The 107505-nt window shown below is 40.4% G+C and overlaps 4 protein-coding genes across 5 annotated transcripts; 3 read left to right on the top strand and 1 right to left on the bottom strand.

Annotated features, from left to right (window-relative positions):
* Nucleotides 1–9102: 9102 nt before the first annotated feature.
* Nucleotides 9103–19167, top strand: LOC133046798 (granzyme A). Its single transcript, XM_061129793.1, has 5 exons — nucleotides 9103–9236; nucleotides 11121–11268; nucleotides 13053–13194; nucleotides 16494–16766; nucleotides 18259–19167. The coding sequence occupies exons 1-5, from the start codon at nucleotides 9176–9178 to the stop codon at nucleotides 18409–18411; spliced, it is 777 nt and encodes a 258-aa protein (XP_060985776.1). The 5' UTR covers nucleotides 9103–9175; the 3' UTR covers nucleotides 18412–19167.
* Nucleotides 19168–24276: 5109 nt separating this feature from the next.
* On the top strand, nucleotides 24277–36178 carry LOC133046797 (granzyme A-like). The gene is made up of 5 exons (XM_061129792.1): nucleotides 24277–24426; nucleotides 28966–29104; nucleotides 30859–31000; nucleotides 31185–31454; nucleotides 33452–36178. Exons 1-5 carry the CDS (start codon nucleotides 24360–24362, stop codon nucleotides 33611–33613), a joined length of 780 nt encoding a protein of 259 aa, XP_060985775.1. The 5' UTR covers nucleotides 24277–24359; the 3' UTR covers nucleotides 33614–36178.
* A 2724-nt stretch (nucleotides 36179–38902) lies between these two features.
* CDC20B (cell division cycle 20B) lies at nucleotides 38903–99717 on the bottom strand. Its single transcript, XM_061129494.1, has 12 exons — nucleotides 99520–99717; nucleotides 99189–99255; nucleotides 72846–73058; nucleotides 70647–70777; nucleotides 67369–67462; nucleotides 59957–60067; nucleotides 56140–56336; nucleotides 54758–54852; nucleotides 52380–52605; nucleotides 47622–47747; nucleotides 46400–46517; nucleotides 38903–39003 (listed from the first exon to the last, which is right to left on the bottom strand). Exons 1-12 carry the CDS (start codon nucleotides 99580–99582, stop codon nucleotides 38903–38905), a joined length of 1542 nt encoding a protein of 513 aa, XP_060985477.1. The 5' UTR covers nucleotides 99583–99717.
* GPX8 (glutathione peroxidase 8 (putative)) lies at nucleotides 85953–91284 on the top strand. 2 transcript variants are annotated; one of them, XM_061129790.1, is made up of 3 exons: nucleotides 86042–86292; nucleotides 86897–87158; nucleotides 90687–91284. In XM_061129790.1, exons 1-3 carry the CDS (start codon nucleotides 86089–86091, stop codon nucleotides 90848–90850), a joined length of 630 nt encoding a protein of 209 aa, XP_060985773.1. In that variant the 5' UTR covers nucleotides 86042–86088; the 3' UTR covers nucleotides 90851–91284. The 2 variants fall into 2 exon arrangements, with proteins under 2 accessions (XP_060985774.1, XP_060985773.1); XM_061129791.1 differs by lacking the exon at nucleotides 86897–87158 and having other exon boundaries at nucleotides 85953–86292.
* Nucleotides 99718–107505: the final 7788 nt, after the last annotated feature.

Genomic DNA, 107505 nt, shown 5'->3' with positions numbered 1-107505 from the left:
GATAGAAATGTTCTACATCCATGATGTCCAATATTGCAAACACCAACAGTATGTGAATAGTGAGTAGCTTAAACGTGGCTACTGAAACCAAGAAACTGGATTTTAAATTTTAGTCCACTTAATTTACACAGCTATATGTGGTTACTGGCTACCATATTGGACAACCCAGCTCTATAACATGGTCTCCAAGAACTCTTGCAGCTTTGGCATCCTAGAACTCTCTGAATAACCCTGTATTCATCTCACTACTCACACAACCAAGCATTGTGATTACAAATCCTTCCCATTAACACACACATAGATGCTGAAGCTAAAACTCCAATACTTTGGCCACCTGGTGTGAAGAGCCATCTCACTGGAAAAAAAAAACCCTGATGCTGGGAGAGATTGCAGGCGGGAGAAGGGACTACAGAAGATGAGATGTTGGATGGCATCACAAACTCAATGAACATGAGTGTGAGAAAAATCTGGGAGATAGTGAAGGACAGAAGAGCTTGGCATGCTGCCGTCCATGGGGTTGCAAAGAGTCAGACACAATTAGCAACTCAACAACAACAACACACACACAAGCACACACCCAGCCCTGAATTCAAAGGACTAAAGTTAGCTATCTTCCTCAAAATGAACAGTAGGTGTCTCCCTTACCCTGAAGCATCAACTGCTGCAATTGAGTTAGAAGCTTCGGTGATTAAAGCAGTCTTTGCCAGTGTGCTGTGAGTCAGCTGTAACTAGGCCCAGGAATCAAGTCACTCTATGGAAACTCCCCTATATGCCAGACTCTTGGGCAGTCACCCCAAGAAGCAGAAAGTCAGGCTTCTCACAGGCCCGCAGGCAGCAGCCCAGCCAGTCACCACCAGAGGTTTTCCCCTATCCCCTGAGCCCCAGGGTCCTCACCACACTTCCTCATAGATTCCCACACTTCGTGGAAAACAGTCACAAGGAAATTGTAAATTGGTATGTATTTGTCCAAGATGACATTCTGAAAACTAATTTTGCAAATTCCCCTCTAGTCTCTGAGGCATTGCCAGGACTTCATGTCTAACTGTCCTCCCACTAAAGAGACAGAAAATGTAGCCGCGAAGTAAATAAATGGATTAGAGTGGGGACAATCCACAGAGAGGGCTTCCTGGTGACTCAGTGGTAAAGAATCTGCCTGTCAACGCAGGAGACACAGGTTCAATCCCTGGGTAGGGAAGATCCCCTGGAGAAGGAAATGGCAACCCATTATAGTATTCTCGCCTAGGAAATTCCACATATAGAGGAGCCTGGCAGGCTACAGTCCATGGGGGTTACAAAAGAGACACAACTTAGTGACTGAATAGTCACAACAATATCCACAGGGCACTGAGAGAAACAAAGACAAGATCCAGATTTTCTGCAGTGCTCCAGCCTTTGTACACTCACTGAGTTGGGTTGACCAGCTGCCTCATTTTAGGGAGCTAGTTTTAGATATCATTGTTGTTTAGACGTTGGGCAAACATCACTATTGCTCAGGTATCACTCTCGTATATACGGCACTACTGCACCGTGATTAAGAGAATGGGCTCTGGTGTCTGCCTGGATCTGCATTCCAGGTGCGCAGTCAATGAGCCGTGTCACTTAACCTCCCTAAGCATCAGTGTATAAAGAGGGTAGTTGAGAAAACTGCAGGAGATAATCACAGTGGCAGACTTCTGCTTGTATTATAGCTAAGGAAAATTAGTTCTTTCTTGTAATTCAGCTATATGATAATGGATGTTCCATCTTACTCTTTAAAAATGGTGCCAGCAACTTAGAAATGAAGCTGGCTCTCCTGGGAAAAGCATCTGGCCTGGAGAGAGTCTGTGACTAAACTCTTTAGGAGTCAGAGCCAAGCCTGGGGTGGATCAGCAGAGTCTGGAGCCTCTCTTAACCCAGGTTTGTCAGACAAAGACTCAGGGGAGTCACCTTGCTCCAGGTCAGCTGGACAAGTCCTACACGTACATGGGCAGGAAATTAGCTCATACCTGAGTGGTCTCCAAGAGGACACAGGTTGGCACAGGGGCCAAAACCTCCTTTCATTTAGAGGTTTCAAAAACAGTAAGATCCTTTACAAAGAGAATCATAGACGGACAAAAGGCATGGTTTAGGAACAGAGCCTTAGATGGGGACATGTTCTATTAAATCTCTGATCCAATGACTCACCAAACTTTAAGGACATTGGTCAGTTCTGGGATCAGGCAGTCTTGGGCTCAAATTCTGGCTTGTCAACTATTAGTGATGCAACTTTGGGCAAGTTATTTATCCTGCCGAGTTTCAATTTCCTCATCTGTAAACTGAGAATAAACAATTCCTCTTTCACAACAAAAACAGCAAATTCTGCCTCTCTGGAGATGTTCCTGTTTAACATCTTAGTAGAATTAGCTCATTCACTCTTTTCTCAGCTTAGTTGAAATTTTTCATTTGAACAAAAGACATCCTAATGAAACCCTTTGTTTTCATAATTAGTCAGCTTATAGCACACACATACAACTTTCACTCCATACCACCATCCCTCTACACCTCACCCCCATCCCACTGCCTAGGGCACCATATAACCCTACCCCATCCCTTTCCAAATATCATTTAAGAAGATAAAGAGGTCTCAGTCTTCATTTACCCTCAATCACCTTCTTCAGAAGTAACTGAATCTGATCTAATAAAGTAACCTGGTGGCCAAAGCATAAACAATAACCCAAATTATTGGGAGCCCCCCAATAATTAGTTCTATTCTCCCAAGCATCAATGTGGTTTTCATTCTTTAAACATTTTTACTTTAATAAGATGGGATATAACTAACTCAAACATGGAGCTACCATTCCCTGCCTTACACCTGTGCTTTCAAGTGGTTCATTCATGGCCACAAAATTGTGTCTGTATTGCTTTCTATGAAGTTATAAAAAGTCAAGTATATTCTACATCTCTTCAAATTCACCCAGACCAAAAATAAAAATTCAGCCATCTCACAGACTATCAATTAAAAAAAAAAAATCTAAGTCCAAATAAAAACAGAATAAGCATTTGCTTCCCAGGTGGCACCAGTGGTAAAGAACCCGCCTGCCATTGTGGGAGATGCAAGAGACACAGGGTTCCATCCCTGATTTGGGAAGATCCCCTGAAGAAAGGAATGGCTATGCACTCCTGTATTCTTGCCTGGAGAATTCCATGTACAGAGGGGTCTGGCGGGCTACCGTCTATAGGGTTGCAAAGAGTCTGACACAACTGAAGGGACTAAGCATGCCAAATGGAGTTTAAAGGTTTTTTTACATTATAGCTCGTAATTAGCCAAATTTTTCTGCTTGGTGATACAGGATATTTGGTAAACTGGCCAAGTTCAACAATACATCTCCCTATGAATGGCAAGAATATACTAAAAGGTCACTTTTCTGTCAAAGGTTCAAATAATGCAGAAAGCACAGGAAAACCATTGAAGTCTCTATTTTTTTAATGTCCAAAAAGTATAAAGAATAATATATGAATCCCTGTATATCTATCACCCAGTCCCCGTCACCAATTAATTATCAAGTGCTGCCAATTCAAAAACCTTTGAAAGATAAATTTATGCCATCTTATGTGTCATCTAAAGTATGCTTTTCACAAAAAATAAAATAGGCACCTTGCTGTTTTAGGGCAGCAGAAAGACTGAATTAGATCTCAGAGAAGGAGAGGAAGGCACTATGCATGCTCTGGTGAAAAGTAAACCTCGGAACTGTGTTGCCTTGAGCCAGATCCCTGGTGTCCAAGTGCTTAGAGAGGCCGGGGAGGAGGATTATAAAGTCCTAACCTTTGTTCTTGGGGAACAGGCCTCAGGCAGCTACAGCCCAGCCAATCTCTGACTCACTGGCAGCAGACCCTCCTCCTCCTCACTCCATCCATCCATTCCCCACCCCAATCACAATAAAGAAGAAACCAGCCTCCGGGCAGCATCTGGCCAGGAGTGTGATCTGGAGGTGATTCCCGGTTAGCCCAGGAGGTGCGGCAACATTGCTGAGTGCCCTCTATGTGCGAGGTAACACTTCAGCGCAGCACTTCTCTGTCCTGACTGCCGCTTTATAATCACCTGGGAAACTTTGGGGGAAATACTTGGGACCACTCCAGACTAAGTATCTCAGCCAAAACCATTACTTTATAGCAGTCCTCCCAACAGTCCAATAAGCTAGGGACCTCTGAGCCCAGAAAGGATGTGGATGTTAAATGGCAGGGCCAGGATTAAAGGCAGGTCTCTCTTGTTTCCAAACCCTGCTGCCCTCACTGACCACAGCACTGAACATGAGTGTTTCTAAGTCTCTATTTAAGCCAGAAGATCCATTCAGGCAGTAATTCCCAGATCTAGCTCATGGCAGGTACTTTATACGTATATTAAATTGAATGAATAACTAAATGGATATCTCAAGTTCTAGAAATTGAATAAGAGTTGTATGTCCACATAGTCCAGATCAGTGAAGGAGGGAGAGAAAAATTGGGAGATTTATCTATACACACTACTATATATATACAATAGATAACTAATAAGGACCTACTGTCTAGCACAGGGAGCCCTACTCAATACTCTGTAATGGCCTAAATGGGAAAAAAATCAAAGAGAGTGTGGGTGTGTAACAGATTCACTTTGCCGTACACCTGAAACTAACAGCACTGTAAATCAACTACACTCCAATAAAAATTTTTTAATCAACTATACGTCAGCTTAACAAATGTAAAAAATGAGCTTCTTTTTTTTCAACAAAGGTAAAAAATTAACAAGTAAATAAATAAATTAGAAAGGAAAAACGCAAGGAAAAAAACTGCCAAATGAGGGACTTCCTCAAAAAGCTAAACACAGATAGCCATACAACTACGTGATTTCACTCCTAGGTGTACACCCAAATGCAAGGATTCAAACAGATACATGTACATCAGTGTTCATTGTCTCAGTATTCACAATCGCCAAAAGATGGAGACAACCCAAACGTTTATCAGCAGTGAGTGTGTGTGTGCTCACTCTTTCAGTTGTGTCTGACTCTTTGCAACCCAGTGGACTGGGGTCCACTAGGGTTCTCTATCCATGGAATTTTCCAAGAAAGAACACTGGAGTGGGTTGAAATTTCCTACTCCAGGGGATTGCCCCGACCCAGGGATTGAACCTGCATATCCTGCATTAGCAGCAGATGCTTTATCACTGTGCCACCCAGGAAGCCTGTCCATTAACAGGTGAATGAATAAACAATATGTAGCATATACATATTCAGCCATAACAAAGAATGAAATTCTGATATTTACTACAACTGAACTAATCTTGAAGACATCATGCTAAGTGAAATAAGCCAAATAAAAGCACAAATATTGTATGATTTCCCTTACATGAAATATCTAGAATAAGCAACTTAATAGAGACAGAAAGTAGATTAGTTTCTGGAGGCTAGAAGGAGAAGGAAATAGGGAGTAAGTACTTAATGGTTACAGTTTCTATTAAAGGTGACTAAAAAGTCTTGGAAATAGACACTGGTAATAGGTTCACATTATTTTGCCAACAAAGGTCCGTCTAGTCAAGGCTATGGTTTTTCCAGTGGTCATGTATGGATGTGAGAGTTGGACCGTGAAGAAAGCTGAACACCGAAAAATTGATGCTTTTGAACTGTGGTGTTGGAGAAGACTCTTGAGAGTCCCTTGGACTACAAGGAGATCCAATCAGTCCATCCTAAAGGAGATCAATCCTGGGTGTTCACTGGAAGGACTGATGCTGAAGCTGAAACTCCAATACTTTGGCCACCTCATGCAAAGAGCTGACACATTGGAAAAGACCCTGATGCTGGGAGGGATTGGGGGCAGGAGGAGAAGGAGATGACAGAGGATGAGATGGCTGGATGGCATCACCGACTCGATGGACATGAGTTTGAGTAAACTCCGGGAGTTGGTGATGGACAGGGAGGCCTGGCATGCTGCGATTCGTGGGGTCGCAAAGAGTCAGACACGACTGAGCAACTGAACTGAACTGAACTGAATACGTTCACAACATTGTGAATATAATTAATGCAACTGAATTGCCATTTCAGATGGTTAAAATGGCAAACTCTATGGTGTGTGTGTGTGTGTGTGTGTGTGTGTGTATGTACATATATATATAAAACCACAATTTTAAAAATTAATAGTTGTATATTAAAAACCATTGAATCATAATATTTTAAGTGGATGAATTGCATGATATGTAAGTTGTAGCTAAATAAAGTGACTTTGAAAAAGAAATGAAGTGAAGGGGACTTGTCCCGGTGGTCACAGTAGATACATCAATGGTGAGGTGGTGAGTGATCTAGTAGGGTGACATGATATGCAAAGCTGACAGTTGGGGAGCAGGGGGAGGAAAATGATCTATAGCTTGATTACCTAGAAAACCTACCACACAGAAACCTCTGACCCTAGACCACATCTGAATGACCGAATTACAACTAGAAAGGTTTGGTGGGAACCTCATAAAAGTCTCTTCTCACTTTAACTGTTCCCTCAAGGTTCATTCTAAGTCCAAAGTTCAGATAACCGAATAAGTTACAATTACCCCCTTGCACCTGTCCCACTTCAGGGAAATCCCACTCCCACACATGTCCCTTACTGACAGGCAGAGGACAGGCTGCCCAGATCCCACACCATAGGGCAGGAGAAGGAAAGGCGCCCCCTTACCACCACCAGTGGGGTCCCCATTGTTTCAGATCAGTGAATCTCCCTCAACTCTAAATCCTACTTTGTGGATCTAATTTGTAAGGTCACTCCCAACTCCTAGCGCCACTCTCAACTGTCAACTTGCGTTTCCAGAGGTGGAAGTTACGTGCTACCACTTTCTTAGAGATGAGAATATTTGAGAAGAGAGTAGCAGGTGGTGTGGAAAGAGAGGAAAGGAATGTTGAGGAGAAGCACCAATACAAGGGTGAATGGCTGGACTGGAAACTTGGCAACAAGCCCAACTGATTGCTCAGACTCTCTTCCAAGAACCATAAGAATTAGTGCTTCAAAGAACAACCTATTTATCTATTAGATTCCATCTCCTACTAGTAAATAGATTTCCTTAAAAGACTTGAAATCTCCTGCACTTCTGCATCGTGCCCTAGATCTCAGCAGAAACAGTGGAGTCCAGGGGTAGGAGGCAAAAGCTGTGTCGTGCCGGCATGAAGCAAGGAGTTGTCAGGTGGTGCCTGATATGGCAAAAGGCCATGCAGAACTGGTCTCCACAGAGTAAGCTGAGAAGAACAAGTGGCCAAGGTTCATGGATTACATGAGGCCAAGGGGATCTGTGGTGACACAAGAATTGTCTGATATGGCAATATTTTTGTGATCACTTTCCATGTTATTAATATTTAATTTTTGCACAGAATGGTTGTACAGATTAATTAGAGCCTACATACTCTAATTAAGGCAGACATACTCTAATTAGAGCCGACATACAATATATGTCAAATAATGCTCCCCACCTACTCAAGGATGCTCACATCCTGATCCCTAGAGCCTGGGAACGTGAGTTTACAAAGCAAAGGGGAATTGAGATTTTAGATAAAATTAACATTGCTAATCAACCCACCTTAAAATAGGGAGATTATCTGAGTGGGCCCAATGTAATCACGTGTTTGCTGGCTCAGTCACTAAGTTGTGTCTGATCCTTTGTGACCCCATGGACTGTAGCCCACCAGGCTCCTCTGTCCATGGATTTCCCAGCCAAGAATACTGTAACAGGTTGCCATTTTCTTCTCCAGGGGATCTTCCTTACCCAGGAAATCAAACCCACGTCTCCTGCATTGCAGGCAGATTCTTTATCACTAAGCCACTTGGGAAGCCCAGGGTAATCACAGGGGTCCTTCAAAGTGGAAGCAGAGGTAGAAGAAGACTTGATGTCAGAGTGATGAAATGTGAGAAAGACTCCACTGATTACTGATGGCTTTGAAGCTGGAAGCGGGCCACAAGCCAAGGAATGCGAGCAACCTCTTGAAACTGAAAAGGCAGAGAAATGGATTTTCTTAGAGCATCCAAAAAAGAACACAGCCCTGTTGACACCTTAGCCCAGGGAAAGCCACATCAGACTTATGACCTACAGAACTATAAAATAATAAAAGTCTATTGTTTTAAGTCACTAAGTTTGTGGTAATTTGTTACAGAAACAATGAGAAACTAATACATCTCCACAATTTTTTTAAGTATGAATCATAAATATGACTTGTTGGGTCAAAGATCATGCAAAATTTAGTAATTCCTTTATATGTATTGCACTCCAGGAAGATAGTAGCAGTTTTAAATGCCATCAGCAAAGACAATTTCTAAAATCAGAGAGTATTTTTGCTTTTAATTTTTAGTAATTGACAGGCAAAATTTGTACCTAAATGTTTTAAATTGCATTCTTATTATTGATTACTTATGGTATGTGTTTACTGATTCTTCCATAGATTAGGAATATAGCAGCCATTTTTATTTCTTCTTTTGTAAATTACTTGTTCAAATTCTCTGACCATTTTTCTTTCCAAACATGCATCTTTTCTTATTGCTTTATAAAAATAGGCATTTGTGTCACATAGGTTGAAAAATTTTGTAATTTGGCTTTATGCTTGATGTGTCAAGGTACAGAAGGTTCAACTTTTATATCATAAATTAAGCTTTTACAGTTTCTGCCTTTGATATCATATCTCAAAGTCTCTTTCTCCTTTCTACATGTACAAATATTCATCTGTATCTTCACTTAGTGTTTTTATAGCTGAACAGTGTGCATTAAGAATATAACTCAGTTTCCCCTCAGTGATTACCCAGCAATCTCAACAACAAAAGGATCAACTATCTGTCCTTTCCCCACTAGAATAAGTTTAAAGATGCTATTTCAAAACAATTTCTGATACAGACTTGAATTCTCAGCTTTTTAAAATAAACTCATATTTGAGAGTGAAAAAGTTGCCCAAAAATAGCAATTTTCTGTTTAATGTTCTCAATTTATCACAGTCTCATGGCTTCACATGTACTCTTTAAGGTGAGAAAGGTCTAACCCTGAAAGAAATGTGAAACAAGTAAGTGACCACACCATCTCTAAAATAAAGTTATGTTTTCCAGTTATAAAACACCAAAGTCTTTAGCCACAAAGCAGAGAAAGAAAAAAAGAAAAAACCCACATCCTTTGTGTTTCATTATATATTATTATCAGTACCTGAAACTAAATAGTCTGTGAGTAACAGAAGCCATGAATATTCCTTTTCCTTTCTCTTTTCCTCCTGCCATTTGTCTCCTTCTAATTCCTGGAGGTAAGACATATTTTCATATGCTTTTCAGTTTTGCTTATAAGAAAATGGAATTTTATATTGGTTTAATTTTTGTTCAACATTGCATAAAAGGAAAAAAGAAATCATAACTTAATTTCCAATAATATTTCATGTTACTTTTAGTCTTTGCTAATGAAATGGCATATTGCTTTTTAAAATGAAAATGTAACCTATTGTGTTTACAGCAAAAATATGAAAGCATAACTGTATCTGGAGGTTCTCACAAATTCAGGCCAGATCCACAGAGCAAAACCAGCAAGTGAAAAACCAACAGAGCCATTAAACTTGGGATGGATAGATTATTTATCAACTGGAAGGCTTAGTTACCCTCTATCTGGTGGCTCAGACAATAAAGAATCCACCTCAGTGCAGGAGACTGGGTTCGATCCCTGGGTTGGGAAGATCCCCTGGAGAAGGGAATGGCAACCCACTCCAATATTCTTGCTTGGAGAATTCCATGGACAGAGGAACCTGGTGAACTACAATCCATAGAGTTGCGAAGAGTCAGTCAGACACAACAGAGCGACTAACACAACTCATAACTCTCAGATGAATCTTAAAAGTTTGGTTTTCAGAATGAATTATGTTTATTTCCAGTAGTGGGAATGGTAAAGAAAGCAATAAATCAATGTAAAATAATCCAATGAACTATATATATATGTGTGTCAACATTTTATAAAACTTAGTTAAGTATATTCTAAGTGTCTGACATACATTCTTCTTAAGTATTATTGTTCAGCCCAATTTACATATGAGAAAACTAAGGCACAAAGAGGTTAAGACAATTTACCAAAGTCATCAGCTAGTAAGGAGTAGGGCTGGGATTTGAACCCAGATTTCATGTTCTTAACTACACATTATGATATCTTTATAGCTCAGTGATACCTTCAGAGCTGGAATTCTTAATGTGGGATCTTTGAGCTCCTTCAAGGGCATGAATGGACACTAAGAAGTCTGTGACTCTCCCAAAACTGTATGCAAATATTCACAGGCATATCTGTGTCTGTACTTTATTCAGATTCTCAAATGGCTCTACATTTCAAAAATAACAAAGGTACTTCAGACAAACAGTTCTTCACAATGGACAGAGTGTATTTTTTTTTTTTCATGATGAGGAACTGGATTAGAAGACTGCTTTACTATTTATTAGTTGAGTGAACTCCGGCAAAGTAACTGCTCTGTCTAAACTTCATGTTCCTTATCTCTGCATGGGAATAATATCACCCACCTTGCACTGCAACAAACATCAGAACCAGTGTCTGAAACTTACCAGTGCCTGGTAAATCATAGATGCTTTCACCATTGCTACTATAGTTGTTGTTCTTTCTTCAAATTTAATGCAACTTACCAAACCATCATTCCCAACAATAATTGCATCATGGAACACTGAGATTTTTAAAGTCAATAACACAGTGCCCAACCCCAAACTAAGACACTGAAGCCTGTAGTAGGAAGTGAACCACTGAGGAAGGGCAGAAAAAGGAGAATGAGCTTTCTCTCCCATCTGCTCTTACTGTATGATATTGGGTAAATCTTTAATCTTTTTGCTTTTTGAGCTTTAATAAAAGAGATTCTATTGCCTGACAGTTTCTGCCTCCCAGGGATAGGAAGGAGATGGATATTAGGTTAAAGGTGATCTGAATTCTTGAGGAAGAGAAGTAGTATTTAAATTCAAGATACTATTATCCGAAGCTATCATGGAAAATTGTAAAAACTCCAAACCACCTGGACCACTTTGATCTTCTCTCCCTGGACACAAAGTGCATGTCTAAGTACTTGTTCTGGATCTGTTCATTATTATCAGAACTTTCTCAGGGGGACACATAACTCGGTAAGACAGGATTTCACTCTGGATCACTCTTACAGTTTTTCCAGTATCCTGCGAGGGAATTATAGGAGGAAATGAAGTGGCCCCTCACACAAGACGCTACATGGCTCTAATCAAAGGGCTGAAACTTTGTGCAGGGGCTTTGATCAAAGAAAACTGGGTGTTGACAGCTGCTCACTGTGACCTGTAAGTAATTCTGAGCTCCTCTCATTCTCAGACAGTTTTGGGGGCTGGGGCGGGGGCAGGGACAGAGGTTGTCAGATGACTCTGAAGTCCAAAACCAAAATTAGGTGGGGATGGAGAAGAAAGTGTGCAAGTACATTCAATGTTATATGCTATTATTATGTTTATCTCTATAAGCAAAGGCCAGATCCTTTAGAATAAAATTGAAGTGTGTGACTATTTTCTCATATTATTTTTTTCTTTTAACTATAAATAGAAATATTATTAACATTTTGAAAATCAAAATGGTGAAAAACAGCACTCCTAATCTTATCAACTTCACATACTCACTGTTACTATTTTGCTATATTTTATTTCAGGCTTTTTTCACAAATGTATTTTACATAGTTGAGCAAGTTAAGTGTTCTCTATGATTACAAGTGATTTACTTACTGTGATTTAGTGTTATCCCATGTTGCTACATATTAGATTGAACCATATATTACTGATATTTAACTGATTGACTTTCCAAAACAGTCATTTCCTATGATCAAACTAATTTTTCCCTAATTGTGATTTGACAGTCATAATAATGTTTATCACCTGGATATGCTGCTGTTTTCTTCATCAGTACTTGTTGTTGGTAACTGGAACGTACTATTTCCCTGCTCACTTTAGCATAAATTGCATGAATAAAAGAAAAGACTTAAAAACTAGCCCCCCACAAAGAAGATCCAAGGAGATCTGCACTATATTGTTGTGTTAAATAAGAATTTATCAAGGGAACTTCAGCACAATGTACACTTAAGATCACCACTGGCTTGAGTAATAGGCCCACTTAGTGCAAAGTCTGTCCAGCAAATCAAGAAATGCTTGTGCCCATCTCTCCCAGATTAGCTATCATTAGGTTCACAAACTAGACTTGGGGGCTACCAGTTTATTTCCTTCTGTGTGTGTGCTTAGATTAAGTTTTGTTTTTGCTTTAGTTATTTGTTTGGCTGCATGGCATCTTTGCTGCATCACAGATCGTCTTTCACTGTGGCATGCAGACTCTCTAGTTGTGGCATATGGGCTCAATAGTTGCAGTGCACAGGCTGAGTTGCTCTGAGGCATGTAGGATCTTAGTTTCCCAACTAGAGATTGAACCTGCGTCTCCTGCACTGCAAGACAGATTCTTAACCACTGGACAACCAGGGAAGTCCCCTAGATTCAGCTTTAAAATTTCACTATTATGTCAAGATTCATTTCTTCAGTTCTACCTATTCAGTTCTAGGCTCTTTTCCATCTTTGTCATCTTTGAAGACAAGCAAGTTACACTATCTCCCTGAAACACAAAGAAATAAACCCGCCACCCCTGCTCTCCTTCTTTGGTTAAGTCTCTAGTTCTTGGGTTTACTCTCTAGTTCTTGGGTTGAGTTTCTTCCATTAGGTGTTGATTCCACAAATCCAAGGCAGATGGAGAAACTGGCAGCTCTGCTTTCCGCAGCAGCCCATGTGGTCAGCACCCAAGCACACCTCTCTAGGCCTTACCAAGGCAATGCTCCTGCTGTTGCCAAAAGGCCTGGGATTCCCCTCCTGTTGCTTCTTCCCTGAAAAGACCTGAAGTTGAAGCATCTAAGATAACATATGTCATGGGAGTTTTAGGTAAAACACCTAAAGAAAAAAGCCTCATTAAATGCCCGCTAACTTGCTGTGCTTATTTATATATAGGAAACCATTTAAAAGAACTGATCAGATTTAATAAATTAAGTTCAGACTTAATTTCATCTGTTCTGTCACATAAATTATATCGTCCTTGATTTTTCCAGGAAGGGCAATCCTCAAGTTATTCTTGGGGCCCACTCTACATCCCATAAAGAGAAACTTGACCAAGTATTTTCCATTAAAAAGGCAATTCCCTACCCATGCTTTGATCCACAGACATTTGAAGGGGATCTTCAACTACTTCAGGTAAATATGATTTTTTTTTCAACAACTATTTTGAAATTTTGAAATTTGGTCAGTTTAACCTGAAACCAGTTTTACACACTGGCCTCATAGCCAAGACTGGCTAATGCCAGGATGTAAGGGTAAGAAGCACAGCAGGGACCCACCATAATTACACAAATGTTCACCTTCTTGGAAGTCAGTTCAATTTAACAAATATTGACAAAAGTCCTACCGTGGTAAGACCTGTCGATCCAAGGTGATAATGCCACCAGCAACTCAATTACAGTCAAACCAAGTTGCATTTGTTGAGTCTTGCTCAGCAAGGGAGACTGTCCACCATTAGGAATCATGAGTGGCTTTTATGAGTGTTAGATAGGACTTATCCCAGGATTTGGGATTGTGTCAGATGAGATGGAGTATTCTAGGAAGTAGAAGTTTGCTCTGAACTGACTATTGTCAGGAAGTGGGGTAATTCTATGATGGAGCATCTCAGTGAATCTTACTTATCTAGGAGGTTAAATCTGTGATTGATAAGAAGCAGCAGCCACTCATTTTAGCTGATAGGGGTGTTTGGTCATTTTCGTGGTGGGCACAAAGACCTTACTTTTGCCTGTACTCAAAAGTGAGTGCAGAGTGGCCTGGAGTCTTGCTTATTTCTTTAGGCTCACCTTGTCTGATATTAAAAGTGAAAGTGTTAGTTGCCTAGTCATGTCCAATTCTTATGATTCTTGTGACACATGGAGTGTAGCCCACCAGGCTCCTCTGTCCACCTAACTCTCCAGGCAAGAATCCTGGAGATCTTGTGAATCCTTCTCCAGGGGATCTTCCCAACCCAGAGATTGAACCCAGTTCTCTTGTATTGCAGGCAGATTCTTTACTGTCTGAGCCACCAGTGAAGCCCTATCTGATATTGGTGGTCTATAAAAGTGTTCATGATCAATAGGAAAAGTTGTGGCCCAGCTGTGAGTGCCAGGAAGATATTCTCTCTTCATAAGATAAACAGGTGCTGTTCTCAAAGTGTTCACAGTTTCTAGTGGGAGAGGCAGACAAATATATCAACTGTTCTGATCCGGCTGTATGTGACTCATCAGTGATGGAAATGACTAAGAAGGGGGCTCTGAGGGAACATAGGCTATGTCCAGGTGGTCAGGGAAGATTTCTTAGAGAAGGTACAGGAGTCAGGAGGCAAAAAAGAGGAAAGGGCCTTCCAGGCAGGAAGCGCAAGAGGAGTCTTTAATGGAAAATGCATTTGGAGGAAGAGGGAAGAAAGGGAAGTTATTTAAGAAAGAGAGAACCCAGACATTGCAAACCATGGGAAGAAGTTTGAACTTTATGGGGAAGGAAATGGGAAAGTATTTTAAGCAGGGCAGTGACATGATCAGACTTGTTTTTAGGAGGATTATCTGACTGCTATGCAGAAAGTATGATAGAAGAGGCAGAATTGGGCAAAGTGTGGACTGCAGGTTCACACTTGTCTCAAGAGGGTTGATGAGAAATTTCCCCAGCAGGATTTAAGAGGAAGCTCAAGGAATCCACACATTCCCACATCAGGAGTAAAGAGAGGGCCTAGAGCTTTGTAGGCTTCTGGCAAACTCCCCACTCTCCCTGCCCCCAATACTTATCAGTTACCCTCACACTTTCTGCCTTGAGACTCCAGGCCCTGCCTCTCTCTGAGGTCTCCTCTCCGCCCCCATTCTCTAATTCCCTCCCGTCCTGCTCCCGGCACGGAGCAACGTAACTCCCTTCCCCGCCCAGTAGAGGGCGCTACCTGGCCTACTTCCCTCCTGCCTTTTTCTCCACAGCAGGGCACTTCTGATATATTAAATACTTCAGATTGTTTGTTTCCCTCAGTGCAATGTCAACTTCAAAGAACAGATATTTTATCTTTTTATTTCTCCCCTATACCAGGGAGCATAGTTCCTAGTACATGGTAGACCTTCCATAAACATTTCCTGAATAATTTTGGATAAGGGATGGAATTAAGCCAGACAATGGCAAACCCATCAAGGGAAAATATTCTGAACTCAGTTTTCAAGAAAGTGGTAGCAGTGGTCAAGTCTCCTTTAGGATTTAAATATCTTTAAAAGAGTGTGCGGGGAGTAAGGGGTACGAAGTAGAGTCGGGAAACTCCCTCTCACCTCTGACACTGTGGCCAGAAAGATGAGGTTGCTGGAGAAATCTTAAAGAGGGTGTCAGGACCTCCCCATGGTTAACCTTCCAGTGTGAAAACCTACTGATGTGCCCATCACTGGTCTGTGTGCCTGACCCCAGGAGTGCTGTCTACAAGTATGTGCATCCTGACTCCACGTCTGATCCATTCATTCAGACCTGAAGTCCTTTCTGGGGGTTCTACTTCCTCCTTGTCAATCCAGCCAGATAACAAGCATGAGGACTTGTGAGAGTGTGAGCAGGACAGAAGGACAGGTGTTGCACATGGGCGTTTGAAGCTCTGTGGAAAGACTTTAAGCTGTGGCCATTTCTTTTTCTAAATTCTAATGGGGTGGGGGGGGTCACGTCATTGACTCAGAGGGGGCACTGAGGAAGTGGGGACTGTCTAATGTCAGGAAGTGGGGCCTGAAAGCAATGCAATGATAGGAATATGGCAGTTGGCTTCTGCTGCTGTGCTCCTGTGTTTTTAGAAGGTCTGCAATACCAGAACTCCCTACAGCTTGAGGCAAGAAGAAAAGAACTAGAATTATCTTCCTCTAGTCTCTTCTCAACTTTTATCACACTCCCTACTCTCCTGACCTTGAATTTTCAGAAGAAAAAGAGAGAAAGCAAGGTAGTGAGGCAAGAAGAAGGCTTGGCGAATGAAAGAAAAGGGCAAAGTGTGCGTGAGCCCTCGAAGGCAGCGCAGGTGGTTGGTGCTTGCTCAGAAGAGGGGAAGCCACGTTTCCACTGGAGTGGAAAATGACACTGACCCCTTTCCCACCCTGCCCCACTGCGCCTGGAGCTCTGGTTTCCTTTCATTGGTCTTAATATCAGTCAGTTCACAAACTTAAGACCACCTGAATAAAATAATGATTGAGCTGTCCAATACAGCTTTTCAGCCACAGAACTGTCAGCCACCACCAATAAAATTTCATCATTGACGGGTCAACTGACTGAAGTTTACTAGACTAGCCTAGCAAAACATGCCTGAAAAGGTATGCTGTGACTTTAAAAAACCAATAACTGATGGTCAATTAGGTTGGAACATGTTTTGATTTATATCCTTCATAAGAACATGCTAAATAAGAAAGTTATCTAAGTCAGAGCTGTTTTCTGGGTTTGGTTACTGTGGTCCTTGCCTTAAACTGCATCTTCTGTCTCTTTTCTAGCTGGAAGGTAAAGCAACTATGACCAAAGCTGTAGGAATACTTCAGCTACCAAGAACAGGAGACGATGTCAAACCCCACACCAAGTGTCATGTGGCAGGATGGGGAAGCACCAAAAAAGATGCATGTCAAATGTCTAATGCCTTGAGAGAAGCCAACGTTACAGTGATAGATAGGAAAATATGCAATGATGCCCAGCACTATAATTTTAGCCCAGTTATTGATCTCGGTATGATCTGTGCTGGTGGTAGAAAAGGTGAAGATGATTCATGTGAAGTAAGTAAATTAAAATGTTGACGATTTGGGGCAATGGGAAATCAGGTTAAAAAGCATGCCTAAGAACAAGGTACTGTTGTTATTACTTCTTATATCCGAGGCCTGAGAGAATGTCTGCTTGACCCTGGGCTGCTGTGTGCTCCCTCGTCCCAGGTGAAACCTTCCATCCAGGGAAACTCCCCTCATTACCCATGATCAGGATCCCATTTAACCACCACTTATGGTGCTGTGGGCTTCCCTGGTGGCTCAGATGGTAAAGAATCCGCCCGCAATGCAGGAGACCTGGGTTTGATCCCTGGGTTAGGAAGATCCCCTGAGGGAGGGCATGGCAACCCGCTCCAGTATTCTTACCTGGAGAATCCCCATGGACAGAGGAGCCTGGCGGGCTACAGTCCACGGGGCTGCAAAGAGTCAGACACAATTAAGCAACGAAGCCTAGCACAGCACATGGATTCTGTCCTGCTGATCATGACAGCTGGCATTTATCAGATGCCAAGAACTATACTAAGTTGTATATTCTATGCCAGTTGATCCTCACATAGCCCCATGGGATAGACACTGCTATTATCAATCCTATTATATAGATGGGGCTTCCCTGGTGGCTCAGTGGTACAGAATCCTCCTGCCTTGGGTCAGGAAGATCCCCTGGAGTAGGGCAAGGCAACTGACTCCAGTATCTTTGCCTGGGAAATCCCACGGACGGAGGAGCCTGGCGGGCTAGTCTATGGGATCGCAAAAGTGTCAGACACGACTTAGAGACTAAACAACAAATTTTATAGATGGGGAAATTAGGACATAGAAAGTTACTTAACTTCCCAAGTTAGATAACAGCAGTCAGTAGGGTGGACCTGGACTTGAACCGAGGCCGTTCGACTCCCAACTCCTGCGTTCTTCTGCCTCTCCACGTGCCAAGAACGGGCTTGACCAGGGTTCGGCCTTATTTAGAACTCATGTTCCAGAAGTGGTTTGCAGGGTCAGAGAGAATATGAAATGAGAACTGATGAACCCTGGAAAAGAGCCCTAAAATTTGTTTGAACTCTCACAAGTACTCCTTGGTCTAAGATGGCTTACCCTGTGTCCTTCTTTAAAGCAGGATGTAGTTCAAATCCCATCTCATGCCTCAGGCAGTCCCAACATCCAGTCTCTTCCCCTAACATCTACTGATAAGAAAAGGGGATACAGGGCGACTGAAGGAGACAGTTATTTTCACTGTTAAAAGCTTCCTTTGCTATTCTGTCTTTGTTTTACTGATGAAAATAAATTTTGCCCATCTCCAGAACTGTCTTTTGCAAAAGGAAAATGATTGGAAAATATTAACAAATCTGTGTAATTGATGCTGAGGGCAGACAATTAATAAAAGAGATATAAATTAACCTTTAAGGAAAAAGAGAAGCAACGTGTGAGTGAATGAGTGAATAAATGAATGACTAAAATGGTGATTAAATATCCTTGAAAAGCACTCCTGTCTAAATCATGTAACTTTCTGTTTCAGGGGGATTCTGGAAGTCCTCTGATATGCGATAACGTTTTCAGAGGTGTCACCTCCTTTGGCAAGTGTGGTAACCCCCAGAAGCCTGGCATCTACATCCTCCTTACCAAAAAACACCTCAACTGGATAAAGAAAACCATTGCAGGAGCCATATAACATTTCTACTTCAAAGTAGAAAATCGAAGTAACCAAGTAAAAGGGTTTTAAACTTGACCTATCCGAAGAAGCATCTTGCAACCCTCTGAACTTCATATACAAAATGCCACCTGTCTAAAATAAATTCAGCAATGAAAGAAATTACCTCCTGCTATCACTCTTCCCCGATTAGCAAAGACTGATTCATCACATGTTCTCTATCCATGGTGAGAGATGTCCCTTGAGAAAAAGTTCTCCAATTCTGTGACTTTTTGTTTTATTCAGAATTTGGACTGTCACTTTTGTGTTCATTCTTAAAAGGAAGTCAATCTTGAGAAAGTTAGAATATTCTCCTTTCTTCCAAATGAAGCTCCAAAATATTTCTGTTCTTAGAAATTCAGAGCCTGATATTGTATTCAACGTGAGAGTAAAGATAGAGATAAAGAGGGGTCATTCACTTCTTACTATATGCTTCTATATTGCTTAACTTCTTACAAAAATTCTAATTATGAATACAGTGGGAAAGACTCAGTGTGTGTTTTAGATAGTGGGAAAATTTAGAATTTGAGGTTAGAGATAATTGAGGGAAACTGCATCATTTATTAATTACAAGTAGACTAAAATTACATAGACGAGTAGGCTGCAGTCCCCCCAGTACTTTGGTATGTATTTTGCTTTAGCTAGACAATTTATATATGCAAGCACTAAGCTTAGTTCTATGTTATTCTTGATAGACTGTGATATATAATAAATAAAGATGGCTTTTTTATTACCTACCATTTATAATCACATCTTTTTGTTGCACTGTTTCTCCAAAGAGTTAACTTATAAATGCTCATTCTCTAAAAATTCTGGCTGACTTATCCAATTTAATTCCTCAAACATTTCCTGAGGGCCCACTATGTGCCAGGCATTCTGTCCAGATTTATAAATATTAAGATGCGACCACTGCTTTCAAAATGTTTGAAGTCTGATAGGAAGCAAGGAGAAATCCGTAAGTATGAGGACATCTGCTTTGGGTTCTAAAGAACACATAACAGAGTAAGGCTGTCCACTGTGTTGAGAGGTGATGGGGGAAAGATAAATAATGTTTCACACTCCCAGAAGCCATCCAATTATCTCTCAGAGTCTTCCTCCTGAGATCTGCCCTATGTTTAGACAGACCAATACAAATTTTGGATTCCCGACTAGAATGCCACAGACATCACGATAACCTGGTGGAAAGATCACTGGTCTACAGGTCAGACACCAGCTCCATCACTAGACAGTGTAAGACCTTGAGCAGAGTATTAGTCTGTGCCTCCACTTTCACATCTATAAACTGAAAATCTGTAGAGGGACTTCACTGGTGGCTCAGTGGCGAAGAATTCAAGCTCCCAGTGCAGGGAGCCCAGGTTTGATTCTTTGTCAGGGAACTAGATCCCACATGCTGCAACTAAGAGTCGGCATAGCCAAATAAAAAAAGAAACAGACATTTCTGTGTATCCAATGAGAAAATTCCAAATACTGAATGTTTTCTATCTATAAGACACTCGGTCCTAAACAACCTCCCCACTGGTGATGCTGAGACAACTTGTACAAAAGTGAACTGTACAGTCCTTAGCAGAAATTCAGCTACAGAAGCAACTCATCTGCAGCGCTGATTGGTGGAGTAAACAGAGCAACGAAGCTGGGCCAGAGGCCCTGACTTCACTCTGCCTCTAACTCGCCGCAGGACTCTGACGAGATCATTCAAGCTCTCTGGCCCCCGTGTCCTCAATTTGTCATGAGCAGAGTGGCCGATAATCACCCATATCCAAAAGTGTGTAAATAAAATATCCTCTAACAGAGGTCTTTGCACAAACATTAAGAACAATGAACTTACCACAGTGTACAAGGCCCTGCACAAGTGGCGTCTCTGTACTCACTTCACTCCGGCTGTGCCAATATCCTTTCCTCAGTCACACACACACACACCAGGATCTGTGCCCTCACACACACTCTCTCACATATGTCCCCACCCCCACAGGCACTCACACTCACACCTGCACACACGCCCACTCCCCACTAGGTTTTCTCAGGTTGGCTTTAATGTTGGCTGTTCATCCTCTCAGAGTCAGACCCTCTCTTAGTATTCTCCACCGCAGAACCCAGTTTTGTTTCTTCATGAGACAATTTAAAATCATTTCATACGTTTATAAATTTCTTTCTTAGTAGATGCTATGCTCCATAAGGCAAAGATTAAATGTTTATTCACCTTTATGTCTTATCTCTAGCATTTAGCACTGTGTCTGGCACTTCAGAGGTGTTCAATAATTAATATGATTTCAGGCCTTGTCCCCAACAGCTGATTCATTTCTCTATGACCATGGAAAGAGGACAGCAAATTCAGATATAAATGCATATAATAGCATGCATTGCTCTTTTAGAAAATATTAATTCATTGAGTTATGTAGATTTTCCAAATTCTGACACATTCATTGCAAAATATTTTAAAAATACATTTATTAATATCACTACCATCTGATTGGGAAAGTCCTTAAGTGTTGGGAAGATGTCAAGCTTGTGAGAACAGATACAAGTGTTTCCAAAATTCTAATTTTATCGTTAGCAACAAACATTGTCAGCTGTTTTCTCTAAAGTGACAGGCTCACTTCATTCATATTTGAGAAAGTGTCATTAAATATTAAAGTCTGAATAATCATATTTTGTCTGTCAGCATTCTTTTTTTCTTAATTAATTTTACTGCAGTATAGTTGATTTACAACGTTGTGTTAGCTTCTTGTTGTTTAGTCGCTCAGTCATGTCTGACTCTTTGGGATCCCATGGACTGCAGTACGCCAGACTTCCCTGTCCTTCACTATCTCCCAGAGTTTGCTCACACTCATGTCCATTGAGTCAGTGATGCCATCCAACCATCTCATCCTCTGTCGCTGCAAATGCATAGCAAAAATGAATCAGCATTCTTTCAAATAAAAATAGTATTCCATGAAAGAGAGAGATCAATTAGCAACTCAAACAATTACACTAGTGTTTTTCCTCAAAGCAACCACTGTGCTTTAATGTGCAACCAACATGTTTCAGACATACATTGCACACTTCCCACATCACAGAGAATATTAAGAAGGCATTTACTACAGGGTAAAGACGTGTTAATTTTTAATTTTGCTGTTTCTGCTGTCTCATCAAAGACATTCTTCATTGAAACTGGTCTTCTCTTCTGAGAGTGTCTGACAATGAAGAATATAGTGACTATCAGTACAGTCTGGTGCTACTGCATTGATTTGTGCTGACACCAGCAGTTTTCCCCATCATTGCCTTTGTGACATTAGTGAAAATGTTAACACACAGGTACAGAAACAAGCAACATCTTAGCATTATTATGAAAATTAATTTAATCTCACAGACCCCTGAAAAGGTTTCAGGAACACCCAGGAGTCCACCAACCACACTTCGAGAATTACTGGCTTACAACATTGCAAAGGCTCACTCACAACTGGAATAAATTAAACATTTTTCCAAGAGTATGAATAGGTAGCCTTAATTTACAATTTTTTAAATTTATACTTATGGGACTCCCCTGGGGCCACATGAAAAGAAACTCAACATTAGTCATTAGTCATTACAGAAATGCAAGTCAAGACCACAATTAGAAACTTCTTCACACTCACTAGAATAGCAATTGTAAAGAAATAATACTAATAGAAAATACTGACAATAGTTTAGAAACCTGGAATCTTCTTTAGATTCCTGGAACATTGTTAATGTTAATCTTTAGAAACCTGGAACATTGTTAATGCAATATAAAATGATTCAGCCACTTTAAAAAATAGAAGTTCTTCAAGATGCTAAACATAGCTAAAATATGACATAGTCATCCCATTCTTAGGTTTATGCCCCACCTGAAAACATATGTCCACAGAAAAACTTGTACATAAATGCTCACAGCAGCATTATTCATAATAGGTAAAAAGTAGAAACAACGAAAAGTATATCAGCTGCTGAACTGGCAAATAAAATATATTTCCATGTGATGGAATATTATTTGACAATAAAAAGGAATAAAAAGCATCATGCCAAGTGAAAGAAGTCAATCACAGAAGACCACATATTGTGCATTTCCATTTATATGAAATGTCCAAAATAGGCAAGTCTAAGAAGCCAGATATTAGATTAGAGGTTGTCTAGGGCAGGGGAGTCAGGAAAAGGCAGGTAATGCAGAGTGACTGCTAATGGCTATGAGACTTCCTTCGGGAATGATAAGTGTTCTAGAATCAGATTACAGTGATGGTTGCACAACTCAAAACAGCTTAAAAGCCAGTGAATGATACACTTCAAATGAGTGATCTTGATAGTATATAAATTATATCTCAAAAGCTGTTAAAAATCATCACGAGGTATTTCCATGGTGGTCCAGTGCTTAAGAGCCCCCCCTGCCAATGCAGGGGGCACGAGTTCCTCCCTGGTCTGAGAAGATCCCACATGCCACGGGATAACTAAGCCCGTGCCCCACAGCTACTGAGCCTTCACTCTAGGGCCTGTACTCCACAACAAGAGAAGCCACTGCAAAGAGAAGCTCCTGCACCACAGAGTAGCCCCTGCTCACTGCAACTAGAGAAAGCCCACGCGCAGCAAGAAAGCCCTAGCACAGTCAAAAATAAAATAAATAAATATCTTTTTAAACATTACCATGTGTCGAGGGAGGGTAAAGCACATTCACATAAAAAGAAACAGAACTATCAATGTTTCCTTTAGGAAATTTTCAGTAGCTATAGCCAATTAAAATTTGACTTTTTAAAAAGTCTGCGTTAAAATTATTCACCAAAACCAGAAGCAGAGTATCCCACTATTTTACTGAAAATGATTCATCTCTGATGCACCAGTGATAGGTGAGAAAAGGAAACACAGGGGGTCTCGGTGGGGTTTCCTTCCAAGGTCATGTGATTTCTGAAAAAGCAAGCTCTGAGTTTGAAAGCCTCAGGGTGTTAACGCTGGGGATGGCTGGTTAACAGCAAACACCCTGATCGAACACATTACTATTTATGTAGTATAATAAAGACCACATCCTCAGCTCAGAAGAAGAGCTGATGACATTTCTAATAGAAAGCATACCTAATACTGTTCCTTCAGAGACTGAGAATGATCCTTCTTAGAGACAAGTTGTTCTCCAATGCTGGAACAAAATAGCAATGTCTGACTCCAATTTTCCTTTCTTAGCTAAATCCAGAAAGAAGAAAGGGAGGAAAGAAAGGAAGGGAAGGAGGGAGGGAGGAGAAATTCAGATATTCTCACATGTCTAAAGTTGTAAAATCAAACCATCAGGGGAAGCACAATCAGAGGCTGGCCTGGAAAGAACCAGTGCTCCCTAACCCCACCAGCCTCTGTCCCCACCTGCCAGATTCCAGATAGGGGCACAACAAATTACCTCCACAAAGTGGAGAAGGAAAATCCAGGCAGGAGTTTATGAACAAATAAGATTCCCTCCTACATTTCCATGTGTCCTTGGCTGATTCATTCTTGCAAAACCCTAGGCGATGACTAAAAAAGACATTCGGCTAGTGACCAATTTTTAGGCAACCAATTTTAAATCTCTGATTAAAGTCTATAAAGAGCTTTCATTTATGCTAGGTAATGGATAGAGAAGATAATGTTGCTGATGATGAAAACTAGAATGCTCAAAACCTCAGCTGAAACATTTGAGGTCTCTTGTATACTATCTTCTGATGGCAACAAGGTCCATAGTCCCCACCTGCCACGGATTTACAACCCTCTCCCGGCAGAGGTCCTCGCCGAGGGGGGCACACCCACTGGTGAGGAGAGGTCACTCACCGTTCTCACTTGTGGGGTTTCTTTACCTAATGCCTAACTTTGAAATTGGAAAGAAAGAAAAGAAAGGAAACCACATCCTTTGTACTCTCAGTATATAAATAAGAGCTAGTCAAGAACTGAAAACAGATTTCACATTGATTGATGTGGAGACACCAGCCGCAATGAGGAACTCCTCTACCTTTCTGGCAGCCACTCTCTCGATTGTCGTTTTTCTCCTAATTCCTGAAGGTAAGACTGATCCTTGTCATTTCCACTATAATAAATTAAGTAAAATGGAGTAGACTATTTGGCAATATTAATTAAGTGTTCTAAGAGGAGACTTTTTTTCTGCAAGTCTTAACATTCTTCCTTGGATTCTACATTTATCTTTTTTTTTTAATTTTTATTCATTCATTTACTTGGTTGCATTGGATCTTGGTTGCGACATGTGGGCTCTTAGTTCCCAGACCAGGGATTGAGCCTGTGCCCCTGCATTGGGAGCACAGAATCTTAACCACTGGGGCACCTGGGCAGTCCCTCCACATATATCTTTATTTTAGAAGGAAAAATCCTTCTTTCTTCTTTACAATTCCTTTATTAAAAGATAATGGAACCACCAGTGCTGCCAATTTATGGCTTGAAAATTGCCCAAAAGGACACTGTAAATACAAGTAATCAAACAGACATAAAGCTCTTAAATTAGGAAAACAAATAGCACCTTTCAGGAAAGGAATAGTGACACCTCAGCCTTTCTTGCTGCAGAAAATGCATAGATAGCTTTAACGACAAAATCAACTGTACTTCAATAATCCATCAGTCTTTAAAAAAAAAACCTGACCTAGATGTACCCCCCCCAAGTCAAAATGATTCAAATATTCATCATTTTTTCTCTAGGCTAGTATGTCCTTGGGAATACATTAGGACACTGGGAGCTCTTTGGCAGTGCTACAGTGTTTTGTATTAAGTATATTCTTTGATGCACTAAGTAGTAACCAACTAGCCTGATTTTATGTGAGCTGCACAGGCATTAGTTTAAAATGCTGTAAAAGTCATGGGATTCTCTCTAGAAGGGTAATAGGGCATAGCCCTGGGTACAATAGCCCTGAGTAGCTCTAAATATTCCTTAAAATCTTTCTAGGCACTAATAACGACTCTGGGGCTAGGCTGAACTGTGCCAACAAGTGTAGAGCTTGGGTTTTCTCCATGGTCTGGCAGTTTTGGGAGGTAGAAATGGTGGACAAGGGCTGATGCAACCTATCTTACCAAAAATTCCCGAGGAAGATCTCTGGTTTATCTTGCACCTAAAAATAAGGAGAAATTTTAGAAATAATAAGGTTGCAGGACATTAGAAACAGAAGAATGGACAGAGTACTATTAATATAAGTATGGGCTTCCCTTGCGACTAGGATGCTAAAGAATCTGCCTGCAGTGCAAGAGACCTGGGTTCGCTCCCTGGGTTGGGAAGATCCCTTGGAGGAGGGCATGACAACCCACCACCAATATTCTTGCCTGAAGAATCCCCATGGACAGAGAAGCCTGGCAGGCTACAGACCATGGGGTCACAAAGAGTTGGACATGACTGAGCGACTAAGCAGCAGCAAAATACAAGTGTGTTCCAACAACTATGTTAGAGCATGTTATTGTTGTTGTTTAGTCACTAAGTCATGTATAACTCTTTTGTGAACCCATGGATTATTGCCCACCAGGCTCCTCTGTTCATGGGATTTCCCAGGCAAGGATATTGGAGTGGGATGCCATTTTCTACTCCAGGGGATCTTTCCGTCCCAGGAATCGAATCCATGTCTCCTGCATGCAGACAGATGGGCTGAACCACTGGGGAAGCCCATGTCCTATGAAACACTGAAACCAAGCATATTAAAAAAAAATCCAATCATATCTTTTCTTCAAAGGAAATAGCAAACGCAAATTACTCTGTTTCCTTCAGTCAGAGAGAGAGTAGTATGGGTCCCCAAATGGAACAGACACAGCAAAGCAAGATTTGATCCTCTAGACAGGTTGTCTCAATCTTTCTACACATTAGAATCCTCTGGAGGCTTTGAAACAATACTGACATCTCAGCCCTGGTCCTATTTGATTTTAATTTATTTTGATTCTAGGTGGGAACCAAGAATTGCTAGTTTTTAAAGCTTTTCACCTGTTCTAATTCCTCTTCCCGAATCCTAGTTTGCGGGAGACGGGGACTTTTTTCTGTGCTCACCAAGCACAGGACTCTGCAAAATGAAGTATTGTACTGAGTTTACAATTTCTACAGCTCAGTCCAAAGATGCATCTTTGGAATCCATCTCTTCACGATATCCATCAGGAAAACTGAGATGTAGGTGAAGTTCTATTTGTTTCTCTAAGTTCCTTATCCTTTTACTTCTAGAGCCTAGGATTTCCCCTCCCCAACTCCCTTCTGGAAATGAGAGCCCTTCTGGACACCCATTTTCCCTATCCCTCTCATCATTTACATCTCATTGTAAATCTGGCAATGAGTTGGCTTTAATAAAAGAGTAACAGGCACTGTGCCCTACTGAGAGAAACATGAGGCCTAGTCAATGGTCAGGAGCAATGTTTGAGAAGAATCCAAGAACATCTGGTGCAGGAACATGGCGCTGAGAGTATATCAAGAGGGCACAACATCCTTTCAACCAACAGGGATGGTTTGCCTTCTGCTTCCATCTCAGTTCGGTTCAGTTCAGTTCACTTCAGTCACTCAGTCATGTCCGACTCTTTGCGACCCCATGAACTGCAGCACGCCAGGCCTCCCTGTCCATCATCAACTGCCGGAGTCTACCCAAACCCATGTCCATTGAGTCGGTGATGCCATCCAACCATCTCATCCTCTGTTGTCACCTTTTCCTCCTGCCCTCAATCTTTCCCAGCATCAGGGTCTTTTCAAATGAGTCAGCTCTTCACATCAGGTGGCCAAAGTACTGGAGTTTCAGCTTCAGCATCAGTCCTTCCAGTGAACACCCAGGACTGATCTCCTTTAGTATGGAATGGTTGGATCTCCCTGCAGTCCAAGGAACTCTTAGGGGTCTTCTCCAACACCACAGTTCAAAAGCATCAATTCTTTGGCACTCAGCTTTCTTTATAGTCCAACTCTCACATCCATACATGACCACTGGAAAAACCATAGCCTTGACTAGACAGACGTTTGTTGACAAAGTAATGTCTCTGCTCTTTAATATGCTGTCTAGGTTGGTCATAACTTTCCTTCCAAGCAGTAAGAGTCTTTTAATTTCAAGGCTGCAATCACCATCTGCAGTGATTTTGGGCTTCCATCTCCCTCTTCCCTAATAATAAGTCTCTACTCTTGGTCTATCACCAAGGAAATTTGGCTAAGGCAGAATTCTCTCCTTATAGCATCTTCTCACTTCTCTTCATTAGAAAAGGGCTTAAATTAAACCAAGTGGTTCAGTCTGGAGATTGAAGAAGAGTTTCAGGTGCAAAAGATAGTCTCTCAGTTTATAAAGGCTGCTGCTGCTAAGTCACGTCAGTCGTGTCTGACTCTGTGCGATCCCATAGATGGCAGCCCACCAGGCTCCCGTCCCTGGGATTCTCCAGGCAAGAATATTGGAATGAGAGTATGCATTGGAATGCATACACCCTTGGAATGAGAAGGGTGCAAATTTCAATAAGCAAAAGACTCATGATGACCAAAAAACTCATGGGTAGGGTTACAGCTAAAAGGTGTTAATGCCGATTTGTAAGCTGTGGTGTTTTTCAAGAGCTCGGAGTGAAAAGGGCGGTTTTCAAGCTTGTAAAAGCAACTCTGCTTCCCCCGGATTAATACTTAGCCAGAAAAGGGGAGGGATGGGCAGACACCAGCAGTTCCTGTAGCACCAGTTACTGGTATAAACTCATGCACAGTTGTCTGCCCTTAGCAAGTCCTGAGGGCTGAGGCCAGTGGTTGTGACAGATTTCCAGCCTGATAATCCCTGGACCTGCCAATGGCATGGCTTCTGTGGGTGAAAGAGCGAAACCTCTCAGATTCCAACAGGAATGGGATTTACATTCAGGTATCTGATCTGGGCTTTGCTGGTGGCTCCATGGTAAAGAATCCACCAGCAATGTAGGAGCTGGGTCGATCCTAGAGACACGAGTTCGATCCCTGGGTCAAGGATACCCTGGAGGAAGGCATGGCAACCCACTCCAGTATTCTTGCTTGGAGAATCCCGTGGACAAAGGAGCCTGTCAGGCTACAGTCCATAGGGTTGAAAAGAGTTGAACACGACTGAAGAGACTTAGCATGCATGCCCACATCTGAAATTGACATGAAGAGGGTGGAGTATGCTTTCATCCCTCCTCCTGTGTGGGAAAAGCATGTCTAGCCTTGCTGCTGCTGCTAAGTCACTTCAGTCGTGTCCGACTCTGTGCGACCCCATAGACAGCAGCTCACCAGGCTCCTCTGTTCCTGGGATTCTCCAGACAAGAACACTGGAGTGGGTTGCCATTTCCTTCTCCAATGCATGTATGACGCTAACTCGCTTCAATCGTGTCTGACTCTGTGCGACCCCATGGACAGCAGCCCACCAGGCTCCTCTGTCCACGGGATTCTCCAGGCATGAACACTGGAGCGCATTGCCATTTCCTCTCCTTGTCTGTGCTGCTGCTGCTGCTAAGTCACTTCAGTCGTGTCCGACTCTGTGCGACCCCATAGACGGCAGCCCACCAGGCTCCTCCGTCCCTGGGATTCTCCAGGCAAGAACATTTAGAAACGTGATTATAAGTAGAGCTCTTTAGGGTGGTCACTGATATGACTTGTCTTTGTCTTTTGAATAGATCTCTGTGAAAAAATTATTGGAGGAAATGAAGTGACTCCTCATTCAAGACCCTACATGGTGCTACTTAAGGGGGAAAATATCTGTGCCGGAGCTTTGATTGCCAAAAACTGGGTATTGACTGCAGCTCACTGTGACCTGTATGTTCTTGGGTTAAAAAAAAAAAAAAAAAATTTGTGGAGATAGTCTAACTTGGGGGAATATTAACAAAGAGAGTAAATATCATTAAAGCCACAGGATCTTCACATTATTTACATCTTTGGCAGCTTGCTTTACCCGCAAAAGGGAGTTGAGGCCAGACTCATCCCCAGAGAATCAGACCAGTGAGGAAGCAGCATCCAGAGCACTTTTGGAAGATCTCCTCTGGAGCCACCAGGCTCAAGGGCTGCAGGTCTTGGCTTCTGGTCTTGATGGTGCAGAAAGGAGAAAAACGTCAGTGTCCCCTCAGGGGCCTGAGCACCACTGTCAAGTAAAGAAGGCTTCTTTTGAAAAGAAGCCTTCCTGTTTTCTTAAAACTTCTCACACCTGCAGCCATTTCATAACCATGGTCAACCACGGCCTTCAAACCACTTTCAGGGCTGGTCTTTTCTTCGCCCCTAAATCAAGCCTCTAAACTTGGGCTGTCCATTATGATAGCCACTATCATGTTGGTTATGTGAGTTATCTATAGTTATATACATTTTCATTCATTAAAATTAAGTCAAATGACAAATTTAGATCCTCAGTCTCACTGGCCACATTTCAAGTCCTCGGTAGCCTACATGGGGCTCCATATTTGACAGTGCAGACTTATAGAATATTTCATCATCAAAGTATACTCTACTGAAAGCGCTGTTCTAAGGTCTAAGTGAGACTGATATCAGCTGTGTAATGGAAAAACAGCAGTGTGAATATATTGTTGGTGTAGTTTATGCTAAGTTATGAATAATAATGGCCTTCATCATTAATACATCAGAGAGTATCTTGATTTTATTAACCAAAATGAATCTTCAGAATGGTGTAAGAAAAGGAAGATCTGAAGGGGCCCCCCTTTAGACCACCTTTCCCTCAAATACACACACTCAGTGCCATGCACATAGGGTCTTCCATTAAGCAATCTATTTCTGAAAGTTTGCCCATTTAAGATAAGTTTGTTGTCCTCTTACAAAGATTTCTTCAGTGCATCAGTTCTACAGCTATCGAGTGTCTTTTGCTTTTGTTGTTAGACCACTGAGATTTCTGTGTTCCAGTTATCTGCAACTGGATTCCCTATTACAACTAAAGGAAGGTTGAGGGGGACAGCAGTATAACTCCACCAAAGATCCCAAGACTTGGCTTAGCTACCATGGAATTCTCTTTTTTTAATATTTATTACATATTCATTTTAATTTTTGGCTGTTGCTGCGAGCAGGCTTTCTCTAGTTGCGGCAAGCAGGAGCTACTCTCTAGTTGCTGTGTGTGGGCTTCTCCCTGCAGTGGCTTCTCTTGTTGTGGAGCACAGGCTCTAGGGCCCAAGGACTTCCGTAGTCATGGTGCACTGGCCTAGCCGCCCTGCGGCATGTGGAATCCTCCCAGACCAGGGATGTAATCCGCGTCCACTGCACTGGCAGGTGGACTCCAACCACTGGACCAACGAGGAAGTCCCCCATGGAATTCTCTTATCATTTGATTTTCAATGAACCTAGTTTAGCTTGTTATAAATAAGCTGCAGGTCAGCATGATGATAATGATAATGATAAATTCATAAACAATTCACTTTTATTCTTTAAAGTATACATTTTTTTTCTGAGTCACAAACAGGTATTTCCACAGCAAGCACATTTATAGATGGGACAGTGAAACTGATCAGCCCATAATATGCTAAGCTCCTGATTTAAAGAGTAAACCAAATAAACAGTATGGTGTCTGTTTTCAGGAACCGGAAAACCCAGATCATTCTTGGGGCTCACTCAATAACCAAGAAAGAGCCTGAAAAACAGATCATGTCCATTAAGAAAGAGTTTCCCTATCCGTGCTATGACCAGGACACACGTGAAGGCGATCTTAAGCTTCTAAAGGTACAAACCTTTGATTATACTTTTGACTGATTCAAAAGTCATAGAAGCTCCTACAATCTGGCTTCTGATATGGAAATCTTTCTCAGTGGCCTGATAACTGTATAAGGGGGTCCCTGGTGGTTGGGCTAGAACTTAAATTTTTATTATCTTGTTCTGTTAACTCTTTTTGCTTGCCTTCCAACAGCTGAACAAAAAAGCAACACTTAATAAAAATGTGGCTATCCTTCAGCTCCCAAAAGTGGGCAGTGATGTGAAACCAGGAACTGCGTGTCGAGTTGCAGGGTGGGGAAAGTTTCACAATAATTCCCCTCGGTCTGATATTTTGAGAGAAGTCAATGTCACTATCATAGACAGAAAAATCTGCAATGATCAGTCACACTATAATTATAAACCTGTGATTGGACTGAATATGATTTGTGCTGGAAGCCTCCAAGGTGGAAAAGACTCCTGCGAGGTAAGTAAAATAAGATCCCAAACTTGAGCTGTTGGGTTAAGTCATACAGATATAGAGAACGTAATGTCATGATTTGCATTGGCTTTTACAGGGTCCTAGTGCTTTTTAAAAGAAGTCTGATAAAACTCCAGTCAAATAAATTAATGTTCTCAGCTCAGATGAGTTGTTCATCATAACACGTTCACTGCTAGTGCCTGGGTTGAACTACTGCATATTCTTAATTTTATATCAAAAACCACTAAGAAGCAATTTTTTCTCATTTTTCATATTAACATATATAGATCTAAACTGAAAAAAGATATGTAACACTCAGGAGAGCTGAAGTCAGGGTTCATCTAGGGCCTTAAGTACCTTTGCCCATCTGAGCACTCCCTAATAATCCCTCTGCCATTTAGCCAGGTAAGTCTGAAATACCTGCATTCCCAAGACTGACTGAAGATCTTGGAGTAAACTGTATAGCTCCCTAGAGCCAAGCTCGACCTTTGGAAACAACTTCCAAGCACCCCATACCAGAGACACAAGCCTCCCTCTCAGCATGCCCTGAGAAGGGCTGGGACAGGTCTCTGCTTAAAGATAGGAGCAGAAGAACACTTGACGACCGGTTTAAGCCCTGGGCACTGGTCTGTCCCTTCTCACCTCCCCGGGGAGGAACTGTGCTCTCAGAACCTTTCATTTGCAGAATCCATGTACAAGCCTCAATGACTCTCCATCCAGAAACACCCGTCATCCCTAAAGCCATAGCAGGGAAACAGCCGATTGGGTCTCTAGACTTTAAATATCTTTAAATATGCTGATCTAGAGTTCCTTGGGGCTTCCTTTATGGCTCAGCTGGTGTAGAATCCGCCTGCAACGCAGGAGACCTGGGTTTGATCTCCAGGTTGGGAAACTCCCCTAGAGAAGGGAAAGGCTACCCACTCCAGTATTCTGACCTAGAGAATTCCATGGACTGTTTGGTCCACGGGGTCGCAAAGAGTTCCTTGAGAGAATGCAAGGTCACATACTGGGTACTGCAGTCACAAGAATAAAGCATGACTCACAGCTAACTGAAGCCTCCCTCCTGGTGGAACCAGGCAGCTCTGAAGTGTAATCACTGACTTCCAGGAGCATCCATCTAGCATCAGATGCTCAAGAGACTTGGGAGGAAGAGCAAAGAATAATGCAAATTCCACAAGAGGAGTACTTTTCGTCTATTTTGTTCACTGATCTTGTCCTAGTGTCTAGAAGACTACATGGCACCTGGTAGGTGCTCCATGAATATTGACTAAATGAACAATGTTTGCTAGAGAAGAATGGCATTTGTGAGAGTTTGAAGGAACTGACCTCCAAGGTCTAATTTTAATGTTCACTGAGCCTATGATAAGGTGATAGACCCAAGCTTTATTATGTAATTTTCTCTTCAATGGTTACTGCATTGATGAAGTTTGAGTTTCATTTGATTTAAGTTTGAGTCTTTCACATTCCATATGCTCTTAAGAGATATTATTGTATAACTTATTTCATTAAATGTTTCTTTCTCATTTAAAAAAAGAGAGATTCAAGGGAGCAATTTCTGTTTGAGAAGATGAAGTACAAGTTGCTTTGGTTTTGTTCCTTTGAGAAAACAACTCCCAGAAGAACTAGAAAACATAGCTTTTATTCTTTGCCTCAATGGCCCATCTGCATTTAACTATTTTATGCCTTGAGTTACTCAGCATTTTGAGAAAATGACAAAAAGGAGTTTCCAAAGCAGAGAGTCTGTCTCAAAATCACTGGATTCCACAAATTAATAATTCAAGTTTCATTTCAATTTTCACTGCTTTGTAAACAAATAGAGAAAAAAAAATTGACTATATCATTGAATATTCCTCAACATTTTGGTTTTTTAAGCACTCATCATCAAGTAAGTCAAGGTTGGTCTTAACTTCACATTAAATGCTTCACATTGAATGGCATTTCTTCCATGCTGCTAGTGGTCATACTTGATGCTGATCTCCACCATTCCTCTTGTTTTCCCCAAGGGAGATTCTGGAAGCCCTCTGATATGTGAAGGCACTTTCAGAGGCATCACTGCCTTTGGCATGGAGGGGAAATGCGGAGACCCTCGAGGGCCCGGCGTCTATATCCTTCTCTCAAAGAAACACCTCAACTGGATAGTTAAGACTATGAAGCAAGCGGTTTAGATACTTGTATTTCAATAAAAAATGTTATTGAAGTATAGTTGATTACAAAGTTGTATTAGTTTCAGGTCACAGCAGAGTGAATCAGAGTTACGCATATATCCACTCTTTTTTTATATTCTTTTCCTATATAGGCCATTACAGGGTATTAAATAAGAGTTCCCTGTTCTACAAAGCAAGTTCTTATTAGTTACCTATTTTAAATAAATTGATAGTAGTATGTATATGTCAGTACCAATCTCTCAATATATCACTCCCCCCATCCCTGATAACCTTAAGTTTGTTTTCTACATCTGTGACTCTACTTTTGTTTCATCAATAAGTTCATTTTACCCCTTTTTTTCAATTCCACATACATGTGATATCATATGATATTTGACCTTCTGTGTCTGACTTACTTCACTAAGTATGACAGTCTCTAGGTCCAGCCACATTGCTGCAAATGACATTACTTTGTTCTTCTTCACGGCTGAGTAATATTCCACTGTGTATATGTACCACATCTTCATTATCCATTCCTTCGATTGACATTTAGGTTGCTTCCATGTCCTGGTTATTTTTAAGTGGTGTTGCAGTGAACATTGGGATGCATATATCTTTTTGAATTACGGTTTTCTTCAGATATATACCCAGTGCTGTCATTTCTTAATTTCATCATAAATAAAACCAACTTCTATCACTGCACTTGTCTCCTATAACTTATAGCAGGCAGATATCCACCAGCAAAGTGGAACAGAGTAATATAGAGACCTTGTGGATAATGCGAGGGACAGATCAAGGGACCAGGGCCACCTGTGTCATCCATGTGATAAGTGACATGCAAATTTGACTTGAATTATTCACTTCACTGATTCAATGGGCCGGGCCTAGCAGGAGGAACACTAAGGTCAGTCTGCCTAGTAACAAGTACAGTCAAGGGCCCAGCAATTCTGCAATAAACAGAAGCAGCCAGTCTGAAGCATTTGGATTAAAAGGAAATATTTGCCCTTCACAGGCCACTGTTCCACATCAACACCTGCTATTCAGATTTATATACAAGAATCTGAGTCCATTGGGAGAAGCAGAAACAGGAAATGCCTTAGAGTATTTTTCAAAGCAGGCAAGAAATGGAAATTAAAATTCTAGGGGATATTAACAAGCCATTTAGCTAGAGAAAGCCTCCTTTCTCAGTAGTGTGAATTTAAGCCTTGGGTTACTAGGTGATTTCTTGGTTCTCCTTGTCCTTGAGCCTGGGTAGGTACAACCAACATGGTTATGGTGGCTGCCATCTCATACTAGGGAGTGAGTGTTGAATCATGGTCTGAAAGTTTTCTATGGGAGAAAAACCAAGATGTTCATTCAGCATGCTGAACATAGTGGATAATCATCAGTCCAGTAGCCACATCAAGATGAGATTATATGAACAGATTCCTTTGATTTCCATCAGTTCATTTTGGACTATAAATCTTATGTGTGTATATGTATGTATATAAACATATACATATATACACATGGTATGTCCAAACTAAGAACACACAGCAACACTTAGAGACAGCTTCTTAAAACAAACGAAGGGACATAGCTTATAGACTGACCAAAATACTGGTCCACTGGTTTTCAACCATGGCTGCCCATTAGACTTACCAGGCTCTTTAAAATTACCAATGTCTATGCCTCACTTTTAGAAATTTTTATTTAATTTGATGAGAACCAGGACAGAGTGTTCTTTTTATAAGTTTCCCCAATGATTTTAATATGCAGCTGGTGATAAGAACCCTTATATTAGAAAGTGAAATCTCATGCTGATATCTAAAAGAGATAAGAGAGTCACTAGGATGATACTTTAGATGCCTGCTATAATCCATAATTAGGATTATAATAGCAATAAGAAGATGAAATATTCTCTACTGGCAACATTTATTACAGATTTTGAAGTTCACTTAAAAATAGTTGTGTGAAACTCTTGTTCATTGCTGGTGGAAATGTAAATTGGTAGAGTTTCTTAGGAAAAGTGAAAGTGTCTATTAAAACTGAAGACACACATATGCTATGACTTAACAATTCTTACTCTTGGGTAGAGACCAAACAGAAATGAGGGCTTTTCCCCACCAAATATGTGTTTGAGAATGTCCATAGCAACTTTATCCTTGAAAGTTAAAATTAAAAATAAATGTCCATCTATAATAAAATAGAAAAACAATTGTTGTATATACAATGGGATATTACACAGCAATTAAAAGACCAAACTACAGTTACATGTAGCAACAGTAACTACTTCTACAAGTTTGATGTTGAGTAAAAGAAACCAGACTTCACATAAAAGAATATTTACTGTATTATTACATTTATCTGAAGATTGGCAGAAGGCAAAACTAATTCATGGTGACCAAGGTCAGAATAATGGAGGGGTGTTGACTAAGTGACACAAAGAATCTTCTGGGGTAAAAGAAATGTTCACATCTTGATCTAGATGATTTACTCATAGATCTTGATCTTAATCTATTCATAAATTAAATACATTGAGCTATACACTTAAGATTTATATGCTTTATGTGAATTATTACTCAATAAAAATTTTATACTACACAATTTTTGTAGCCAAGGCTTCTGTTTTGTGTATTGTCTGAGTTCATTTTTTTCTTTACTGAAACCATATTCCAGACGTCCATAAAACTAACAGCAGTAAAAGATATATTGCTATTTTTCTTAAATGAGAACCTTGTTCACATACCAGTATTAATTGAGAGAAGTAATCTTTGGTCCTTTGGTCATGTCATAGTCTCATGAGATTTTTAAGAAAGATGTAACCATATCAGAATGGTGGGGGACACTTGGAAATGGTCTCACCATTTTGCTCCTTTCCCTGCTAAACTTTTTCTATAGTTCATACTTGGCTAAATAAGATCAAATGACAGCCATTATCTTAAAAAAGAAGAATGTGCATTACAGGGATGTATCTTATTTGCACTTTTGGTGACCTAAAATTTTGTAAGATAAGAATTACTAGCACTACCAAGCATATTTTCTGAGTTTAAAAACAGGGGAAAAGAACAGAATACATTGTTAATTTGTCAGGAGAGTCCTACCACTCCTTGTATTTACTATTCTACTTTTCAATTATCAAGGCATTTATTTGGTATTATTTTTTTGAAGAGAGATATTAAAGGAGTGTGTGTATATTGGTAAAAGCCATTTATGACAAAGTAAAGAAATTAATCAATGTATATTAGTTGACACATGCAAAACATTCCAGAGGGCACTAAAAAAATATAACATATGCCCCCTCAACTCCTCAATATAATTTTGTGAAAGAAATAAGCATGCTAAAGTTTAAATAAACAAAGATTCCCATACTAATAGAAGATTTTTTAAAACAACTAGAATAGTTATATTAACACAAAGTAGGTGACACAGGCTGATACCAAGAGTTCAAAGCCAGGTAACATTATTTCAAAACAGAGGACAGGACTTATGTGAAGGTACAGAGCAAAGGAATTGAGGAGCAGGAATTCCAGACTAGAAGATGAGAGCTCCAACAAAGGCATAAGGCAGGAAATCACAGAACAGCCCAGCGATAACACAGGAGGTAAGTGAGGATTAATGTTAAAAAGAACAGTGACCTGATGGAGCTTGAAGAAACCTTAGCAGTTATCAAATCCAAAGCCCTATTTGCAAATGTCGTGGCATACCTAAGGTCACTCAGTAAGTTTACGGCAGAGCCTAGTTAAGTATAGGTCCCCTAACTTCAGATTCTGGGCTCTGGACTCCGAGGTTGAGGTCGAGGAGGGTTAGATAATGGGGAGTCACTGAGAGTTTATGAGCAGAGGGCTGGGGAGGATCAGCACAGTGCTTTTAGAAATTAAACCTAACAGTAATGTGGAAACCCATTAAGAATAAAGACAGGAAACCAGATAGAAGGCTGCTGCTGCTGCTAAGTCGCTTCAGTCATGTCCAACTCTGTGCAACCCCACAGACGGCAGCCCACCAGGCTCCCCCGTCCCTGGGATTCTCCAGGCAAGAACACTGGAGTGGATTGCCATTTCCTTCTCCAATGCATGAAAGTGAAAAGTGAAAGTGAAGCTGCTCAGTCGTGTCCAACTCCTAGCGATCCCATGGACGGCAGCCTACCAGGCTCCTCCATCCAGGGGATTCTCCAGGCAAGAGGACTGGAGTGGGTTGCCATTGCCTTCTCCAGGTAGAAGGCAATTGCCACAAATTTGTCATCAGGTGTGTAGGACATTACTAGGGTAAAACAAAAGATAGAGAACAAGGGGTAAACTGAACAACCAGGAGGCTCCCTGAGTGATGGAATGACTAGGGTAAGATGAGATCATTAAGACAGAAAAGGGAGTCCCAAGTAAGTCTTTGTCTGAGAGGAAATAATCCATATGCTTAATCCATATTACAGTTAGTCACTCAGTCATGTCCGACTCTTTGTGACCCCATGGACTATAGCCCACCAGGCTCCTCTGTCCATGGAATTCTCCAGGCAAGAATGCTGGAGTGAGTTGCCATTTCCTTCTCCAGGAGATCTTCCCACCTCAGGTTTCGAACCCAGGTCTCCCACACTGCAGGCAGACTCTCTATCGACTGAGCCACCAGGGAAGTCCTATGCTTAACATAGAGGAGCACCTTAATCAATATTTAAATGAGTAAGTTGTGCTTATTCAAGTGAATAAGTTGTGTTTTTAATGTACTGAGTTTGAGCTAAAGACAGAAAAGGATCTCAATGAAGAAATAACCAAGGGACTTCCCTGGTGGTCCAGTGGTTATGACTTTAAGTTTCCACTGCAGGGGCTTGGGTTTGATCCCTGGTCAGGGAACTAAGACCCGTGCATGCCGTACCACGTAGCCAAAATAGAAATATATATATAATACATATATATAATACATATATTATATATTATATATATATATATATATATATATATATTCAGAGACCCAAGTATAAGGCTGGAGCTTGGGAGAAAAGTGAAGTGGGAAAGACGAGTTTAGAAATAGTTGCGGTAGATATTCTTGCGACTATAGCAGTGAAAATGCATCTCTAACAAGGAAGAGACAGAGAGAGAAGAAGAAAAGGCGAGAAGGAGGAAAGCAGAAAGAGAAGCACAGAATGAGAGACAACGTCTGGAAGTTGTGGTGGGACGAAACAGAGCCAGTAAAGTAACCTGAGAAAAGGTCAGGGAACAGGCATTCACCTCAGGAAAAGCACCATCTTGTTTGAGCCTCATGATAATGCCATGGAGAAGGCAAGGCCAGTATCATTATTCTCATGTCAAAATGAGGAAGCTGAAGCTGGGAGGGGCGGAGTGACTAGCAGCAATTCCATATGCAGGCTGTGCCATCCGCTGCAGCAGAAAAGACGCGGGTCTGGTCTGGACTCAAAGCCAGGTGGAGCACTCGGCCTCGGTGGTCTGTGGGAAGATAGACAAGGCAGCTCATGTTCCACGTGTCAAGGGCTGTTGCCTAGGACTGGGAAGCAACCTAAGCTGGGGACCATGAATCCCATCCCAGGATAAAGGGCTTCTCCAAACACCTGCCACATTCAGGGCTGGTGCTCCCACTGCACCTTTGCCAAGAAAACACAGTCAGCGTGGGCTCTGGGAGACACCCTAAAGTGGCCAAGGTTCTGCTTCACCATTCCCCTTCAGAGTGTTTCCCCCTTGTATTAGATCCCTAGGGCTGCTGTAATAAATTACCACAAGGTAATTTATTTATTATTTACTACATGGCTTAAGACAACAGAAAAATATTCTCTCACAGGCCAGAAGTCCCAAATCAAGGGGTTGGCAGGGCTGGCTTCCTCTGAAGACTCCATTCCCTGCCTCTTCTAGTTCTGGCAACTGTTGACTATCCCAGAATGGTGGCCACATCACTGCAGTCTCTGTTTCCATGGTCAAGTTGCCTCCACATCTGTGTGTCTATTCTCCTCTGTGTGCCTCTTATAAGACACTTTCTGTTACATTTAGGGCCCATTTGGACAATTCAGAATGATCTCATCTCAAAATTCTCAACTTAATTACACCTGCAAAGACCCTTTCACCAAATAAAGTCACATTCCCAGGTTCCAGGGACTTTGACTTGGATAGCTCTGAGGGGACCAGCTTTTAGTTCCCCACAACCTCATGCCTTCTACCATTATTAGTTCTGTATTCTCTATTCCACCAACACTCAGGAATTCCCACGGCCATGTTCCTACCACACACCCCATTCCTCCTTTTATCTTCCCCTGAAAGTAATCCCTTGAGAATCTCGGTTTCAAGAAGCTAATCAAATAAACTCATGCCGCTTAAGGGAAAAGGACACAAAAATCTATCCAACAAAGTAAACATGAGCCTTTTGTGTGAAATTCTGAGGACAATACCCCTCTTTCTGTTATCCAACTGGCCATTTCTCAAAGAACATTCTATGGGACAATAGTTTTATATGAGGTTGTTAGGTATTTAAAGATGAAAAGAGTCTTTAATGATCATGTTAATTTGGAAGCTCCAAGTTAAGGAAATTAAACAGGATTCCTTATTTCAAAACTGCCATATGCATTATAGGGCTTCCCTAGTGGCTCAGTAGGTAAAGAATCTATCTGTAATGCAGGAGACACAGGTTTGATCCCTGGGTCAGGAAGATCCCCTGGAGGAGGAATTGGCAAAACATTCCAGTATTCTTGCCTGGAGAATTTCATAGACAGAGGAGCCTGGTGAGTTACAGTTCATGGGGGTCACAAAGAATTGGACACAACTGAGAGACTAACACTTTCATATGCATTATAAATATTTGGGAGAAGAGGTTATAATAGGCAGCATTTCTGAAACTTACTTGGTCCTTTTGACTTGAGCATCTTAAAGGACTAATGTTCCTCAGAAAATATTTTGCAAAACCTATCCTAATCCAACAATGACTTTCATGATCAAAACTTTACACTGAAATAGATAAAGCTGACTCCACGAAAGAAAGCTGGGACTAGGACAAAGGAGGAAAGACGGAGGGGGATATGTTTCTGACTGGGTAGGTATTCGGGGGCACAAATAAAATCAAATGAGATGGGTGGTCACCCCCTCATAGAGCAGTACAGCTTACAACTCAATTGAAGCTGGAATTTTAGAAATAATCTTGTTCTCTGACACAAGATTCTCAACAGCAAAGAGTATAGCTACACTATTTCACTCCTAAAGGAGACATTTCTTAGATATTTAGGGCTTTTTCCACCTACACACAGAACTCCCAGTGCTTTCCTTCATGCATACAGAGACACACACAATATGCACAGAGAAATGCCCCCAAGGACACATGGGATTGGCCCTAGGCATGTTGGTGCATAAAAAATGTTTAAATTCATCGATATAATGCCATCCTTTAATTTAGAGTTGAAGAAAAACTTTAAGAATATCAAACACTTTGTTCAAGGTCACACAGCTGGTTAATGACAGAGCCAGAACTAGAATCCAGTTCAAAGCTTTAACTGTTTACCATGCCCCAAACCCAGCATAAAGAAGAGTTTCTTTTTCTATTAAAGGCCAGTATCCATTATTATGCTGGGAAAGACTGAAGGCAAAAGAAGAAGGGGTGGCAGAGGATGAGATGGTTAGATATCTTCATCATCTCAATGGACATGAATCTGCACAAACTCTGGGAGATAGTAAAAGACAGAGGAACCTGGCATGCTGTAGCCCATGGGGCCACAAAGAGTCAGATAGGACCGAGTACTCAAACACACACACACACACACACACACACACACACACACACACACACACACACACAAGACATATAAATGAAAAGCAACTTAATTTAGTTAGGAAATTTGGAAAACTCAGCAGTGGCCACAGGACTGGAAAAGGTCAGTTTTCATTCCAATCCCAAAGAAAGGTAATGCCAAAGAATGCTCAAACTACTGCACAATTGCACTCATCTCACACGCTAATAAAGCAATGCTCAAAATTCTCCAAGCCAGGCTTCAGCAATATGTGAACTGTGAACTTCCAGATGTTAAAGCTGGTTTTAGAAAAGGCAGAGGAACCAGAGATCAAATTGCCAACATCCACTGGATCATTGAAAAAGCAAGAGAGTCCCAGAAAAACATCTATTTCTGCTTTAGTGACTCTGCCAAAGCCTTTGACTGTGTGGATCACAATAAACTGTGGAAAATTCTGAAAGAGATGGGAATACCAGACCACCTGACCTGCCTCTTGAGAAACCTGTATACAGGTCAGGAAGCAACAGTTAGAACTGGACATGGAACAACAGACTGGTTCCAAATAGGAAAAGGCGTACATCAAGGCTGTATATTGTCACCCTGCTCATTTAACTTATATGCAGAGTACATCATGAGAAATGCTGGGCTGGAAGAAGCACAAGATGGAATCAAGATTGCCGGGAGAAATATCAATAACCTCAGATATGCAGATGACACCACCCTTATGGCAGAAAGTGAAGAAGAACTAAAGAGCCTCTTGATGAAAGTGAAAGAGGAGAGTGAAAAAGTTTGCTTAAAGCTCAACATTCAGAAAACTAAGATCATGGCATCTGGTCCCATCACTTCATGGCAAATAGAAGGGGAAACAGTGGAAACAGTGGCTGATTTTATTTTTCTGGGCTCCAAAATCACTGCGGATGGTGATTGCAGCCATGAAATTAAAAGATGCTTACTCCTTGGAAGGAAAGTTATGACCAACCTAGACAGCGTATTAAAAAGCAGAGACAATCAAAAAATGGGCCAAAGAACTAAACAGACATTTCTCCAAAGAAGACATACAGATGGCTAACAAACACATGAAAAGATGCTCAACATCACTCATTATTAGAGAAATGCAAATCAAAACCACAATAAGGTACCATTACACGCCAGTCAGGATGGCTGCTATCCAAAAGTCTACAAGCAATAAATGCTGGAGAGGGTGTGGAGAAAAGGGAACCCTCTTACACTGTTGGTGGGAATGCAAACTAGTACAGCCGCTATGGAAAACAGTGTGGAGATTTCTTAAAAAACTGGAAATAGAACTGCCATATGACCCAGCAATCCCACTTCTGGGCATACACACTGAGGAAACCAGATCTGAAAGAGACACGTGCACCCCAATGTTCATCGCAGCACTGTTTATAATAGCCAGGACATGGAAGCAACCTAGATGCCCATCAGCAGATGAATGGATAAGGAAGCTGTGGTACATATACACCATGGAATATTACTCAGCCGTTAAAAAGAATTCATTTGAACCAGTCCTAATGAGATGGATGAAGCTGGAGCCCCTTATACAGAGTGAAGCAAGCCAGAAAGATAAAGAACATTACAGCATACTGACACATGTATATGGAATTTAGAAAGGGATAACGATAACCCTATATGCAGAACAGAAAAAGAGACACAGAAATACAGAACAGACTTTTGAACTTTGTGGGAGAATGTGAGGGTGGGATATTTCAAAAGAACAGCATGTATGCTATCTATGGTGAAACAGATCACCAGCCCAGGTGGGATGCACGAGACAAGTGCTCCGGCCTGGTGCACTGGGAAGACCCAGAGGAATCGGGTGGAGAGGGAGGTGGGAGGGGGGATCGGGATTGGGAATACATGTAAATCCATGGCTGATTCATATCAATGTATGACAAAACCCACTGGAAAAAAAAAAATAAAAATAATAAAAAAAATAAAAATAAAAAGCAGAGACATTCCTTTGCCAACAAAGGTCCGTCTAGTCAAAGCTATGGTTTTTCCAGTAGTCGTGTATGGATGTGAGAGCTGGACTATAAAGAAAGCTGAGCACAGAAGAATTGATGCTTTTGAACTGTGGTGTTGGAGAAGACTCTTGAGAGTCCCTTGGACTGCAAGGAGATCCAACCAGTCCATCCTAAAGGAGATTAATCCTGGGTGTTCATTGGAGGGACTGACGTTGAAGCTGAAACTCCAATACTTTGGCTACCTGATGCGGAGAGCTGACTCATTTGAAAAGACCATGATGCTGGGAAAGATTGAAGGCAGGAGGAGAAGGGGACAATGGAGAATGAGGTGGTTGGATGGCATCACTGACAATGGGCATGGGTTTGGGTGGACTCTGGGAGTTGGTGATGGACAGGGAGGCCTGGCGTGCTGTGATTTATGGGGTCGCAAAGAGTCGGACACTACTGGGCAACTAAACTGAACTGATACCAATGCTTTAAAATTAAACCTAAAAAGAAAATTCTATTCAATAAATATAATCAGTGATAAATACTCATGCATTCTTTATTATGTGCATTAAGATGAAAAGGAAGGAGGGAGAGAAAGTGGAAAAAGGAGTAACAGGGGGAAAGTCCCAAATCTTTTATAGAACAGACTTTGAAAAATATCTTCATTTAAAAGATGGACAGCTACTTCCAGAACTTGTTAGGAAAATGGTCTTTGGATGGAAACAAAAGCATTCTTGAAATACTTCTTTCACAGTCATGACAATCTTAGTTTACAGGATAGAAGGAAATGCCACCTATTTCAGATGAAGTTCTTCTTTAGAATCTACATCCCCACGTTCCAAGAGTACTGTCACTGGAAGCATTGACAGGTTGGTTTTCTTTATGCAGCAACAGCCATAAATGAGGCCATGTACTGACGCATGTGTGATGGACTGATGGAACCTCATCAAAGGCCAGATCTCACTTATAAGCTAGAAAGTTACCTACTGCTGTTTCAAAGCTTAGAAATTACAGCCTTGGCGATGGGGGTGGGGGGGGTTGGCGGGGTGGGTAGGAGGGGAAATTATTAGGCATCTTTCTCCTATAGCCAGGTGGATGAGAACCTCTTTAACTAAAATTTTCCTCCAGAGAATTATGACTGTGGGTAACAGGATAAGAATTACTGAAAGCATGACCATAATTGAGAATAGCTTCTTTCCAGCTTTTTGACCACAATTCATTGTCAAAACTACATGTGGTGACCCCATACATCTACATGCAAATGTACTGATAACAATGACAAAAGTTTCATAAAATAAAACCTACTTTTCCATTTTTCCATTCTATACCATTCTATTTCTTTTTTTTCAATGCTGATCTGGACCCACGATGGAAATACTGACTCACAGTAAAAACACATAGAAGCTGAAGACCTCAGCAGCCCCACACCATGTGGCATTGCCCCCTGAAGGGTGTTCACAGAGCAAGATCTTGAGATGTTCCCATACAAACACTTTCCAATGAACTTGGGAAACACCAAATGGTTCCTCTAGGAGTCCCAATACATGTAATGTATCAAAGGCTTTGAGACATCATTAAGAAAGAAAATCTGCTCTTATTTAACTCAGAATTTCCAAATTTATCTGACCACATGATGTGCATTTGTAAAACAATCTTCCTGCTAAATACTTTGGGGAAATATTGTACATAGAAGAAACTACTGAGTCAGAGATGAAAATTAGTGTCTAAAAGTTCAAAACTAACTGCATCTTCTCCAACCAAAAACATTTTAAAGGAAGTAGGAAGGGTTAAATATACTCTCTGCTGTCTAACATAAAAAAAATTCACAAATCATTAAAACTAAAAAGTATAACTTATTATGACCAGAGAAATGGAAAAAAAAAAAATAAAAGCACTAATACCTTCTCTATTCTGAGCATCAGCAAATTCATGCAAAAGTTATCTATCAGTACTCCCACCTAGGTTTTAAGGCTTGATTTAAAATGTTTCCATAAACTAAAAAGGTCTGGTAAATTGTAATTAATATATGCAAAGGACCACTTCATGCTTCTCCTACACCCATTCTGGCACTGAAGTGGCTGTCAAGAGCTGTCTGTATTTTTATTCACCAAGTCACACAGTATAACAGCTGAAGGATGGAAAGTTATTTTGAGGCCAAGCAGAGCTCCAGCCAGGCTGAGCAGCAGAAGCAGGAAGACCCTCTGTTAAGGTGTTTTGTCGTTGCCAAATAACATTCCCAGAATCTCCAGAGAGTCATGGCATCATCACCACATAATATCGTATATATTTGACTTTTGTCTATCTTCTCCCACAGAAGTATAGGCTCCATGATGGTAAAGATAATGCCTGTCTGGTTCACCTGTGTATGCCCAGCACCATCAAAATTGCCGTACATAATAGATGCTTAATATTAATAAATAAATGTTGAATAAATACATTTCAGGGATGACCAGAAAATGAGTTGAGTGGCAAAAGGAAGAAGACAGAATATATAATCAGAGGTCTACAAGAGACTGGATGTCAGTGCCCTGTTCCTTCAACAACCAACACTTCTATTTTCCTCAGCCCTCACTTAATATTTCAGATTGCACCCAAAGGTAGTTTAAGACTCTTGAGAACAAGGCCTGAGTCTTGTTCTCCATCATGTAGTCTTGCTCTCAAGAAGTAGCCAGTAAGTGTTTACAGAACCACACCAGGAAACAACATCAGTCTGTCTTGAAAGGGCAGAGGCTCCCCCAGAATCTCATGCTCTGGAATGGTCTTCCCACATAGAATAATGTCTCACCCTTTTCATATTTTCTTAACTTCCACACATTACAGCACTGTTGGGTTCTTCTTCCAAATAGGGTAAAATGAGTTACAATGCTAACTCCAGAGTTCAGAAACACAGTTTGAAAACTGCCCACAATTATCACTTCATCATCCCTACATGTATGCAAAAAAAAAATGACCATTATAACTGATGAACAATCTTAGTCAAATTCAGAAACACTCATCTATCCCTGAGGTGTGGTAAGTAGGGTTTTTTCCTCTGATAAAATATATACTTCAAAGAATGAGAAGAAGAAAATCTTCTACCCATGGCTTTTTCCACCAATAACAGCTCACCTTGCAATAGGTACATGTCATTTTACCTACCTCTATACTTACCAAAAAATCCACGTGACCTGGCCAGACCAGGACAGGTCCACATAGTCACATCATTCTTGGGAGAACCTTGGCCAGTTGCAATCTCCTTTGTCTTAGGTAGCCAGGTTAGGGAACAAATCTGTAATGATGACCCCCAAAATACAGAATTGTGACAATTTCTGATTCATTGAATGTATTTTAAACTAAGTCTAGGCAGTATGCTCTGTCCACATCTACTTTCCAGTCTACATATAGGGTTAGGGTATTAGAGGAATTATGTTAGTTCCAGGAAAGTTTATCCCAAAGCAACAAAAAACTAAATATACAAAGAGATTTAGGCACAATGAACCTATGAATTGAAGTGAACTATGATTATTTTATTTTCTTGGGCTCCAAAGTCACTGCAGTCAGTGACTGCAGCCATTAAATGAAAAGACACTTGCTCCTTGGAAATCAAGCTATGACAAAACAAGACAGTGTGTTAAAAAGCAGAGACATCACTTTGCCGACAAAGGTCCGTATAGTCAAACCTATGGTTTATCCCGTAGTCATGTGTGAATGTGACAGTTGACCATGAAGAAGGCTGAACATCGAAGAATTGATGTTTTCGAACTGTGGTGCTTGAGAAGACTCTTAACAGACCCTTGGACTGCAAGTAGATTAAACCAGTCAATCCTAAAGGAAGTCAACCCTGAATATTCATTGGAAGGACTGATGCTGAAGCTGAAGCTCCAATACTTTGGCCACCTGATGCAAAGAACTGACTCATTGGAAAAGATCCTGGGAAAGACTGAGGCAGGAGGAGAAGGGGGCAACAGAGGATGAGATGGTTGGATGGCATCATCAACTCAAAGGACATGAGTTTGAGGAAACTCAGGGAGTTAGTGATGCACAGGGAAGTCTGGTGTGCTGCGGTCCACGGGGTTGCAAACAGTCGGATACAACTTAGCGACTGAACGACAACAGCATGATCACTGTCCAGTCAGACTGCTCCCAAGTTTCAGAGTTAAAGCAGAGCTGAGAAAGAAAATGAAAAAAAAAAAAAAATGGATACACAAGTTAAATTAACTTGCAACTCACAGGTGAAAAGGGTTTTACAAAAAAAAAAACTTCTTAGGAGTTGAAACTCCTATAGATTCGGCAGCTAAAGAGAGGTGTGTTTGGGTGCTATGCTCTATCATATATCATTTTCACAAGATTCTAGAAGATCAGAATGAAGGTGAACCCCAGGAAAGACATTTACCTGTGAGTTTGTGCTTGGGGTCTGGATGCTCTGTCCAGTATTTATGTCCAGGATGTGTAAGCGTCCATCCTTCATTCCTCCTCCAACAGCGAGGACTTCAGTCTGCCAGGGACACCAATCAATGGCCTTTAAAGTTCCAAATAATCACACAGGTAGGTCAGCTTTGGAGGTGAACTCATGAATGAGATGCACACATATAACCAGAAGTTCCAGAGTTCTGCTCCCATGGCAGATCTCCAGAGCCTCTGATCCAAAGGCAAGAGCTACAGCCCTCTCCAGAGAATACTTCTCATGGACTGGAAATCACCTATTGGTGTCTTCTTCAAATTTAGGTAACAAGTGCAAGTATTTCAAACAAAAAAACTACACAATAATACGTTTGAAAAGCTACATTCAACATATCCACCCAGCTTAGGACTGATGCCGCAGGCGGCCCAGAGGAAGGCAGCACATCCGGCCCAGCAAGCACTACAGTGGAAGTGTGTGGCTAGAGGAACACAGACATGGGCCACAGTTCTGAGCTCGTCTTCGAGTTCTGTAATCTCTTCACAGCTGTTTCTTCTGCAAATATTCTGATATTTACTACATAGATGCCAACTTTAAACATCAGTATTTTTACTGACAATCAGAATTAAAAAAAAAAAAAAAAAAACATATCCAATGGGGCAAAAAATCTGCTGCTAAAATAGTTGACATGTACCTCTAGAATCTGATCACCAAATGCAGTCTTCCTCTGGTTTGTCTACCTGTGTCCTTAGGTTCTAGGTCAGAGAAGGGAACAGAAGAGAATGGAGAGCTACACCTGCTTGCTCGCAACACAAAAATCTTATGTTTCAAATCCTAATGAAAGGTTGCTGCTACGAGCTATGAACGACACCAGGATTCGTGTCCTCCGGAAGAGAGGGCCAGAGACAAGGCTTGATCATTCAGAGCTTTTGTGTAGCAAAGCTTTATTGAAGCATAAAATAGAGAAAGCTTCTGACATAAACATCAGAAGGGGACAGAAACAATGCCCCCTTGCTAGCTTTTAGCAAGGTGTTTTGTACCTGTTAGCAACTTGCTAATCAGATAAAGGAACACCTCAAAACTGAGACAGTTGCACCAGGCCCCTCTCCCACAACATGCATTTGAGATAGCACTGACACAAAGTGAGTCATCCCCAGTCATAAAGCAATTGACATGAATCTTGAAGAAAGGCAGATTTCCAAGCAAATACATTAAGTTTCCTTAACATTGCTTAAGAGAACATTTCCATGAGTAAGAGGTACTGGTTTGTTGACCCATTATCGGTTCAAGGTTTGAGTCTTAGGCGAACCAATTTGAAGAAAGGCAGATTCCAAGGCAAATACATAGTTTCATTAACATAGCTTAAGAAAAGCTATGTTAACATTTCCATAAGAAAAATCACATTGTTTAGCTCAAGGTTTGAGAAAAGTTAAGTTCAGGTTGAACCAGGTGTTGCCATGATAAGACAGGATTAGAAGAGAAAAGAAAAAAAAAAAACTTCTGCCACTTGCAGTTTATTTCCTCCTGCCACCTGGGGACCTCCGGCCTTCCTACCAAGGCTGTTAACCCTCTCACTAATACATTTTAGAAAATAAAATTGCCTATTCTTTAGTTATAAATTACTATTGCTAATTCTGATGTTTTCACTTATACAGTTTCCCATGTTTAACATATTTTTCATAATTATAATTTTTAATTATCCCGCAATATTCTATCATGTTATTATACTCTAATTAATGTTTGTTCTAATGTTACACTCAGGTTGATTTTTTTTCATTTGTTTTTTGTTCCAAATGGCAATATTTTTTTGGCTGCACCACGTGCAGCTTGTGGGATCTTAGTTTGCCAACAAGGGATCAAACCCGGGCCCCCAGCAGTGCAAGTGCAGAGTCCTAACCACCATACCACCAAGGAATTCCCTGATCTTCATATTATTTTCATTTGGTTTGCACTGGGTTGGGTTGAGCTTTTAGGAGAAAGCTGTGGGGTAGGGGGTTGTATTCTTTGTTTTTATAAAGAATACTCTAATGAATATATTCTGGCATATGTCTTTGTTTCCAATATATTATTTTTTAGGTAAATTCCAAGTTTCAGAAGTGCTGACATAAATTTTTCCAAATAGTAGTAACTTTTTACAACACCAGAATCAGATGAGTACACTAATCTCATCCTCAGTTTAAGCTCATTTATCATTAAAAACTAATCTCCCATCCCACTTGCCCTTCTAGAAACTTTGCCAACATCCTCCATCAATATGTAGAATCTCATTCTCCTCCCTTTGAATCTGGGAGGGCTTGGGACTGGCTTGCAAACAACTGAATGCACCAAAAGTGTCACTACCTGGCTTTTGGAATTGGGTCATAAAAGGTGATGCTGTTGCAGGAAGGGGGAACCCTTCCAGGGCCTGAAACTGGGCTCTTATCTAATACTCAGAAATGCATTGTTCGAGGAGACAAAAGTGCTGACAAAACAAGAGATTTTATTGGGAAAGGGCACCCGGGTGGAGAGCAGTAGGCAAGGGAACCCAGGAGAACTGCTCTGCCAGTGGCTCACAGTCTCCGGTTTTATGGTGATGGGATTAGTTTCTGGGTTGTCTTTAGCCAATCATTCTGACTCAGAGTCCTTCCTGGTGGTGCATGTCTTGTTCAGCCAAGAGGGATGCCAGAGAGAAGGATTATGGGAGGTAGTCGGACCTGCGGTGTCTCCTTTTGACCTTTCCTGAACTCTTCCAGTTGGTGGTAGCTTATTTGTTCCGTGTTCCTTACCAGGACCTCCTGTCATAAAACAACTCATGCAAATGGTTACTATGGTGCCTGGCCAGGGTGGGCAGTTTCAGTCAGTGTGCTTCCCCTAACAATGCCACTTGCACCTTGCTCTCTGAAGCACTGGCCCTGCTGCCCTGAACCACGAAGTCCACCTCTCTTAAGGCAGCCAGTGGTAAGGAAGCCCATGTGATAAGACTAGTCCAAAAATGTAGAGAAGCTCTGAGACCACATGAAGAGGGAAGGATGACTGGCCAGCCAACACTGTCCCAGCTCCTAGCACTTTCAGCTTCAGTCACTGCCCGACTGCAACCTCATGAGAGACCCTGAGCCAGACTGCTCAGAAGAGCCCTTCCTAAAGTCTGACCCACAGAAACCATAAAAGATAATAAAATGATTATGTTAAGCCAGCCACTAGGATTCAGGGTAATTTGTTACATTAAAAATAGATACCAGAATAAATATAATTAGAAACCACAGACAATGAAATATGATTGTAGTTCATACAAGAAAGACAGTGAAGAACTCTAATCAGCCAAACTTCATTCAAAGTAAAGACCTTGGCCTTGTATTATGAATAAATGTACAATTTAATTTTGAAATTAAAATTGAATTGAAATAAAATATTTGTTGAATAAAATAAATTAAAATTAAAGATTTACAATATATATGTACTATTTCTCATGGTTACCTGCCTTAATTGTCTTTTTCAAATAACCATTCCATTACACCCCTTACTGGGCTGAATAAGAGAGCTGTTTCAGTAAGCACAAAATTTTGCATATAATTTGAAGAGGCTGAGAAATTCTCCTGAGCCCAGGAACCTCAGTGTTATCACAGGATGAATATTAGTATTTTTTATATTTATTAGCAATCATTCTCTTCAGTATCCTATTTCTAATTAGCTTTTACTACAAACAGGCTGTTTTGGCAAAACTAGAAGCTCCATCATGAGCAGAATCACACAGATGTCAACATCTGAAGTCTGCTCGTTACACTAATTGGTTAGTCTGCGGTGCCTGCAAGAACATTTACACTAGTGACTGTTCTTATGATCCCCCAGGTAGTAGATGCTACAAGGCTTGGCTTGTTCAAGTTTCCAGAAACTCTGTCAACTTAAAAAAATGCACAGCAGGAAGAGTTGTGAGTAAGTTTTACTTGGAGCAAAATAAGGACGATAGCCCAGGAGAGAACAGCTCAGATACCTCTGAGAAACTATTCCAAAGAGGTAGAGGGAAGGTCAGTATATATGTGATCTTGGTGAAGGGGGAGTACATGCACTCAAGCACCTATTTTCTAAAGTAGGTTTCTGCTAGTCACAAGGAGCAGTCGTCACCATGAAGGATTTTAGTGCTTTTCTAGATGTGGGAGATGTAAGAATTGGGCTCAAAAAATCAGCTCCTGAACTATCTGAAGACCTGTTCTGCCTGTTTTCCCCAAGCACACTGCTTCATTTCTGTTCTTCACCCTGAACTCCTTTTTCGCTAAGCTAAGTCACTTCAGTCGTGTCCGACTCTGTGATCCCGTGGACTGTAGCCTGCCAGGCTCCTCTGTCCATGGGATTCTCCAGGCAAGAATACTGGAGTGAGTAGGTGTTACCTTCTCCAGGGGATCTTCCTGACCTAGGGATCAAACCTGGGTCTCCCACATTGCAGGCAGATTCTTTACCATCTGAGCCACCAGGGAAGTCCTTCAGGGGATATTGAAAATCAGCAGCTGCAGCGTTACATGATTTAATTCTTATAGAGGTAGATGGCAAGAGCCAATGGCAAGTGCCAATTTGTAGTCGACAATATCTTAGTTCAATTCACTGTATTTCTGATAAGACATCTAAGAATTTAAGCAGCTCCTTGCAGGAAGCAGCTCTCTACAAGAGAGCTTTTGCCTTGACACTTTATCAAAGCTATATTTTAACTAACCTTTTCACCAGATGACCCCAATGCTTAACCACCAGCCCAAGCATACCTTTCAAAACTGTTGAATTTCTTACCTTGACTGCTGTAGGTTGATGTATGACTTTTAGTGGGTGGCCCTGTGTGTTTGCACCTGGATCACGGGGCCATATAGTTAGAAGTCCATCACTACAGCCACTGGAAAGCAGCGTGCCACCTGGTGCCCACTTCAGCCCACACACAGCTTGTTTGTGTTGAAGAGTTCCAACACGGTGTTGGGCTACCCGAACGTCGTGATGATAAACACGGCCCAGTCTCGACCCACTGCCAAGAGGTAAAGGGGCAGGTTAGGACAGAGAACTTGAGCCCTATTGCTGCATAAGCATAACATGAAGAGAAGTATTGTTCATGCTCTTGAAAAACCCCTTAGGATAGATTCAAAACATAGACATTTCTTGACTTAATAAGGATGAAGTATACTGTCTGGGTGATTCTTCTCACAAGTTAAGTAGATTTGCCTGACAGTTTCAAATCTGGATATTAAAAATATATCCTTTGATAGATATCTCCAATGGCTTTAATATGATGCAGACAGGCATGGAAAAGATAAATTTAGAAGATTATCATATTTTCCCAGATAGTAGTTTATGTATTGGACACAGGAAATATTACTTTTCTGGAATTCAATACCTCATGTTATCTCAATGAAATGGTGTATATACCATATATCTGTTAGACATAGAAATGTATTGTTTCCTTTTTCTAGTAATCTGCAGATGTACTTGTTCATTCTACTATCATCTAAAAAGATTATAAAACTGTCTGAAAGTCACAACAAACTGCAATATGATTCAAAATCACTGGATAATGTCTCTACTCTAAGTGATTTGAATCCAAATGATGATAAAGGTCCTATCACTCAAAGATAATGAATGATACTGATAATGATTTCTGCACTAGTTTTCTCCACAGAGAAAGTAAATAAGTGCCTACAATTATTTCTTGAAATTTCTCAAAGTCCAGTGTCAGATTCCTAAAAAACTACTTAGGCTCAGCCCTGAATAGCATTCTGATGAACTACACAGACTCTGCAGCCAGACCACCTGGTTCAAAACATGACTCTTCCCCTTATGCTAACCATGTGACCTCAGGCAGCTGTCACAGTTTACTCCTCAAAAAAAGAGGGTACGAGGGATACAAACCACTTTGTAGTATTATTGCAGGGATTAAAATACAGTTATACACATCAAGAGTTAGCACAGAGTACTCCAAACATTTTGAAAGTGAAGTCGCTTACTCGTGTCCAACTCTTTGCAACCCCAAAGACTGTACCTACCAAGCTCCTCCATCCATGGGATTTTCCAGGCAAGAGTACTGGAGTGGGTTGCCATTTCCTTCTCCAGGGGATCTTCCCGATCCAGGGATCGAACCCAGCTCTCCCGCATTACAGGAAGACGCTTTAGCTGCTATTATTCTAAGAAAATATTTGTTCATATTCCTCATGGATAATGAAACTAAACTTACCCAGTGTAGATTGTAAAAGGAACCCAAGTGTAGAATTGACTTGGCTGCAACAACGCCTCAGGGTAAATATTTATTCCTTTATAAGGGCATTTTGCGTAAGTAGTTTTAAGTATGGCTATAATCACAAAGTTTTGAAATCTCAATTTACGTCTGAGCTACTGAAAGAAATTATAGAAGGCTTTGAGTTTTATTTAAGAAACACAGTATGAAGATGTATGACTTATTAAATAAATATTTAGATTGATTATGTAGGCTCACAGGGACAAGTCACTTAACTTTTCTAGTCAAAAAGAAGTAGTTAGACAACTAAATCACTAGTTCTCAAAAGTGAGGAAGCATCAACATCACTTGAGAAATTAGAAATGTGTATTGTCAGCCCAACATCAGACCTACTGAATCTCAAATTCTCAGAGAAAGGGCAGCAATCTGGGTTTTGAAGAGCATTCCAGGCCATTCTGACACATGGTCAAGTTTGAGAATCACTGAACTGGTTATTCTATGAGGTTCCTTCCTTCCAGCTCTAACCTCTGTGGGTCTGTGAATTGGAATTATGCCCCCAGAGAGCTTAACATATTCCCCATAAGTGATACTGACATCAATAAATACTGATTTCAACAAAATATCCCTCTATCAAGTATTACTTGTTACAGAGAAACTTTCTGCTTAAACAAAGTTTTACATTTTACTTTAATAATCATTTCACCTGTAAATCTTGAGCCTCACAATCCCAGTACGAGCACACGCTGCAGACACGGAGCCACCATGGAACATGTGGCCCCTGGACCACTTACATCACCAGGTCTGAACAGCTGACAGCTATGGCAGGATCGTGACTGTTACTAATCATGTCTGTCTGGTTTTACTTTGGTTTTGGTTTCAAATTTTATAGTTCTGTTCACCTGTAATCAGTTGGTGATGCAAACGTAATTGGTTCCAATAAGATGCTTCTCACCTGCTGAGGATATAATGATTCCAGCTTAGAGCCCCAACTACTGATAAATGGCCAAGCATATTTCTCAGTCGCTTTTTAGTGACCACATCCCATAACTGAAAAAAAAATGAAAAAGCATGGTTATGTAGCATTTTCACAACCCACAATCTTCTCAAAGAGCTAATAGCCAGTTAGTGTTGATACAGCCAGCTCTTGTGCTAAGTGAAAGTTCAGCACCTCTAACCCTAAAGCAGTTTTCAATGCTGTCTGCATATTTGGATCATCTAGGGAGCAGAGTTTGGGTGCTAGATATTCTGATTCAATGGTGGGAGTAAGAGCCTGGGCATACAGCATTTACTTTAAAGTTCCTTAGGTGAATTCAGTCAGCTGCAAAAAGTTGAGAATCACTGTTTGACACTTCTAGTTCCTTCAAACCATGGGAATTCCAAAGCTGGAAATCCACCTACAGTTATCAACAAATAAAATTTGAGGGCCTACACAATTTCTAGAGTCAGGAATTCCATTTATTGCTAAGAGACTCCTTTCCTGCCAGCTATAAAAAATATTGTAACCCATATTAGGAATGAGAACTTTGGCATAAGAAGAAATCATGACATGACCCTCATAGGATCATTACAGAGATGAAAAAACAGTAGAGCCATCTGTGGCCCTCCAAAGTCATTGGGCACCCAAGCAACATTGTTTATCTGTTGCTAATAAACAATAATAATAACACATGAGAAATAAGATAGATTGATAGAAACTTGCTAAGCTCCCATTTTAGATAGCTAATTTAGAAAAAAATTAACTACTTTTAAGTAACTCCTGATTTTGGCTTTCGGTAAGAAAGGAGGACTGGAAGGATATCTATTTCAGTTTTAGGACTTCTCTCCAAAGTTCTAAAAACTGGGGCTCTCATAAGCCCACCTTTAGTTTGAGAGAAAAAAATGAGGGGATAAAAGGAAATGTGACACAAAGAAAGATTCTGTAAAAAAACAAAGCAGAGTATCCCTATATCCTCATTAAACAGCATTCAGGGAAGACCCAGAATGGCATAACCTCTTACTCCCCATAGCTTCAAGCACCACATCTACTATAAGTTTCTTTATTTTATCAAACCTGTTATTAAAAGTCAATCTTAGGGACCTCCCCGGTGGTCCAGTGGTTAAGACTTCGCCTCCCAATGGAGAAGGTATGGGTTTGATCCCTGGTCAGGGGGCTTAGACCCCATATGCCTTGCAGCCAAAGAAACAAAACATAAAACAGAAGCAATGCTGTACCAAATTCAATAAAGATTTTAAAACTGGTCCATATTAAAAAAAAAAAAAGCTTTAAAAAAGTCAACCTTAGTTATCTAGCAACTATACAGAATACATTATGAGAAAGAAAAAGCTGTCCAGTACCTGTACTTCTCCCTCACTGGTGCCAACTGCCAGGCAGGTTCCCTCTTTAATCCAGGACACAGAAGATATATAGTTACAAGTGAGACTTAAGTATATATTTTCAATTCTGTTGTGATTATCCCCTTTCCAGATGTATACGGAAGATCCAAGGGCTATGGCAACAAGATTTTGAAAATTCCAGTCCAGGATATTCAGATCTATAAGAAAGCATTTCAGATTGGGGTGATCATACAGCCAAATAAAAATATTTTCAAACAAAACAACTTTACTTATAGGTAGAGGAGAAAGATTAATAATTTCCCCACGGTCAGTTGAAAAACAGAATCATGGATCCAATCAGATTATTAGAAGTTCAAAAATGAAAGCTGGAATAGAATCTTACATCAAGATATACAATAAAGCTTATATCAAGATAAGCAATAATGCTTATCATTTATGCTCTTATATACTTATTTAGAGGCATTTAGAAAACTTGGCAGTTTAATCTACCATTATAAGTAATACATGGATTTCATCTAACAGATCATTAAAGTTTAAAAGCACATAATTCTTATGGAGACATCCTTGGACCTAGAATATACAGATGAGAGTTGCCACTACCATTTCTAACCAAAAGACAACCTAACTACAGTAAATCTAGAAGAGGTGGTCTCTGGCTTATTTATGATACCTGGAAGTTCTTAGTATTCTCTATCTTACACTCTAAGAATTACATGAGTGCTCAGAGAAACCATATCTGCATGACCACATACTAAGCCATACCTAATCTTATTTCTTACAAGACAGAAACTCCTATCCTGATTGATACACATCAGTATGAAACTATGAATCTCACCAGTTCCATCAGAGCAGTCTAAGCTCCCTATAGCTCATCTCTCCCACCAATGCAAACTACAAACTCTAAACAAAATTCGAAAAACAAACAAACACCTGAGAACTCTGGAAAATAGGCAAAAGCAGGTAAACCAAGTTAGGGAAGTGAAAACTTGGGGAGGCAATCCACCCAGGGGTGAGTTTTCCACTCTTCTCCTTACTTAGCTTTACACTGAGGGTAAGCCCCAATCATAGAATAACAGCAGTAGTTCGAACTCTAATAGAAAGCCTACCTTGTTTCTGGTCAAAGAAATCAGAGAAAGGAGCTCAAGGTGGCCAAAGTGTGAGGAGAAAGCCTGGGAGGGGAGAGGACCACAGAAAAGCATCCTCTTTTCTGTGAGTGTATGAACCCACACACACCTCAGCCTAACCCCAAAGTGTGTAAGTACAAGGAAAACTCATATTATTCAATCTAAAAAACATGGAGGAAAAAATTTTTTAAGAAATGGACAGAACCTCAGGGATTGGTGGAATAAGACGCTCAGTCGTGTCCAACTCTGCAACCCCATGGGCTGTAGCCTACCAGGCTCCTCTGTCCATGGGATTTTCCAGGTGAGAATACTGGAATGGGTTGCTATTCCTTCTCTAGGAGATCTTCCCGACCCAGGGGATTGAACCTGGGTTTCCCGCACTGTAGGCAGACAACGTATCTAACATATATGTAATTGGTCTTGGAAACAAGAGAACAAGGTTTCATATGAGTGCTCCCCAGAAACCATAGAGACCAAAAGTCAGTGTAACATCTTTAAAATGCTGAAAATATATCTGGCAAGCCAGAATTCTATATCAGGCAAATATATCACAATAAGGGTAAGAGAAGCCTTCAGTAAGAGACCTGATCTGCAAATACTAACAGAAGGTTTTTTTACTGAAAGTAAGTTATATAAGAGGAACATTTGGCTCTTTGGGAATGGAGGGGAATGTTATAATTGGTAAATATTTGGGTAAATATAAGGACCATTTTTCCCTCACACAAATATATATGGCTTTTTAAACTAAAACTTTTAACAATGGTTAAGTTTTCAATGCATGTAAATTTAAAACATAGACAACTAAAGTGACTCTCCCAAAAAAGCTGAGAGTTGAGGAAACACATGACTGCAAGATTTTTACATGTTGTGTGAAATATGCAGCAGTAATTCTAGGTAGACTGAGAAAATTTAGACTGCATTGCAGTCCCTAAAGTAATAACTAAAAACATGATACAAGGAGATATAGCCAGAAAGCCAACAGATCAACTAATGTAGAAATCGGAAAGAAAAGATGTCCAAGGAACGAGACTTAGTGCACTTTGAAATTTAAGAGGCCAAGAGACAGAAGAGGAGGGAAATCAGCAAAAAAAAAAAAAAGAAAGAAAGAAAGAGTGACCAATTGCCTCAAATGTGGTTGACAGAGTTAAGTAAATGAGCTCCAAAAAGTGACTGTGAGATTTAGCAGTGAAGAATTTGGGGTGATGTTACAAAGAACAGTTTCAATGGAATGGTGAGATTTAAGGACTGACTAACAAGGATTAAAAACAAAATGGGGAGAGAAAATAACAAATTGTGAATTATAGACATCTTTTGACAGGTTTTGCTGTCAAAGGGAGACAAAAGGGGTTATGGCCTGAAGGGGAAGTGGGGAAAAAAGGTTTTTGTTTGCTTTTTAATATGAGTGGTGTGCTTTTTAAACATCTCTTGAAATGAATTCTTCAGTTTTCATTAGTCATGGCAAGAAATTCTCTTAGAGAAGGAGGTATAGGAGAAGAATGATAGGGGAACTGTTCCCTTTAATGATTTTGTGTTTTTCCTACTCGTTCCTCTCTGCAAACATACCACAGAACCAAACCTCATCCCTCTGCTCTTTCTCCCTCACCAGAAGAGCTCACCCTGGCTGTCAGCTTCAAATATAGTCATCTGACCTACACTCCAGCCTTTCCCCTCTTTCACCAACCTCATTTATAATGATTTCCCAGAAACTCTTAAATGTCTCACTGTTCCCTCAAATGTAATACTGCAAGAAAAGTCTTCCCTCCTCATACCATTTTTCCTGCTAACTTGTCTTCTTGGTGACATCACTGCTTCAAAACTTGGAATAATCTTAAATTTATCCCTCCTCCCATATATTTTTCCTCATGCAGAGAATAGTCCCTTATTTTTTCGTAACTCTCCTACTAAATGCATTCTGCATACTCTGCCGTGAATTTTCCTTTGATGTTTCGCCTAGTTGAGAATTCCCACAACAAATCTAAAAATCTGCTTCAGACTTTGAAATTTCTCTATAATCTGCATCAACCCCTATTCCCCACTCCCCAAAGTATCCTCCTCACTGCCATTGATTATCATTAATTACCAACATCCTGCCTTTGTTCATGTTGCCAACATTGCTAAAAATGCTGTCTTCTCTTTTCCACTCCTCCAAGCCTACCCATCTTTTGAAGACCCATCTCAAGTCTTAGTATCTCCACAAAGTCTTTCCAGACAACTCCAAAGATCACCAAACTATATATAGTCTTACCGCTCCTTATACCCCACAATTTACTGTTTATACTCTATATTGGCATGTTGGCAGCAGTTCAATGTGGGTTAGTCTCATCTTCCCAACTAGATCGCAAGCTAGAGACATAACAAGAAACTAGGGACAGACAGCCAATATGGTTGTTTACTGGTAAGATTTATCCATGTTTAAAATATAAGCATAAGAGTAGGTCATCATTTATATAATTCATTTTATTACAGTAAAAATGTGTGTTTCTTGTGCCTCACCAAGACAAACAATGCCCATTTCTGAACATGAAAATTCTACAATGAAAAACTCACAATATTAAACATATTTGGATGGTACACCGTTTAAGCATGAGGCACAAGGCCATTTGCTTCTTCCAGAATCAAATTTCAAGTTTATGCTACAGCACAGGATACATTTTGTCATTTCAATGTTTTAATTGATGATCTAAATAACATACAATAGTCATTTCGAAGACCTGTAAGATGAATCTTCGCCTCTGGTTGGAGTATAGAATAGTTTATATCACCAAATCTTTGGAAGTATTCATCTCTGACTCCATCACTGCAGCCTGCAAGAAACAAACAGTTCTACACTATAATCCTGAAAACAAAATAATAATCTTTGCAAGATTAAGAGATACTGGAGTGAACAAGAAAGTGGTCATCATGATAAAATTGAATTATAAGCTGCAGGGGAAGGAAAGGAAGAAAGAGACTTCAGTATTTATTTAAATACTTTAAAAAAATATATCCAATGACATTTCTAATAAAAAGCACATGAGTACCAGACCTAAATGTAATGACAGAACTTGTGGGGAGCACACAGAGACACTACATCATGCTTTGAATATTTGTTCTGTCACTTGAGATTTTAAGACCAAAGTAATGTTCATGTATCCATGTGTCTATAATATCAACAATTCTCTAATAGACCTAAGCTCTGCCCTGAGTCTTTGTCAATAAAACTGTTGATTTATTGATTTTTACTCTTTCTCTCACTGTTTTTGTACTAGAGCACACAGTTACTTTAGGCTAGTGTTACCCATGACTATCTGAATTTAAGGTTATATCGTGTGTTCAGTTTTACTTCTCATCAAAAGACCCCACTAAGTCTAAACCACAAGCCACTGCCTTTTCATCTTTCCAACCACCTGGCTTGCATCAAAGTGAGAATGACATGATCAACAGGAAATGAGCCCACCCAGCTGACTTGTGGTCCCTATGACCACATAGCTTCTGATAAATGAATAAGAGCATCACAATGCCACACCAAGAAGCCAGAGTGTTACTCATAGACTTAGTGCTAACTATGAAAACCTGCAATTGTGAGAATTACAAGGTTACTAGAAATATGTACTCAAGCACTGCCAATAAAGGTTCAAAAAAATCAAGTACAAACTGTTAGAAAATAAATAAATCATGAGAATTTAATGTACAGCATGTTGAAAGCTGCTTAAAAAGTACAGCGTAAAAGTTCTCATCACAAGAAAAAAATTCTGTCACTATATCTGGTGACAGTTGTAAACTAGATTTATTGTAGTGATCATTTTGTAATATATACAAATATATCATTAATGTTGCATACCTGAAGCTAATATAAAATTCTATGTTTTTTTAAAATAGTAATACCCAAATAATCAACAAAAAACTTCTGGAACTAATGGGTGATTATAAAAAGATATAAGATTAATATACAAAAGTCAATTACTTTCTTATATACTAGCAACAAGCTACTGGAACTTTAAATTAAAAGCACAATACCATTTACATAAGTCCCCCCAAATGAAATACTTAAATATAGATTCAACAAAATATGTACAAGATCTGTATGAGGGAAAACTACAAAACTCTAATCAAAAAAAAAAGCTAAATAAATGACGAGATATTTCATGTACATGGATAACAAGACTCAGTATTATTAACATTAGCTCTTCCCACTTTGATTTATATACACAATGCTCTACCAGTTACAATCCCAGCAAGTTACTGTGTGAACATTGCCAAGCTGGTTTTAAAGTGTATATGGAAAAGAGTCAACACAACATTGAAGGAGAAGATCCAAGCTGAAGGACCTCCACTATCTGACTTTAAGACTCATGAAAAAGCTACAGTAATCAAGGCATCACTGATTCAATGGACATGAACTTGGGCAAACCCCAGGAGATGATGAGGGACAGGGAAGCCTGGTATGCTGCAGTCCATGAAGTCGTGAAGAGCTGGACACAACTTGGCGACTGAATAACAGCAATCAAGATAGTGTAGTATTTGCAAAAGAACAAGTATATTAGTGGAAGAGAATAGAGATCCCAGAAATGGACCCACAAAAATAGAGTCAACTGATCTCTGACAAAGGAGCAAAGGCAATAAGATCGAGAAAACTAGTTTTTTCAACAAATGGTGTTGGAAAAACTGAATATCCACAGACAATCTGGAAAAAAATAACTGAATCACTTTGCTGTACACCTGAAACTAACAAAGTTGCGAGTCAACTCTGCCTCAATTTAAAAAAATGTATCTAAACACAGACCTGTTGGTGGAGAATGGATACATGTATATCCATATGTGTCACTGAGTTCCTCGTGACCCACCTGATACTATCACAACAATGTTAATCAACTATATGCCAATAGAAAATAAAAAGTTTAAAAAAAACCCACAGAACTCAAAAATTAACTCAAAATAGATTGTAGACCTAAAAGTAAAACACAAAGCTCTAAAATTCCTAGAAAATAATACAGGAAAAAATCTAGATCTCCTCAGAATGATGTTTTTTCTTTTGCCATGCTGCACAGGTTAAAGGATCTTAGTTCCCCAACCAGGGATTGAACTCAGGTCCATGGCAGTGAAAGTTCTGAGTCCTACCCACTGGACCACCAGGGAGTTCTCTGGCAGTGACTTTTTAAATATAATACGAAAAGCATGATCCATGAAAGAAATCACTGATATGCTGGACTTCATTAAAGTTAGAAACTTCTGCTCTCCACAAGACATGCCTAAAGAGTGAGAAGATAAACCACAGACTGAAAAAAAATTTGCAAAAGACATATGTGATAAAGGACTCTTACCCAAAATATACAAAGTAACTCTTAAACCTCAACAACAAAAAAAAAACAAAAATTTGAATTTTAAAATGGGCAAAATAACTGAACACCTCACGAAGACAGGTGGTAAATAAGCATAAGAAAAGATGTTCAACATCTTTTTCATTATATTTATTAGAGAATTGCAAGTTAAAACCATGAGATACCACTACACATCTGTTAGAACAGCCAAAATCTGAAACACTGACCACCACCAAATTCTGGCAAGGATGTGGAACAACAGGAGCTTTAATTCATTGCTGGTGAGAATGCAAAATGATACAGCCACTTTGGAAGACAGTTGGGCAGTTTCATACGAAACTAAATATGCTCTTATATAATCCAGCAACTGCACACCTTGATATTTACTCAAGTGAGTAGAAAGTTTATGTCCACAGAGAAACCTTTACACAGATATTTATAGTAGCTTCATTCATAATTGCCAAAACTTGGAAGCAACCAACATGTCTTCAAATAGGTGAATGCCTAAAGAAACTGTGGTACATCCAGACAATAGAATATCATTTAGTGCTAGAAAGAAATGAGCTGTCAAGCCATAAGAAGACACAGAGGACACTTAAATGCATACTACTAAGTGGAAGAATCCTATCTGAAAAGGCTACATACTGTATGATTCCAACTAAATGACATTCTAGGAAAAGTAAAACTATGGAAACTGAAAAGTTTGCCAGGGTTAGAGGAAGAGGGAGAGATGAATAGGTGAAGTATAAAAGATTTTTAGAACATTAACATCTATCTGCTGTTATAATGGTGGATACGTATCATTACACATTTGTCAAAATCCATAGAATATACAACACCAAGTGTGAACCCTAGTATAAACGATAGACTTTGGATGATAATAGTGGTGTCAGTGAGGTTCATCAATGATAACAAATGTACTAATCCAGTGTGGGATGTTGATCATGGGGAAAGCTGTGCATATATTGGGGCAAGGTATACACAAGAACGCTGTATTTTCTGTTCAATTTTGCTGTGAATTCAAAACTTCTCTAAAAAAACAGGATGGATAGAGAGATTAATACACACATACATACACAGAGGTAGATAGATCTCCTAGGATCAAAATAACATAGGTATATTCTCTCTGCTTTTATGGAATATAGGTGGCACTAGTGGTAAAGAATATGCCTGCAATGCAGGAGACCCAAGTTTGATTCCTGGGTCAGGAAGATCTTCTGGAGAAGGGAATGGCTACCCACTCCAGTATTCTTGCCTGGAGAATCCCATGGACAGAGGAGCCTGGTGGGCTACAGTCGATGAGGTCACAAAGAGTTGGACATGACTGGGCAAATAAGCACACATACATCATATAATTTCTGTTCTACATCAAATATTCAGCATGTTACAGAAACTTGAACTTGTTACTGATCAGATCAGAGGAAAGTGGGAGAGATAAGGTAAGACATGTCCCCAGATATTTTATTTTGCTTTTAAGAAAATACGATTATAAGGAAAAGAATAAAGAAGGAAAGGATATGATTCACTCATTCATCCAACTGTATATTCCCAAACCACCCAAAAGAATATTCAGCCAGCCTTCAACTTTTGTGCCTATTTTTATGATCTAACTATTTGTCCCCTTTATACTGCCGGGAAACAGAGGCATGAAAAGCACGCATGCACAAAGTTATCTTCTCCCAGAGTGAAATGTAACAGGCAAGTCTCCTTGGCATTTATGAATTAATTGAGCCATTGGTTCTCTTAAGTTTCTCTCACAGAGGTAGACTCCTAATCAATTATTTTCCAACCATGATAACAATTTCATGAATGACAAAAAGACTTCCAAGATGGAAAGGGGAAGTAAGAAGGAGAACACGTGGAATGCAGGGGAAATGACATGGGGAGTATTAAATAAAGAATGGAAGGAAGACCTTCTAGAAACTGCCACAGGAGCAGTATCTCTCCACTGCATGGCTGCAGATCTTCCCTGACGCACTCATGACATCACCACCCAAAGATTTGTACTAGCTTTGGGTCCAATAGGTATATTTACAAGTCACAGGACGTGCCCACTGGGTTCAACAAGTATACTTACAAGTCACAGGCGGTGTCCACTGTGAGGTTTCAGAGTCTTATCAAATATAGACAAGGCATAAATACTTTACATGCACAGTATCTGGATAAAACTTTTCCCAGTGATCCATTTTCCTAAGATTAGTTATCTGGCCTATGTGGAATCCATTTCATATTTTAAATCTCCTTGAGAGAATTAAGAATAGAGCCCTACATATAACGTTCCTTTCAATTAGTCTCTGCTTCCAACAGCTCTCCCTTTCAAATCTTCTTCAGTGTCACCACCAATGATCTCTCTAAAGCAGAGCAATAGATTTGCAGTCAAGTCAGAGGAAAGGTCACATAAGTGTACTTCCTCTGCCTCCTATTTTCAACTTCACCAGAATGACAGCTAATGACTTTTTAAAGTGTGGAGATATAAGAACAAAGAGTATGGGAGTGAAAAGAGCAGTAAGAAGAGATTGCAATAATTTTCTGCAAAATGGGTAAAGGTTTGATAACTGACCAGGAAGAACATGAAAAATGAAACTCGAGTGCCTATAGAGGGGGCATGGTAAAGAAAAGCAAGCTGATTTGTCTTGCAGAAACCCCACAAGGGGTCAGGGCTCAGAGACACAGCAAAAGTTTAGAAAGAGATGAGCTGGTTGAAAGATGTGAAGTTCACGCACACACACCCTGCACACACACCCATACACACATGTACACACATCAAAAGAAACCAGGTGTTTATTCTCTGAATAAACGAAAAATGACAACCTCTTAACTCAAGAGCATGAGCAAAGATAGACTGTGTGAAAACTGTTATACAGATTTTAGTAGCCCACAATTCTTTAGTTCTATTTCCAGAACACCACACATTTCAGAAAGCTTTAATTCTGAAAGAGTGAAACCAAAACTACTGTGGGAAGAGCTAAGCAAAGAAAGACAGTTCAGGAAGAACAGCAATACTTCCAAGCTCTATATGAAATTTTTCAGAGAAATAAGAGAAAGTAGTGTATACATGAAGCATGAACAGGATGCTGGAAAGAGAGAAGGAAGGAAGGAAAGAAGGGGGAGGGAGGACGGAGAGGAAAGAAATGACGGAGGGAGACAGGAAGGAGGCAAGGGGAGGGAGGAGATGAGGCGAGAGAGATAGGCCTGATGGTGTCCAAGAAATTCTAAAATTAAAACTAAGATAGCCAAAATAAGAAATTTAAATGGCAAGGCTAGTACACAGAATGAGGTAACCACCTAGAAGTAGAAGGAAAGAAAATGAGATGAAAAATAGAATAGAAGAAAATAAGAGAATCAATCCACAAGGAGCAACAATTATAGCCAACATCTCAGAAAGAAAGAAAAAAAGAAACAAAGATGAAGAAATTACTAAAGAATAATTCAAGAAACTTTCCAATAATTAAAAGATACAGGTGTCCAAGACTGAAAGATCCACTAGTGAGTTTGTCATTTACAGCGAGGTTTTTTTTTTAACATACATGAACCTTTATCATCATGAAATTTTAAAACAGTAACAATAAATATTTTTCTATATGTATTCAGAGAGAAAAAGTAGGTGGCATAGAAAGGGTAGGAAGTCACAATATATGACTGCCTCAGCAGCAACAATGGGTGCTGGGAAACAATAAAGCAATACCTTTTCCACAAAGTTCTGAGTAAGACTAGCATCTGTAGCCAGCCAAACTATGAATCATGTGTAAAAGTGGAATAAGCACACTTTCAGACCAGCAAACCCAGAAAGAGCACAACATGGCTGCCAGGAAACAGTGGATCTAGCATCAGAGAGAAGTCCCAGAATTACAGCCGTGGGACTGACCAAGAGAGTGGCCTATTCAGCAGGTTCTGGGTAGGAGGCCACCAAGGAAAACAACAACCCATGTGGACAGGTACGTGGAAAAGGTTATTGATGGCTATGGAACAAAGCATGGGAGCATTTAGGGAACACAATCATAATTTCATAGGTAGCTAATAAATGAAAAGAGAAAGCAACTTTTTAATTCTAGGAAAAACAAAGAATTAAACTAGAAGAGAGGTACAGATAGAGTACACTATTTGGCTTATAAAGGAGATCAGTCCTGGGTGTTCACTGGAAGCACTGATGCTAAAGCTAAAACTCCAATACTTTGGCCACCTCATGTAAAGAGTTGACTCACTGGAAAAGGCCCTGATGCTGGGAGGGATTGGGGGCAGGAGGAGAAGGGGACGACGGAGGATGAGATGGCTGGATGGCATCACTGACTCGACGGACATGGGTTTGGGTAAACTTCGGGAGTTGGTGATGGACACGGAGGCCTGGCGTGCTGCGATTCATGGGGTCACAAACAGTCGGACACGATTGAGCGACTGAACTGAACTGAATATGATATAAATATTAAATACTAATTTTACTTTGTTAAAGTGTAATACAAATAGACTGAGAGAAATGAATGAAACAGGAGGAGAACTAAGTTCTTACTATGCTAGAAAGTTGTGATTAAGTCTAAAATTGTAAAAAAATAAATTAAGAGTTTACAAATGTTATTTAGAAACTAGATGTAAATACCAGGGGGCATAGCTGGCAGAGCTAAGGTGGTTGCCTCTAGGAAATGAGGTATAGGGGTCAGGATAGTTAAGACAGAGGATTATGAGAATTATCCAAACTTTATGCTGATTTTTGTTCTAATGTAAAAATTATATATTTTAAGATAAGAAAGAAATGAAGGAGGCAGGGAGAGAGGAGGGTGGGAAAGCGGGACAGACGGGAAATCTTTGGCCCATACCTTTCCAAGTGCATTGGGCTCTCTCACAGAGCTGCATGCTCCCATTAACCTGCTGAGCCATGTTCTGGGTTGAAAATAGCTGATTTAAGCATTTCTGAAAACAAACACAAAGAGAATACTTATTCAGAAACATCTGTGTACATCTCAGGTGTGTTACATGGTGTAAAAGTAAAACTGATAATTCACTGGAAAATTTAAAGACTACACATTGTCAAAACCTAGATAACCACTGTGTAATGAACCCAGTACCGAACATTTTACTGATATATTATTTCTTTTTTTAATTAATTTTTATTTAAGTATAATTGCTTTATGGGCTTCCCCAGTGGCACAGTGGTAAAGAATTTGCCTGCCAGTTCAAGAGACGCAAGAGACACACATTCAATCCCTGGGTAAGAAAGATCCCCTGGAGAAGGAAACAGCAACCCACTCCAGTATTCTTGCTTGGAGAATTTCATGGACAGAGAAGCCTGGTGGGCTACAGTCGATAGGGTCACAAAGAGTCAGACACGACTGAGTGACTAAACAACAACAAAATAGCTTTAGAATGTTGTATTAGTTTCTCGTGGTAGGGGGATTAAACTAGTCATCTTAAAGGTCCTTTTCCACTAACCCCCTTTCCCATCAGAAATGGGAACATCAACTCACATAGAGGTTAAGCCAATTGTCTAAATTTCCACGAGCACAAAAATCAGGTTGCTGTTTCTCTGGGCAAGTATACAATGAGCCCTCCTGACATTCTTACATCTGTGCATGCTTGCTAAGTTGCTTCAGTCCTGTTCAGCTCTGTGCAACGCTACAGACTGCAGCCCGCCAGGCTTCTCTGTCCATGGGATTCTCCAGGCAAGAATTCTGGAGTGGGTTGCCATGCCCTCCTCCAGGGGATTTTCCCGACTCAGGGATTAAACCTGTATCTCTTATATCTACCTCCATTGGCTGGCGAGTTCTTTACCATTAGAGTCACCTGGGAAGCCCCTTTCTTACATCTAACTTTGATCAAAAACAAAGAGGCAAATTAGTAAAAAGGGGAAAGAAAAGTACTTATTCTAGAAATATAATAGTGAACAGTCAAAACAGAGAAGATTCTTTTTTTCCTCCTTCTCAATGATACATGTAATCACTGACTCACAATAATTCAGACAGAAGTCTCTCCACCAAGCATCACTTTGATATTTTGGCTTTCTTCCCAGATATTATGTCATATAATAGGCACTGCCAGTCAATAAATCATGGATGTTTAGGTATTCAAAGTAGAAAAATTAAATATAAAGTAGAGTTTCACAACCACAGAAATATGGGCAAATAATGCACTGTTGTGGTCTACCAGATACCTTCCCCCTGGCTTCTGATCATCAAAACTATCTTCAGACATGTCAGATGCTCTGTGGGGAGCAAAATCACCCCTGTTTGAGGAGCACTGGTATAAAATACCATTTCTAAATGCCCTGCTGGCCGGTAGCTCAGTGTAACCCTTCACAGATTCATTCTTCAGAATCCCGTAGGGATAACAAAGACCAAGGCATTGCCCAGATAGTGTGCGTGTGCTCCATGCACCCAGGGGTACTCTTCATTAGGTGAGATCTACTATTACTTTAATGAGCAACTTGGCATACAGCTGGCTGGGTATGAGAGTTTTGAACATCTCCATAGCTATTCAGCTCTCACTGTGGAAATACCCTCTGGATGACCTCTGAGGACCACAGGAAGACACCTGTCCACCGCCAAGGTGAAAGACCTCGCTTTACCTCTGCACCATTTTTGCTGCTGTTGGACTCCCAATTAGTCATGACAACAAATGCTCTACATAAAGTAGTGAAACAGCTTCCATTATCCCCTGCCCAGGTTCTCCAGTGAAACTGGGATGATGTTCAGGCTGGATAACAATTGCTGTAATGATGGTAACTTGTCCACACCATCATGACCCCACCAACAGAGCCACCAACTTTGCTGCTACCAGTTGCCAGACAGCCCAAGGGGAAGGAAAAGGGAAGTCCTGGAAGTCAGGGCAGTAAAACCTCCAGTCACCAGTAGAGGGTGGAAGGGACAGTGGTGCTAACAGCCTGGCCTGGGCATGAGTTCAACAGCACACATAGTTTCCTCAACACAACTCCCTCGCCATCTTACCCTTACCCAGCAGCAAGCAAATAGCAAGTGAAGTCACTCAGTCGTGTCTGACTCTTTACGACCCCATGGACTGTAGCCTGTCAGGCTCCTCCATCCATGGGATTTTCCAGGCAAGAGTACTAGAGTGTTTTGCCATTTCCTCCTCCAGGGGATCTTCCCAACCCAGGGACTGAAGCCGGGCCTCCCACACTGCGAGCAGACTCCTTACCCTCTGAGCCACCAGGGAAGCCCCACCCAGCAGCAAAGCACCGCAGGAGACTTGCTCTAATACAGTTGTTTTCAACTGCGTATGAGTTCAAACAATTAAGTTTCACATTCACAATATTTTATTGTTCCTCAAGCAAAACACATATGCCAAACACAGGAAGCACACACCAAATGACTAACTATGCCTAAATTGAGAATTTATAATATTCCTAGTTCAGTTTTCTAAATGAAACATTGATTCCTTCAGAGGCTCTTCACTGGATTCGATAAACCTAAAAACATGCCATTGATATTTAATGTGTGCAAAGGATTTAGGGTGGACTATGATATTAGAATCATAATCAATAAGATCCTTAAAATAACTGTTAACTTCGTAGAGAAATTTTTAAAAAAAACCCACAAAACTTAAGGGAAATATTGAAAAGACCATCTTATAGAGGAGGAGTCAAACCAATCTGCCAAAGGGCAGACCATATCACCACACACTTTCCAAAGAGTTGGGAAAAGACCGCACAACAGAACTTTGCACTGAGAGGAAACATACCATAGTATGCATAATTTTATTCTATTTTTTTTTTACCACACCACTTGGCATGCAAAATCTTAAGTTCCTGGACCAGGGATTGAACCCACACCCCCTGCATTGGACGCATGGAGTTTTAACCACTGGACCACTGGTGAAGTCCCCCTGTTTTTAATCTTTACCTTTTGGATGGTTAGTCTCATTTTCAGTTTTTTGATTGATGCTAATTAAACACTTTTCTATGTTAATTAACAACACTGTTTCTTTTTGGAAGTGTCCTTCATACACTCATTTTTCCTATCAGGAACCCATCCTTTCCCTATTGATTTGTAAGAGCAACTAAGCCAGCTCTTATCTCACATTTGGGACTCAGCTGTTTGAGATTCTCAAGATGAGAAATCTTTGGTTTTCTCTCTTCACCCACCGGGCCTTTTGAAGCAACTTTATCCTTCCAGCCTCTCTGCAGTGCATAAGGAGCCTTCCCAAACTGGAGAGCAGAGTTATTGGTTTCAGAACTTCCTTTGTTGGGGGTCTTCAGCGGTTCCTTGTAGGATCCTGCCAGAAAACATTTAGCTTTGAATTTGGTTTTTAAAATAATAGCTCAGTTGATAAAGAATCTGCCTGCAATGCAGGAGACTCGAGTTCGATTCCTGGGTTGGGAATATGCCCTGGCGAAGGAAATGGCAACCTACTCCAGTATTCTTGCCTGGAGAAACCCATGGACAGAGAAGCCTGGCAGGCTACATACAGTCCATAGGGTCACAAGAGTTGGATACGACTTAGCAACTAAACCACCACCATAATCTCTTAAACCTTTGGTGGGAGGTCAGTCCTTGGCATGTACAAAACAGAATGTAAAGAGGTAGGCCCTCATCTCTCCAAAGTCCTAGGTGGGGTGGGGTGGAGGGGCGGCACAGGGTCGAGGCAGGTTACTGGGTTCATGAGTGAACACTGGGTGAGAAATTCTCTCGGTGGTCTCAGAACCAGGAGGAAATGTCAAGAGTAAAGACCTGACTCCAACTGCAGCAGCAGCAGCAGCAACAGAAATGATTTAACTCTGCATGGAAAGAACACATTTGCGCATTTGAAGAATGGATACTAACAGTTCAAAGTTTAAAATGATGGTGAGAAGAGTAACTGGTTTGCCCAGGTGGTGAACATCCTGCCAGGAAGTCACTATGGAATGCTTGCCTGTCAGTCACTCATGTTCACTACATGATTATAGCAAAACACTGCCTCTCCCTCTTCCTAGTGCACAAAGATGTAAAACTAGTTTGAGATGACTTTAGTAAAATACTTCCTAGGTTACTGTCATGGAAGAGCCAATGTTGTTTGCATCGTTATGATCCATGTCTATTCTCTTCTCAAGACTGAGAAAGCCCTTTACCAGACTTTTAACTGCAACGAAAACCTTCACAAGTCATCTTCTTAAGTTAAATATCTGCTATATCACTTGTTCATCAGAGGAACCAAGGCACAACCGGATTAAGTATTCGGCCTTTTGCCATGTGACAATCTCTTCTCATTCGGACAAACATGTTCTGGATAAGCTGTCACTGATGTTCCTAGAGCCCAACCCCTCTGGGCTCTAGGCTATCCAAAATCTAAGAGGAAGGAGGAATCCAAAATCTAATTTCAACTTTGCTGAAACATTCTGCAAAGTTTTAGATCTTACTCTTTGTCCTGCAAAATTATGCATGCCTGTTTTGTGATATTTGTAGACAAGTAAAGAGGAAAAGAAGCTGGCTCTCTGAACCTCAAATGAAAAAGAAAATGTTGCAGTTGAATGCTAGTACTGACAATCATCCCAGTTATCTATCAACAAAGAGTTCACGTCCACCAGCCTAAGGAATCCTGGACCTCTCAGATTTTGTCCACAAAGCATGACAGCAAATGAACCTCTCTACAAACATCCCTTTTAGGATGGGAGGGTCCTCAGTGTTCACTTTTCTGGAACAAAAAGAAAGAAACCCCACCAGCAAAACACCGAGAAACCAATGTTTCTGATTAATATGCAGTATAAACTTAAATGGAAAATAAAATAGACTTCATTATAAAATTATTTTGTCTGATGATCTCTTAGAATTCTAAATTTCTCATGCAATGTCTTATTTGAAAATAACTAATTAATTAAGGACCTATGAAAGAAAAGGGAGCCACTTTAGTGAGAAATTCCTCTAAAACAATTAGCCAGAAATTCCTCTGAAACAGTTAGCATTAAAATCACTCTTCAATTTAAAATATCTTTCAGAAGACAGCCATAAGGATGACCTTTCTCCAACCCTGTATCTCCTATTGCTTCAGCCAGCTATTTTCAGTATTGTTACTTACTATTACATGAGAATTTCATTGATTTAAAAAAGATTTGGGCTTCTTCTCAATCTGCAGGACTATGGTGCCTCATTGTGTCTAACATCACATTTAAATACAACATACTTTCTTTTGGTTTTGTTTCAGTCCTCCCCTTCCCCTGCCCCTTTGGAAATTTCTTATTCAAAAGGAGAAAAAGAGAAAGCAGTTGACTAAATACAACACTAGGTATTTCTGTAAGACAAAGATTCTCTCAAAATTATATCTTTTTTTAAGATTTCAAAACTGGCTTGCGGCATCTTCATTACCTCACCTGGAGCCACGGTCTCTTTGCCAGGAGTCATCTTCAGCACAGTTCCTGGGTCAGTGGTTGACTGCTCCTCCCCAAAGGAACGGACTGTCACATCCCTGGCTTGGCTCTGCCGCCATCTTGTGGTCATCGGGCTACTGGCAACAGGAACTTCAGCTGACCGCCTCTTTGCCAAGTTGCTGGTGAAGTTAGAGTATGTAGTATTAACTACATTAACTACCTATTTAATAACAAAAAGATCCATGATTTACAGTACCCTCAATGATACAATCATTAAGATTCCTTAAAAGAGAATTATAAACAACTCATCTAGTACAATACAACATGTATATGTTGATACATATACATGAAATTTTTAATTTTTGTGACCTGGGAAAATGTTATTTTACATATACATATAAAATAAACATATGATTACATATTTTAACACACACACACACACACTCAGAGCCTCTGCTGAGGGTCTCAAGACACACCAAAGCAATTGAGGGAGTGATTATACTTATGCTTATTACTATTACATACAAATATAAAATATGAAGTTGAATAATACTATATACTGAGCATATAAGATGCTTATATAAAATCATAAAATTTCATAAAATCTAGAAATAAACAGCAATTTTCTAAGTCCAATCCATTTCACAGATAGGAAAACTGAGGCCTAATTTGCACAACTTCTGTCCATCCTTTCTGAGAAATAACAGGAGTTTGGTAGTTACAGATCCTTTAGTGGTGAGCCATGCCCTGGAGCTATGTGAAATTAAAATGAAAATGAGTTATTTTTTAACAAAATGACAGGCATATTAGGTTGTGCCTGCTAAGTTGTTTCTGTCGTGTCTAACTCTTTGCAACCCTATTGACTACAGGCCCCCAGGTTCCCCTGTCCATGGGATTTTCCAGGCAAGAATACTGAAATAGGTGGCCATGCCCCCTCCAGGGGATCTTCCTGACTCAGCACGGAACCTGGGTCTCAAGTCTCTTGCACTGGCAGGCAGGTTCTTTACCACTAGCACCACCGGGGAAGCCCCATGTTAGGTTAATATGCTGTGCTTAGTCGCTCAGTCATGTCTACCTCTTTGTGACTCCATGGACTGTAGCCCACCTGGCTCCTTTATCCATGGGGATTCTCCAGGAAAGAATACTGGAGTGGGTTGCCGTGCCCTCCTCCAGGGGATCTTCCCAACCCAGGGATCGAACCCAGGTCTCCCGCATTGCAGGCAGATTCCTACTGCCTGAGCCACCAGGGAAGCCCAAGAATCCTGGAGTGGATAGCCTTCTCCAGGGGATCTTCCTGACTCAGGTATCAAACTGGGATCTCCTGCACTGCAGGTGCATTCTTTATCAGCTGAGTTTATAAGGAAGCCCATATTAGGTTAATATCCTTCTACAAAGGGCTCTTACAGAAATTTAGAAATGTTTGCCATCCCATAGGAAAAACAAGCAGTTCACAAAAGAGATATAAATGCTCCCAAAATACTCAAGCTCATTCGTAATAAAAAATGCAAATTTAAAACAATAATGAGATGTTAGCAATTTTTCAAAATGACATTTCCTAATGTTGAAGGTTCTAGAAACAAGCACTAGCATGCAGTAGTGGAGTGTCAATTAATGTTTGGAAAGGACAATTTGGCGATGTGTGTTAAAAGCCCTTTATTATGTGCCTAACCTCTACTGACCTAGCAATGTCACCTAGAAGAATTCAAGGATGAAAACCAAAGATTGCAGCATCTATTGAGTGCTTACCACATACAAACCCATGTGTTAAGAGCTTTATGTACATTCATATATAATCCTCAGAAACACTTGGTGAAGCAAGTCTGTTATTTATTCCCATCTTACCAATGATGAAACTGAGGTTCAAAAGTTAAGTGAATTGCCTAAGGCCACACAGTGAGTAAATGGAGATGCTATGCCCTAACCTTATCTGTCTGACTCCACAGTCCACACTTTCAACTGAGAACACAAGGATGCGTACTGCAGTATATAAGGGAAAAAGATGAGGGGACTCACTGTTCACCAGGGGAGAACTGATCAGGTAAACTGTGGCATCCATAGAAGGGAATACTCTGCAGTCATTAGAAATGATGACACACATTAGGGAAATGCAAATCAAAACCACAGTGAAGCACCACGTCACACTCACTACTATGATCAATAAATTTATCTATCTATAACTGTTGGTGAGGATGTAGAGAAATTAGAGTATTTGTACATTCGTTATGGGATTGCAAAACTATACAGCTGCTGTGGAAAAAGTTTGGCAGTTCCTCAAAAAGCCATATGACTAGCAATTCCACTCCTGTATATACCCAAAAGAAATGAAAACAGGTACTCAAATACAGATGTATGGATGTTCATAGTAGTGTTACCAACTCCAAGCTCACTCTGCTCGCCGCCAAACGACAGGCCAATGAATCTGAGAGACGAGGTGTTGAGGAAAGGAAGAGACTTTAATCAGGGAGCCAGCAGATCAAGAAGATGACAGGCTAGCGCCTCAAAATAACCATCTTATCGCATTCTGGATGCCAGGTTCTTTTATAGATCAGAGATGGGGGGAGGTGAGGAAGCAAAGTAAAAAAGCCGTTAATCTTGCACACAACTCCTAAAATGGCAAGCCTCAGGCAAGGGATGTGTTAATTTCTCCCTTCCTGCCATCCACAGGTGGACAGGGTTCTGAACAAAGGCACATTAGTTTAACAGTCAGGCAGAGGGGCAGGATTCTGAGGCAAACCATTCTGTACGATATAATAACAAATGGACAGGGAAGCCTGGTATGTTGCAATCCATGGGGTCACAGAGTCAGATGTGACTTAGCAACTGAACTGAATAATAGCAAAAGCAAAGAAAAGCAAGTTAAAGAAACAATTCCATCATGGGGTCAGAACTGGCTTCCTCCCTATACTGCTGTATTATTCATAATAGCCAGAAGGTTGAAACGGATAAACAAATTGAGGGCAGAAGTATGTGTGCAGTGGAATACATACATATTCCTATATAACAACATATATATATGTGAATATTACTCATATAAAAAGAAGTGAAGTACTTATAAAATGCTACAATGTGGATAAACCTTGAAAATACTATAATTTTAAAAAGCCAAAAACATATTGTATGATTCCATGTATGTGAAATATCCAGAATAGGTAAACTCCACAGAAACAGTAGTTTCCATGGGTTGGGGAAGGAGGAAATGGGGAGAAACTGCCTAATGGTTATGGAGTCTTCTTTTGTCTTTTTTTGAGACTTCTTTGGTGATGATGAAATTATTTTGAAAGGAGACAGAGGTGGCGGTTGTACAACACTGAATGTACTAAAGGCCACTGAATTTTTCACTTGAAAATGTTTATTTTTATGTTTTTATATTTTATGATTTCACTTCAATTTAAAAACCTTTCAAGTAGAATAAAATTCAATAAAACATGAAAATGCTTACACTCTACTAACAAGTGAAAAAAGGACACTATACAAGAGTATTCCAATATGGTCCCACTTCCTATTTATAAAAGAAAGATAGGAAGAAAGAAAATATGCAAGAACATTTAAGGCAGGGAATATTGGTTTTGTTTGCTTTTTTTAGTGTGTATGTGTGAAAGTGATCTTCCTTCCCAAAGGCAGACAGGCAGTTGCTTCATCTGGCAATAACTCTCTCCCCAAGGCATCAAAAGGACAGTGTCCTTCCCCAGAAACAGAGAAGTCAGGAGCCTGAGGCCTCCGCTGATGTGAACAGTGTCGCTTGGGGTTGATTTTTTTGCCTTTCAATTGTTCTACTCTTGTTCTTGTTTTTGAGTAGGAACAGGAAAGCTGAAAAGCAGGAAGGAGGGAGCCCGGGAAACATAAATCAGCCGTCTCCTGCTCAGAAGTCTAGACAAGGGAGAAACAGGGAAGGAGCTGACAGGAGCAGACCCCCAGGGAGAAATGTGGCCCGCTCAAATTTTCTTCTTCCTACTTCTGGGTTACTGTCCTCCAAGGAGACCAGAGAGTCAACTCAACGACTGGAGAGGCTCAGCCGCAGGCACAGGGAGACTGGGTGGTGGGAATCTCTCTCTGACCATAAGGCTCACGTCTCAGCCAAGAAAGACAGCGGGCTTCCCTGGCGGCTCAGTGGTCAAGAATCCTCCAACCTTCTCCCACAGAGTCCAAAAGTCTGTTAATAAAGAAAAAAAAAAAAAAAGAATCCTCCAACCAACGCAGGAGACACGGTCAGATTTCTGCTCCAGGAAGATCCCACCTACCGCAAAGCAACTAAAGCCACGCACCACAACTACTGAACCTGTGCTCTAGAACCTGGGGGGAGCCGCAACGATTGGAGCCCACTCGCCTTAGAGTCCGTGCTCTGACTCTCCTGTCCGTGCTCTGACAGGAGAAGGCGCTACAAGGAGAAGTCCACACACCGCAACTACAGAGTAGCCCCTGCTCACTGTAACTGGAGAAAAGCCCGTGCAGCAGCGAAGACCCAGCACAGCCAAAAATAAATAATTAAATAATTTTTTTTTTAAAAGAAGAAGAAAGTCAGAGGGGCACGTTGTCCCTGTTTTAACAGAAATTGAGACTTTTCATCAATTTCTCTATTTCTTAAAGCCCTCAACTGATTCAAAAATTTTCAAATGCCATGGGAAAGCAAGCCTGTGGGCCCCGTCCAGGCTGTGGGTTAGGTCTGCACCCTCTGCAAACACCAGCCAAGCCACCCTCTCCCTTCTCGGTGGCAAGGAAGACGGCAGCCACCATATTTGAAGATTAATTTGCACCAAACATGATGCTCTTGATCCAAGGTTTTCTTGGAGCCCCAATTTAAATATATAAAAACAAAATAATCCTGAGTTTAGAAGAGGGAAAATAAAGAAGAATATGAATATGTCAAATTGAATATGAATTGAATATGTCATATGAACATGAAAAGAATATGTCAGCTAAGAAAAATGATTAAGAAACTTCACACTGACACTGAGCCATGTTTCTCTGACTTGTCCACTGTTACTCTACAGTTTCCCCATCTGGGATGCTTTTCAACTGTTCTCTGCAGGAGCAAATTCTAGCCTTGTGGCTGGGATCAACCAGAACACCTTCCCGAAAATGTTGATTCAGTAGACTGAGTCGAGATCCACCCTCACCAAAATGGATGGGCACCATCCAATTCACAAGGGGCCCAAATGGAACAAAAAGATAAAGGAAGGGCAAATTCTCTTGCTTCTTGAACTGAGATATCCATCTTTTCCTGCCCTCAGATATCAGAGTTCCTGGTTCTTAGACCTTCAGATGACTTAGTAGTCTCAACTGTAGTCTCAACTGCAGTTCCCCAGTTCTCAGGCCTGTGGACTTGCCCTGAATCATATCATCAGCTTTCCTGGTTCTCCACCTTGCAGATGACAAGGTTGTGGGGTTTAGCTCCCATAACCTCATGAACTTGTTATCTGTATCTCTACTGGTGTCTGTGTCTATGTCAATGTCTATATCTATGTCTCTGTCATATATCCTGTTGATTCTGTTTCTCTAGAGAATCCTTATACAATAGTGGCCCGCTAAGATATGCAGGTCCTAAGCTCTAGAACCTCTGAATGTTCCCTCCTATGACAAAGAGGTTTTGCAGATGTGTTTATCAAGGTCAGGACCTTAAGATGGGAAGATCATCTTGGATTATGTGGGTCACCCCTCCTTCTAGAAGGAGGCAGAGGGAGACTTGACCACACACAGAGAAGGAGAAGGCAATGCGGCCACAGAGGCAGAGGCTGGAGTGTTGCTCAATCAAGAAATGCTGGCTCACCAGAAACTGGAAGAGGCAAGGAACAGTTCCTCCCCAAGTGCCTCTGGAAGAAGCAAGGCCCTGCTGACTCCTTCGCTTCTGTCAGCGAAACTGACTCTGGACCTCTAGCCTCCATAACTGTCAGAGAACACACGAGTGCTGTTTTAAGCCACGGAATTTGTGGTAATTTATTACATCAGTCATTAGAAGCTAATACTTAGCACTCCTTGTGCTTCCATGGCTCACTGTGTGTGCTTCCAATAGAGCCAAGCCACATTTTATGAATAATAACAGTGTTCACTGAGTGCTCAGTATGTGCCAAGCACTGAGATAAATGCATTAGAGGATTTTTCTTCAAAACTTCATCACAACACAATGAGATACGTACAATTACTTCCCCCATTCTCCAGAGTTGGAAAGTGAAGGCTAATAGGCTTGAACAAGATAACTTGAGCAAAGACACAGTGCTGACAAGTAGGAGAGCCAGGATTCAGGCCACGGCAATTGTACACAATGTGATGGCCTTTGCAGCATGCAGGGCACAACCTCATACTCGACCAGGGCAACCTGCAGTTTCAACTCACAAAGCCACTCAGTCTTCAGTCCCTGTGCTTTTAACTTCTCTGCTCATGCTGTAGTCTCAATGTTGGTGTCTCTCCCATCTTCCTCCACAAAATCATATTGAAATCCTAACCCCTAAAGGTAGGTGTCAGTAGGTGGGGCCTTTGGGAAGTGAATAGGTCATGAGGGCAAAGTGAAAGTGTTAGTCGCTCAGTCATGTCCAACTCCTTGCAACTCCATGGGGTGTAGCCCACCAGGCTCCTCTGTCCATGGGATTTTCCAGGCAGGAATACAGGAGTGGGTTGCCATACCCTTCTTCAGGGGATCTTCCCAACCCAGGGATTGAACCCAGGTCTCCTATACTGGAGACAGAGTCTACCATCTGAACCACCAGGGAAGCTCAGATGGTAAAGAATGGGACTAGTGCCCTTATAAAAGAGGCCCCACAGAGCTGTCCAGTCCCTTCCACCATGGGAGGGCACAACAAGAAGTCTGCAGCCCAGCAGACAGCCTTCAGTTGGCCACACTGGGACCCTGACCTCAGATTTCTAGCCTCCAAAACTGTGAGAAATAAAATCCTATTGTTTATAAGCTGCCCAGTCTGCGGTGTTTTGTTACAGCAGCCCACACAGACTAAGACGGCTCATATTTCACTTTGCTGATTATTTTTATGTCCTCCTACTATATCAGCAGTTCCTGAAGACCAGAGACTCTGTCTTTTCTCTTACTAGCCTCAGATTACAGGATACTTACTGGCATCTAGGAGTGCATGAACAAATGAATGAATCTCTTTCCTCTGAGGCAATTAATCCTGAAAAGGCACAAGGGATTTAAGAAAGAATCTAAGGCAGGGAAATAAGCTGTCTTCTTTCTTTCTTTTCCATTAAGAATGATTTTCAAATTGGACAGCATATAATAAACATTTCTGCAGAAACTAGAGAGTGAGATAAATTAAGCAGTAAGTACTCATCTGAGCATTTTAAATAAGTTCAAATCTCTGGGACCAGATAACTGAAACCTCAGAACACTGGCAACACTTCCAGAATGGACACTGATTAGTGATCTATGATGATAAATGAGAAAATGCCCCCCAAATTTAGATAGACAAATGTTCTTCATGGTTTTCCAATAGGAGGAATAAGTCACTAGAAATAAGTAGCTTTCAGACAGCAGTCCAGAAGGCACAAGGCTTATTGGATCCATGTGAGGCTGAATGAATCCCCCTGCAATGTACTACAGGGGAGTTGTCCCTGGCCTAACACTGTTCAATTTGTTATTAGTGGTTTGAATGGGAATTTATCAAAATTATTTTTCCCAAGTTGAGAAGAAAGTTAAAATATTAAAAATATAAAGCCTGGGACAAAGACCAAAGTCAGCAAAATTCCATTCAATAAGAATATGTGAAAAATCTTCCCATTTAGATTGTTTTCACTGCACAGGCCTAACGTGGGAAAGAACTGATAAGAAGTGAAAATGACAGGCAGTATTAGACAACCACCTCCAGAATATGAGACAACAGTATAATGCCATTGCTTTGTTTAAGGAGTACAATTTTAGCTCTTATTAAGGGAAAAACAGTGTCCAGGAAAAAAGCAAGCAAAATCTGATTATCTCTGCACGAGTCAGAACTCATCTGGAGAACTGCGGCCAGTCTCAGAACTGTTCTTTTAAAAGGAGATGGACAAGCCAGGATTCAAAACTTGATTTTATTTGGAGAAAAGAGACCACAATAATAGGAGATCAGAGAAAACACAGTAACAGAGTGACCCAAGAATGGGGTGAAGGCACCTGGGGTATCTAGTCCAGAGGAAAGGAGGCCCAAAAGGCACTGTATTCTTTATTTTTTATCAGTTGTGCCACACAGCTGGTAGGATCTTAGTTTCCCCCACCAGGGTTTGAACCCGCATCCCTGCATTGGAAAAGTCCTGGAACTGTCTTCTTTAAAGGGAAGCAATTTGTGAAATAAAAGAAAAAAACGTATTTTTGTATTGCTTTCATGTGACAAAACTAGGACTGACCCCGCAAAACTAGGACTGACCCCTGTTGCATGGGAGGAGGCAAATCTGTATCCGACACAAACAACCATTCAAAGAGTTAGAACTCAATCACTGGTAACATTTTGAATATATAGTTCTCAGGCAGCCCCTCCATGAAGGACATGTGGTTTATAAGGGCACAGATGAACATTTTTTTAAGAGTTATGTATTTTAATGTGTTTTTTAATGTTTTAAATTTTTTAATGTTGATAGAAAGTTTTCCCTTACGAAAATTAATTCGAGTAAAATAAATGATGATTTGAACCCAAAAAAAAATTAAGTCATTAACAAATGGTATGCAGACAGGGCAAAAATCAGAGATGGTATGCAAATAACTATAGCTTAAGAAACACTGCTGTAGACTGTGGTATTTCATCTTCAATGTTTTTAAACTTTTGTTTCAGGATCTATCTCCTGCTGAGGAAATGCCTGTCGCATAGTTTTAAATGACTCAAGTATTTATTAATAGAGAGGAAGAGGAAGATAAGAAAAACAAGACAAAGAAGGGAAAAGGGATGAATGACTTGATAGTCCAAGCACATCAGTGTGGCTTGTTTACCTTTAGAGTTCACATCATATTGACACTAAATCGGGAGGAATGCAGGGCACCAGGGCCAAAAAATAAATAGGATAGAGAGGTTAAAAATAAGGTCAGGAAGTAACAAAATGAAACAACTAGGAAAATAGAAACAAATACATATCTAGTGATAAATAAGCTGACACACAAATATTCAGTGGGTGGGAAAGACTTAGACATCTCAAGGAAAGACATGCTGGTGATGTTAGGATCTTTCTAGAACCCAGTGGCAGAGACAAAAGTAACAAAGATGGCCCAACAGCTCTCCAACATATCCCCCCAACCATCCTTTCTCAGCCTCTGAATGTCTGCCCCTATCACCACCCTCACCACCACAAGCCCAACACAGCAGTCCACAAGACATTTCAAATTCAGGGCCTCAACACTATTTCAGGTTAATCATGAAGACCAAAATGTTTATCTTCCCCTTCTTTAACGTCCAATGCCTTCTTGTCCTAGGGAGCAGCACTACCCAAGCAAAGACTGTCAAGATCAGATATCCTTAATTCTGTCTTGCTAACACCTGCCACTAGGGGCTCCAGAGTGTCTTTAGCATCTATGCCTTCCTTTCTGTGTCCCTGACCAAGGTTGCCTTCCTTAATAAATTATCGTCTCTCTGTTTGACTTGCTCTGCAGACTCTGACCACTTCCAGAGAACTTCAGTACACATGGCCAAGGTTTTGGTTGTTCTTCTCCACTCCCTGCCCTCTTCAGACCCTTATAGTGATTTCTTATAAAACTGTCTCCTGATGAATAAAACCCCTTCACCAGAGGGGTAGTACTGTCGTGTAAGCATATTTTGTCTATTACCAAAAAAAAAAAAATAGTTTAATGTCTTTAAAACAATTTTGCTTATGAAGTTGAAAGTCCTAAATTCTAATTTTAGCTGTCCCTCTCATTAGTTCTGTGATGAGGGAGCTATTAACTTCTTCATATTTCAAAGAATTATTACATAAGGTCTGTAAAGATCTTTATACAACACATGATTCCCTTTAACATAACCATATACATACTTATGTATTAAATATAAAAAATTTCTTTCTACAAATATGTTATTAGAATCATGTGTAGCATAAAGCTGTTACAAACTAAGTCATTTCTTTAGCACTTGGTTATTTGCTTCCTTATAATTATTCCCTAGTTGTTTCATGTGTTTTGTGTCCAAACTTGATTTCATACTTGTGTGAAGCTGCCTGCATCACTTACACTTTATGGTATCTTCCACAGTGCCTGAGTTGATTAATTAACTGAGTCAACTGCTTTAGCCCATTCTTAGCCTAGCAGCTTCCCTTAACTTTGACCTTCAACCTCATCAATCTCTTCTCCCCCTTTTGGAATCCTTCCTAGATCTTCTGAAAGAGGGTTAGTGGGTTTTCTAACATATGATCCCCTATGAAGAGAAATTTAAAATATGGATTTATCTATCATCTGAAGATGATCTCAGTATGGACAGAACATGTAAGCAATGATGACAGATCCCCAAAAAGCTAAGAGATGATGAAATCAAATATATACAGAGAAAGACTCTGCCAAATGAAAAACGGAGAAATTTTTAAGATCCAAAATCTGTGTTCACCACTGTCTAGGGTGGGAATTCTCCAAACTGTTGTCTTGAATGTTTGGTTAATGGGCCTTTATGAATACTTATATATCATAAATATATATATCTATATATGTATATATCATGCTCCCAAGCCTTAAGAATCATAAAATTAACAAACCTACTCTGATCTGATTTTGTCTGTGACAAGAGACTTACTTAAGCTTTCAAAGTCATTTCCATATAAAGTGAATTTTCTGGTCAAACTAACATAAAACATCAGGTCTGCACAATTGTTATACTTCTGGTTGTAAAAACTAGCATGGTGGCTTCTACAGCAATTTCTTTCAAGTTCATACAGCATAATATTGGCCTTCTCAAGTCCTTTCAGCTCCGGATCACTCAATGGGAGATTCTTAGAAAACAATGGACTAGAAGCTATCATAACGATTTTATTAAAGTTATATCACCCTCTGGGTCCCTGCCTGGGAGATGGTCAGTTAACACCCTTTCCAGAGTTCTCCCTCTGTCCCCCGTCTCAAAGCACAGTTATAATAGGATGGATTTACATGCTTCAAATTATAGCAGGTTCTGTGAATTAAATTTTAAAACTATTTGCTTAAATAGTCTGAGGAGTTAACGTAGCTGCTGTAGACACAGACATGAAATAATTTAGTGTGGAAGATACAGGGAAATGAGAGAAGCTTTGTTGCTCTGTAAACCAGAAAAAGATTAAGGTCTAAAGTTTCTCAGACTTAAATGTGCTCTTGAGTCATGAGGGGATCTTGTAAAAACGCAGACCTTGATTCAAAATAGACTGGGATGAAACCTGAAATGCTTTGTTTCTAACAAGCACCCAGGTGATGGCAGCGCTACAGACAAGGACCCGAGTTGGAGGAGGAAAACCAGAGAATTTAAGTTACAGATAGCAGTGTTCAGATGTAATATAAACACAGGGGCTTTATCTTTTTCAATGACTCAGCTAGAGAACACCAAAATAATATTATCACAGTTAAGTGACAGAATACCTTTTGTGTACATTTTTAGTTTTTTACTAGAAATTTTATTTACAAGAGATGAGTTTTCTTTTGTATCCATTCTTATCAGGGCCCAAGAGTGGGAGTTAAGTGGTTTATGGTCTCTGAAGGTTTAGATACCTCAGCTGTGGGCATTGCTCAGCTGCCTCCAAACACACACAGCCCAGGAGGAGGGCTGGCAGCCCCTTTAGCATTTCCTCTAAATCTCCAGAGATCTAACAGCAATGGGAAGGGACTCTAACAAGCTTCTCAAATCATTCCATGCACTTTCCTAGCACTTTCTGCAAACTCACCACAACATCAACAGTCAGGCCCTGGTGGAACAAAGCAACTTCATTCAAAACTTGCTATGTGTCCTTTTATAAAGATGGGTATTTTTTAAAGATGGCTAAAGAAACCATGGCTTTCAGGATATGCAGCCTTCAATTCCCTTTCCATATTTGCTCCTAAAATTTTCAACAGTTAGGCTTCCCATAGAAGGTGGCAGCCACAGAAAAAAAAATGAAGACAAAAGATGAAACAACTAGATGATACACCCAAGTAGAAAGGTGGGGGGCGGGGAGTTGGGGGGAGCAGTGTTTGCCTTTTGTATAGAAATATCTTCCCTAGTAGCTCAGTTGGTTAAGAATCTGCCTGCAATGAAGCAGACCACCAGCAATACCCGAGACCTGGGTTTGATCCCTGGGTTAGGAAGATCCCCTGGAGAAGGAAATGGCAACCCACTCCAGTATTCTTGCCTGAAAAATCCCACTGACAGAGGAGCCTGGGGGGGCTACAGTCCACGGGGTCACAAGAGCTGGGCATGACTTAGCGACTAAATCACCACCACCACCATCTTATTTGTTAAAGTCCTGCTTTATTATAGAATTAAGTTTTTCCCCATCTAGAGTTTTCAGCCCGTTGGTGAACCTTGAAATCATTTTGAAATCAAAAGCAGGCTGTTTTAAAAACACAATAGAAAAAAAATTTAAAAAAACCACAATAGACCAGGATGTGCTGCAGTTCAAAGGGGAAACCTCATTTAATAAAACTTCTCAGGTACACCTGTCTGTGTGTGTACTGAGTTATACCATAAAGTGCATTTCTTACTATGCACCATAACCAAAAATTTGAAAACTCACTGAACTATAGTTTGTTTTATGATAGAGGAGGGTTTTTTTAAAGACATCAGTTTTTCATCTGTTTATTTTTACTATATTCACCTGGCACTGCCTTAGCTGGATAAGGTCTGAGCAAGTAGCCTTTTCAGATATTTCACTGCCCTTTCCACTATAAATTTCTTGAACTTAGAGTATGCTTAAGCCATGTGACTTTATATACATATAAATATTAAATTCCTACCGATTAGGTGATATACTAATAGACCAATTTAATTGAAACTCTGAACTACTGGGTATTAAAACACCCAATCCGCTACATTCAGCCAACTGCTGGAAGTACTTTACAGCTTTTAAGATACAAGGGCACCATCTTCTGGTGAAATATTTTCTTTGTTGGGCAGATATGAAAGAGCTACCAAAAAGGTCATTTTTCAAGCAAAAATTACAACTGACATCATATATACGTTGATATTTTTAGAGCTTTTTACTTCATTTAGGAGTTTGCTCCATCTCTGAGAAGGAGCTTTCTATTCCCCAGCAGTGACAGGAGCTAGTCTGTCCTTCCTGACTTTCCGTTAAGCAGAGCTGGTTTCAAGTTTCAGCTCCTCCTTGAATTCCAGCTTGCTGAGACTTTGCTCTAGAATCATCCAAAATGGAGCCTCTCACAGCCTACCCTTTGAGATGTTCAGGGCCCAAAGCAAAGGCATTTGCAGTCTTGCTGTCTATGGTTCTGTGCACAGTAATGCTATTCCTCCTACAACTCAAATTCCTAAAACCTAAAATCAACAGCTTTTATACCTTTGAAGTAAAAGATGCAAATGGAAGGGCGGTTTCTCTGGAAAAGTTTAAAGGCAAAGTAAGTTGCACTTTCTGACTTTTCTATTGTTTGTCCATGTTCTCTGCTTACTGTCTTAAACAGTCCATTTTTTACTGCATGTTATAATTTAGTCCTCAGAGAAATGTTATTAGTATATCACTTTAGCCATCAGTACCCTCATAGTTTATATACTAATTGATAACTGATTATCTTAACTATTTGCTTTAAAATGTTTTAAGTGTTGGATTAATACTTTAAATTGTTTAGGAAATTCTAATAGTAATGTGATTACGGAGTATGCCATATAATGTGAATATGAAAGTATTAACTCCACAATCTAACAGCATTAAAAAGCTGTTAATCATATTTTATCTTTTATTTAAAAAAAAAAACTTTCATGAGTACCTAGGGCTTTATTAATGGTTGTGATCTTTCAGAGTTTTAACTCAGGCATTCGAGTAATGATTTTCAGTAGAATTGGGAACATCTACTGTATGGAATAAATTTCATAAAAATATGAAATAACCATCTTTCAAAGGTTGTATTCCTCCAAAATGGTTTAGGGTTTTAACTACTTGCAGAATTTTTTTTTAATCTTTTATTTGCTTTACTTTCCGGTTGGATTTTTTTCTTTTTCCGGGAGGTTGCACTAGTTGTAAACGTGGCTAGTGACTGCCAACTCACAGACAGAAATTACTTAGCACTGCAGGAACTGCACAAGGAGTTTGGACCATTCCACTTCAGCGTCTTGGCTTTTCCATGCAATCAGTTTGGAGAATCGGAGCCCCGCCCGAGCAAGGACGTAGTATCTTTTGCAAGAAATAACTTCGGAGTAACATTCCCCATCTTCCACAAGATTAAGATTCTAGGATCCGAAGCAGAACCTGCATTTAGATTTCTTGTTGGTAAATATCTACCTTGCCTCACCAATTTAATGTTTTTAGTTGCTTTCATTTTTAAAACAAATGTACCGGGGCCATACTTTCCTATTTCATTTTAAATGTTTTAGTGGGAAAGTTTTATAAAACTATCAAAGAGCTAGATTCTCATCCTCTGTAACTTTCTAGAAGTTATGCTTTCCTAAAATCAATGTTTTAACTTCTTGGATTGCAAAATAAATCTACAGTGTATTTTATTCCTTATTATTTTCCCAAAGAATGCAGTTTAAGCTGGCTACACATCTCTTATCAATATTGCTGAGCATTATTAGTTAAACTAATCTTTCTGGTTAATTTTATGTTGCCTTATCTGAGATATTATTCTCAAGGGTGAATAACATCTCAGTTTGCCAGGTGGTTTTGGTAAAATTCAAAATGATACATCTTGATTTTTTTTGGAGGAAGGTAGTGTTAGGCCTGGAGAAGGCAATGGCACCCCACTCCAGTACTCTTGCCTGGAAAATCCCATGGACAGAGGAGCCTGGTAGGCTGCAGTCCATGGGGTCGCTAAGAGTCAGACACGACTGAGCGACTTCCCTTTCACTTTTCACTTTCATGCACTGGAGAATGAAATGGCAACCCCCTCCACTGTTCTTGCCTGGAGAATCCCAGGGACGGGGTAGCCTGGTGGGCTGCCATCTATGGGGTCGCACAGAGTCTGTGCGACTTAGCAGCAGCAGCAGCAGCAGCAGTGTTAGGCTACCTCTGTAATTAAACTAATTATGGAAGTCTAGTGCTCGCTTAGGCAGCACATATACTGAAACGGAAGTCTATTTAAAGATTTTTTTCAGCATAAAGGTAGTGCAGTATTGTGATTAAGAGCTAAGCTTTAGCCCTAGGGTACCTGGGTTGAAATCCCTGCTCTGTTACCTTTGCTGTGTGACTCCAGGCATGTAACTTAACTTCTCTGTGTCTGTTAGCCCTAGGGTACCTGGGTTGAAATCCCTGCTCTGTTACCTTTGCTGTGTGACTCCAGGCATGTAACTTAACTTCTCTGTGTCTGTTTCCTCCTTTGTAAAATGACATCAATAGTATCTACCCCTTAAGATTGTTTGGAGGTTTAAGTGTGTTAATAATAAAAATAAAGTACTTACAGAGCTTCCACTGTGCCAGACCCTGTTCTAAAGGACATTCATGTCCTCTCATCTAACTTATGAGGATGATTGCCTCAGTCGTTTCCACTGCAGGTAATTTGAATTTTGCTAAAACCATGACCTTAGCCAGGCAATCAATCTTCCAACCCAACAAACCGGCTAATGATATTCTATAATATTTAAGTATGAAAGCAGAATCTTCCAAAAACACTGTATTCAAATTTCTAGGGAAAGTCAGCATAATGCCTAACACCATCAATAACAACGAAAGTCAGGTCTTTATTCCTTTTATTTCCAGGATACACTGAGGTGAAGAAAAGCCAGAGCATGTGCCCGTGTAGTCACCTCTCAATTATAACAGCCAAATACTTGAGCACAATAGCTCCTAGGTTCTTCCCCTTTGTCACTAAAAAAGAAACCCCACTTACCCTGTCTAATCAAAAAGGTAACAGTGATTTAAGGTTTCCCTAAAGTGAGATAAAGCTCCAAAGACAAAGACTATGAAATGATGGCTGAATGAAAAGTTAGATCTTTTAAAATTGGCCAAAATAGATAGTAACTGATCAAGTGATCACAAACACGATGGCTCTGTACAGGTGTGCAGGTTGTTCACTGAACAGGAATAAGGAGTCACATGGGGGCTGAAACCCAGGCAAATGAAAGGTATGTACCTAGGGACTGTTCCTACCTAGAAGAGTATCTTTTTCTAATTCACACAAAGATACTGGCTAGAGAGAGCCCTGCTCTGATCAGTGTAATCTTTTAAAATACATTTATAGAAAATGTCTATTTTTCAGAATGATATTAAGAAGACTTTAACCAATTAATATGATGCTCCTACCAAGTCAATGATGTTTGAGCTAATCAGCAATACTCCTAATAATGAAATAATCAGTGTAAATGCTTGGCACAGTATGCAAAGTATAGCACATATAAGTAAACATTAGGCTACTTTTTTTTTTTTTTAACCTATGCTCCCTTATTGGTTCTTTCCCCAGCATAAACAAAGGATCCCCCAACTTTAAAAACTCTAAGCAGTATGTTCCTTCTACCTACCTCATCACTAACATCTTTGAAAGAATAGTTAACATTTGGTTTCTCTGCCTCCCTGTCTGTGCTTCCTTCTTAGATCACCGTGTTTGATCTCTCATTCCAATGGCTCACCTGAACCTAGCGGGTCTCAGCCTATGACTTCTACTCCAGCTCCTTCTCTTCTTTCCAGGTTCCTTTTTCCCATCCACCCTTACCTCTACTGATCCTCAGGATTCTGCCACATCCACCCGGGCTCTCCTCACTCTGTCCCCTTTCCCTGGGTGAGCTCTAGCTCCTAAGCTCCAAAGCCTCCTCTGATGGGGTGTCCCACATAACCGGAATCCCCTCATGTACAAAAATGAACTTGTCATCTTCCTCCTAATATCTACTTGCTTTACCTTGTCCCCTATTTTAAGAGCATGAGCTCTTCTAATAGGAAGGTCTAGATATCAATCTGGACTCTACCATTCACTAGCTACACAACCGTGAGTCTAGGCCTCCATTTTTCCCATCTGCAAAATGGGGATAATAATAATAGCCAACCTTTTCAGGGTTTCTATACAGATTAAATGAGAGGATCCATTTAAAGCACTAAGCATACATTACTAGGCATATAATAATTATTTATATTTTTCTCATGAAGTGAAGTCGCTCAGTCATGTCCAATTCTTTGCAACTCCATGGACTATACAGTCCATGGAATTCTCCAGGCCAGAACACTGGAGTGGGTAGCCTTTCCCTTCTCCAGGAGATATTCCCAACCCAGGGATCAAATCCAGGTCTCCCACACTGCAGGCAGATTCTTCACTGGCTGAGCCACAAGGGAAGCCCATTTTTTTTCCTCATACTAGTCAATAATAATGCACACAAATCCTGTATGATATAAATAGAAAAAAGTTTTACATTTCTTACCTAAATTAAGATGTATCAAAAGGATGTCTATAGTTATTTAGCATTCCTTACTATGTAACACGTAACAATATCAAAAACATACATTTACTATGAAAAGCAATTCATACATTCATGTTACCAAAGACCATAGAGCATCTTAAAAAACAAAGTGAAGCAACTGAAAGTTTCAGCTAGTGACAAGATAAATTTTTAGCGGTTCAGATCAATAAATCTAGTTGATTTCATTTCATGATTCTAGTTCAGTACAATCTTTAGTAAAGTCACCAAGTATACAGACATCTGATTACACAGACTTTGAGTTTGTTTGGGTGTTTTGCTTTTTGTTTAGTTTGGTTTTTTAAATGATGACAATTCTAGAACTTGATTCCAAAGTTGTAATTTTTGCAAATACTAATAGAAATGAAAATCTTAACAAAGAATAAAATTTTACTCATGAAAATATATTCTTATATTTTAGATTCTTCAAAGAAGGAACCAAGGTGGAATTTTTGGAAGTATCTGGTCAACCCTGAAGGTCAAGTTGTGAAGTCCTGGAGGCCAGAGGAACCCATTGACGTCATCAGGCCTGAGATAGCAGCTCTGATTAGACAAATGATTATAAAAAAGAAAGAGGATCTATGAAAATGCCATTGAACCATTATATGGCAATAGTCAGAATATAAAAATATCTCCATGAGGATTTGGTCCCCTTTTAAATTAACTCTAACAATTAAATATGGCACTGAAGGATAACTTGCCTTTTATGTTATCTTGTTAGTGAGTAGTAATGAATGTCCACAGTACAGATGTTACCTAAAGCAAAAATAAACAGCAGCCAACAACTCTAAATGAAATATATTAAATACTTCATCTGACCACACTAAATAATTCAGAATACCAATGTGCTTCAATATCCTATTGTTTCACTTGACATTTTCTAGGATTGTACTTGATGGAAATGTCAATACGCTAGACCATTATTTGAATTCAAGATACTGTGTGACATTTCCAGAGTAACTGTAAATGATATTTTTATGTAATGAAAGGCAAAATAAACATTGAAAATGTGAAATATACATAGATTCTAATACTTATGCATTTTTGTTTCACATACATAATTTTGTTTGTTAAGTACAGGGTCATGGTATGTTTTACTATATCCAGCCAAATGAACGTCATTTAGTCGCTTGGTCATGTTTGACTCTTTGCTACCCCATGAACTGTAGCCCACTAGGCTCCTCTGTCCATGGGATTTTCCAGACAAGAATACTGGAGTGGGTTGCCATTTCCTTCTCCAATCCAGCCAGATCAATTCAGTTCAGTTCAGTTGCTCAGTTGTGTCCGAGACTTTGCAACCCCATGGACCGCAGCATGCCAGGCCTCCCTGTCCATCACCAATTCCCGGAGTTTACTCAAACTCATGTCCATCGAGTCGGTGATGCCATCCAACCATCTCATCCTCTGTCATCCCCTCATCCTCTCACCTTCAATCTTTCCCAGCATCATGGTCTTTTCAAATGAGTGAGTTGTTCACATCAGGTGGCCAAAGTATTGGAGTTTCAGCTTCAGCATCAGTCCTTCCAATGAATATTCAGGACTGATTTCCTTTAGGATGGACTGGTTGGATCTCCTTGCAGTCCAAGGGACTCTCAAGAGTCTTCTCCAATACCACCGTTCAAAAACATAATTCTTCGGTGCTCAGCTTTCTTCACAGTCCAACTCTCACATCCATACGTGACTACTGGAAAAACCATAGCTTTGACTAGATGGACCTTTGTTGGCAAAGTAATGTCTCCACTTTTTAATATGCTGTCTATGTTGGTCATAACTTTTCTTCCAAGGAGCAAGCGTCTTTTAATTTCACGGCTGCAGTCACCATCTGCAGTGATTTTGGAGCCCAAAAAGATAGTCAGCCACTGTTTCCCCATCTATTTGCCATGAAGTGATGGGACCAGATGCCATGATCTTAGTTTTCTGAATGTTGAGTTTTAAGCCAGCTTTTTCACTCTCCTCTTTCACTTTCATCAGGAGGCTCTTTAGTTCTTCTTCACTTTCTGCCATAAGGGTGGTGTCATCTGCATATCTGAGGTTATTGTTATTTCTCCCGGCAATCTTGATTCCAGCTTGTGCTTCATCCATGATGTACTCTGTACAGTTGTTTATTAATGACATTATCATTTAATGTCAATATAAATGACATAACATTTGAAAAAGCCTTGATCATTTTCAGTATTTCTTATTTTCCAGAAGCAACTCAAATTCCACAATTAAAATATTAACACTTGAGTCAGTCTGTATTTCTGAGTGAAAATTCCAAGTGTAAGAAAAAAGCCATAAGTATACGATCATTCAGCTTGATTCCTTCAGGTTAATTTTGGTTAATTCCTTACAGGTTTTGGTTAACTCCTTACAGGTTAATTTTGGTTGCTAATCTGGTCAAACTAGATTAGCCATTTGGAAAGAATTCAATGGTACATCATTCCCATGACTATAATAAGAATCAACTCCAAACAGTCAAAACAGTTAATGTAAAAAAAGGGAGCGAGTGTAATTACATGAGAAACATCAGCAATCACTGAGTCTGTTGAGAATCACAACATATTTTTTCTCCCAAAGTCCTGATCTTTATGTTTTGTCAGCCTTCTAATTACTAACAAAGCAACCTTTGCCCCATAAATATATCTTCATTTCATAAAGGAATTAAACAGGAATAGTGGGGTGGGGGAGAAAAAAAAAGTAATAGTGGGGGCAAAACAATGTGAAAAAAGTCATGTAAAATTTGGCTAAGAAGGAAAACCAAATCTAAATAACTGAATTGACTCTCCAGTTCTGACCTGATAAGTGAAAGTGAAGATTCTTTTTCATGATGAAATCAGCAATGCCCACCTGAGTATACAATTCTGCTACAGTGCTTAAAAGTTCTTAAACCAAATATATCCTGGACTACCTTCTGCTTCAACATATATGTCCAACCCCCAGCTCTGAATGGATTTAGTAAGCTCTCAGGTAGGGGTGAAGTGTGGTTCCCCTCAGGTCAAGGGGATCTGCAGGAGCACCTAAAGAATGGCGGTCAGTGTGTAAGCAAGCCTGCTTCTCCCTCTCACCAGCAGCAGGGCCTTCAGCCAGGCCACTACTTTTCAGCTTTCTCATCTGTGAATTGAGTATGGGGGGCGGGGGGGAGGTCAAACTGAACAAAAAGCCCCTTCCAAATTACCAAGGTGTGTCAAGTGATCAGGAATCAGTACTAACCTATTGAAGAAATGGAAACCACCTAACCAGTCTATCTGTCCTTTGCAAGTGTGCCCCCAAAAGCTTTTAAGCAATTTGAATTCTGGGCCTCTAAGCAAAACTTTATTTAGCCCTCAAGTGCTGCTTCGAGAACATTCTTGCCATATACTCCCACTTATGACTTCCATGAGTTCACAGCAGTGCTGTGGGACTGCTGGGGTGTTTATGTGCTCACATCAGGGTATGTGCAGCACTGCAGAGGCTACACAGACACCCCACTGCCAGACAGACCAGAACTGTCCCGGAGAACACAATTCAGATGTCCATCCTGCCCCAAACCACTAGTTCTCTCCAAAGGTATATAAAGTGGGTGTTTCACTTATGTATCTCCTGACTTGCTTGCCTCATTCAGTCTGCAGTCTACTCCAGATTAGACTAGATCCTCTCCTCTCGCCACTCTGAGGATGCAGGGAGGGCAGGCGGGGGTTGGAATGTGTGACATGTGGGTGTCCATCCAGGGTTACGGCGTCCAACCAGGCTGCACTGTGCTGTGTGCTCAGTCACTTCAGCTGTGTCCGACTCGATGTGACCTCTGGACGGTAGCCCGCCAGGCTCCCCTGTCCACGGGATTCTTCAGGCAAGAATACTGGAATGGGTTGCCGTGCTCTCCTCCAGGGGATCTTCCTGACCCAGAAGTCAAACCCACATCTCTGGCATCTCCTGCATCGCAGGCGGGTTCTTTACCCACTGAGTCACCTGGGAAGCCTGTCCAACCAGGCTACGTGTGGCAAAAGGGAGGAGAGCCATTTGCTCATGTGCTGCTGCCCCGACCTCAAATGTCTCATGAACACCGCCAGCCAAAACACAGAGAAAAAAAAAAAACGCATCTTTCCTGAATTGAGCATAAGCTCTATCTCAGCAACAAAAGTCTGGGACATAAACTGCTACAGGCTGCCTGAGAAGGATAACAGAAAAATAGTAGGTAAAAGAGTATTCAGCAGTTGCCCTCCTGACACAGACAAAATCTATTTTACTTTTAGTGCTTAATAAGTCATTGACTTGAAGTTTGTTTCAGTTTGTTTGGGAAGTGGAGAGGAGTACTTCCTACTAACTCCTGATCATCATCTAATGGCAGCAGAGTGTACTGTTACATAGAGCAGAGTGTGCTGGAGATTTGAATAAATATGAATAGGCCAGAAATATTCCCGAGAAGTTGTACTTCATTTTTGAAACTGCATACTAATTATAGTGTTACTATAGCATGTATGTGAAGTCACTCAGTCGTGTCCAACTCTTTGTGATCCCATGGACTGTAGTCTACCAGGATTCTCCGTCCATGGGATTCTCCAGGCAAGGGTACTGGAGTGGGTTGCCATTTCCTTCTCCAGAGATAGCATGTATATACGTACATAAATGTAATTCTTAATAACTATAGTATATATGGGCTTCCCTGGTAGCTCAGTCAGTAAAGAATCCACCTGCAAAAAAAAAAAAAAGAATCCACCTGCAATGCAGGAGACCCAGGTTCAATCCTTGGGTCAGGAAGATCCTCTGAAGAAGGGAATGGCTACCCACTCCAGTATTCTTGCCTGGGAAATCCCATGGACAGAGGACCCTGGTGGGCTACAGTCTATGGGGTCACAAGAGTCAGACACGACTTAGTGACTAAACCACCACCATGTAACAATCATACAGTGGTGACTCATGAATGCTTAACAACCAAATCCCTAGTGGAGGAGTTCCAATTTGCGGCATTTCCAATTTCTATGGCATGAATACTTGCACATAGTCTATTTTAATCTACTAATGGTTTCATAACTGGTTTGTAAAATTTCTGAAAATTTAGCAATTGATTCTCACCAACTAGGACAAGCCGGCTCTAGCACAAAAAGATTTAAATCAGACTTAATCAGGGTATCATAAGAATCCCCAAAGAGAAAAATCTGAAGCAAAAACATAACATATATATGCCTTCTTGTTATCACAAATATACTATTTTGACAGGTTATATACAAATGTGGATGTATATGCAGTTACTGAATTATGAAAAGCTGCTAACATTTTAACTGTATACTCACACTATAATGACCTAACTGGACTGCAGGTAATTTCAAGTAGGAAAACACTCCAGTAAAAAATAAGTAAAATATATATATACAAAGTCTAAGAAGAAAAACAAAAACTATTTCTCTATTTTCTTTAAACATAATGACTGTGTTTCAAGACTGCCCATCATGAGCTGGAAAATCCTGAGTGATCCCTGTACAAAATCACGTGTAGTCCTGACAACATGTCCCTTCGAAAGAAAAATGTCAGGTTTGGGTGGAGCTAACATGGTGACACTCTATATTTATCCCTCAGCTTGACTTCATCTTCCTCGGGGAACAATAAAATCCTACCAACTGTTACATCAAGAAACTAACACGTCACACTTCTTTCCATTCTTCACATACCCTCTTCCCTCTGAACAGTTAAGGACACACTTTGCAGAGGGAAGCCTTCTCTTTTTGGGGCAGGGGCTGCTGGGTGAGGGCAAGTAAAGAGCAGTGAGGAACTAAGACATTTTCCAGAGGGTGTGATGGGAAGCAATTACATCCTCAGCACCAATGGGGCTGCCTCAAGAGAAGATACCCAGGAAAAAATACTTTGAACCAATGTTGCCTGCCTCCCTCTTCTTTTTCAACCCTCTTTCCTCTTCCTTTGACATCCCAAGTGTGATCCCTCTCTTTCCTTCTCACTTCTATGGCAACATTCTCATTTTGAATTTATACATACAATCACCTCCTTACCCACTGATCTCATTTATTTTTACTGCACTCCATTCTTCTTTCTCATCATCTCAGTAATAGGAACAACTATGTCTTCTGTTTATTCAGTACCAATGTTGGCATTTTAGGTCTTGCTCTTTACAAAAATTTTTAAAACGTGAAACACAAAGGACCAGCCTCCTAAATTTAGTAGGTTTTATTTTTTTATCAACAGGTCAGTGATTGTCTATAGAAAATAACATATTGAAATTTAACCTTAAAAAAACAAGATGAAAACAATATTTACATGTAAAGGATACTTAAATTCAAAGATGCTGAAAATGGAATGATATTAGGCAACAACAACAAAGAGATAAGATTTGAAAGTAGTAAAACACATAAGAGTCAAATTATAGATATCTATTTAACCCATGGTTCTAAAAATATTTACATTTAAATATGAATTTAAATTATTTTACCAATAGCTTATAATCCAATGCAGTAAAGAATGTGATGTATTTCTCACATCTCATTTAGGGTGAAAATAATTGACCAAACCAGCAAAGTCAGTTCCATGAACTTGCTGCAAATGTCTACACGACCACAGTGTGTCTGGGACCCAGCACAAACCTGAAACTGCTCCATGGGTCAAAATGTGCTCCAAGGGAATGAGAAAATATTTAAAATTATATTGAATGGTCAGTTCTCCCCCTTCACAAACTAAATCTCATGCTCTTTTCTAAACACTGTATGAGTCTGTATTTTACAGAAAATGAAGACTAGAGACAAGTCTTCTAAACAATTCAACCCCTTCCCCCAGCCCCCCTAAATCCCCAATTTTCTTGATATTCAAGTGAAAATGTTTTAGTTGACTGACTCATTTGGCAAGTTACCTAAATTCTTCCTTTAGCTGTATACACACATGGTAACTGAGACCTACTCTAATGTCAAATTAAGAAACTAATCATTCAAAAGGAATATTGAAGACTTAGTTGAAAATTGGAGGAAACATTTTAGTTTTTCCATTCCAAACTGTCATTATGTTCTAAATTTTATACTTAAAATATATAATTTCTCAAGTACTTTAATACTGTCTACAAGTATGACAGACTCCAGAATATTATCTGAAATTTTTAACATAAGTAATAGTTAATTATTATCGAGTAGTTTCTTCATCATTATAAAGCTGTTCATTGTATTATAACTGAAAAGTAATAATAAGCATTATGTAAAGAGGGCCCTGGTTCATGGCAAAAAGTACACATACACACACACTTATTACTTAGATTTAATTATACCCATTACTGATGCTCATTATACATGCAATAAGATAGCAGTTGCATGTTAGCTGATGGCACTCACATATTCAACCAGCTAACAATACACTGCCAACCCATCACACATAGGTCACCGGTGTACTTCGTTAACAAGAAGAATTTATCCAGAAGCAAGTGGCAGAGCAGTTGTGGCTGCTGAATTGACCCAAAGCAGCCAGCTAACAATACACTGCCTACCTGATTCAGGTCACTGCTGCTCATCATGGCCCATAAAGTCACTGAGGCTAAATTTGTAACATGAAACAGTGGCAGAATTTTCATCTTAATAGTCACATTTTAAAAAACTTATAGACAAAACCTGTTTCTCCAAAATATTATAAGAAATAAAATCAGTATTTTCTCATCTATTCAAAAACTTAAAAAAAGAAAAACTTTCAAAATACTTCCACTTAGGTTTATAAACTAAGGCTCAGATAAGAAATTATGTATGGCTTACAAGTGAATTAAGAAAGTTATAATTAACTACAGTTTTTCCAAAGACTTTTATTTACAGACAAAAAGGCCGATTGTTTGTATTAAATAGTAAAATACCTAGGAGTCATGGTTATCCAAAATTTGGGCATAAGACAAATCTTCAACTATGTTCAGGAAAAATAAATATATGAGTATTCAGGGAACTTAAGGAATTAAATGCCATTTGTTTTCTCCTGATACAAAGGATATTAGTCATTGCATTCTGAAAGTGCATTCTGAAAGTCATGTGTAGAATTTATTGTGTCACCAATAAAATACAGAAAAATGTGAAGGTCTAGAAAACTCTAAAACTGGTGGATTTGAAACTAGAATCGATGCGTAAAGACTAAAGGAATGTGAACTGTTTAGACTAGAGAGAAACAAAGTGAATCCTGATAATGAGAAATCTAAAGCATATGTGTGCATGCTAAGTTGTTTCAGTCGTATCTGATTCTGTGCGACCCTATGGACTGTAGCCCACCAGGCGCCTCTGTCCATGGAATTCTCCAGGCAAAAATATTGGAGTGGGTTGCCATTTCTTTCTCCACGGGATCTTCCCAACCTAGGGATCGAATCCGCGTCTCTTTTGTCTCCTGTATTGGCAAGGCGGGTTCTTTACCTCTAGCGCCACCTGGGATCCATAAAGATAAAAGAGCTATTTATGTGTAAAAGTTAAGATGAAAATCTTTGGATTTGTTTTATTTTCACACTGATTCCAAGAGAAGCTGAAAACCTTTGCGTTCGGACTTTCAAGGTGAAATTTAACTGGATCAACAGTTAAGTTACTAAGCTAAGGGCGGTGAATTATGCACTTCTCCTCTTGACCACAAGATGACACCATTTCCGACTCTTTGGAAGGCAAGCTTCTGAATGCAACAGAGGGGAGTGCAACTAGCAACTGTTAAAATGAAATTAAAACAGCCAGCTAGAGATGCACTGCCTACCTGACACATTCAAGTTTCTTTCTTTTTTTTTTCTGTAGAGGCAAAAACTGGAAAGTACCATTCAGATACAAATGATTACCGATATTTGGCAGAGATCTTCAATTTCTTACAAAAATGTTTTAGATATAGACTCTGTAGTTAGTGATGATATGATATGCAAGTTTTCTACATTTTCAGACCATTTCATACGTCCAACAAATATCTTCTTTAGCAAGAATTAGTTTGTTCAAAGTCATATTTAAGACAGAGAGCTCGATTAAGCACTGGACACTCACCTTGGGAGAAACTTGACCTCTCTTCTGTTTCATGTCTTTGTCGAGTACCCGCATGACATCCTCCTTTGAAAATATAGGCAACATATTAGAATACAAACTATTTAGAAAAATCATAATATTAGGTGTGAATGTTTCTAGAGCCTCAGCTTGTCAAATTAGATTCACTTTTAAAGCAACCAACCACCTCCAGAATATAAATTACACAATTCAATATTAGACTTAGAGTTCTGAACTACCTCTTGGTCCTAGACAGGTATTACAAACAATGACTTCGACAAGAAACCCCTTTAGGAAGTTGGGGCGAGGAAACGGAAGGGCGTTACTCACCCACAGAATCTCTTCTTCAGTGCGGACCCTCCTCCGGGCGGTGCGCTCCAGTTTCCACTCCATCTCTGGAGGCGTTTGTCGTGCTGGCTCGAGTGTAGCCTCTCCTCGTACGCTTTTGGTTTTGTCCCCCAAGAATAAGCCAGTCTTGACGCTTAATCGTCAAACCCCAAGCCTAAGCCAGTCTTGACTCTTAATCGTCAAACCTCTGGAGTCTTGTCCCCTAGGACGATCATATTTCACTCCTAACCTCCATTTTCCTCCCACTCCTCTCACCTCTCCTAGAGCGTGGTCCCCAGAGTACCGTTTAAAAAGCCTGCTGGGCGGCCGCCGGAGCGGGAATCCCCCTACCCGACTTCTCATTGGCCAGCACTGCAGTGACGTCAGTCTCCGGGAGGGATTCCCCCTGCGCGCGCCTGAGCCCTCCCCGCTCCCGGCCGCGGCCCCGCCCCGCAGCCTCCAGCTCTTTGTCCGCCGAGGCGCGCTCCGAAGCGCCAAGCTTTGCCGCGAGCGGTGGCGGGTCTGAGCTGCGGCGGGCGCGGAGGGCTGGATAGCCGCAGGAGGCGAGAGGGTTGGCGGGCAAAGAAGCGGGTTCTGTGAATTAACGTTCTTTGCATTCTAGAAACAAAACTGTTTCGTAATAACGGGCCCTGCACCCTTTTCCACGGCCCCCACTTCTCATTCTCTAACCCCATCATGCTGCCTTTGAGTTATCGGAGGGATACAGTAACTCTGGCCACGTCTTTTTTTGCGATAAACACCGTTGTGTAAGCAACTGAGTTTAGGCGTGTTCTGCCAACGTGTTCATCAGCTCTCCCTCCATATTCAAACTGACTGGAAAACGTGGCAAGATTTCTATGCTGATAAGAAAGCGGGGAGCACTGACGTATTTATTCAAGAAATTCTCCTTTGCTCTAAGTGGTCAGCTTCTCTCACTTGATCTTATGAGCTTTCTTCCCAAACAATGGTTATTGAGTTGATGAAAGAGCCTGTGACTTGATAAGGAGTGAAGACCCAGCAAGAGAGCTGAGCAGACTAGGGAATAAGTGATAAAGAAGAGGATGATATTGGGGGTTGAATGAGGGGCTTGGGGGAAAACGAAAAGGAGCCAGATGGGCTGTGCAGCCTGAGCTGCCACACCTGAGCTGCCAGGCTGCCAGGAGAGGAGAGCTGTGCCATATGGCAGGAGGGGAGACCGTCTGGGAAACCTCTGACAGTCTGAAAGCCTGCTCCCTCCCACCCTTTATCACCTACCTCCTCACTGCTCCCCCAACCCCTACTGACAATGGATTGAAAGTGTTAGTCACTCAGTCGTGTCGGACTCTTTGTGACCCCGTGGACTACAGTCCACCAAGCTCCTCTGTCCATGGAATTCTCCAGGCAAGCATACTGGAGTGGGTTGCCTTTCCCTTCTCCAGGGGATCTTTTCCCTCTAATACAACATATGAGTTTATGCATTTGAGGGGGGGAAGAGTTAACAGAGATCAGATAGTCAAAAGGGTCAGTGATTTTTTTAAAAAATATCTAAACTCAGTCTCCTGCTTTCCTCCACACTGAAAGTAAGAGAAATGGCACCAAGGCTAAGACCCAATCTTAAGACAGTTTTCCATCTACAATGATAAAGGTTAGGGGAAATGCTGCACAGGGTAACTTAATCTTCAAATGAGATTCATCAAAATTCTTGCTAGTCAAATAACCCTTGGATTAAAAGATGTCTAAACTTCACCCACAAGAATTTTACTTTCAGTGCATTCAAAGGACACTCATTCTGACTTCCAGTAAATCCTTTCAGCAAACATGGAGGCTAAATCTTCTCATTGGATAAGAGTCAGATATATTGTTGATTTAAAGGATTAGTTTTCAATACCAACTAATAATAGCAATACATTGGAAATAATATTAAAGACTTTTTATCTTTGGTCTATTTTAAATACCATTTTACATTTACCCATTTATAAGAATGGGTACAAACTTGGGAGTAACAACCAATTCAGTTAATGAACTTATCGATACATATAAATTATGATTTTAGACCCCATGTTCTTTACAAGTACTAAGGATAGCAAATTATTCATTTAGAATTCAGTTTTCTATACCTTCATAAATTCCATTGTAGCCACTAATTCCATGGTATATCTCACAGCCTCCAAATACCTTTCCGCCCTAATGTAAAGTAGAAAAATATTAGTCAAAATTTTCCTTTTAAAAGCTATTGTACATTTTAAATACTCAGATTGGAATTTAACTTCAGAATAATGGAAACAGAAAAATCACCATTTGGCAAATATCACACACTATCCCAGTCAGAAACCATGAATGGTAAAATTGGTGTGACTATGATGAGGATGCCTGCCTCCTATGATTAAATATAAAAAGAAAAATTATAACTTTTCATTGGACAAACCTGGCAGACACTACCTCCACTAAGTAATCGGTTAACCTCACCATTAATGACACATAAACCTCATTTGCCTCTTGATATTGTGTACTTGGAAGGGGACAACATTACTTCTCTGATATTCTTGCCCCCCAAAATTATAACTTCAATAATGAGAAAATACTAAATAAACCCAAATTGAAGGACATTTCAAAATAATTGGCCAGTAGTACTCTTCAGAAGTGTCAGACAGGTAGAAAGACTGAGAAACTGCCACAGATCAGAAGAAACTAATTAGACATGACAATTAAATACATTATGAGATCCTGGATTGAAACCTAGATGAGATGGGGAGGGAAGGGACTTTGTTGGATACTTGCAGAAATGTGAATAATCTTGTTGATTAGTTAACAGAGTAATAGTAATGCTAATTCCCTGGTTATAATCATGTATTATTGGTATGTTTAATGTTAATATTTAGGGAAGTTGGGTGAAGGATATAATGGGATTCTAGCCACAATTTTTGTAACTCTTTTTAAGTCAAATTAGTTCAAAATGAAACCTTAAAATTTTTTTAATTAACATCATTGGTTATATAAATAGAAAAAACGATGGTGCAATTGTTTAGGAGATATATATCTATATAGATATACTCTGTAAACATTTTATCTTAACTTTTTGTCAAATAGGTTTTACGAATAACAGGCTAATTCAAATGTTCAGCGCCTGTGTAATTTACTATCCTCAAAATATCTTTGGGAGTGGATTTTGAAGGTAGAGTTGTAATAATGAGAAAGGCTGTGAGGAAGATCCCTTGGCAAAAGCCAGAGTCCCCCTCGAAGGATTTGGAGTAAGAAGGTGACGGGGAAACAGGTGGTTTAGAGAGGCACAGAGAAGAAGGGCGAGAGGGAAGAAGCTTTTCCGGACTCATCTCTTGCTGGTGCTCTGAGGCTGAGCAGGGCTCTACCGATGGGCAGGAAGAGGATATCCAAGCTTCCCACATGGAGAGGGTTTTGTTAATTACATGATCACATTTACACTCTAAATAATAACAATGTTCAATATCTCAGAAATGTACAATGTACAAAGTAAGCTCCCTTCACCCGCTCTCCCAAGCTACTATTCCTTTCCTCAAAGCATCGTCAGACCTTTTCCAACGTATTTACAGACGTACACATAAATAACCCAGCTCCGTGAAGCTTTCTACATAGATGGGATCTTACTCTACTTATCCGTTTTGCAATGTGCTTTTTCTACCTCACTGATTTCAACCGCTTTCCCAGAAACGCAGACCGGAGAGCTCCCCAGGCCCAATTCCAACGGTCTGTTGGCGCGTCCCTCGGACCGCGGCTCCTCCCGCGCGGCTGGAGGCCGGTAGCGCGTCCGCAGCCCAGCTCGCGCCCCTGCGCCCGCGCGCCCGCCCCACCCGCCCTTCGCGCGCGCACGCGCACGCGCCTTACAGGAGCCGAGGGACGGTTGGTGTTTGCGCCAACGGTCTGGGGGCACGCCCCACGCCCGGTGAGGGGAAAGCCTGCGTGGGACCGGGGAGGAGCGGGGGGCGGTGGGTGTGCGGGTGCGAGACTGGATGAAGACGGACTTCAGATCTCTCCACTACGGAGGAGGAGTGAGGGGAAAGGGAGGGAAGGAGACCAATGCGTTCTGAACTAATAAACTCTCTGAGAGTGCTTTCTCCCCAAAATATATAGCTCAAAATAGCGCGGGGGAAGAAACCAATGTATCCCCTTATAATTCAGACTATCAGTAGGACTCTAAAAACGTAACCTGTGAAGGTTCTAGCTCTGTAAAAGCGTCAATCAGAAGAGTAACCAGTAGAGTACGTCACCTCGTTACACATTATTTTTCAATTAGCAGTAGTTAAAGTACATGCATGTTGTCCCGTTACTGAATGATTTCTTAAGAGTCTGTCCCTTTGAAATGTTTTTCTCCATCCATACCCCAGTTAATGACGATGGAGAGTAAAGTCGGCAGCTGAAAGCATGAAAATCATATCACTTCACCTCCAACCCCTCCAACCTCCAACTCATTTCCCCTTCTCTTTCTCCACAGGGTACCTCTTGCATAGGGTATTAAGTTATTTCCCCACGATTTTAAGGGATGTAAAGTTAACTATCCAACCAAAATGAGAACAACTCTGTATAAAACACAACAGATGAAGTCAGGAATATGAACATGATCCCCCCTCAAAGAAAAGAGGCCTCATAAAGGCTCTAGACCTGAACAGTCTTTTATTAGATATCCTACCAGCACTTCAAATACAACATAATCCAAAACAGAATTGAGAGTCTTTCCCTATTCCCATCCTCTCCAAACGACCTGTTCTTTTGGCTTGCACCTTATTCCCAATATTGCTGTCTTCCTTGTCAAAGTCAAAATCACCCTTAACTCTCCCTTTACCATGTACCCAAATCTGCTATCAAAAACAGTTTTTTTCCTCTGTAGTGTTGATTCCATCTGTCCTCTTTTTGAAGATTACAAGGACCTAACTGACAATTCAGCCTCTAGTCTACTCCAGCCCCCTTCATGTCACATGTTTATTTGCACCCAGCAAGTACCATGCACTAGGCAAAGCAGTGGAGATCCAGTGACAAAACTTTAAAAGGCAATAAACATCATCTTGAGCTAATCATATTTCTCCCTTGCCCCAAATCCCTGAAAGGATCTTCTTTACACACAGAATTAAGCTCTAAATTTTCTAGCTCAAATACAACTCCTCTGTGATTTTAACATCTCTTTACCTTTCTTGCTTCATCTCCCACAATCCCACGAAAATATCTCTAGTCCTCCATGCTGTGGGTAATGCCCAGCACTGTCCTGCCTTCAGGCCTTTGCTGAGGGAGCCTCACCTTAGAGTTCTTTTTCCCTATCTTCTCCTGGCAAACTGATCATAAAATTTCAGTTCCCATTTCCCAAAAGCCTTCTCAGATTTTCTTAGTTGGAATTTTTTCTCCTCCTTATGTTCCCATAGCATATCTTTTGTACTACTTGTCTACTTAATTCCAGCTTTTACATATGAGTGTGTGTGTGTGTGTGTGTGTTCTCCACTATATTGTAACCTTCAAGTATTCAAGAATCTTGCTTTTTCATCTTTGTGTCCTATTTAGAGAATAGCTCACTGCCTTGCACATAATAAACTTTGTACATCATTGTCATTCAGTAAATGTTTGCTGAATTGATTTGCAGATTTGAGATTAGGATCTTTCCCAAATCATGGAACTAGAATTTGTTGTTGTTGTTGTTTAGTCCATAAGTCATGTCAGACTCTTTGTTACCCCATGGACTGTAGCCCAGGCTCTTCTGCCCATGGGATTTCCCAGGCAAAAATACTGGAGGGTGTTGCTATTTCCTTCTCCAGGGGATCTTCCCAACCCAGGGATTGAACCCGAGTTACCTGCTTGGCAGGCAGATTCTTTACGACTGAGTCACCTGGGAACTAGGACAATGGAGTCACAAAAGAAAGACCTTCCTACCACTTGCTAATTGTGTGACTTAAATGTTATTTGGCCCCTGTAAGTCTCAAGTTCCTCATCTGCAAAATGTGACAACTATTTTCTACTGTACAGATTTATGATGAGAATGAAGAGAAATCATATGAGGCCTCTAAGATAATAATTTTTCTCTTTTGAGATAAAGTAATGGCACTTAGCTGTCTCACTTTAAAGAGTGTTTGAATAATACGTCTCTATAAGCACTTGTCAAGAGAAGACTATCCCTGGGCCCAGAGCCTACACATAGTAGATGCCTGACACATAGCAGATGGTCAATAAATATTATGTGAGTGAATACATTCTAAAATTCCAACCTCGTTGTCTAAATAGAAATATCCCAAATCAAAAGGAATCCATGTGGCTTCTCTGGTTTGATGATTATATCATTAGAATACTCATATATTCCAATTCTGTGCTCACCATGCAACCTTGTGATTTAAGACTTAAGCTTAAGTTTGAGAAAAACTACCCCTGACAGGGACCTGCCCCTACTCTAGACAGTTGCATATCTACAATTGGAAATGAATTGAATTCTGATTTATCCTCCAGATTTGAGCTGGGGTAATGTAAATTAGTACCCCGTAATCGTTCTGAATTGAGAATATTTCTGGAGAAGTAGAATAGGAACTGGATGGGTGAAAAGGACAGTGGACTTCTAGTGCAAGCTAGACACTCTTGTTCTGCCATTAACTTGCAGTGTGATTTTAGCCAAGTTACTCCTCTCCCAAAAGTCTGATTACTTATAAAATTAAGAGTTCTAATATTCTTTCCACCTCTGTATCATACTGTTCACCAATTAACAACTAAAGTAGGCACTAACAACTTGATAATACTGTGCTCTAAGTCACAACTAGAGCAGAGACATTACTTTGCCAACAAAAGTCTGTCTAGTCAAAGCTATGGTTTTTCCAGTAGTCATGTATGGATGTGAGAGTTGGACTATAAAGAAAGCTGAGTGCTGAAGAATTGATGCTTTTGAACTGTGGTGTTAGAGAAGACTCTTGAGAGTCCTTTGGACTGCAAGGAGATCCAACCAGTCCATCCTAAAGGAAATCAGTCCTGAATAGTCATTGGAAGGGCTGATGCTGAAGCTGAAACTTCAATACTTTGGCTACCTGATGTGAAGAACTGACTCACTGGAAAAGACCCTGATGCTGGGTAAGACTGAAAGCAGGAGGGGAAGGGGATGACAGGTGATGAGATGGTTGGATGGCATCACCGACTCGATGGACATGAGTTTGAGCAAGCTCCAGGAGTTGGTGATAGACAAGGAAGCCTGGCATACTGCAGTCCACAGGATCAAAAGGAGTCTGACACAGCTGAGTGAGACTGAACTGAAATGAACTGAGTCATCATCTCACCGTATCTGATCATGCAACACGAATGCCAATAAATTGATTAGGAGCAGAAACCCTAACATTTATCTTGGAAGACACTCCCCCATGGGTCTCTCACATTCCTGCATGTCTTGTTGAATATGCTAAGGATGGATGCAAGGTCTGGATGACTGGGAAACCATTTCTCAGAATTTATTTGCAACAAGCAGTCTTGAGGGATGGGGTAACCTCTCCATCTGGAACAAAGAACAGGCTTTCTTCTGCTTACTGTAAAATAAATAGATTCTCCAACTAAGCTTTCCTCTTCTCTAATGCAACCCACTGTGGGGAAAGGCATTTATTTGAACCCTTCACATCATCCCTGTGGGATCTGGGGACAAGGTGAATTGATGTTCATGCCTCTTGCTGTGTTGTGAATAACAAAGTCCTTTGTTCTTAAGAAAAAATTATAGCTATGTATGGCGATAGATAGGGCTTCCCTGGTAGCTCAGCTGGTAAAGAATCTGCCTGCAATTCGGAAGATCTGGGTTCGATCTCTAGGTTTCGAAGACCCCCTGGAGGAGTACATGGCAACCCACTCCAGTATTCTCACCTGGAGAATCCCCATGGACAGAGGAGCCAGGCAGGATACAGTCCATGAGGTCGCAAAGAGTCAGACATGACTTGGCGACTAAGCCTACACAGCACAGCATGGCAACAGATTTATTATAGTGTTCATCTCCCAACATATTCAAATATCAAATCATGTTGTACACCTGAAGCTGGTATA

This window comes from Dama dama, chromosome 25 (genome assembly GCF_033118175.1).
Source record: "Dama dama isolate Ldn47 chromosome 25, ASM3311817v1, whole genome shotgun sequence".
NCBI classification, from domain to species: domain Eukaryota; kingdom Metazoa; phylum Chordata; class Mammalia; order Artiodactyla; family Cervidae; genus Dama; species Dama dama.
This window is presented reverse-complemented; position numbering and strand designations above follow the sequence as displayed.

Bases quoted from the DNA above. Each gene is read 5' to 3' on its own strand.
- LOC133046798 (XM_061129793.1), top strand. From the start codon at position 9,176: ATGAATATTCCTTTTCCTTTCTCTTTTCCTCCTGCCATTTGTCTCCTT. The intron at 9,237-11,120 runs GTAAGACATATT...TCACTCTTACAG, and splicing joins TCTCCTTCTAATTCCTGGAG to TTTTTCCAGTATCCTGCGAG. The intron at 16,767-18,258 runs GTAAGTAAATTA...TTTCTGTTTCAG, and splicing joins GTGAAGATGATTCATGTGAA to GGGGATTCTGGAAGTCCTCT.
- LOC133046797 (XM_061129792.1), top strand. From the start codon at position 24,360: ATGAGGAACTCCTCTACCTTTCTGGCAGCCACTCTCTCGATTGTCGTT. The intron at 24,427-28,965 runs GTAAGACTGATC...TCTTTTGAATAG, and splicing joins TTTTCTCCTAATTCCTGAAG to ATCTCTGTGAAAAAATTATT. The intron at 31,001-31,184 runs GTACAAACCTTT...GCCTTCCAACAG, and splicing joins GCGATCTTAAGCTTCTAAAG to CTGAACAAAAAAGCAACACT.
- GPX8 (XM_061129790.1), top strand. From the start codon at position 86,089: ATGGAGCCTCTCACAGCCTACCCTTTGAGATGTTCAGGGCCCAAAGCA. The intron at 86,293-86,896 runs GTAAGTTGCACT...TTTTTCCGGGAG, and splicing joins TGGAAAAGTTTAAAGGCAAA to GTTGCACTAGTTGTAAACGT. The intron at 87,159-90,686 runs GTAAATATCTAC...CTTATATTTTAG, and splicing joins TGCATTTAGATTTCTTGTTG to ATTCTTCAAAGAAGGAACCA.
- CDC20B (XM_061129494.1), bottom strand. From the start codon at position 99,582: ATGGAGTGGAAACTGGAGCGCACCGCCCGGAGGAGGGTCCGCACTGAA. The intron at 54,853-56,139 runs GTACTGGACAGC...TTTTTTTTTCAG, and splicing joins CCAGTGAGGGAGAAGTACAG to TTATGGGATGTGGTCACTAA. The intron at 39,004-46,399 runs GTAAGTATAGAG...ATCTTCCCACAG, and splicing joins CAGGTCACGTGGATTTTTTG to ACCACCGAGGCCGAGTGCTC.